At 42.6% G+C, this 111,805-nt stretch overlaps 1 protein-coding gene and 1 pseudogene across 1 annotated transcript; one reads left to right on the plus strand and one right to left on the minus strand.

Annotated features, from left to right (window-relative positions):
- Positions 1 to 4,505: 4,505 nt before the first annotated feature.
- Positions 4,506 to 107,008, minus strand: LOC113178273 (protein-tyrosine kinase 2-beta-like). The gene is given in 18 exon segments (XM_077800873.1): positions 4,506 to 4,719; positions 4,956 to 5,056; positions 5,171 to 5,255; positions 5,845 to 5,942; positions 6,344 to 6,394; positions 7,631 to 7,677; positions 8,004 to 8,043; positions 8,585 to 8,702; positions 9,330 to 9,431; positions 9,926 to 10,015; positions 10,340 to 10,480; positions 10,912 to 10,966; positions 11,157 to 11,219; positions 12,254 to 12,432; positions 32,684 to 32,924; positions 50,817 to 50,998; positions 56,992 to 57,080; positions 106,936 to 107,008. Coding segments are annotated over 14 exon segments (1,260 nt in total). The 5' UTR covers positions 12,349 to 12,432; positions 32,684 to 32,924; positions 50,817 to 50,998; positions 56,992 to 57,080; positions 106,936 to 107,008; the 3' UTR covers positions 4,506 to 4,545.
- On the plus strand, positions 53,471 to 53,990 carry LOC144256035 (phospholipid phosphatase 2 pseudogene; annotated as a pseudogene).
- Positions 107,009 to 111,805: the final 4,797 nt, after the last annotated feature.

The raw sequence follows: 111,805 nt of genomic DNA on the forward strand, positions 1-111,805 counted from the left end.
GGGCTGTGGATTCACCTCCCCCAACCCTCACCTGTTAGCCATTCTAGTGCCCCTCACCTTTCTGCCCCAGTTCCGTGCTTCTCAACCTGGGCATCACAGACCCCAGAGGCCTCTGGAATTACTGCAGAGGCTCCATCAATCCACACGTTCAAATAGGTATGAGTGTTATGTTCCTTTGTTTTTATTTTATTTTTTTAAAGAAAGAGAGAGAGAGAGGGAGAGAGAGAGAGAGAGAGAGAGAGAGAGAGAGAGAGAGAGAGAGAGAGAATTTTTTAAATATTTATTTCTTTTTCAGTTTTTGGCGGACACAACATCTTTGTTTGTATGTGGTGCTGAGGATGTGGTGCTGAGGATCAAGTCCGGGCCACACGCATACCAGGTGAGCGCGCTACCCCTTGAGCCACATCCCCAGCCCCAGAGTGTTATGCACTTTTGATACTGCCTGGTACTGTGTTTTCAAACACAATGTATTTTGCCGATCAAAGGATTCTAAAATTACGATTACATGGAAGAATACTCCAAATTTGACCTTTAAAACAGCCCTTCCTACCCCTACAAGATTGGGAAACACTAATCAAAACCTTTATTTCCCCTAAAGAAGGGACCTGAGGGAGGCAGCTGGGGTCCTTTGGGTATTTGAGTATCCTTCCTTTGAATCAGAGAAGCCTGCTTCAAACTGCATCATGGTGGGGGGCTGGCCCATTGCCTCCGAAGGAGACACCTCTCATCTCAGGCACTCCATCATGCTCCCCTGGTTCTCCAGATCCCAGAATGGATTAAGACCACACCCTCCTCACTCAGAACTTCTGCTCTCTCAAAGTACAGCTTTCAATACTTTTCTCCTGGAACTCCCTGGCTTCGTCAATCTTCCTTGTGAGGGACAACACAGATGAATTAATCAGGAGAGCCAATGAAGGAGGAAAATAATTTTTATTTTGAGACAAGTCTTGCTAAGTTGCTGAGGCAGGCCTAAGTTCTGAGGCAGGCCTTGAACCTGCAATCCTCCTGCCTCAGTCTCCCAAGTCACGGGGATTACAGGCCTGCAATACCACACCCAGCCAGAGAGGATTACAGGCATGCAATACCACACTCAGCCAGAGAGGATTACAGGCGTGCAATACCACACCCAGCCAGAGAAGCTTTTTAAACTTTTAGGTTTTGCAGACTACGTTGGGGACCCTGCCCCACAAACAAATGCAGGGTCATCCCTGATGCCCCCTGCCTGGGCATTCCCAGCCTCCTCTTTGGTGGCCCTCCAACCAGCCAGTTTGTAGGGGTAATTTTCTTGCCCTCACTAAAATTTGCCAACATGTTTATATGATATCAATGAGTAGTATTAACAACATGTTAATGTTGTTAAAGGTCAATTAAGCAAGAGATCTCCTAAAACAGAGGTCAGCAAACCATGGTCACAGGCCACATGAGGTCTCCCACCTATTTTTCTATGGCTTCAAATTAAAAATGGTTATCACATTTTTTTAATAATTGAAAAAAAATAAAAATAAAATGATATTTTATAACACATGAAAATTATGAGAAATTCAAATTTCTTTGAATTTCTTATTGAAATTATTATTGAACCCAGCTATCCCTATTCATTCACTACTGTCTATGACTGTTTTTAAGCTGTGGAGGCAGAGATGAACAGACTCGACAGAAGCCCCAAAGATTCACTATCTGGTCCTTTACAGAGAAGGTCGGCTGACTTCCTTATTAAAGTATGCTTAATGAAGGGGACCACCCTTGGGAGCACTGATGGCAGGCATGCCACCAAGCAAACTGGGGACTCTTGGACCTCTGAAATGGACAACACCATTTACCTGTGACCTTCCAGTACTGGGGGAACAAGTGTCTTGGCACTGAGAAAGATAAGGCCTCAGACTCCTAACCCCACTCAAGAGACAGGTGTTTTCCAGCCAAACTCTGCAGACCATAGGTGTCTGGGCCATCTTTTTTTTTTTTTTTGGTACCAGGGATTGAACCCAAGGGATGCTTAACCAATGAGCAACATCCCCAGCCCTTTTTATATTTTATTTTGAAATGGAGTCTCACTAAGTTGCTTAGAGCCTCGCTAAGTTGCTGAGTCTGGCTTTGAACTCCTGCCTCAGTCTCCCAAGCTGCTGGGATACAGGTGTGTGCCACCATGTCTGGCTTCACCAGACATTTTTTGATTCCAATAGAGAAAATACCTTCTAGGCACAGCATGAGCAAGGCCCAGGGCTGGGGTGGAGATGCCCTGATGAGCAAGGCCTTCCCAGGCTCACCTTGTCTCTGAACTAGTATCTGACAGTGAACCTGGCCTCAGCCTTTCAGCCCCTGATGGAGCTGCTCCTATACCGAGTGCCTGATGCTCATCATGCCTCTGCTGGAAGGACCAGCTCATTCCGTGTGGTCATGTGGCTCAGAGATGATCAGAAGGGAGGTCTGGGTACACATCCTGGCCCTCCTGTCACTGCCTTGGGCAAGTCATTGACTTTGAACCTGAACTATTCCATTCAGCAGATGGGAATGGGGCTACATGCTGCATAGGCCTGAGGAGCCCCTGAGTGCACTGACTTAGCTGTAAACCTCTCAGTGCCACCAGTAGCAGCTTGCCTCTGGGGCAACCCAGCCAATGCCTGCAGCCCCCCCCCCCCCGTCGCTAGCTCCCCAGCCCATGCTCACCTGAGGCTGCACACGAGCTCTGTGGGGCCGGTCACTGGGGTTATAGTCCCAGCAGCGAGTCATGAGGGTGTAAAGGACAGGTGGACAGAGGTCAGGCTTGGGCAGCCAGTCCCCTTTCTCCATGATGACATCCTTGTTTTCCAGCCATAAGAAAGGCTGCTTCCCAAAGCTCAGGATCTCCCACATGCACACGGCTGAAGGCAGAGGGGGAAGGTCAGGCACCCTGCTGGGAAGTGGGCACCCCAGGGACACTATGGCCATTAGCACTTGGTCCTAGCAGGGAATGTCTGTGTTATCTTGCAACTCCCTCTATGACCACTGGGATCTTACCCACAATGGTGGTCCACTCAAGGGACCAATGACCTACATCTGTGGTACATGAACCAGGGCTTCCCCTCCCTGACTCCCTCAACACGGAGCTGGCTGGATTCTGGAGGTTCAGAAGGTGGCCCATGTTGGAACCACCAGATCCTTCTTGGGAAGGTTAGGAGCTACAGTAGTAGGGCAGGCACCACCCCTTGCTGCCTGTATGATCATGGGCAAGCCCCTTACTTGTCTGAGCCTCAATTTCCTTATTTGGAAAATTGGGGTAACAATGATGAGGTTTATAGTCAGCTGTGGGAGAACTGGCAGGTAACCTGGAGTGCTATGTTTGGTGAGGTTGCCCATTCACACCCAGCTAGGCACTCTCCACTCCCTGCTTCTCCTTACATGAAACACCTGAGTTTTGTGTTTGAAGCTCCCCTCCAAGGCGTCCCCACATTTGTCCTTGGAGCTGGTTGGTGGGGTCCATGCTTATCAGAGCCTTTTACAGGAGGATGAACCCAGATTTTCTAGGCCAGTCCTTGGCTCATGTCACCCCTGACTCTACCACCACTTCCCCACCTCTGGGACTTCTCAGTGGCCACAGTGAAACGGGGTATTGTGGGTTCAGGGATCATCCTCCTCTTGGTACACCCACACAGAAAATTTGAGCCCATTTCCACAGTCTCCTGAATTGCCTTGTACCAAACATCCAGATGTCACTGGCTATCGTGAAGCGGTGGAAGTTAACGGATTCGGGGGACATCCATTTAATGGGGAGATGAGTCACAGAGGCTTGGGGTGGGCAAAGAGGTTTACAGGCGTTATTAAGGGAAGAAAGATCTAGAATTTTCCAGAAAAACAGCCTACTGTCCAGAGGCCCATGGTCTGGGCTGCAGAATTGTAGGCTCCTTCTGGGATTTGGTTTCAGGGACAAAGCAGGGGCCGGAAGTTCCCTCACCCTTGTAATACTCGTCATCCTCAATGTATCGAGAAAGGCCAAAGTCCCCCAGCTTCACACACTCCGGGGAGGCCACCAGGATGTTCCGGATGGTGATATCCCTAGAGAAGGATGTGGAGACCAGGGTAAGGCACTGCCTAGGACCCTGGGGCAGATGGGGGAGCTGAAGGAAGGTTCCCAGCAGGTGAGTGCAGAAAGAGGTTGCGAACAGGTAGCTTCCTGCGAGCTGAGCTCTCCAGCCTCCTAGAGGATCTACTGGTACTGATGGTCTTGGTCCTGGCATGGCTCCACACCCCAAACCAGTGGGCCTGTTGGCTTCTTGCAGGCAGCTCTGCTCCCAGAAGTCTGCTTCCATTGTTAAAAAGCTGACTTGAAAGCATGCAGGCTTAAGTACCCCAAGGGGCCTGGCCCATCATTCCACTCCCTTAGCCTACAGCCACTGACAGGGTGTACCTGACGCCATGCTAAGAAATGAGCTTCATAAGGACAAGGTTTGTCTGTTTTGGTCACAACTTTGTCCCAGAACCTAGAACAGTGCCTGGCACCCAGGAGGAGCCCCATAATACAGGCCCAGGCAGGGACTCCAGCTCCTCCCTGTGGGACTCTGGCCCTGCTCCTCAGTTTCTTCTGGGGTCAGGGATGGGCTTGGCTTTCCTGCTATCTCTGTGTAACCACCTGTACACACAGCTGATGCTCTCCAGGTAGGCCATAGCTTTGCATATCTGCACCGCGTACAGGACGAGGGTGGGCACCTTCAGGGAGTTCTTATTTTGCTCTAGATAGTGGCCCAGCTGTGGGGAGGGAGGTGCCGTCAGGATCCCAGCATGGAGCCAGGGCTGCTGGCAGCCACTGACCCCCCTTCCTCTGGGGGCAAACCCCAAGTCAGCAAGATGTTCTGGCGACTTCCTCTATCAACAGGGCCTCTGCTTCTGCTGAGCATGGAAGGCAGGAAACTGGGAGAAGTGTCTTTTGCTCCCTTGGTGTCCCAGCTATCTTCAGGGTGCCTGGCCTACTTCCTCCAGCTCACCTCCCCATAGGAGTACAGTTCCATGATGATCCAGGTGGGCTCCTCTTCAAAGATGCCAATCAGCTTCACGATGTGGGGGTGGTCGAGATTCTTCATGATCACTGAAGTGGGAGCAGGAGGTCACACAGGAGAATGGGGGAAAGCGGGAGGAGAACCCGCCCCTCTCCCCTCCCTTAGAAGGCCAGGGAGTCTGGGCCCCACCCAGGCGTGCCTACCTGCCTCCCTCATGAACTTCTCCTTATTGTCCAGGGTGCAGTCCTTCTTGGAGGTCTTGACAACCACATTGATTTTCTCCCCTTTCTGCAACAAGGGGCTTTAGGGAAGCCTGGTCCAGCCTAGTGCTCAAAGGAAACCGTTCCCGCCCTGGCCTCAGCAGGGCCTTCCCACAGACTTTGCCGACTGCTGAGGGGCGAGGCGACCTAGCCTCTGCAGGACACACCACCCCTTCCTTTCTTCCATTTCTCTCCCCTTTCCCCTTCCCTTCCTCTTCTTCCCCTTTCTTCTGGACCAAGCTGGGTTAGAACCAGAATGGGGTTTGGAGATCAAAGAGCTCAAGCCCAGCTGTGCAGACCAAGATGCTGAGATGAGGGGCCGCATGATCTGCCCTGGTTAGCTGGTGACCTCAGGCCTTCATGAAATGTGGGCTGGCTGGCTCTGTTCTCTCTACACTTGGCTTCAAACTGTGCTTCCTTCCTTCCCTGCCCACACCCCGGCGCTGCCCTCCCCAGGCTTGCTGAGCATGGCCACAAAGGCAAAGCCTGTCCATCTAGAGGTGCCCCGGATGAACTCCCACTTGGCTGGGTCCACCCTCCTGCCCTCTGTGTATTCCCCTACCAAAGCCTCACTCCCAGACAGGTGGACAAACAGTTGGGAAGAGTCTGGGACTCACGAGATTTGTGTGGACCCCTTCATAGACCTCCCTAAAGAAGCCTTCTCCTAGAATACGGTTGAGAACCACATCCTCATGGGCAATGCCGTACTGTGGACCTGCACAGATGGAGAACACAGCCTCTGGGCACACAGACTAGCTGGCATCCCCTGGTGCCCCAGAACCCCATAACACCTCAGCCAAAATGCACAGGCTGGGCTGGGAAAGGCGATCTAGAACGTTCCACTGCCTCAGATTCATGGAGGAGCCATCACCCCATTTCCTGGGTCCCAGTTCCATGTTCTTAGAACCCCCATATCCCACAGACACACAAAAGCACACAATCCATCAGAGGAGGAGCTCATCTTTCAACCCACAAGAGCCCGGGTTGGCTGCTGCCTGAGCACACTTGGGGCAGGAGGAAGGGAGGGCAGGAAGCTCCAAGGTGGTGTCCCAGGAGTCCTCATCATGTCACTTCCCAGACCCCTGACTGGTCGCTTTGGCAGGGTCCAGGACCTACCTCCCGGCCAACTCAAGGTCTCGATGGGAATTTCTGCATAGATGTCTGACTCTGGAACGACAGGAGGATGCTCAGCACACAGGTGAGATGCCTCATCAGGCAAGGAACCGGTGTGTGGCTCCCACCTGGAGCCCAGCACAGCCAGAGGTCAGGGTGCTGAAGGGGGAAGCTGGGCAAGTCCGCGGCTCCAGTCCCAGGCTTTGGGGCAGCCACTTAGCCTGAGGTGTCTTGGCTCAATGCCAAAAGCCAATGTCTCGGCTTGGCACAAGATCACGAGCCACCACACAGCTTTGTAGGTTCAAACAGCAATTCTTTATTCCCGATCTCACACCGGCCTCCAAAAAACACGTTCTGGTGCAATCTCTAATATGCCGCCACCCCCAAATCCTACTCCACGAGGCTTTTTCCAAATCCCATTTGAATCTCACGAGAACTCAATGGGAACAAGCAGCCGGAACACCCTAATCCCAGCAGCAATAATCTTCAACCTCCAACTTCCCTAAAACTCCTATTGTCATGCCCTAAACCCAAGGATGGGGATACTTCCTTCAGGAATACACCCTAATCCTGGATCCACCCTGGTGATTGAGCAGGGTCATCTTTCTCAAACACACAAGCAAGGTCACAGCAAATTTCCAAGGCAAGTCCATTTAACATGGGGTACACTGGCAAGGATTATGATGCGTCATTCCTACTTGGTAATGGCTCTCAGCAGCTCAAGTCTCTGTTTTGTTATCTAGGGCAAATCCATCTCCTTCAAACATTCCTATTACCCATTTAACACCATTATGAACTGGGTGCTTGTGTCTCGAAGCCCTAACTCACAATTTGATGGTTTTAGGATATGCAGCTTGGAGGGGCAATTAGATGAGGTCAGGGAGTGGAGCCCCCATTACAAGATTAGTGTCCTTATAAGAGGAGGAATGGCCACCAGAGTTCCTTCTCTCTGCACCACAGGAGCACACAGTGATAAGGCAGTCACCTGAATCTGTTGGTTCCTTGACCCTGGGCTTGCCAGTCTCTGGAACTGTGAGAAATCAATGTCTGTTTGTAATCATGTGGTCTGTGGATTTTGTTTGGGGCCACCTCTTATTATGACAAACTCAGTATGTGTACTGATTACTCAATATATGCTTGCTATTACAAATGGCGATATTTTAAACCCAGCGCTGAGAAGGGATAGGAAAGGTTGTTTTCTGTAACTTGGAGGGAATGGTCAGAAGAGCAGGCACAGGAACCAAACATGGGGAGGTGGGCACAGGCCACAGGCAGGGTGGGCAGGCTTACCTATGCTGCAGCTTTCTGAGAGGTGGGACCACCTTGCCTCCAGGTTTCTCCAGGAGGTGAGAGGGCAGGAGGCAGTGAACACAGAGCTTGCAAAGCTCCCCCAGAGCTTTGGTCCCCCTCACCCACCGCCCAATAGCAGAAGCAGCCCACCTGGCTGCAACAAGCTGGGGCAAGGCCTGGGCCTGGGATGGGGCTCAGCAGCAATCCTCCCAGGATGTCACCAGGGGGAAACATGGAGGACAACACACTGTGGGAAAGGCCAGGGTCTAGAGTTCTCTCAAACATGAGGGGGTGGGGGCACCCTGCTTGTTCATCCTCCTCCCAGCACACACTGGCTGAGCTCAGGGCCCTTCCAAATCCCCACTGTACTCACAGGGTGGGGATCTGGGGCATGCTGTTCCACTTCTCACCATCTGGAGAGACAGGAGGGGAGGGAAGATTGGAGCCAGGGACACATAGTCCGGGATGGATGGAGGGCCTGTCACTGTTCCACAAGGAGACCCCTCCCCACCTTCTGTCCCCTCTCAGCACCAGGGTAGAAGCTATCTAGGCCTTGGGCAGAATCAGATCCTCCTTGTAGGCTTCCTCCTGCCAGCACCCCGTTATCCATCTCAGACCTATTTGTTGACCCTGGTCCCAAAACAAGGAAGGTCCACCCATGTCCTAGCAATGGCTCTGATCTCCCTAGTACTACAAATGCAGCTCTTCCAGAAGCTGGCCTCTATAAATCTCTGACTAGCAGGACCAGGGGTGGCTGTCCAGGACCAGGGCCTGTAGCTGGCGACCCAGGATGGCCCCACAGGAAGCACCTGCAGGGCTGCTTGAGCGCCTCGTCACATCCCTGAAGAACGCATTTGCTCAAAGGCCAATGGCTCCACGCCCCCATGCCTCCACATCGCCCTGCAGGCTTGGCTCAGTGTGCAGCTGTCCACTGTGCCTTTCAGAGAAACCTACCTTTCTTGGGATGGATGATGAGAGAGCCTTTATGTTCCCCCTGAAGCCGGCAATAACCATCTATGAGGTCAGCCATGTTCTCAGCCTCTGCCAGAGACGAGGTTTTAATGGACAAAGACTGCAGAGAAAAAGCAAGTCAAAGGTGAGACCTCAAGCCTTGGCTACACTGTACCCCCTAGTGCTGCTTGAGAGGCTGCAGGACCCCCATCCCCAACCATGCTGCAGGATCCCCAACCCTAACCCACACTTCCTCTGGGCTCTGCTGGCCTTCCCTGTTGCCACTAAGGGACGTGCTTGTGCTCCCTCTCATGGACCACCCTGAGCTCTGGGAAGACCAGTGAGAAAGCAGGATGCCTCGTACCACATGGGGTGCTCCCTATGTAAAGCAGAAACTGAAAAATGGAAAACAGAGTGAAGCAGGGACAGACTGGGGAGAGCAGAGATAGATGCTCTGCAGTTGGAGGTCTCTGATTCTTCCACCATGAAATCCCCCCGTCCCTGGGATCTTGACCTATAAGTCATTTTTCACTTGGACAATATTAGACCCCACTTCTTTCCTGACATTAAAATAAAAATACAAATCATCATCCCAGCACCTTGGTGGGGCATGGGTGCAGTTTTCTTAACAAGATCCCCAAAGCCACTGAAGCCCTGGCTTCCTGCTTGCCACAGTCATGTTGACCCAAGGGCATCCTAACCCATAGTGATACCCATGAAGAGACTCCAGGTGTTCAGACAGGCTTACCTGGGGTGCGCCTTCAATGCCCAGCTGCAGGACGGCCTGGCCCTCCTCCAGCAGGAGGCACCTGATGGACCTGATTTGCTTCAACTCAACCAGGCAGGTGGGCTGTGGATAAGAAGGGGGCCTTAAGAGCATCCCATTGCTGGGATCAGGCAATACAGATGGGTCAGGAGGGGGAGGGAGGAGCGACTGGGAGTCTCTCTGCAGATGAAGGGAGAAAGTCTGGAAAGATCATCGAGTCCAAGGCCCTCACCTTTCAGAAGAGAAAATGGGGTGTGGAGAAAGACAGGACTTGCCCAAGGTTATACGTCAAGGTGGCAGTAGAGTTAGAACTGGACCCAGAACTGCCTCCCTTTGCCACTTACAGAGCTACTCTTCTCTCTGTACCAGGAGAATGCCAAGCACGTCCTTTTCTCTCTCTCTCTGCACCTATGTCTGCAATAAGGAGCCATCTGCCCAAGCTACCATCCCCAAACACTGTCCACAAAGCTCATGCCAAGGGCATGGCTCTCTGCTTTCAGGAACGGGAGAAGAAGAATGATTGGTCAGACAGAGAAGGAGTTGGAAATCTAAGACCCTGAGCCAGGGGCTGGCATGGCCTCAGTGCTCTCTTCCTTTGCATCTTGACTTGTCAGCTGGTGGATGCCTTTGGGGACAATGACCAGGTCCACTGTAATGTTCCACCCTTGCTGGAATAGAGGAGAGAGGGGCTGTTACCTCTGTTCTGCCACCTGGTGTGTTGACACTCTAAGAAAGGCTCATTAAGCTAGACAGGGACCACTGTCTCTACAGCTCACCCCTCTGGATAACTGCCCACCTGCCCACCTCCCACAGCTGGAGGCAAACATTCAGCTCCCTGCTCGGCACATGGATTAACATGAGTTCCGCCATAGGCAGGTAACAGCAAGGCCCTGCTGCCTGAATTCTGTTCCTGGCCCCAAATAGCTCCCTGACCCCCTAGCCTGCCAGGCCTAGAACCCAGGCCCAGAGAATATAAGGAGGGTGGTCATTACAACAAGTTCACAGTGATAGGTCTACTGATCGATGTTAGCAAATCCCACCAGGGTGTTGAAGAACTTCATGACACACTCCTCCTCCTGGAGTGAGGCGTACTGCTGGAAGGTCTGCTGGATCATCTTCCGGAACTGCTTGGGCTGGGGAGAGGTTGGCAGTGCTGAGCCAGGCCCTGCCCCTCCTGGCACCTGTCCTTCAACTAGGCCTCACTGAGAGGATGCCCATGCTGGAAGATGCCCCCAGGGCTCCTGCCATGGCAGCAACACTGACCTGTTCCTCAAACCACACTCAGTGGTCTCGGGTGTCCACCCTAACCCTGAGCGGGAGGCAGGGAAGTCAGCCTCCCAGGGCTCAGGCTGCCTCTTGGGAGGCTAGAGCCAAGCACAGCCCGTCCTGATTCTCCACCACAGAAGTGGCCCACTGGGGGCATTTGTCTGTCCTATGTCCTGGCTCAAGACAGCGCAGATGCCCCAGCTTCTTTGAGGATCCCCAGCCCAATCCTTGTATTTCTAGCCCAGGGGATCTGCACAAAGAAAGGTTTTCTGGGCCCCTCACCCTTTGATTTTCTCACCTTTAAATTCTCCTGCATCTGCTTTGGGAAAAACAGGGAGAGTCCCACTTCTTTTCTGAAAACAAGAAAACAGAAGCAGCATTTGACTCTCCTTCCCTCCAGCTCAAGACTTCTGGCTAGTCGGGAGGAGGTACCAGGGCTTGGGGATAAGGCCCTGACTATCCCGCTATGGTCCAGGGCTGAGTGGGAAAGGAGGCTCTGGAGGGAAGGAGGGGAGGCGGGTAAGGAGGCAGCCCTGCACTTACTCCAGGAGCTCGAAGTTGGACTTCTTGTCCAGGCCGTTGTGCGGCATGTCCTTGAAGAACCGCCTGGAGAGAAAGGAGTCATGGAGGGGAGAGTCAGTAACTGGAGAAGAAGGCCATCAGGGCCTTAAAATAAAATAAAATAAAATAAAATAAAATAATAAAATAAAAGTCACTCATGCCCAGATATTGGCCTGGAGGCCCTTCCCCTCCCAGAGGTGGGATTCGCCAGGAGGGAGCAAGGCAGCAGGGGGGTAAAATTGTATCTTTAGAAAACAGCAAGGACAAGGAAATCCCATAGACTTTGTTCCCAGAAAGGCACCATCCTCGTGCTCTGGGAGACCCAGCTCCTGAGCTGTGGGCTCTGAGGCTGAGGAATAAGATGGTGGCCAAGCCCAGGAGGCTGGGGATATCACCTGCACCTTCAGGTCCTGGGTTCCTGGGCACTTTCTTTTTACCTATTTGCCATCTCTGAAATGTGTGCATATGTTTGTGTGTTCACCTAAACAATTATTAAATGAACACGTTAAAATTTTTGAATTTGTAAAAGAAAATATAAATAATCCATAATTCTACCAGCAGAGGTGGCATCTATTAATATATGACACATCTTCTTCAAGTCCCATTTCTCCTAAAAATATATGCATTCATGAAAACTTATAGGTACTGTCAGATGCCACATAATGACCTTTTTGTCAACAATGGACCACAGATATCATGGCAGTCTCATAAGATTACTCACCTAGAATCATAGCTGTCTTTGTTTGCGTAAATGGACTCTATTTTTGTTAATGTGAAGGTCATACCTGTGATAGGCGGTCAGACTCTGGGTGATGCAGGGAAGCTCGAATCTCCAGGAGGAAGTGGGTCCCTCCATCCTCCCTATCCTTTACTCCCCTTCACCATAGCATGACATTATCCCAACTGGGAACATTTCTGGATACAGATTTACTGTGAGTCCACATCAGGCTTTAAAATTTCATGCATTAGATATTGTAGGAGGTCTAAGTCTAGGATGCCACTTGGATTTTCTAGAAGATTCTGAGGATTGGGAGTGCTGTGGGGAGGACCTCCAGGGCCTCCCCACCCCACATTCCTACCTCCACTCGGCCTCCACGTGTAGACATTCATACTTGTCCTGCACCTCACCCACCTTCATCTGGGGGTATAGCCAGTGGTTCTCATCTGACTTCATGTGCTTTAGCCTCAGTCCATAGCACTCAGCCAGCTGGATGTTGGGCCCAATCTGCCCACTTAGCAGGATGGAGGTGATGATCTCCTGCAGAGAAGAGAGGGACACAACTCAGGGGTGTTCCTTGCTGGGCTCCCCAGGGTGTGATTCTCTAGGGTGGGATTCTGCCTTAACAATGTACTTGTTTCTGATTCCCTAGCACTTAGTGCAAGATGTGGTACACAGTGAGCTGTATTGTGAATGAACAAATGCTGTTCATTTAGTCAAAATGAGACAGAGACAGAACTGAGGAGACAGCACAGGTGCTGTGCTTCTGCACTGCATTCCAGTTGAACCAGTTAATACTCATTGAGCACCTGCCATGTAAAAAAGCACCTTCTTAATGGTTCCCAAGTTCACCATCCTTACTGAGTACCAGACCAGGCACTGCTAGATACTTTACACACACATGATTTCACTGAATCTGTACAACATGGGGAAACAAGCAGGTGTCACTGTCCTTGTGTGACAGAGAGGAAATTGATGTAGGTCACACAAGCCATGGCATTAGGCTGGGATTTTTGTACCCTGGCCTGCTGGACTCTAGATTTCTACTAGGCCAAGCTGATTCACTGGGATGATGGAGAGGGCAATACAGAAGGACAAGACTCACCTCAAGGGAGCAAGTGGCGCAGTCCCTACACAAGAAGAATGGTCATAGGAAATGAAGATATGACAAGGTGGCCTCTAGTTAACTGGGCCACTTACCCACAGCCTGATGTTCTAGCTTCCTGGCCAGAGCCAGAGCTGGATTGACACGAGGGCCACTCAGGCAGCTGGCTGCCTGGATGTGAACCTCTGAGGCCTTGCCTTGTTCTGACATCACTTTTGCAACATTTTTGCTCAAGCCTCTCATGTGGTTCCACACATAATGGGTGATTGGAGCCCACTCTTGACAGCAGAGAGATGGCTCAGATGCAAACTTAGAAGCCCACAGGCACTGACCTATCCTGTTGGATGGCTTGGCAATGTGAGAGATGGATCAATGCCCAGGCAGTTGCTGTTCTGACCAGGAAGAGCAGAGGCAGTTTATTATTTAGATTTCATGATTTTTTGTTGTTGTTATTTTTTTACCATGCCTCCCAAGAAGTTCTCTAATTTAGTAAATGAAATGCAGCTAATCTCTTAATTGGAACATACAGAAGGAGATATGACATATTTTTTCTCAGAAGAAAATCTGTTTCTTTCTATCTCCACTAGGAGAATGTTAAACTAATATTAAAATAATATGACTATGAAGGAATGCCCAGTTGTTCATCTGCCCGAGCACACACATGTCTGGGTCCAGCTACCTCCTACCAGGATGCTAGAAGACCCTCAGCCTAAAACCTCCCTTTCCCCTCAGAGAAAGTTGACTACTGCAGAGAAGTTGACTACTGCTCTGTGAGAGAGCTGGGGAAACTGAGGCACAGCATGCACATGTCATCAGTTGTAACAAATCAGCATGGGAATCAACTGAGTCTCAGGATGTGGAAGAGGGCTCTGACCTAGGGTACCCACTGGGAGAGGGCCGTGGGTAAGAGGATGTGAAGTAGACAGTTTTGTCACTCTCCACCCACTTATACCACTCATCTGTACCACTCTGTCCACAAGGTCCTCATGATATGGTACCCAACCCCTTTACCCTCCTGAGCCCCACCTGGAGTTCCCACTTCAGGTATTTAAACTGAGAGCATTCCCTCTCCCCAGTTAAAACCAATTAGGCTAATGTCTAATTTCCTTAGGGCTTCCCCCTCTGTGCTGTTTATTATTGAAAATTTTTAACATATGTAAGGTAAACAGAGGAGCATAATAGCTTTCCTTGTACACACAACCCAGCCTCAGCAATGACCAACATTCTGCCCATCCTGCTTCATCTGTGCCACCCCCTACTCTCCATCTGTAACTCAACTATTAATTTATTTTGTGGTTCTTCTTTTAAAGTAAAACTTATATAAATTAAAATGCACAAATTTTAACGGTATGATTTTGACACATGAATGCACCTGTGAAAGCCACACACCAATTAAGAAAGGCAGTTTTCCAGATCCCTGGAAAGTTCTCTCTTCTCTCTCCTCAGTCATCCCTCGTGGTTCACTCCCACCTCTCCCTCCCAGGAACCACCCCCTCCAGAACTTCACATAAGCGGGATCATTTCATAGGTGCCATTCTTTTGTGTCTGGCCCAGTTTTTTTCACTGAGGACAATATCTGAAATTCCCCCACATTGTTGTATATATCATTGATGTGTTTCTTTTTATTAATGGTGATGTTCTAATTTATAAAGAAAACACAATATGTTTATTTAGCCCCCTAGTCTTGGAAATAGGGGCTATTTCTAATTTTGACCATTATGAATTAAGTTGCTGTGAAAACTAATTTCCAAGTATTTTTGTGTGTAGATGCTGTTATGGCCTTTGAATAGACACCAAGGAGTAGAATTATTAGGTCAGTGTATGTGTGGCCTTATGAGAAACTGCCACACTTGTTCCACTTTTGTGTTTCCATTGTGACACCAGGCTTCTGTTACCCTGCACCTTCTCCAACATTGGGTGCTGTCAATCTTTCTAATATGTGTCATCTCAGTAGGGAAACTGAAGCATGGCATGCATGTATTAACAGATCAGTGTGGGAACCACTTGAGGGGCAGGGCTAGTAGTGTATTATTATGCCTTGATCTGCATCTTCTGAAGGCTAACGACATTGATCTCATTTTTTACGTGTGTATTGGCCATTCACACTCCTTCTTTGTGAAGTGTCTGTTCAAGTCTTCTGCCTTTTTTTCTATGTTGTGTTTTTGTGATTGAGTTTTAGGAGATCTTTATACATTTTAGCTAAAAGTACTTTGTACGATCTGTTTTACTAATATCTTCTCCAGATCTGCAATCATTTCCATATTAGTGTCTCGGTATCTATAATTTATCAAAAATTCCTTTTATGGTTAGTGCTTTCTGCTTCCTAAAAAATCTTCACCTGCCTCCAGGTCATGAAGATATACTGTGTCTTCTTTTATAAGAGTCATAGTTTTGGAGCAGTGGTAGAGCGCTCACCTAGCATAGGTGAGGCACTGGGTTTGATCCTCATCACCACATAAAAATAAATAAATAAGAATAAAGGCATTGTGTACACCTACAACTAAAAATATTTTTAAAAAAGATTCATAGGTTTAATATTTACTTTTAGGTCTTTGATACATTTTAAATGAATGTTTCTGTGTGGTGTGAGGCAGGGATAAAACACTTGTTCATATAGTTCTACAGTCATTTGCATTGGTTGTTAATGTTTCTTTCCAAATGAATGGTTTTCTATCTTTGTAAAAGATCAGTTGGCTATCTAAGTTTAGGTCTATTTCTGAATTCTGACTCCTTTCTATTGATCTTTCTTCACACCTCGATGATACCATAAATGTACACATTACTGTAGTTTTGGGGATCTTAAAGTCAAATGGGATAAATCTTCTGTTTCTCCCCAAGTTTATTGGTTTTTTAGATCTTCACATGTCCATGTTGATTTTAAAAACAGCTTTCCCTGTTCTTTTCCAGAACTTTGTAGCATTATTATGATTGAGATTGTGTTAAATCTCTAGTTTAATGGGGTGGGGACGCAGGGATGGATCTCTTAACAGTACTGAGTCTTCCAATTCTGAACATTGTATCTCTCTGTTTCTTTAGATTTTCTTTAGTTTCTTTAAGTAATGCTTTATGGTTTCCAGTGTAGGCTTTAGTCCTAAGTGGCTGGTGTATTTTGATGCTTTTTAAATTGGGATTTTTAAAAGTCGATTATTCATTTTGCTCACCCTTTCTGCGACTCCCTTTTGCTGCTCTGCCGGCCCCGGGTTCTAACCTGTTACATCTCGGGTTAGCAAGGCTGCTGCTTTCTGCCCGTGCCCCTCCCAGACTGGATAGTGTCCTCCAAAGAAAAGCCAGGCACTCCCACTTATTCATCACAGTCCATGTCACAAGAGCAGATGTCCTTCTTAGTCACTGCTTGCTGTAGGCACTCTTCAGTCCTTAGAGATGGCTTTAAAATTTGGTCCTGGTTTTATCATTGTTACCTGCAGGAAGATGAGTCCAATCAAGCTATTTCACTGTTTTTCATCTCTGTGCTATTTTATGAACAAATCTGTGTCCTCTGCAAATGGAAGAGGCCTGGGGAGCTGAGAGCTCCTTTCAAGTCACTAACAGCCAGACACCAACATAGCAACTGTCAGGAATAGCAAGCCCTGGTGCCACTCTAGCAGTGCCCAACCACTCACCAGTACCCAGCTAGATGTCCTTGGACAACACTGATGCTCTCTGGAGTCTGTTTTTGTTTGTTTGTTTTTTAATTTATTTTTTGTTTTTAAATCTAGAACATGGGGAAAATGACAGTATTTGGAATGGTTTTGTGATAATTAAATTAGTTTGAACTCTTTAGACTATTACTTGACTCAAGGTAAATACTAAAAACACAAACAATTGAAACATTGTTTTAATAACAACCTCATGCAAAGTCTGGTGCTTCATAAACTAGATTGGGAAAACAAAGTTTTGGAGCCTCCTGTTCTACTCCTCTTTTTCTTTTCTTTTTCCTTCCCTAGGAGGTGGTGGCATGGCCAAAGGACAAAGTGGTGAGGCTGAGGGCCCAGTGAAGAATCAGCTAGTGATTAGGAGATTGGCTCCACACAGGGGGATGAGCAAAGAAGAAATCTATGAGGATGCTAGGAAACTTTTACTGCTGGAAGGAGTACACAAACTATGAAGAGGGGAAGGCTAGAGAGAACCCCGTATTAGGAACTGGAATTAGAAATAGTGTTTGACTCATAGTTTAAGACAAAGAGAGAGAAAGGGACCGAGCTTTGTTTACCAAAAGGGCTTAGGGGCAAGGACATTTCATAGTGATTTGCAAAACAACCACCCAATCTTAGTTTACAGATAAATACCCTTCTTCACTGAAAGTTATCTAAGGTTCTTTGGAGAAATGGGTGATTCCAGAGCTGAGGCAGAAGAAAAGAGAAAAGTACAAGATGAGCCTGAAACATCATTTTTTGTGCCAGGAAAAGAGAAAATGTTTAGAGGATGTTGGGAATATATGACAATGAGACAGAATGAGCTTGAAGGGACCCAGAATGGCCAAATCTGGGACAACCTAAGTATTAACATATAATGATGGAAATTATATCCCATGGAAAAAATAAACTCTAAATAGATAAATAAATGAGGGAGAAGAGAATACTTTTCTTCTCAGTAGAAGGCCAATTAGTAAATGTAAAGAAAAGGATGGAAATAGAAATCACCATTTGGCAACAAGCTTAGTGTTGGTTAATCAGTGCAGGGTTCATCAAAGGATGATGAAATTGGAGAGTGGAGATCTGATGGTGGGCAGGGGATTGACAGTCTCAGGGCCTTGATCCTCAGACACCAACCAAATACAAAAGAACAGACACGAATAGCCCAGTTTTCCAGGTTAGCAGCTCCCAGTTTAGGACAGGAAGCTCTAGCATGCTTCCTGCCTCCATGTGCCATGAAAAGCACAGCTTCACTTCTGAGATGTTCCTGCCAAGAGTTTGAGGCCCAAGTCTGGTGATGAGACCCAGGGTGAGGGTCTCCCCAGAGTCCCTGTGGAACAAAGGATTGAGGAACTCTTCCACATTGGAGAAAACAGAAGAAATGTGACAGCAATGTATGCTCCTGGACTTGGGGACATGGACATGGCTGGGTCAGTCTGATGAAGTTTGTGGGTTGCACAGTGACATCAGGGATATGGGCTGAATGATGGTGTCAGGGGTGTGAGTTGTATGGTGGTATCAGAATAACACTTACTTCCCAATTTACATGGTTGTAGCAGAACTTGGCAGTAGAGTGCCCTTGTTTTGGGAAAATAAACACTGGAGCATTTTAATAATGGGCAACATTGCTACAACTTGCCCTCAAATAGTTTTTAAAAAAGATGAAGGGCATGCTTGAATGAACGTGTTTAAGAAGAAAAAGAGCTAGTAAGTAAAGCAGAAGACATTGAAAAACTGTGGAACCAGAGTGAAGGTGACTTGGATTCTTAGCACTGCTTTTTCCAACTTTTTGTTAAATTTGAAATAATTACAAGATAAAAAGAGAGGAGAGACTCCTATAGGACCTAGTACATGTGAAAGAAAGATACTATATCAAGGGGATAAATAAAACTTCTATCAGGCCAGATAGAGCCTTGCTGCTTTCTGAGGTGTCTGACAGGGGCTGGACAGAGTCCAGCTCTCCGTTTCATGGTTGGTGAAACTTTCCAGGACCTGCTCTGGGCAAGACATTTCCAGGTTTCTTTCTTGGAAGTGAAAGATTCTGTAGAGAAGATAGTGGGGTAACTCTAGGGCCTTGGAGTGGAAATTCATAACTCCTTGCTTAACAGATGCTCATAGAAAGATAGATTTCAGCCCCAGGAAAGGAAGAACTTGGGAGTTCTCTAAGCCCAAACACACTCTCTGGGATGCTGTCCAGTGCTGGGAAGATTCTTATCAGGAACAAACCTGATGCACCAGGGAAACTACCAACATGACTACCACTGGTCACTGAGGTTGTATGGTAAAGAATCTGGCTATTCTCTGACCTTGGTTCTGGGGAAGGAGCCTCTAGACCTTTGGAATTCCCAAGTGATAGGATTGCCTTTGAAATTCATGGTGGGTACCTGGACCACACTTGAATCTATGCTAATGAACGTAGAGGGACCCTAGATGATTTCAGGATGGGTCCTGGTCAACCATGTTTCAGGCTTTCAAGTTGGAAAGACCAACTCTGTGATTAGAGGGTTGGAGCTTTGAGCCACATGATGGCCTGACCTTGAAGGAGGGAAGGAAGCTGGAGATTAAGTTCAGTGTGGCCAATGATTCAATCAACCATCCAAACAGGCCCCCATAATAAACCCTGAGAAAACCCTGGACACTTGTGCTTAGGTGAGCTTCCTGGTTCGTGATGCATCCTAAGGACATGGAAACTTCATATTTTGGATCCTCTTGGACTTTGTGTTATGCATTTCTTCCTTTGACTGGTCAAACTAAAATCATTCATGTGTATGGCACTTTCCTGAGTTCTATGAGTTGGTTTGGTGAAACTTAAGCAGATAGAGGAAACTCCCACATCCATAGTCAGTTGATCAAAAGTGTTGGTGGTCTGGGAATGGTGGAGCCTGCATCTCGAGTCTGAGGGGAGGGGTGTCCTGTGGACTATGCCCCCAACCTGTGAAGACTATATGGACTGCAGAATTTGAATTACAAAATGGGCTAATCCATTAGGCACAGCAGGGAGAAAAAAGAAGATTGATGACCACAGGTGACACAAAAAGAGCAGTTAATATGGAGTTTCTCAAACCAGGGTGTGAATCCAATTCTGACACACTTTTAGCAAGATAGGACAGTCTTCTCCCTGTTGTTCTCTATTGAGCTGCAGAAAGGGTCTTCATTCAAACCATCAGCAACAATCCACACCATTCACACGATGCAGAGCAAGTTAGGGGGTCCAGCATTGGCATGCAGAACCCTCAGCTGTGGAGGAACTTATATTTTGTAGGTAGAAGAAAGTGGTTGAGTTTCAGGGAGGAGTCAGAGAAGGGCAAGCTCGGGGCCTTGGGGCCACCCTCCCTGTGTTTGCTCCTGTAGTGGTCCTGTCTTCTGTGATCCCTGCTGCTCTCTGGTACCTGCACAGCTTCTCAAATGGTGGAAGCAGCAACATGGGTGCTCTACCCACTGCTCCTCACCTGTCACTAATGAGTCAATATTTCTTTCTCTATTAATAAATCCCTCCTTTAAAATGATAGTGCAAGATGCATACCTACTAACTCAATTGCCATATGGAACACAATTTTTTTAAATGGTCTTAGTTTTCTCAGTTGCTCTTTGGATAAGCCCAGGATTTGTTTTTTGCAGGAAGGCCTTGTTTGCCCTGGATGAAGGTTCCAGCCACTCAGCCTGCCCTTGGTTCACAGCCTGGATGTGAGAAGCCTTCTGGTGCTTTCTTGCAAACGTTGGCATTTCCAGGGCTTCTCTTTCTATTTGGCTAATGATAATTTATTTGCTTTACCAAATAGCATGAAGACCTCCTCCAGAAGTCTTCTCCTCTCTCCCCATTCTCTGGATTTTCCTCTTGCAGGTCATAAACAAAGAAAGAATATGTCTGGGTGTCTTGTCCCTAAGAGCAGGAAAACTTACAGTCATACACTACATAGTCAATAATGGACCACATATAGGATAGCAGTCACACAAATTATACCATCTAGTGACATCAGATGTGTGTGTAAGTGTGCTTTACAGGGTTCACATGAGGATGAAATCACCTTGAGATGTATTTCTCCTGTCATTGAGTGACACTGGACTATGCTCCCAAAGAGAAAGGTCATCCAAGCACTATCTTCTCCATTTACTTTCTCTGTCTTTAACCACATCAATCACACTGAGGTACTTCCCCTATAATCTCTGTGGTCTATTTTCTCAGGCTCATCTCTTTTTAGGCATCACCTAATCTTTTTGTTTTCCTTAAGCTTAGTAGACATACTGTATATCAGTGGCTGGATTTTTCAAAACAATGTGATAAATGAGGTCCCCATCATCCTCCACTCTTTCACAAAAAAATGGTCCTTGCCTAAGGTCACATCGCTGATGAGGGATGGCTCACATACAGTGACTGGTCAATAGATAGTCATCAAGGCCTGTCCTTTCATCCTGATTGGATCAATGTCACTGAGCTGCCCTAGCTCCAGAGCTCCAGAGTTCCATGTGGAATGAACTGTGTCACAGCCTATCTTTTCCCCAGCCGATCCTGCATCTCCTGTTCCAGGTGCATCTTGTGAGAGTCCTCGTCCACACTTCTTCCACCCAGGCCTCCAAGCCGGGTCTGCCTCCTGGGAGCCCCACTGGGACTCTGGCCTTTAGACTATGTTCTGGGCTTGATTCAGTTCACCCTCCTTGCTCATTGCCCTACCAAGACCAAATGCTCCTCTTTTTAAAGATGACAAAATTCAACCTTTAATGAATAAGAGCTACTTAAGCCTTGGTTCAAGAGAGTCTTGCTTCAACTTTGTCCAAAAAGGTGTCACTCTGAGATTGAGAACAAATTTAAAGCAAGTGACTTGAGTTGAAAATTCCCATTGGTACCTTGTTTTCTATATGATAATAGGATAAGAACCAAACTTTCTTTAGCATTAGGATTAAAAGGCCCTTTGGAATGTCCCTCCACATGTTCTTCCCAGTCCTGTCTTCCCCTCTTGACCCACAAAGTGCCTAGCCCCAGGGCTGGTCTTTCCACCCTCACCACAGCACGCCATTGCTTTTCTCTGTGCTTGACTACATCATCTTCCTGCCTGGCTCCCTCTGTCTCCTGAATTCTCCTGGAGAAGTCCCAGTCATCCCAGGTATCCTTTAAGGCCCAGTCCACACTTAAGTCCTCTGGAAATCCCTTCCTCACTGCCCTTGACAGAACTCTTGTTTTCTCACTGAGATAACAAAGGACTTTGCTTATGAATCCAGCAAGAAACTGTTATGGATTGAGTTTGTTCCCGCAAAAAGACACATTGGAGTCCTAAACTCTAGTTCTTAGAATGTGACCTTATCTGGAAATAAGGTCTTTGCAGACTACTCAAGCTCAAATGAAAACTTTCTGGTGGGCTCTAATCCAATATGGTCAGTATCCTCCGAAAGGGGGAAATTTGGAAACATAGAGAGAAACACATGCAGTGGAAGTGCCAGGTGAAGATGTGGGATTTGAGTGACACATCTGCAAACCAAGGAATACCAAAGCATGCTGGAAAGTCATCAGATGCTAAGAGGCAAGAGAGGGTTCCCTTAAGGTTTTAGAGGGAGCATGGTCCTGCTGAGGTCTTTCTCTTGGCTTTCCTGCCTCCAGAACTGTGAGATGATCCATTTTCATTGTTTTAAACCACCCTATTGGTGAGACTTTGTGATAGCAGCCCTAGGAAACTAATGAAGTCATTTTTCAATACGAACTAAAACCACAGTCTAGGAGTGACCTTTGATAAGACAAACACCAACTATCATTTTAGTTCTAATTAGTAAATGGTTATGAGAATTTTAAGAAATTTTGTTACCTATCTTAACAGTGATCTTCCAGCGATACCTTTCCAAGTGATGACAATAAAGATTTAAATGTATTTCCAATTATTTTTAGATGTCAGACTAACATTTTCTGGAGTGTGACACTGTACTAAGACTGTCCAGCCTTATGTGGATCACAGATACATAAAGAGCTTAGTGCAGTGGTTGGCATACAGTAGGTGCTTGACCTGGCCCAAAGGTCAAGTCAACATGAAGAGCTGAACTGATTGGCCCAGGAAGTCTGAGACCTGGGGATGGAGCATCTCTCCAATGGCTCAGGCCTTGCCTGAGTGAGTGGGAGCTGGTGCCTAGGCAGAAACCCAGTAGGTAGGGGCCAAAGGAAGGGGCCAGAGCTGTGGTCCCAGAGCTGGGCCGCAGTCACTCAATACCTGCAAGCACCAAGGAAGGGGTGCGGTGTTGAAGAAAACAGTCTTTAGAAAGGGACCCGAGGGGGGCTGGGGTTCTGGCTCCAGAGGTAGAGTGCTCGCCTAGTATGAGTGAGGCACTGGGTTCAATCCTCAGCACCACATAAAGAAAAATAAAAGTAAAATAAAGACATCATGTCCACCTATAACTAAAAAATAAATATTAAAAAGAAAGAAAAGGACCGCGAGGCTATTGGCAAGCTGAAGCCAATACCAGCAGAGGCATGTGAAGGGTGGTAAATGATAAATGATCCTGTGGGACAATCAGGCCATGGTCACAGCTGATGCAGCCATGCCAGCTGGCTGAAAAAAAGAATGAAAAAAAAACACTTCCTTCTGCTCAGAGCAAGAGCCATGAAGGGCTTCAGCCCCAGCACCCCACTCAGCCCAGCAACAGCTTCCTTTTTCCCTTCTGTAGTGAGACCAGAAGTAGGCGCAAGGAAGCCATAAAGAGGGAACAAGAGCTTATCTGTGGCTGACTTACAGTGCATGAGAGGTGCCCCCCCCAAAAAAAAACGCTCTGTTAAAGACAAAACCATTCTATCAAATATTCAGATTTACTAATACACCACCAGGTTGGGCCTTTTGCTAAGTTTTGGAGGAATGATGGATAATGATGGATAATAAAAATTATTATTATAATAATACCAGGTGGATTTCATGTATTTCTTCAAAAATTTCTGCCTGTTAAAGTAATGACTTTCCAATTCACTGTGAAGTCAACATGTAGCATGTGCCTCAGCAGGAGGGGTGGGTGACGTGGGTTACTTCAGTGTGCAGGTAAAGCAGGTTTTTCTCATGTTCAGTGATGGGTCCCAGGCACACATTTTACTATAATGCTCCACAATTGTCATCAACAAGTCTGTACAGGCACCAGTGACATTTGAGGCAAGAAGTTTCTTTGTCATGTGGGTGTGTTCTACACCCATAGCTACAGCCCACTGACAGCCACGCCCGTAAGAGAGAGGGTAACAGAGCTGCTTTTTTGTAGAAGAGCCTTCCAGACAAAGGGTCTAGAAAGCATGGAAGGCCCTGGGTGGGAGGACATGAGGCTCCAGTGTGCTTGGTGCCACAGGAGCCGGGGTGGAGACAGCATGGAGGGAACTGATGGGAGGAAAGATCAGGGAGGCTCTGCCAGGCGTCAGCAAATGTTTTCTGTAAAGGGCAGGGTAGAAGATATCTGAGGCTTTGTGGACCATAGGATATCTGTTGCAAATACCCAACGCTGTTACTGTAGCTCAAAAGAGCCATAGATAGTACATGAGTGTGGCTGTGGTCCAATAAAACTGTATTTACAAAATTGAGAGCAACGAGCTGTATTTGGCTTGCAAAACAATGATTGCTTCTAAACCCTGTTGTGAACCAAGGTGATACTGAAGATTTTGAGTGAGATAAGGAGCCTCTGGAGAGTTTAAAGCAGAGCAATAATATGATCTAATCTATGCTTTAAACATGTCCCTCTAATTGACCTGTGTTTTAAAAATTCACCATAGCTTCTGCCTATAGGGTGGAGCATGTGGGGCTAACGGCAGAGCAGTTAGCAGGCAAATGAGTTATTCCAGACAAGAGATCCTGAAGGCTTGGACCAAGAAAGAGGCAATGAATGGTTGAAGGGAGTCAGAATCTGGGTGTTTGTGATGGTGGAGCCTGACAGGACTTCCTAATGGACTGAATAGAGTCTGAGAGAATAAACAAAGTCATTACAGCTATAAGGCCTGAGACATGGTTGGCAAAGAGTGGAGCTACCAGGTAAGGGAAAAGACTGAGGAGAATACCGGTGGTGATGTTTGATTCTGCACATATGGTCAGTGGAGATGGCAACCTGGCAGGTGGGGAAGAGACTGGGAGTCATGGGAGACTGGAGTCAGAAGTATATATGTGGCAACACTTAGGTTAGAATCATAGGTAGGGGAACTGGAGGAGATCACCTGAAGAGTGACAAGGCAACACCCTAGGGGGTCACATGCTTGGCAACATCACAGGAAGCCTCACATTAGGGCACACAACCTGCAGATGGCCAGCAGCTGAGAATTCTGGGAAGTGGAGAGGAGGGGTAGACTTGTGTCAGCCAAGTTCAACGGTCAGTTCCAACGCCAGTTGTGCGTCTGGGTGGAGTGTGTGCAGAGAGCTCACACTTAGGTCTGTACATCTGTATGTCCTGGTCTGTGCTAGCCTACATACAGAAACCAGTGACAAACACAGCGATACTGAGAGACAGCTATCAAGAATAGAAGAATGGGGTCCCCCAAAGTATGCCTATGTCCTAACCACCAGAACCTTAAGGTGACCTCATTTGGAAAATGGGTCTATATAGATGTAACTGAGTTAAGAATTTCAAGATGAGGTCATTCTGGACTGAGGTCATTCTGGCTCCTAACCTGTATGGGAATGTTCTTATAAAAGACCCACAGGGAGAAGGGGTGTGTGTGAAGACACAGGCAGAGAATGGAGCAATTCTGTCATTAGCCAAGGAACACTTGGACTATCAGAAGCTGAAGAGGCAGAGAAGGATCTGTCCTAGAGCCCTCAGAGAGACCAAGGCCCAACTGACACCTTGATTTGGGACTTCCAGCCTCCAGAATGGCAAAGGAACCATTCCTATGTTTTTGAAGCCCCAAGTTTGTAGTAATATATTATGACTGAAATAGGAAACTGATTCAAAGGCCATCTGAGTTCCATGTCCTCAACACATAAGCAATAATTTTTTTAAAAAAGTGATAGAACAAAATAATAAAAGTTAGCATAACTTATCACTCTGAAAGCATTAAGTTTGAGGTAATAAAAGCCTTTAACAAGGACATTTAGCAAAGCATCCACCAGGTTAGAAACAGAAGCGAAAGCATTGACACCTGACTGCTAATTTGTCGATGTCATGAATCTAAGCATACAGATAAACAGAGGGACCCAGAACTCTGCATGTTTGCCTTGTGCTTGCCTCAGTAGGTGTCTGTGTGGGTGGGTGGACAGGAGCACTCACAGGAAATGGGGAGGGTGCAGAGAGGAGGAGGCCTGTGAGTGTGCCTCTTTTATATTATTCTGAGTCTCTGTGTGGTACCAGCTTGTGGCTTCCTGGCTGACCCTTTCCTCTCCTATTCCAGTGATGTTCGCATGCATGGGGGGTTGGCCTTCTATAATTCCATCTATTCTCATTAGGGTAGGTTTTCTTTTAGGACAGGTAGCCCTCCCCTCCTTTCCTCTTGTACCCCAACCTTGCATCCCAAACTTGAGGCCTTGCCTTAGCTGCATCTGAATGAAGGCAGCAGGAATGCTCTGGAAACCAAGAACCTGGACCAATGGTCTGAAGGCCAGACTGCTCCTCCAAACCCAGGGAGCTGCTGGCCCTGTGTCTCTGTCCCTTGGGCTGCTGAAACAACATACCACAGACAGGGCAGCCTAGACAACACTTCTTATAGTTCTGGAGGCTGAGAAGTCCAAGATCAAGGTGTCAGTTCTTGGTGAGGGTCCACTTACTGGCTTACAGACAGCTGCCTTCTTGCTGTGTCTCCCATGGCTAAGACAGAGTGTGCTCTGGCCTCTCTTCATCTTATAAGGGCACTAATCCTATAATGGGGGCCCCACCCTCATGGTCTTATCTAAATCTAATTACCTCATATCTTAGTCTGTTCCTGTTGCTATAACAAAATACCTTAAGAGGGATAATTATAAACAACAGAGAATTACTGCTCACAGACCCGGAGGCTGGGAAGTCCAAGATCAAGGTACCAGCAGATTCATGTTCTGGTGAAGGTTCCAAGATGGTGCCTTCTTGCTGCATCCTCACACAGCAGAGAAGGGAAGAGGGTGCTTCCTTCAACCTCTTTGTAAGGGCACTAATCTCATTCATGGGGCCATAACTTTTGATGCTGTCACATTCAGTATTAGGTTCAATGTAGCCTTTTGACCAAGTAGCTCCCAAAGGCCCCACCTCCAAATGCCACCACATCAGGGGCCAGGACTTTACCATGTAAATTGGGGAGAAAACAATCATCCAGTCCATAGCACACTGTGCCACATTAGGTGAGTGGTTTAAGCTTGAAGCTAAGTTGGATGGGTAGCTGATGGTGTCACACAAGCATAGGGCACACTTGGAAACTCGACTCTGCCCTCATCCTGTGCCAGGGCAACCACACCCAGGGACCATGCCTGCAAAGCAGAGACTCTGCTGTGGGTGGGAGGAATGCATCTGGAAGGACAGGAAGGACACAGAATGGCTTTAGTTCCTGCCCCTCCTGGGGATGCAAATATGAATTCCCAGTGCAGTGATGCTTCAGGAAAAAAATGAAGATGGATCTCAAATGTGGCTTTTCAGCCTAGTGGAGGCTGACTGAGAGACAGGTTAGGAGTTGGGGTCCTGCCGGCAATTCTACATTGCACCATATCATGGACAAATGCCCACTCTTTGCTTACTGCCCTCCTAAGAGAGAAACAGATGGTCTGATGATAGGGTTGCACACATGCAGAGAGTGGGTCTGCTGGTGACAGCCAGAGGGAGAAGACACCACAAAGCAGGCAGTCAGTGTGCCAGGCATGGGGAGGACAGAACATGGCATTTAGAAACAGGTGACCAAACAATTCAACCTCACATGCATCGTACTTTGGGGATTAGCAGGGACATTCCTAATGGTTATCCCTGGACATTATGTGTAAGCTGGGACTGAGACAAACCAGAACATATAGTCATCCCTCCCACCCAAAAGAGAATGAGAAGAAAAGGAGAGGGAGAAGGGGAGAGAGAGGAGGGGGACTGCGTGCGTGTAATCATGATCATGAAGGAGACGTCCCATGTGGGCACGTCTAGGAGATGCTCTGCCAGTTGTTTTCAGAATGTCATTTTAGCCTCTTTCCCAGAAAGCAAATTAGCATGTTTTAAGAAAATAGAATGATATAAGCCTCTGCTTGCTATAGAGATTCAAAGCTCCCAAACAAACACAATTTCCTCTGAATACCAAACCAAAGGGAAGTGGAAAATCAAGAAGAGCCAAGTATGGTTTTCATTTGGCACATTGCTGAGTCTCTCCAGCACCTTCCTGATTTCTTAGGGGTCCTAGGAACCAAATCCAAGGAGTACTTTTGTGGTTTTGAATGGGGCAAGCATCATGAGTCTATTGTATTTGCATAGAAGTAAGTTGGGAATAAAGATAACTCTACAAAGTCAGCAAGTACGCCTGGAATAACCATGTTTTGGAAACATGCCCTGGCAGGGGATGTGCCAGGGTGAATCTCCATTGCTTCTATTTGATCAGATGCAGCCAAATGGGGGTGTTGGAATTTCAGGAGTGCTCTTATGGAAGGACATGTGCTTGGCAAATCCGGAAGTGCTGGCAGCATTTTGAGTACTGGGAGGATGGTGAAAGAAGATATGGAGCTGCATATGAAAAACTGGTTGAAGTCAAAGCCAAGCTAGGGAAAGAAGGCTGTCAGGAAATAGAGGGAAGGAGACACTGATCCAGGAGAATCTCAGTCAAGGATGCCAGGCCTGGGTTCCCTATTGGACATTTCCTACTGGATACCTCTAGTGGACTCTGAATAGCAAAGCTAGTCCTTGATGTTCAGACCCAACTCTTCTGTGTTATTTCTTCTCCTCAGCCCTGTTTCTTCCTGTCAGAGCTTTGGCCTCAGTTTGTAATAGTTTGTGCTTTGGTTTGAGTCAATTTTGGTCTCACCCTTGGCCAGGAAGCCCTGTGAAAGCAGAGAGTGTACCTGTGTTTAGGGGTACTTTGCTGCCCCAGGCCACGGCCAGCATGGTGCCAGGCATGGGCACCCAACTCTGTTCGTGGAATGGAAGATGGAATTATTCAAGAGTCTTTCCACAGTGACCTCATCCACAGCCACGGTTTCAACCACCGCCTTGAGGTTGACCACACTTGATTGTCTGTGCCCACACTAGTTCTCCCCTCCAGAACATGCACCAATGGTTACTCAACATTTCCATGTGAAAGTGATAAAGCACCTCAATCACACTGAAAGATCTGTAACTGAGCTGAGGAACACATCACTCCCCACCCAGTCTCACCTCCAGTGTTCCTCATCTTAGGGAGAGGGCCCTGTACACCTGAACCAGGGCTGCCACTCTTCACACCTTCCTATCCCTCATTCCTGCACCTCCCATCCATCACCAAAGCCTGTCACTTCCATCTCCTACAGTCTCTGGATATCGATTAAATTACATCAGCCTCTTCCCACAAGGGATGGAGTAAAGAGCAAAATTTAACATGTTTTAAGAAGTCAATCTTAAGGAACTCTCAGCCTCCAACCTGCCATGTACCTTTCCACTCGAGGACTACCACATGTGGTATTGCATGGGCTGTGACTTTGTTTCTCTTGCTTTCTCCTCTTTCCTTCACTTCATGGTCAAAATTGTAAAACGCTAGTTATTCTCATCACCTCTACTCAACCATCATTGTACAATGACTCCTGCCCCCATCTCTCCACTGGAACTGCCCAGCAAAGAGTCACCCATGGCACCTGTGGCTGAAGGCAATGACCCTATTTCTGCCCTCCCCTGACTTGACTTCTCTGAGTACCTAACATTGCTAAACACTTCTTCCTTAAAGCCCTTGGCCTGTGGCCCCCTGGCCCCTGACTGGTTCTCTCAGTTCTCTTCATTTTTTTTTGTCTCTTCTTTTCCTTCATTTGCTTCCTTTTCTTCCTCAGTCCTCTGGAAATTGACTTCCCCGGGTTTCCCAACTGGAACTCTTGCTCTTGCTGAACTCAACCTCCATGGATGAGTCTGCTCTCTTGCCTGGCATCCATTGCATGACAATGCCAAATCCTTACCTCCAAGTCCTTTCTCCCTCCTAAGCTCCAGGCCCACATTTTGCTGTGGAGGTGCTTCAAACACACCACAAATGGAGCTGGAATCTCAAGGCCCTTCCTTTCTCTGCTCCTATCTCAATGAATGGTGCCAGCTCCCATTCAGCTGCCCAGGCAAGAGCTTGAGTCATCCTTGTCTCCTTCCTTTCTTTCCCTCCCTACATCCAGTTAATCATCAAATTCTGTTGACTCTGCCTCCCGAGACACACTCAGATCTGTTGACTTATCTGTTCCCAGGGATGCTCCCTTAGTTCAGGTCCTCATCAGTTCCCTCCCACACAACAGCCACCACTTCCTAACCCACTTCCCATTTGCCAGCTTCTTTCTCTAACCCTTTGTGTTCTGCTGCCAGGATTTGGGGAGAAAAGTTCCCTAAATGATTTTTCAGAAGACTAGTAGACCAACTTTTAAAAGAGCATTTAGAGCATTTCTTTAGGCCAATAAGAAACAGCTAGGTAGAAAACAATACTTCTGTGCCCCTGTCTCAAAGACTCACTGGGCATATTAGCTTATTAAAGGTTCTGAGAAAGCTTGCTATAAAAGAATCCGTTCAGAATTGTTTAACCAAGTATCTTCTAAGCTTCCTTGAGATAAGACCCTTTCTCCAGGGCAACCTCATTAACATCTTTCAGAACACCATGTGCTATTTTAAAACACTAATGTGGTTGTCTTCTCAGTTTGAAAATAAGAAAGCTGAATGGATAAATACCCAAATAAGACAACTTGAACTTCATTCTCTGGGCAATTAGTGATCCTCTGAGGTTTTTGAGCAGGGTAATCACCTAATATCCATCCATGCAACCAATATTTCCAATTATTTGAGACCCTGTTGTGCACTAGGTACATTTCATCTACCATCTCCAATCCTACAGCAAAGCTGCAGATGGCCATGGTCCCCAGGGGGCAGACTGAAGTGCAGATGGGTTAAGCATTTAGACCCAAGGCCACACACCACTAAGGGTAGGACAGCTCATGGCTGGAAGTTCAAGTGGCTTTATGGCCACAGCTGTTTGTAATAGTCAGTGACATTAGAAGGTGACCTTTAGCCTGCAGGAGACACTGGAAGCAGGAAAAGTCAAAACTTGGATAGAAACTCCTAGAAGGCAATTACTTCTCTCGGTTGTTGCTGCTGCCTCTCCTTTGTCCCCACACTCCTCCAGATGATGCCCCCAGAACTGGTAGCCATTCTTGAGCTTGGGCCTTACTGCCCTTTCTGTAGGCTTCCTGCTCTTCCTCCCCTTATACACCTACCAGGTCATCACACAACTCTAAGAAAATCTCTCTCCCCCTTCTTAAAAACTAGGTGCTGTTCCCCAGTGCCTGCCCAACTCCAAATTTCTAACCTGATGTTCTAGGCCTCCATTATCTGCCCTCAATTTCTACCTTGGCCTTGACTTGAGATGCTTTTCTAAATAAATCTAATGCTTCCATCAAGCCAGACTATCCACCATCCAGCAGCCTCCCAGCCTCTATCTGTGTTGCTCCATTCTTACCCAAGAGTCTATGCTTTAAATCTCACCCATCTTTCAGGGCCCTTCTCACTGTTAATTCCATAAAACCTGTCCCAAGCTGAACCAACCAGATGTCCTCTGCTTCTCAGCACAAAAGGTCAATGAGGTGCTCCTCAAACTTGAAGATCAGGTTAACTTCTGAAAATTATGCTAGTGAGGCTCACAGTGGATGGTATCATCTATGTATGAAAATGACATACCTGAAGGAAGACTCACGAAGAGGACAGTAAAGAAGATAGGAAAGTGTCCCCTGGAAGAAGGGGTCCAGGTCTTATACTCAGGCACATTTATGATCCCATATCAGAAACCATATGACAAGTAATCAAGGCTCTAATCAAATCAGTTACAGGAAACAGAAGGAGTCAACCGAGGCAGAATCAACAATGGTAACTGGCCAACACAGTGAGCTAATCAATTACACTCTGCTCTGGTGTGCAGAGGCAGGTGCATGCTGTAACAGACAGCAGGCGGGATGGTGACGTGGCCAAGCTGCCACAGCACCAACCAAAGGAACCACTCACAGAATTGAGAGGCACGGGTTTTCAGGACACAGGAAGGGTTGGCAATGCCATGGGGAAGAGCTCAGGCAGCTGTCCCAGAGCTGGTGCCTTTCCTCCGAGTTCCCTTCTTCCTTGTTCAAATCACAAATCCTCCAAGCAGCCTTCTGAGAACCCATTTGACTTTCCCTTCCATTATCAATAAGGAATGTTCTGGGCAGAGGAAAGATGCATCCTCACTGAATCCATCTCTTGGGGCCATTAGAGGATTTAATGAGATCATGAGTATACAAAGACACACCTAATTGCTCCCATGTAGCCATTGTTCAATACATGTAGGTGGTGAAATCAGCCAGTATACTGGAACTCTGCTTTTAATGACAATTTCATATAGACTTAGTAAAGTTGAACTGAATTCCTGGTATCTAGACGCCTTGATGAGGTGGGTACCTGGATCTGTTAACAGATTTTAGTACCCTAAGTAAGAATAAGCCCATTGAGCTGTTGCTCTGGCAAAAGAGCCTGGTGACGCCCATCTAGCCCAGGGCATCTGTAGCTCATTACCATCCTCTAAATGCCCCACCAGCTCCATCCTCTCAATGTCCAGCAGAAATCTTAGATAGCTTTTTTTTTTTTTTTTGAAAATGTAATCACTTGCATATGCCTCTAATTCCAATTACATTGGAGAGTATTTGAGGGGGCTTTTATGTCCTTTGCAGAGACTCAAATGTCATAAATACTTAAGAAGTTGAAATGAATTGAACAAAGACCAAACAAACAATCAGGGTTTCAAACCAAGGCTGTAGCATCTGTCCCCCAAGCCCCTAGGGAAGTGGAGTTGCACACCTGGAGAGGAGTTTGGCCACATCAGCTGAGAACATCTCTCCTGATGCCAACTTCCCTCTGCCAGGCAGTACAGGAGAGCCTGCTGGGCTGAAGGAGTGCTGCTCAACTGTCCAGGAAGCAGAGGGCAGAACAGACAAATAGAGTGCACAGGTCTCCAGCTTACCTGGATCTCTGTCTGCACAGTGCATTTGACCAGTTTGAAGTTCTTCCCATGGTTGAAGCTGTTGCTTTAGAAGCAAACCTTGAGGATGCACACATCTCCCTTTTCCATGTCGACTGCTACCACCACCATGGGCTCTGGGGGGCCCTCAGGCCAGTGTAATGTGCCCACCTTTACTCAGCTCAGGGGCTTGAACACCCTGGATATCCTCTCAGACAGCAGCTGGGCCCAGCACATCTCAGTCCTGTGGAGACAACAGAGAGATAGTACTGAAATGAGTGCCTAGAAGCCCTCATGCCTTAGCCCCCCAGGTGCAACCACCAAGCAAATGACCTATTCTGCTCTTCCTGAAAACTCCCCTAAAGGCATTCAGCATTCTTGGATGGTCTTGGGAAGCTACAGCAGGTGGAAGCAGGGTGCATGAACATTCAGGTATAAAATCTGGACTTGGAGCTTCCAAGCATGCCAGCCCTCTCCTCTGGAAGCCCCCTCTACCTCCCATTTCTCCCCCCACAATGGCTCCTAGGCAAGGGTCCCACACAGAGCAAATGCAGCTGGGAGAGGAGGAAGCCACAGCCTGGTTCAAAGGCACAGTGGAGCAGAAAAATAAGAAGTGGGGCAGGAGAAAATAGCAAGAAAGAAACATGGACAAGAGGGAGAAAGCAGAGAAGAGACAGAGTTGGAGAATGGACAGCTCTGAGGGACCTGGAACAGAGAAGGCAAGAGAGGGGATAGATGGTGAACCTGGCTTTTGAATGATGGCCTGACCGTCCACAGCCTCAGCTGCTAGCCAGAGGTTTCATGATAGGAAGCCTGGATCCCCCAGGGACTCATCAAATAGAGCATACCTCAGCACATGAAGGACAATTCCCACCCTCTCTCCAGTATGTATGAAAGTGTATTCTGTAGGGTGGGAGGAGCTGGACTCTAAGATTAATCCAGTTCTCATGATAGCCTAGCTTGATGCAGATCAAGCTATAAGAATCCTATGAATCTGTAGTTCACCCCAAATTTCAGCAAACTGATCCTGTCTTCTGGATCCAATAAGACTTCCAAGGACCTACTTTTTAGAGGTCTAAACAGGGTTGTCCAAAAGAAGTGATGGAAATGCTTTGGATTGATGGTGTCAACTGAAGCTCTATATTGGGGTTACCTGGGAAGTTTTAAAGAACACTAACTCTGGGTCCTGTCTACAGAAGGGCAACTGAGGTCTGAACACTAGTATATTTTAAATTTCTAGGAGTGTCCTAACATTCACCTGGAGTTAGCTTAGCTCTCATGGTGAAATCTACAGTTACAGAAAAAGATCTCAAAAGATACTATGATATGGAGGGAAAATTTCTGGACCAGAAGTTGGGGGAAACATGATGGAGTTGGCCATATTAAAAAACAAATGTGGGGTCAAATATTTAAAAAGTGGAATTATAGCCTATGATTTAAAAATAAAATTAAACATACTATGCTGGGCACTAGTTAAAAAAAGATTTAGACAGCAGCTTTGAGGAACCATTTATTTTAAAAAGCAAATATGTACTAGGAAGGTTCAAAGAGGTATTGTAATGATGAGGAGAAGAGCAGGGCTTGTCCCTCAGCTGAGGGGCACACAGGCTCAGAGTTCTCAGGGCAGCTACATATACATGAACATCTTTATGTACATATCTATACACCATCCACCCAGCATCATGGAAGTATCCACTCCATCTTCCCAGAGACATCACTGAACACATCCAGGTGCCAGTGTCTGCCGTGCAGTGGGATGGATCTCAGTTCCCCTTGACCTGCCACAAGGAATCTAGGGGAGGTCATTTGAGAGGTGATCCCAGGAAATACCACTTGGAGAGTATGGAATGTGTGAAGGTAAGGCAAGATAGCTACGAAAGAGCTCTCTGGTGAGGGATCACTTGAACAGCTTAATTAATTCTGCTGGGAATCCTGGGAGCCTGACAGAATACACCCACCCAGACCTGGGACATTTACACTCTGCTTCATACAGCCATTGTCCCCAGCATTTCCAGTCAGTTCCACAAAAGGGAGAACAGAGAAATTCCTTAACAAAGATGCAGAGCTGGCAGCTTGACCTTATGGATAGGATCAGTCAGGATCATTTTTACAAGGGACCCAAGAGAACTCTGTCACCCTCTTTCTGCCACATGTATCAGCAGGAAGAAGGCCCCCATCAGAACCTGAGCATGCTCACACCTGATCTTTGACTTCCAGCCTCCAGTACTGTGGGAAATAAATGCTTGTTGTTCTAGTCACCCGGTCTATGGTACTTTGTATAATGGCCCAAACTAAGACAGAACTCCTAGGACTCTAAAATGAAAGCCAACAGCCTGGCTTCCCAATGGCCACTGGGAAACCTGGACGCCTGTAATGCTGCAATGCCATGCTTGTAAGAACATGCTCTCAAAGCTGGAAAGAAGGGCACTCTACCCATATCTGCTGCTTATACCGCATGCTCCCAGATAGCCTCCATGAAGGGAATTGGTGTTTCTGAAGCTTTGGGAGCCCTAAGAGATGTCACCTCAACCCAGCCAGCATTCTTACCAAAGGGTGATGCTCCAGTGAGCACACACAAGACACTTCAGTGACTTCCTAAAATATCCTGGTAAGAATATGAGAGAGAATGTTTTAGGAATAAAATGTCTATAGAATTCAGAGATCTCACTGGTAGGATCTGGGTAAACTCCATCTTCAGTGTTATATGTATCTACTGGCAGGTGGAGTGTGGAAGCATAGTGGTGTGGGACAGTTAGAAGTCCATGCCTGGGACAGGGACAGGGCAAAGTCTGAGGGGACAATATTAGAACCTACAGGTGCTTCTTTGCCTAAGCTGCTACAGATGATGGTAAAAAAGCAGACAGTGCTTTTAAACTCGAGAGAAAACAGAACACAAGAAGGTGGAGCAACAGGAACTCCCCTTTACTGCTGGTGGGAATGCAGCATGATGCTGCCATTTTGAAAAACAGCCTCACAGTTTCCTACAAAACTAGACATGCTCTGATGATAAGATCTAGCAATCACACCACTTAGTATTTACACTAAGGGACTGCAAACACATGTCCATACAAAAATGTACACAGGGATAATTGTAATAGTATTACTCATAACTGCCAAAAGGTTGAAGTAACCAAGATGCCCTTCAGTAGGTGAATGAATAAACAAACTGTGGTACATCCACACAATGAAATATAAGAACTAAAACCAAATGAGTTTTGGAGCCACAAAGTACATGGAAGAACCTTAAAAATTTATTTTTAAGTAAAAATGTCAATCTTAAAAAGCTACAAAGTAGAATTCCAACTGTATGACATTGCAGAAAAATAAAAGTATAAAGACAGTGAAAAGATCAATGGTTTCCAGGGTTAGGGGAAAGGGAAAGATGAATAGGTGGAGAATGAACAATTTTTAGCAGTGAAACTATTCACTATGGTAGTTTAATGGTGAATACAGGTATTTATGCTTCTGTCCAAAAAATAGGAAGTACAGCATCAGGAGTGAGCCCTAGTGTAAACTATGCACTTTGCTTCTTCAAGGGTGCCCCAAACTCTCACTAGTAGATACAGATCTGTAATGAACTCCCCAAACTCTCTGAAGCAGAGTACCTGAGAGGAGTCACACAAGAAAGATCCAGGCTACCTGTCCTTGGGGTCTTGGAGAACTCACCCCTCTACACTCCCCATGCTCACTCTGCCTGTGTTTGGGTTCCACCTCACTTTCTGACTACCTCCAGGACCTAAAACAAGTATCTTAACCTCTCTTTGCCTCATTTTCCACATCTATACAATGGGGACAGGGCTACCAGCCCTGTTTTACTTTTGGAAAGGTTGTGAAAATGAAGTGGAAAAAAATGATGTTCATTAACAGCATCCAATGGCAAGTCTCATCACAGTTATTAGTTGCCTATTTTCCAAAATCTTGCATGTGATCCTGTTATGGTTTGGATGTGAGGTGTTCCCCAAAAACTCATGTGTGACACAATGCAAGAAGGTTCAGAGGAGAAATAATTGGGGTTTGAGAAGCTTAACCCAATCAGTAAATTAATTCCCTGAGAGGGATTAACTAAGAGGTAACTGAATATGGGTAGGATGTGGCTGGAGGAGGTGGGCATTGGGGGCGTGCCTTTGAGGTATATATTTAGTATCTGGTGAGTGGAGTCTCTCTCTGCTTCCCAATGGTCATGTGAGCCTCATCCCTCTATCACAGTCTTCTGCCATGTTGGTCTACCTCACATCCAGCCCCTAAGAATGGAGCTGGCTGTCTATGGGCTCAGACCTCTGACACCATGAGCCCCAAATAAACTTTTTCTCCTCTACAATTTTTCTGGTCAGGTCTTTTAGTCACAACAGTGAAAAAGCTGACTAAAACAATTCCCATATTTTGTTCCTCCTGCCAATGGCTCTCTATAACGAAAAAAAAAAAGTTCTTATTACCAGCATTTGCCAATTCCATGGTGTAAATATTCCCTCCATGGCTTATTTCAAGCTACTAACATATATTATTGAAAGTTGAGTCAGGTAGAGGTAAGCACAAACCTCTGGAAGGCTCCAGCTCCTCTTTCTGATAAGCGAACTTGCTTGTTCCTTTGAATTTTGCCTGAATATTTGAATTTCTCATCAATAGCCCATCTCTGGTTTTCTATAACTGCAGTCTTCTGACCCTCAATGTGTGAGACAAAATCCCTGCCCCTTTCTCCATACCTCTTTCCTGGCTCTCCCAGCCCTGGCTCCTGCTCCTCCCTTGTCCTGGTCTGCCTCAGATCCACTGAGTAGTGTAAGTGGTGCCTATATGCTGTGGCATTAGTAAAAACCCTGGCCCTGAGCCATGCTGGGCTCCAACTTGCTTTCCAGCCCTCAGGTCTGCCAAAGTCACAGTCAAAGAATAACAAACACAAGGAAATGGGCCCAGATTAAAACAGGAAAGGCCTTGATTGGCTCTAAGAACTTGTTGGCCCTAACCTGCAACAGGTACTCAAGGAGGCTGTTCAATCTCTGAGTCCAAGAAGCTTCAGGAAGAAGATAAATTATGCTCTTCCTGAATGGCAAGACATTTACCTGCCTGAAGGAGGGGTGACTGAGGCAGGATGTACATCCCTTGGAGATGTCACAGGTGCTCCTGGCCTGGAGAAGATGTTAGGGCTACAGGGGTAAATATCGCAGAAAAAGAGAATTCGTGTCCTTGAAGACATTGTAGGGTAATGCTATGCCTTCTTGAACATATACTGTGTGCCAGGGAGTTCACATAAATAATCTCTGATTTTCCAGAAAAATTCTGCAAGTAGGTCATATTCATGTCATGCCGAGAGAAGAAACAGGCCTAAAGTCTTGTCCAGATCTCTCAGGTGGTAAGTGGCAGACATTTTGCCTGACTTCAAAGTCCACAGTAAGTAATGTCCTAGTGATGTGTCATGGAGGCCCCGAGGACATAGGTTTTAAATCCAGGTTTGAATGAATCAGCTGTGTCAGCCTTCTCCGTGACATCATACCTCCCTTCTCACTAATGCTAATTACCAAATGCTGGGAGCAGGTGTCACGTCCTGCTACCACAGTTATGGGGTAATGTCACAGCTCTGCCACTAACTGGCTCTGTCGCCTGGAAACATAAGGCTCCCCAACAGCAGCTGGTAGGTTGATGGTGGCCTTGATGTTTTTCCACGTGCCCATGGAAAAATGGAAATAATAAGGACACTGCAGGAAATTCATCATGAAGCACAATTTGAAGGACAGTCCTATTCTACCTTTTCCTGTATTTATGATGCTCATTCATTGATGAAAGGAGAACAATAGTTTTGGTAATTTTGGGCTGGACATGTCTGCCACTTAACAGCTGTGCATCTGGACAAGGTGACTGACCCCTCTAGGCCTTGGTTTCCTTTCTTGGGGCATAAGGCTGAATTCTTCAGGTTTTTTCTGGAGAATCAGAGGATACTTCAGTAAAGTCCTTGGCTCATATGTTTTAAAAAATGCTTATAAATTGGCAGAAGAAAGAACTGGAAATGTACTACTGAGACCCTTTCTTAAAAGAACACCTGGCCTTGTAAGTGAGGGACCGGGTGGTCACCTCAGCCTCTTCAGCTTCCAGAGCTAAGAGGCTCCCTTCACCTCAAAGCCCACCTTCCTCTCTCCACCCACCACCTAGGAAGGTCACTCTCCCTTCTGCTTTGCTCACATGCAGGTCACTGCTCTGGCCTGAGCACTCAGAAGCATGTTCTGTGGAAGGAAGCTCACAGAAGACAGATGGAGCACCAGTCCCTTGGGTCCAGCTTGAAATCAGAGTGTCACGAGAGGCATGCTTCATTTCCACTCTGTCTGAGTCACTTCCCTTGCCATTTCCCCATCAACATGATGGGGAACACAGGCCTTTCTTATTACAGAGGCCTGATGGGTGCAGCCACTTAACTCATTGTGAGTGGCCTTGCAGTGTCAGGTAGCAGTTCCTGTGTCTCTGGGCAAGGTTGGGCCCTGCTGGCTCCACTTGGTGCCCCCTCACTGCTCAAGCCCTTTCAGTACCCAGTTCCTGCAGGGCAGCATTCTGCTGCCAGCCCCTGAGCCCAGCACTGGGCTAATCCCTTCCCTCCTCTCCAGGCATCCCTCCCCATTACCTTGTGAAGGAAGGAGCCAGAAAGTTTGGGTTTACTGCCAGCTATAATTCAGAATAATTCTAAAGGCATTTGTTGAGACTTTACCTCATCTTTGGCTTCCCACCCCGGGGCCCATTATCCATCAGGAGTAGTTCTGCTGCCAGCACATGCCCACCCAGGGGCCAGCTGACTCAGGAGAGCAGGAAGGGAGCAATGAGACATGTTACCCTGTTCTTCCTTTTTGAGGGGACCTCTGCTTCCCTCTCCAGTTCAAGGCCTTTGCCCTCAGCTGGCCAGATTTAGCTCTCCTCCTATTTGATCTCTGGGTTCCACTGCTTTCCAGACCCCTCAAAAAATTCACAGTCCCCTTCCTCTTTATCTGGCAGTTCACGAATGGCTTTTCTCCTTCCTCCTGCATTCTTCCCCTCCTTCCCCTGTGCCCTCTCCTCCCTTCTCTCCCTATCTACCTTCTTGTGTCTCAGGAGTCATGCCAGAGCTTGGAAATATGAGGATAAGCAGAAGAGGGAAGAGGATCTCTGCCTAACAGACAGACCCTTCTCATTCAGACCAGAGGGAAAAGACACACTCACACACCAGCCACAGTGTGGCCTGGCATGAGAGGACCTCAGGACAGGGCTGAGTACCAGCTTGGAGACCTTAGGAAAAAATGACCCAGCAAGATGAGAAAACCAAATGACCCGATGTCAGCCTGAGAAAGAGAATAGGTGAGGAGTTGCTGGGAAAAAGGGCTAGAAGATGGCAATATGTTAAGAAATTTGAGCTTCCTTCTGCTGAAACTCAGACTTTTATCTTAAAATTATAAATCTGGCAATAGATGAACACCAGGGTGAGCTGGGAGATAGGGAAGCCATTAGTATAGGGTGGTGCATGGTAGCCACTGGCAAACCAGAGCAGGGAGGCCTCAATTTGTAGCATTGGCCAATTTCTCTGGTGTAAGTTTCTCTGGCCAATTTTAAGCTACAAGAGTAACCTCACTGAAAGAATTGGAGAGCAATGGGCACCAACCACTTATGAGAGGTGGTTACAGCCCACCACTGCGAAAACAGTGAGAGAACCCAGGCAAAGAGTACAGACTTCTGGGTCACTGGTCTCCAGCCAGCATCTGACCCTTGATGACCATTTGTTCCTATAGTGGTGTCATCACTCAGCACTGCAAGACAGTGAAGTACAGGAGACACAGAAGCTCCACAACTCAAGAGGTAGCCCTTCTGCAAGGAACTTGCTACTGTCCAATCTCCTAGAAGCTGTAATTTTCAAAGCCACACTCTTTGTCATCTCTAATCCCAAACTAGACTCTCCACTTTGAATCATGCTTTCAGCTTTTGCCACCAAACCCAGAAAAAAAATCTCGTTTCCCTCTACGAGTGGGATTCAGAGTTGGTGGTCAGGCAGGGAAATTTGGTGTCATGATGAATCAATGCTTTGGCTGGATCTTAGACTGAGTTTTTCCCCATTTGCTTGAAAAGTTAAGGAGAAGGCCAGATGATAAGCAGGAAAATTCATAAGTGGTGGAATGGTTTCTTCCAAGACTGCTGATCAAATATCCATGCTAACCTGAAGGACCAACTGTTGTTCTAAACGCCCCTCATGTGCACCTTTTAATTTGGTATGAAGGAGTTTGTGGTCATCCAATGAGAGGCAGCAAGTTGAGTACAGGATTGGGAGAGGTTATGACTCATGCCATGGATCAAGAAGGATTTCAGGGGCTGGAATTGTGGCTTAGTGGTAGAGTGCTTGCCTCCCATGTGGGAGGCATTGGGTTGGATCCTCAGCACCAAGTAAAAACAAATCAACAAAATAAGGATGTTTGTCCATGTACAACTAAAAATAAATAAATAAAGGATCCCTGAAGTCCTCAAAAGCTGGCAGGACATTCCCATGTAACAAAATGTAACTTAGAAAATGGAATAAATGTAGCCTTCTTAAAGGCAAACAGCAACATATAGTTCTCCCCAGTTTCTGATGAGGAAGATGTGGTTTGAGCAGCAGTATGTTTAAAAAAAAAACAGGAGTAAAGCTAACTGTAAACTCACTGTTAGTCACTGTGGTGTGGCTGCCCCCCCCCCAAAAAAAAACATTAATGCAGTGTTCGGGTTTCTAGAAAACCCTGAAAAGGAGAATAGTAATTCCCCTGGGCTTTGCACACTTGGTCCCAGCTAAACACTGCCTGCTAAGGGCCCAGAGGCTTAAGACTCTGTGTTCTAGGTGTGGAAATTGAATCCCTGGGAGCTAGGGACCTTTGTGCAGGATGCAGACACCTGAGACCAAAGGGAGAAGTGAGTCTGGAGAAGGCAGGATGGATTACAGATTTCCTATGATGGTTGAGCTGCCATGTAAAAAAAAAAAAAGATGAATCTGATTTCTTCAACAAGGTCAAGGTTTAAAGGTTTAAAATAAAATACAACACACAGAGGAAAGAAGGGAGGAGGAATATATATACACTTATTCCTCAATATCTGCAGAGTACTGATTGCAGAACCTTGCAGATAATCAAAATCTAAGGATGCTCAAGTCCCTTATATAAAATGTCACAGTACTAGCATCTAAGCTAAGTACATCCTCTGGATGACTTATACTTGATATAATGTAAATGCTGTGTCAATAGTTGTTTTACCCTTTTATTTGAGGAATAATTACTAGTTAAAAATACTATGTACATGTTCAGTACAGGTGAGTTTTTTTTCTTTTTTCAAACATTTTCAATACTCAGTTGGTTGGACCCATGGATGCAGAACCCTCAGGCACGCAAGGCCAACTGAATGACAGTTGCCCATTAATGTGTTTGTACCCTTGCTAATTTGCCGATGTCTCCCAAGGCAGATGTCCCTCCCAGTTTGAGGATAAGAAAAAGTGACCCAATAAAGCCAGCCAGCTTAGGGCCTCCTTTCTTAAGTGGCAGAGCCTGGACCAGAACTCAGATTTCCCATCTTACACCACATTCATACAGAACCTAAGTCTTCAGGTTGCCCGCGCCTCTGTCTCTGTGCCCAAGAAGAGCTCAGAGGAACCTGCTTTCCAGAATTCTGATAGAACCCGAAATGCTCACTGTAAGCTCATCAGCATCTAGCCATGTGGCCCTGGAAGAAATGTGGGCTTTCAATACTATTAATAGGTGTGGCAATGATGGAGGCATAGAGTTTTCTTAAGGCATCTCATAGGATACATTTAAGAAACAACCCAAAACAATTGGTGTTTAAAAGAAAACTCAGTACTTTTCTTTTTAAAAAAAATCCAAAAGCACAAACACAGGTCTAATAGCACAGGTGTTGTCCTGTGCATCCATCACCACTGTAGAAGCAACACAAATATCCCTTGAACAAGCATCTCCATCTGCCAGCCTCCAATCTGCCACTCATTGCAAATGCAGTCTACACCAAAAACTTGCTTCATGTAAACAAACACCGAAAACATCCAACTTGACAATGCCGCCATCTGTACACTGCAGCAGTCAGCCTTCATTTTAACAAGAGCTGGATAAAACACCAATTTAGATGCCCTTTCAAGCGAACAGGACACCACCTGTGTGTGAAAGACTTGGGAAGATGAAACATACATGGGAAACCCCTCAGGGGTTAAAAATGCAAATGAAAAAAATACTTTAAGGAATCACTAAAAAACTCCTCAAACAAGCCAAGAGACCTAAAGACAAATAATATTTTAAAAAACACCTACATTTATATCTTATGAAAAAACTGGTACAGTTGCCAATGAACTCAGCACTGGCTTCCTGAAGAACAACTTAGTTAAATATAAAATAACTTACATGTTGACCTGGTCCTCCACCTGTTGGAAACATACCGCACAGGGGGTGTGGGTCATTTGCATGAAGATGTTCACACCTGTACCACTGATCATAGTGAAATCATGAGAACCCAGACAAAGTGCTCAGGGAAATTCTCAGAGGAAAAGTTAAGCAATACCAATCATGATATACTATGAAAAGAATATGGAGAATAGTTGCACATGAAAAGATTTATATAAAAATGTAAAGTGACAGAGAATGGAATTTACATACTTATTATAACTACAAAAAATCTATATTTAAAGTTACATGCAATTAAAAGATCTTAGTTCTCTTACTGTTTTACTGGTTAAATATATTTAAAAATATATATAGTCTGTCCCCAAGGATAAAGCTGTCCCCCTTTCCTGTGCATCTGCCTCTAGAGCCTTTTCTTGTGGTCTGATTTCCTGTGCTCTTCATGCAGCCCATGGAGAGGGTGGCCAGTGTTCTTGCCACAAAGCTAGACTAGAGAGCACATATGGCACCTACAATGGAAATTTCTGGAGCCTATCAAAAAAATCAGGTTTGGGTTAAACAATGCAGAGACATCTCAGTGAAATTTGACAGGAGAGACTGAGACCACAGGAGTTACCCCTGATTCTAAATAGTCTGTCAGGAACCCAGAGTGTCTTGCAAGGGTTCAAGATTCCTTCCTACACTGCGACTGTGGGTCGCTCTGCAGCCCTCATACCTTAGCCCCACCTGGGCCCTTCTCTCACCCCTCCCTGCTGTCAAAGGTCTCATTTCTGAGAAATTATACAGAGCACTTTCCTCGCCCTGCACCAGCCTAGCACTTCACCTGCACCATGAGTCCATTCTGTCCTAATAACAGCTCAACAGGGAGGTACTGGTATCCCCTATCTCATCCATAGGGCAACTGTGGCTGAGCAGGTAACTCCCAAGGTCACACAGCAAGTGGAGAGCAGAAATGGGACTCCAATGGAATTGGACAGGGCTCCAGATGAGGGCACTTTGCTGCCCCCGACCTGCAGTGATGAAGGGCCTGTCAGTAAGCCAGAGTACAGGCCTGTCTACCCAAGAGGCCTTACCCCACAGCACACCCAGAGAAGTGCCCTGGGGGCTCTGGATTTTAAACTTTCCATGTTAGAAACATAACCTGGAGAAGCACTATGCATCCCTCCCTCCCCCTAAACACATGATCAGTGTGTCACCAGGGGAGGTGAGGCTCGGACCTCCCAGGTCTGAGCTCCATACTAGAGTGTAGACCTGTGTGGATGGGCTCAGCCTTCTCTATTTGTGATTTTAAAAAACATTTTTGACAGTCTCACTATGTTGCCCAGGCTGACCTTAAACCCCTAGATTCAAGCAATTCTTACTGCCTCCCATGTGGTGAGACTATTGCCATGTGCCATCAAGCCGGGTTTTGGTTTTTAATAGTTTTTAATTAATTTTTTTTTAAAAATTGTGGCAATGGAGATTGAAACCAAGGGTGCTCTACCACTGAACTACATTCCCCAGCCCTTTTTATTTTATATTTGGAGACAGGATCTTGCTAAGTTGCTCCTGCCTCAGTCCCCCAAGTAGCTGGGATTACAGGTATGCACCACCATGCCCCAGCTTTATTTTTTTAAAAAAATTAGTTGAAATTGTATGTCCAATTGTATGTACAATGTGTAATATTTTGATATACATATACATAGTGAACTGATAATTGTGATAAAGGTTGTTAACATATTCATCTCTCCATATAGTTACTGTGTGTGTGTGTGTGTGTGTGTGTGAACATGTCAGATCCACACTCAGCAGATATCCAGTACATAAGACAGTGTGATAAATTACAGGACATTAGACCTCTAGGGCTTACAAATTCCATGTCCTAGAAGTTCTGTCTCCTTTGACAACCATCTCCCCATTTTCCAGGGGGTGATGATAAATGCCTGCCCAGTGAGAGTGAGGAGCTACTGCTCTGGTCCTTGCCTAACAGGTGAGAACTGAGTTTGAGAGATTAAGTGGTGCAGTCTCTCAGCTGGAACTGGGGTCTCCCAGTTCCCAGGTGGTGGACGCCCCCCCCCCCCGTGCATCCCTTCCTCCGAACCACATGTTCAGTGTTCAGGGTGGTGTCCACACCAAGCTTGGTGTTGCAACAGATCTTAATGAGCTACAATTTGTAAATGCCTATGTGTCTCTGGACCTCTGATTTCAGAGTACAGTGCTGGTTTCTATTTTAGTTTCTTCTGGTTATCCAAGCCCTTTATTGGGAAATGGGCAGAAAGAGAAAAAAACAGTTTCAATTGTTCACAGCATACAAAATTTGGGGGAACTTTGGTCTTCTGAAACTCCAGCCATGAAAGTTCGAAGTGGAGAGTCTGAGTGTAGATCCAAGAAATTCCCCAGCACAAAGATCTTCTCCAGCAACTTCCCCACCACTTCTCAAGCTTATTAGTAGTTTTCCTCCCTGATTAGAGAGTGAAATAAAAGAGAAAACCTCATTGACACTCTCCTGAACGTGAACAGTAGAAATACAACTCTTGGGGTTTTAAGAGTTATAGAAGAAAATGATCACATTGAACCAGAGCCAGGCATAAAAGTTTAGACCTGGGAGAGGGCTGGGCAGGAAAGAACCAACCCTTAGACTTGCTTGTGGACTACAATTTGAGCAGCAAGACCCTGAGAATGGGAGTTTGTGGACAGATACCTTAGCGTTCAAAAAAAAAAAAAAAAAGCAACATCATGTTTTTGCCATAGTACCATCGCACTTGGGTACAGAGCCTCGTTCATAATTAAGTAATTAATAAGCAGACGGTTCAATTAAAGTAATTCATATTCAATTAAAGGAATATGCAAACTGCAAATATTATATGCACAGTCACTATACAAATGTACTCCCACGGTGTTATGGTTTAAATATCAAGCATCCCCCAAAGACTTGTGAGTTGAGGGCTTGGAACCCAGTGCAGTAATGTTCAGAAGTGTGATATTTTGGGAAGTCACTGGAACATGATCTCATTAGTGAATTAATCCATGATAGCTGGATGGATCTGGGAGGTGGAGGAGGCTGTGGGAGGTAGAACGTAGTGGAGGGAGTGGGTTCTTGGGGACATGTCATTGGGGACTACACCTCGTCCCTAGGTCTTACCCCTTCTCTTCTATTTCTGCCTGCTTCCCAGCTGCCATGAGCTGAGCAGCTTTCCTGAGCTGCAGCCTTCCACCATCATATTCTAGTTCACCTCAGGCCTAGAGCCATGGAGCCAGCAACCATGGACTGAAACCTCCGAAACTGTGAGCCAAATAAATTCTTCCTCCTTTCACTTGTTTTTTCTCGAGTTCTTGTCACAGCAACAAAAAGTTGATAACATGCATATTTACAATTGAGTTTTATAGTAAGAAGAAATAGAGAAATTAAAGCAGTTGTAGTAGAGAGGAAATTGTTTTTCCCATCAACGCTGGCTTGGTTTCAATGGTGAAGGATCACTTTAGCTCTCTTTTAGATAAGTTTGACCCAAGTCTGAAAATAAAGAGGGTCCTAGCCCCTACTTCCAGCCCCCAAGCAGTTGCATTTGCTCTGCAGCCAAGCTGGGGACAGAGTGGTCAGAATCATGGGTTTTATCTGTCAAAGTCATGAATTCAGCTCACATCAGATATAAGCTGGTGTTTGGTGTAAAGGTCTCTGACCTTTATTCCTTCAGCTCTCATATATTAAGGTTTCTGAAGAACACAGGAGGTCAGAAAAAAGCCCACTTCATAGCTCACCACAGTCTAAAGGCCAGAGGGAGAGAACAGAGCCCAGAGGCTCAGGTGACTACATGTGGGTCGCCTTCCGGGGCAGAAAATGTTGGCGGAGCAAGCAGAAGAGAGTGGGGTGTTGGGCAGACATATATCCACATCCAAGTGTTCAAGAACCACCAAAGGGAGTAAGCTCTCTTTCTGCTGACTGGGAATATTCTAGTATGTGCCTCCACACACACAAACACAGTCATGAAAATGATAAGAGTTTATATTCTTTGGAATCACATCCAACTGACATTCAAGAAAGATACTCAGAAAACTTTGGCAAGACATCACATTTGTCCATCTGCTGGAACTCAGTTTTACTTATCTCAGAATCGAGGAGATTAGGCAAGAGAAAAAAAGACTTGAAGGAGTAGTTAGGAAAGGAAAGATGTACATTACTGGGATATAGAGAAGGAGGAAATAACAAAGATTGTGAGCTCCTCGAGAATGGAAACTGGAGCTTCAAGGGGTTTCAGGTCATTTGTTTTACTTCCTTTGTTCACAGATAAGACTGAAGCTGAGATGCTAAGTGACTTCCAAAGGAACAAAGCTGAGGCCTTAGGGAACAGAGTAGGTGTCCTCTGCTACCATAGGACAAAGGACCTCTGATCTTGTCAGGAGGCCCACCTTCTCAGGTATGCCCCTGGTGGCTGCTGGAGACCATGTGAGCCCTCGGGGCTGACTGTACCGATGATCCTAGGTACAGAGTTAAACAGAAGAAGGATGTTTTCCAGAAGCTTCTCTACCACATCCAGCATCTCTCTACCCTGCACTGCATTCAGGGAAAGGCTTCTTCTGGCCTGAACCAATGTGCTCCCTGCCCAGGCCCTTAGTCTTCATCTAATGGTAGCCTCAGTACAAATGCTCTCCCTCTCACACATTGCTTGTGGTAGCTTACCTCCCCCCCCCCCTGCTCTGGAGATGATGCTGGCCCTTTATAGGGAGGAGACACTGGCTCAGAAAGGACCAAGACCTAAACTCAATTGGAGACAGAAACTGAGCAAGAAGAAGCCTTTCAGGCTCTGCTTAGGGAGGGACTCTAGATAGGGATAGTTCCACCGTTTTGGGTATGGAGGAAACTCATCAATCAGCTCCTCTGAGACAAATCCTGGTGCCTCCCCAAATCTCAGTGTGCTTGTCCACTGAGGTTGGGCATGTGAAACTGTCTTAGAACTCTTGTGACAATTAGCAATCCTCATCTATATAAAGCACTTAATTGTAAACTACACATTGCCAATGCCAGCTACTGGGCATGATCACAAATCCTCAGGTTCCTTCAAGAATCTGCATAAATGCTTTGGACAGAGGGATCCATCTGGTTGAGAAAAGCCATCTATTTCCTCTACATTGTTTCATGTACAAACATGTTGAAGTATAAGCTCACCAGAGCTTGAATTTTCAGGTACCTCAGTGTACTGGGGAGCAGTGAACTTTTCCTGAAATTTGTATTTTCCAAAGTCAGAGTACTCTCAAGAATATAACTGTGATGGCAGTAGGATTATATACATGTATATAAAAATAGATATTGTGACCCAGGCGACAGAGACAGGGAGTCAGGAAGTTACATATTTGTTAATTTTAAAAATTCATGGAGAAATAAAAAGAGAAAAATGTGTGAGAGGTTGTATACTATGTATGTATTATGAAGCAAAAGCAAGTCCAAGTATACACCGTGCCTCCTATCAAATGCAACTACTTCTATTCCTTTAGGATTATTTTTATCGATGTTACGATAAGTAGTCAGAGTCTAGTAGGTTATGGGTTAGTGTCAGAGATTCCATATTTCAGATGGCAAAACGGAAAATGAGTCTAATATATATGCGAACACGTGCCACATAATAATCTTCCACTGTCATCCACCACAATGCCTTGACATTACTATCACCCCAAATAAGACACACTGACAGGAGAAGAGGAAAAAAATCTGTGAATACATATCTGGAATTGGAAATTCTGAGGAGCTCACAAACTTGGGTGTGGCAGAAGAGATCCCAAAAGTAGGGGACAGGGTAAACATTCCACAAACATGGAACTTTGCTGGCCTAATGACTTCTTGACTATCTGCCTCTGCCATTTGTGCGCTAGAAATATAGCTTTGTGCTTTAGCTTCCATTGCAGTGAGAGCATGGAAGCTTGGTCTCAAGGAGGACATGGTTTCATATTTTCCAATAGGAACAGGAGGCAGCGGAGCTGAATCCTCTCTTTGTAGGTAACCGTGGCCATTGGGGTATGAATGTCTCCCTGGGTGGATTGTGAAGCCTTTGGCTCACCCTCCAGTTTTAATGGCATTTCTTGCAGCTTCCCTGGAAAATTGGTGTTTGTTTTTGAAATACATAAAGGTCAACCGGGACACAGTGCTGGAGGGAGCTCTGTCACGTGGGGTGAGTCAGGGTCTGAAGGAAAAAACACAAACTGGACTGCTACCCCATATACCTTTCCCACTTGAGCGTAGCAACTTGATTCTGTGCATCGCACCAAATCCTCTCCCCACAACAACATGTCTTTATATTTTAGGGTCTGCTGGGTGCATCTTGTCAGTCACATGTCATTTGGAAGCCAATCACAGAAGCACAGGGGCCCACCACAGACGTTGGTCACACACCTGCACTCCATTGCTCCAGGCCCACTTCCCTGCTGACTCCTACTCACTGGCATCTCTGTTCTTCACCATGGTCAGGAGTTCCACTCAGTCAAAAATGGCACTGGCTGGTTCAGTCATGATGAGCAACAGGAGATCTAAAGGTTCTCCAGGGATTTCTGGTCATGGGATTCTCAAAAACTTCATGGTATTGGCCTAGCCATATTTCAAGAATGAAGAAGTTGGCACTGTGAGTTTTGATTCATTCAGGAGCCATTCAGTGTTGAGGAATCTCCTGTGAGTAAAAGTTCTGGAGATCGCATGCAGGCAAGGCTTTTCATGGAGTGGCGGAAGGTCACAGGAATCCAGGCCCATTGGGGTCTAAAATATGATGTTCATGTGAGTTTTGGCTCTCAACTATAGCTGAAAAGGCTTTAACAGCCACATCATGTGAAATCCAGGCTGAGATTCCCACTGCTGTGGAGAAAGCCACCCTCGGCCTACATCTCAGTTTCCAAAGACTCCTCTAATGCCTGGCCTTGTAAAATCCCAACACAATTCATGGCTAGAGTTCTCTGAGATCAGTTCCAGAACTCAGTCTCTAATGGCATCACACCAGAGTTCAAGCTGAGGTGGACCCAGTCATCTTTTCCAACCACCATACAAAAGACCACTATTCTAATAAAAACACTCCCACATGGCCCTCCTCTTCTTCCATACAGACAATCATCATAACATTCTGGCTGGGGTTTCCATAGGGGGAGCAGTCTAAGATGGTGTGCAAAGTAAGCTCTCATGCCCATCATATGCCAAATGTCATGGTGGCCATTTTATCTATCCTTCCTGAGAAACAGGATAGATAAAATGGGCCTGTAGTGAATACTGCTCTGCTTCTCCAATTAGAGGCCTCCTTCCTGCCAGGGGTAGATGCTTTATGCATACTGGACTCATGAAAAAACCCAAACACCTGTGTGCTACTTACTGGAGGGCTTGCAACAACTCATTTGACCCAGAGGATCCCTGTTCTTACTTCATAGAGGTCAGGAGCCTGACCAGAGGAAGGCAAGAGACTTCATCCAATATTACACTTCTTTTTCATCCTTTTAGATTTGGATGGACACGTGGGATTTTTCTTGAGTTTCCGGGGGTGCTGAGAATGTAATTCACAGCCACACACAGGGCCATGGGTCTGATTCAGACAGCTTTTACAAAGCACTTTACCTAAAAGGCACAGATTAGGCCTCTTCATTTCCATTTGAAACTGTTTTCTTGAGGATTCCCAAAGGAGTGTCCAAAGGCAAATAGCTCCCTGACATTCAGGGGAACAGAACAATAGGAAGGAAAGAAGCCTGGAGAAAACTTTTCTTTAATTGAACTCTGGCACTGACAGCTCCTAATTATGCTATCTATCCAAGCAGGGATTCTCTGGAGAGATCCTTACCAGTCATGCTACTTTTTGACTTTTCTGAGATGCTTGGCATTCCCTTCAGCAATCCAGCCATGGCCATGTCACCGAGCTTGATGGTGGTACACATATTGGACACAAAACCACGAACCCCTTCAGAGAGTGGCCCAAATTCAGGAAGAATACAGGAACTTAGGATCTTGGTAGGTGTTGCCCATCTGCAAGGCAAGCAGCAGTCCATTCATAAATTGGCCATGAGGAGTCCTGCAAAGATTTCCACAAGACAGGACACATTCACGGCTGCATTCTTCTCTCTGCTCTCTTTAACCACAAAGCCAGTGGGATCCACTGACATAGAAAGACTCACTAGTTAACAGTCCATTTCAAACCAACAAAAAAAAAAAAACACAAAAAAACCCGTTTTTCCTTTATGTTCTCAGAACATGAGACAAAATGACAAATTGAAACACACAACCACTAAGACACACAAACCACCCCTGTATTTGGTCTGCATCTATCCACTCTGTCCTCTGACTGTTGGGTGAATATATGTTCCCCAGCAGTGGCCTGTCCTGTCTCAGCTCTGTTCTCCTTGGCCATCTCTGTGTAGTTGTCAGGAGCTAGCAATGGGCCAACACTTCTTTCTCAGGAAACGCCCCTGTTCAGACCATTCAAGGCATTTCGCTATCCACACATCACTAGGTGCCAAGAAATAATGACTCTGGCCTTGATACAGACAAACAAGTGAGCCCATTGGGACTGGAACTGCCTCTGGTTGCCTCACCTCCTGGATCCCAAGTTCAGAGAGTTCTATCACCAAGGAAGTGAGGTGAGGTCACTTCCTTCAGGGAAGTGAATGAGGTCACTGCCTTGGCAACTGCTTTGTCCTAACAGTTGTTTCCAAGGGTCCCAGGAGATGGAGGCTGCCCCACCTTCCTGTGACATTTTCACAAGACATAAAGGTCTATATACCCTAGGAGCCCGGGATCAACAACCCACACAGGCCTGATTGTGTCCATCTTCCCTCCACAGAGCTCAGGCTCCACCCTGCACTGACTCCCTTATGGAATGATACCCAACAGAGTTCAGCCTCAGCTCAGGTCAGCCTTGCTGACGGGTGTTGGAGCCTGGCCCACGTTAGGCCTGGCTCCATCCCACCACTGGCCAACCCACACCAGTGCTCAGGTCAGACCCATGTCCGCCTCTGCCCATAGGAAACACCTTCAGGAGCTCAGGCTCCTGCATTATAAGCAAAGGCCAGCTGCATGGGAGCCTGGGCAAGGGTAAGCGAAGTCCATCTGGCCACCTGTAGACCCCTGCAGAGGGCCTGATATGCCCCACTGTACTGCAAGCTCTATTTCATTCCACCACTGGCTTACCTCCGATGGAACTCATGCTCTGTCCTTATCAGCCTATTCCACCTGTGTGGGAGTCCTTACCTAGGGTAAGCCTTGATCCATCCTGCCACTAGCTGGGTTGTGTGAGATAATATAGAATTATTCAGAGGTGAAATTGAGTATATCATGAGAGCTGTAACCTAATCAGGGGATTAATTCATTTGGTGGGTTAATAATTGGATTAATTAGTCACCTGATTATAGGTGAGTAGGATGTAAACAGGTCATTATGTGTGAACTTTTATGTTTCTAATTTATCCCTAGCCAGTGAAGCTCCCTCTCTCTGTTCCTCTCCCCCTCTCTCCCAGGGGCCATGAGTTGAGAAGCATTCCTTTACCTTCCACTATGATATACTGCCTCACCTCAGGCCCAGATCAATGGAGTCAGCCTAGATTTGACTGATCTACTGAAACTCTGAGCTGAAACAAGGTTTTTCTCCTCTAGGTAGTTTGTTGTGTATTTTGGTGACAGTGATGGAAAGCCAACTTACAGAGTGGATAAGAGAGGCACCAAGACATTTGGGTGCTGGAGAGCTCAGTTGATCATAATGCTTGAGGAATCAGCATCAGTCAGTCTATGGGGATACACATGCTCTGAGGCAAGTCTAGGATGAGGCAGTACCAGATGTACTATTAGAGTGTACTCTATTGTCAAACCATACCAAGATGTATACAGATAAAAATAATCATTGCCTCAGTTTCCCTACAAAATTTTCCTTCACCTCCAAAGATATATATTTACATTTATATTAATATAGACAAAACAAATGGTGTTTGAATTATAAAATAGTATTATGTGGCACATTTTCATGCAGCTTGCTTTATCACTTAACAGTTGCTCCTGGATGAGCCAAATGGTCCATATACAGACATATAACAAATTTTTTTATTTAGAACACCATAAACTGAGATTCTAATTTAATTTGCATTGAAATGTGTTAAAACAGAAAAAAAATTATCAAACTATGTTTTTATCCAGTAACATGTCATACATGTTCACTTACTGAGGCATTATTATGTCAAGAATTTTACAATATGCATATTCTAATTGTTTATTAAATGTCACTTTTTACAGTTTTGTTTTTGTTTTTCCTATTATTAAAAGCGTTCTGTGACCCTGTGGCCCTGAGATGTGTGCTGGGGTTTTCAGGAAAGGCCTGGCAGTGACATGGAGCAGAAGGACTCTATCCTGAACCATCCTGACCCTGGTGAACACCCCATAAAAGTGAAGGTTCTACTGCAGAGATGACTCCATCTGATACCCTTATCACCCATACACCATTAACCATGGACTCATGACCATCACAGCCACCATCATCCTGCTCTCCACAGAGGAAGCCTTCTTTGTGTGAACCTACTGTCTCTACTCCTGCTTCCTCTTCTATAATGACATGGCTGTCCTCTACAAGGTGGTGGACACCTTCCTGTTTGGGGTGGCCATGAGCCAGTCTTTGACAGACCTGGCCAACTATATGATCAGCTCTCTGCGCAGACTGGAGATGGGTCCACTGTTTGGTATATGTGCAGCTGGAGAGGATGTGCAGGAGGAGCCCTGCCAATGTCACTGAGGCCAGGCTCTCCTCCTTCTGTGGACACTCCTCCACCAGGATGTACTGTGTGCTGTTCTTGGCACTGCTCTTGCAGATGCAGTTCTGTGGGAAGTTGGCACAGCTGCTGAGTCCCAATGTGCAGTTCTTCGTGGTGGCTTTTACCCTGTACATGGGCTACACCCCCGTGTTGGACCACAAGCCCCACTTCCATGATGTCCTTGTTGGCCTACTGCCAAGGTCACTGGAAGCTGGCCTCACTTTTTGATATGTCTTTTCAAAGCCTGACTCCCTCATTTTTCTGTATGACTTCTTCAAATCCTGACCCCCTCATTCCTTCCTGGAGGAAGTGGCAGAGCACAAGCCCAGCCTGTGTTTGAAGTTGATTGTGGGAGAGGCTATGTACAATCGCTGTGGCTGACTGGTCTTCTGAACCAGGATGGCCAGGTGGTCATCTATGGGCCAGCCATACCCTGGGCCCTGGTCAGCAGGAATGCTCAGACAAGACCCAGGTTTCCAACTAGCAGCAGTGGTGAACCTGTGGTCCAGGTGTCTTGGGGGCTGGCCTCCTTGGTTCTTGAATCAAGAACATCCTGATTCTTTTCCAGGATAAAGGCACCCCATGCTGCATGGTAGGTGTACACGTGGGTTTCTACTAAAGCAAATGTTTGTTGAGGGCCATCCTTCCAGAATGGCCCCCTGCTTATCTCTGGCCTGCACATGGAGTTCTCTCATGCCCAATGTACCTGAGCAGTGAGCTTACATGTTATGGATCCCAGGGCTGTGGCAGAAAGGAGGTCTGGTTGTGGATGCCATGGGCTGAGTGCACTGAGGGAATGCAAGCCCTTGGTGAACAGCCAGACACTGAAGGCTTCAGTAGCTTCAGAGACCAGCCAGATTTGTTCCACTTCCTAAATACACCCTCACCCCTCCTCAACCCTCTATATACCCCTAAGGTCTCAGAGTCTCTCTATGTGTGATGAAGATCCTGCCCTCTGAACTGCCTGTCCAGCAACACCCCTCAACCCTGCACAGACTTGGGTTCCAGGCTCTATAGGAAACACTGTCCATACATTCTCTGTGCCCCCTCTGTCAACACATCTGGTTCTAAAGCTGGATGCTGGGTTGGTGCCTCTCAGTCATTTCAGAGCTTGCCTTTCAGTGGGAGACTTAGTCATAAATTTTGTTTTTTACCAAAAATATAAAAGAATAAAAATTGGTTTTCCATTTATATCTGTTTATCATTCGAATGTTCGACTTTATTATTGGCCATTACCTCTTCCCTACTTGGTAAGAAGATTATATATATCCATGCTTCTTCTATATACTTTGAGTGATTAGTCAACATTTTGGCACCATAATGAAATACTGGAGGCAGGCTACTTATGAAGAAAAGAAGTTTATTTAGCTCACAGTTTGGGGGATTCAAGAACATGGTGGAGCACCAGCACAGTTCTGTACAGAAAAAGCAGCAATCAAGATATCAGCACATTTGGATCAGTTTCCTAAATCTCCATTCCTGCAGTGGTGATGTTAATGGGTACAGATATATGCCTGGATAAACACTGGGCTGCATTATAGGAAAAGTGCACTGGGCTTGAAATCCCATTATTTTGTCACATACAGTGAGCAAGATGAGTTAATTTCTTCAGAAGTAAAAATTAACCCATCTCTCAAGGTTTCTCACTTTAAAAACAACCCTGATAAAATGATGGGTAGGAAAAGATCAGGTTCTTGCATATTTATCATATCTAGCAAGACATGTGAGAATGTGACAGACCCTTGTAGGAGTTTTCTTCAACAATAACCCTCAGCTTTCTTGTGATGTTGATAAGAAAGTTTAGCTATTATGAGTCGCTGTGACATATACAGTCCTTTGGCTATTCAACAAAGTTGCAGCTAGTACAGAGAAAGTCCATTGATACTTGTATAATTATTTTACATTTTTCCATTTCACCTAATTCTATTATTTAAAAACGTGTTTTAATATTGTTTCTTGGGCATCCTAGGTATTATAGCATCTGAAAATAATGTAGATTGCCCATGGTTTTCTAGTACTGAAAGTAACTCATTTACTGGAAAAGGAAACATTCCTTATTTTCATTCATATTTTTTTTCTTCTGTATTAACACAAGTTTTCAAATCAATTTTGAATAATAACGATGATAGTAAATATGCCATTTATGAGGTTATTATATCTTAACTCCAAATCTACCATTTGATACTAAGCTTGTGATACTTAGTTTGGAAATTTGCAATTCAAATCACATTTTTGCTTTACATTTTGGTTCCACATTAAGTCTACAGAGAGAAGTATTGCAAGAAGATCCCAGGCTGGGTTGTGATTTAAACATAAAGAAATAAAAATAAGTTTGTAGGGTATGTGACAGACTCAAGGATTCTATTTCAGGGAGTCAAAATGGGAACTTGAGGGGATTTGTTTTTCTTTCAAAGTGAGTTTATTAAGACATACACATTTTCACATTCACGTTAATTATATAATAAGTTTAAAATTCTATACAATTGACTTAAAGAAGAAGTTTGATCAAACTTTTTCACCAGCCCTCTGGAATTTTAATAAAAAGATGAAAATATAAACTTCACATCTATTGTTGACATATGTTAGGCAGCCCCCTCCTTGTGTAATCTGCATAGTTTGTTTTTGGCAATTTCTTTGAAAAATTTGTTTTTCTCTTCTGTATCAAAAATAAGTGTATTTGTGTTAAATTTAGAATGTTTAGCTTTTCCATTTATCTTTCAAAATAATTTCCAGGCTGTGCTCCGATGTTGTGTAAAAGTTACCACCCAATACCATGTTTTCTAAGAAACCTTTTCTTCAAGGCACTGGCAATTGTAATTTAAAAATAAAATAATATAACTAGTATTGGAAATCTTTGTGACAATGGGTCTCAAGAGCTAAATCAGATTTCTTTTAAGACAGAATTTTATAAAAATACTGAGGGACTCATACCTGACAATTCTGATAAAACATAAAACCTCCCAAAGTCCAAACTATTAGATACATCATTTAAACAGGATAGAAAAATTATAAAATGGAATTTCATTTCATTTTATTTCTCAAATACATATAAATAAACCGTTTTAACCATCATGTTTGCTAGCAGAATCACGAAATAAAAACAACTTCTGCATTCAAGGGAAAATTTGTAAATGCTCTTTTTTTTACCTAAGAGCCCAACTTATTCTTTGTTGTTTTCTACACCTGTATTTAAAAATCATTACCAAAGGCCAAGAGTCGATTGGTTTACCTGAATTGAATAGTCAGTAGGTTCTATTGTTGCTACATACAGCATGTGTGTCATTTAACAAGCCCAGGACTCAAAATGTTGGAGCTTTTCTAAAAAAAAAAAAAAAAACATATTTAGGAATACTTGAGAATTCCAAAGTGACTCTGAAAGTCGCATCCTAAAATCTAGTAGACATTCATCCTGAGCATTTCATGGGTACTGAAGCATGTCTAGTATGCACACAAAATTACTTGCTCAAATTGACTTAAAACAGAGAACAATACTTAATATTAACAGAAGTTGCATAATTAAGACTACTCTCCTTTTGTTGCTTATTTCACAATCTTTTAAATTTTCTCACAATAAAGAGACCCTCAAGCCAATTTTTCTGATTTCAGTCATTGAAAAAATAAGACATTTCTTTCAAATCCATTATTAGTGAAGAATGTTTTGAAGGAAAATGTTTCCCACAGAACCTAATGCAATTTCTCATTGTTTTTCAAAGTTAGAAAGAACTAATGCCTGGATTTGATATTTTTTTCAGACTAGCAAACAATACTGATAGGATTCATACATAGATTTTTCTGACATAAGCAGAAAAGTCTGCTAACATTCACAACATTCCTACCACTCTTCTTTCAATCAAAAAGATGGCTGAGAATTAGCAGTTATTTGTTGTCAGTACAAATACACATTTAAACATTTATTTTTTGGCTAAAATTTTAAATAGTCAAATTTTATTCCACTTCCAGGGCTCAAATTAAAAAAACGAAAATTAAAATGGGCAACAAGGCCCATATGCCAAAGTTATTTTTAACCAGTAATTGTAACCTATTGCTAGTAATTATTTACATATATCTGCTTGTTTTATGAAATAAGCACTGGTAAGTTATATAGGAGAAAATTTGCAAGAATGGTACTTGCTAATGGGTTATCTTAAAGCTTCTGGAATAAATAAGCATTTAGAAAACATCAGCTCTTAAGCTTTTTTTTTTTAATCTGTAATTTGAGTTAACAAAACATTTTCTAATATTACTTTTCCACTGTTATATTCTGGAGAGTCTAGTTACATGTAACAAGGGTGATTTATTAAAAAAAAAAACTAAGTCACATGTAATGGAATGCTATATATTTGCTTTTAATATGATATGGAAACAGTTTAAAGCAGACAAAAAAAATCTTTCAAATCAAAGTACTGTAAATAAAGTTCATTTTATGTACCCCCAGCAGAAAACTGTAAAAACATCACAATCAAAAGATTACCCACTCTCCTCACCAGGCAAAAAAAATCATCACAATTGTTTTATTGCTGAGCTTAACATTTCCCTAGGATGTAATTAGAAGTTGCAAAGCACTTAAAGCTTCAGCAGTAACTGTTGAAAGTGACATAGTACAAAGCTAAAGCCCTAAAGGTTTCAGACTGCCCACCCATCATTCACCACTTCTCACCCCACTAATATGTAAAAGCTCCTGTTAATTTTTTTTCTTTTTTTCCTTTTGAAGTTTTTTTTTCTTTAAAAATTTATTTGCTGACTGTTTTTCTTGGTTGGTTAGAAATATTAATGCTAGTTTCAACAATAAATGAATTAATTAAATATTTTAATAGACAGAAGGAAGAAATATGTCAAGCAAATATAAGGGAAAATTACTTAGGACACTTTTTTGGTTTTAAAAGGGAATGTGACAATTTGCTATCTTGAAGTGCTGCGTTATTGCTGTTTGTTTGTTTTATCAAAATCTCAAATTTTGAGAATCACTGAAATCTAGACATGGTCTGAATGGAAAAATATGGTGGAAAAAAAGCAAAAACAGAATAATGAAGGAAATTTAGCAAATATATAGTTCCACAGCATCATCTTTTCCATTTTGAAAATAAGTCTTTACAGGTGTGTTTCCTATCTTGATTTCTGCTCAACAATGTTTATCATGTTCTGAATTCAACAGTAATTGATGTGTGCTGAAGGCTCGTTTATTTTTTACTAAATGTCATTAATACACTTTTGTCCTCTTAAATTTGAAAGAGCTGCTACCCATAGGAGGTGCTAAATCTTCATAGAATTCTGGATTCTGTGTTTAATGTCTGTCTATCAAGGGGACAAGGGAACAATGTGCTTTAATGCACATATTTTCTCTAACCATGTGTAAGAAGCTACAACTTTAATTTTGTTAATAAAACTTACGATTGAGTAAAAATAAACACTGATTTTTAGTGACATTTGAAGCACTGTATTTAGTTTTGCTTGAAGTACCATAGCTCCTAATGCTGCTTTGTTTCTATAGAGTTATATTTTTAAATATTTGTGAATTAGAGGAACTCATTTACTGAAAGAGTAGCAGAAGAGGCCAAATGGGATGTTAAAAACAAAGCAAAATTGGAAAAGAAAACATTCCTTAATTTTAAATTGGTTTATAATTCATTTGCTGATTATATTTTAAAAATTGATAATCTTTTAAACATTTATTTGAAAGGAAAGCAACAATTGCAACTTTATCAGTGAATTTTTCACTAATATATAAGAAAATATGAACTTCAAAATCATCACTACATTCTTGAATTTTCAAAATTACAATGTTTTGTCACTTTACCTTGTGTTTTTATTGTTATATTATTGAGAATTGATTATTTTTCTTTTAGAATTTCTTGAAGAACAACAGTTGAATTTCCATAAAGGTGATTAGTATGTTTCGAAAAAAAGTTAAAAATTATTTTCATGTGGAAAATATTGGAACCCTGGTGTCCTGCCCTAACCCTAGGGCAACAGTTAGTTTTCTGTGTTTCTGGTAGTCTCTTTCCCTATCTGTTGAATTCCACAAGCCCACGCACAGACTTTGAGCAAAGCTCCTGTTAGAGCTGTTCTGACAGGGGTGTCGATGTCCTGGAAGCCCATGAGCATGGGGATAGTAACGCCATCTGTGCGCAGGGGCCAGTGATGGGAGCATGGAGCCAAGTACAGGGAGGGGCTCCGAGGATGAACCACCTCTATCCTGCTGTAAAGGCAGAGCCAGAGGAGAGCGCCTGGGCCAGCTTGCCTGACCTCCTGAACTCAGGTATGAACTCAGCAGGTCTTCACTCCACCATGATGTGCCTGCTGCAGGAAAACTGAGTTTTTACAGATTCTTGCACTTTCCTAGTTTTCTTTTGGCTCCCGGCCGCTGGCACTCCTGTTGCCGTGTTTGCTGTGGGCATTTGAATCTTGGAAGATCAGGGGAGCTGCTGGACATGGTGAAGGCATTCATGCTTTTCAGAGCGGGAGCCCGCTGTTCGGGGAGAGACACCAAGGTTTGGGAAGGCCATGCTTCACCCAGCAGGTCAGGGTCATCACTTTTCCCCACAGAGGCTGAGAGAGCCTGTGAGCCAGGGGAACATGCAAATGGACATGCCTTTTAAACATTTCTGGTGAAGGGATTTAGATTTCTAATCCTTTCTCCTCAGTCCTTCAAGTGGAAATGTGAAGTCTGGGATGTAGAGTGCGTTCAGATACTGAGAATCCTTATGTCCAGGCTTCCTGTGAGATCCTGCCAGGACCCAAATCACTAAGGATAAGTTATAAGATAACTACCTGCCCTCAGTTTCCTATACAAGCTAATTTTAAAGATCCTTCATTGCAAGAGTGCAAATATAATTATATGGACATTTTTTCTTGTAGAAAACAATGTACATAGCCAGTGATGAACATATCAGGCATTTAAATATAATTCATAAAATGCTACTTCTTTTAGTTACCCTTGTTTTTGTATATTACCTTTTTGCTCATAGAGATTAGGAGTGCTAACTAAGTACTATTTTTTGTATTTTTAACACTGTAAATGTAATAATAAATTAAATAATTTCTGTAAACTTAAATTATGAATTGTGATTCATAGTTTCTTAGATTTTTTTACATAAAAACTAATGACTAATAATTGTTAAGTGTGGGTGAGACTAAGATTTAGTGACAGATAAACCAAATTGTCACCCCAAAAGCATAATCATAAGCAAAAGTTATCCCTTTCCTGTTGATGGAATGCATAGCTTATCCATAGCTACCTACTATAACTATAGTTCTCTTTGTTTCCATCCCACAGGCAGCATTTTTTCATTTGGTTCTTTTGTTTCAAAGCTGCTAGTGTCAAGTTCCATTCTGAACCACTAATCTGTAGAGAGATAAATATTAGAATTTGATACTATGAATTTAGACTAATAAAATGATAATTTTGTCTGCTTCAACCCACTCTGGTGATATTTTGCAATGTTGGTTGTCATAACTGTGTGTGGGATATATAGTGGGTTTATGCCAGAAGCATTCTACCATTCATCTGACCACCTCCTAACAAAAAAAAGTTGTAAAAGCTCAATGCTGCTGATGTTGAGAAATTGTATAAATCTCTCCTATCACTTCATTTATTACTTCCCTTCTTTCCTCTGCTGTCCTTTCCACTCTGCTCACATCACTCTTTCTTCCTGTGTTATGTCTCTATAACAGGGACAACATATCTGAGATTAAAATTAGAAAAGATTTATTTTGGCCTAGTATTTTGGTGTGGGTCAGTCCATGATTGCTTGGCCCATTGCTTTGGGTCTGTGGTGGCACAGTACATCATGATGGGGAGTGCATAGTGGCTGGGAAGCAGAGAGTGAGAGAGAAGGAGTGGAAGAAGGGGTTGGGATGCCAATAAAACTTTTAAGGGCATGCTACAATGAACAGACTTTCTTCCACTAGGCTTTTTTCCAGCACCTCCCAATAAGGCCACAGGCTGGCAACCAACCTTTAGTACATGAACCTTTGGTGGACATTCAATATCAAAACCATTATTCTGTTGTGTTCTGCTCTGCTCTACTCTCCTCCTCTTCTTTTTCCCCCAAATCTTCTCTTCCTGTGTTCTCTTTCTATTTTTAATCTGTCTTTCTCTTGGCTGTCTCTCTCCTTTCCTCTTTATACTTTCTGCTTTCCCCAATGGAGGTGGTAGTTTTAAGTGGCAAATTCCTGAACTGGAACAAAAGGTTTTGTTTTGCTGCTTTTAGTTTGTTGTATAGCTGGGATAATTTGGTTCATTAATTGCACAGAAAATAATTCTTGAAACTAGTGACAATAACTTTAAATATTTTTGGTTGGCATTGATCTAGAGCTTTTGTGTTTTTTAAACTATGAAATTTTTCTTATAAAATTAATTTAATTTGGGCATTATACAGTCCTGCATTGTAACAGGTTTGCTAGAATAAATTTTGTTTATTTTTATGTATATACAATTAGCTGTCTTAGAGTTACTTGACTATATATTTCAATGACCCTTTTAACGTTAGTTTTCATATGCCATTGTCATATAACCCCCGTAAAATACATAGCAATACATTATCTTCATTATTTGATTTAATAAGGAAACAGACATAGGTCAAAGGACTTTCCATATTGTTGGGGCAAGTTAGTGATGAGGAAGACTAAGATTTGGAGGTAGGTATTAATGCCTGGGATCCTTTTAAAGTCACCAATTATTTTAATCCCATTTAATCTTCCTAAAAACCCTTGAATTGAGTAATTGTTCCCACTTTATAGATAAGAAAGTTGATTTAGAGATATTACACTCTATATTCAAGATCACCAAACTCATAATGTAATTTAAAAATATTTTGTTTCAGTTGTAGGACACAATAACTTTATTTTATTTTTATGTTGTGCTGAGGATTGAACCCAGGGCCCCCCACATGTCCTCAGTGAATGCTCTATGCAAGCCACAACCTCAGCCACTCATAATGTAATTTTTACTGTTTGCATTGAGCTGTGTTGCTTCTTAAATTATAATTCTTCAAAAAACAAAATTGTCAAATTTTGTATAAATTCACGAAATCTATGATTACATGACTAAATATTTCGTTTGACACGTAGGTTAATTTGCCACTTGAATTGGTTGGTAAATTGAATGTTTGTAATACTGCTCAAAGTTGAACCTCTGAAAGTTCACTGAGTTTTTTTTATCATAAGGTAGCTCTTTTTGCTATTTAGAATATATTTTTTGAGACCACTTAATCAAAAAATAGTCCAAGTGGTAGCTCTCAGCTGTTTTTTGAGCATAGTTAAGGCAGGTGTCCAGCATGGTGGGATTTATGTTGCCATTCTGATACAGATAGGTTTATGCAAGGTTAAGCCTCCCATTTATCTCATTTTCTAACTTGATCATATAGACAAGTGAAATAAATTGGGTAGTCATTGTTTACATCATGTTTGAGGCTGTTTCTTTCCATTGTAACCTAAACCTCAAACTTACTTGACTTAACAACAGAGTAAATTATAGTAATACAGTTTTTATTTTCTTTGTGAAACATTTGGAGTTTATTCTATGCTAAATGAGCATGTCATTTTTGTGAGGTGATAGGAACTGGTGATAGTTATTTTATTTCCTAATTGGGGAATTTAGGAGTTTGTTACTTTGCCAATTAAATCCAAGATAGGATTTTGAATTTGGATTGTCAGGTTTTACAGAAACAAGCTGGATAATCATATTACTAGGTTAAAAAATATATAAATTTAAATAGTTAAGCTGTATTTAAAAGATTTTTGATATTATTCAATTCTTTGTATAAATTTTAGTGGTTGAATATTAAAATATTTTATATAGTACATTCATTGGCTGGATTTGGACCGTTGATAATATGATATTGTGGATTTTGGAGGAAGGGAGAGAAGGAGTCTGACTTTTGCTAGTGTGCATGTATGTTGGACATGAAAAAATGCACTTTTTTATAAATGATGAAGATTCCAAACTTGACATTATGTTGCATTATTGTAACAAATATTTGTATTACTTCAGTGAGGAAAAATACTAATATCTAAATACTCATTTATTAGAATAATGAGTGAGGAGATCACCATTAAATATTGCTGAAATAAAGCTGAATTGCATACTTTCTAAGCAACAGAGAACTCTGCTTTTTGAGATCACTGTTCTCCCAGAAGGTGAAAAATGTTCTTATGTGGAGTTTGAAAAAGCATGGAGTTTTAAGTTTGGGTGATTTTCAAAAGTTAGACAATTTAAGGATTGGTTAACTTTAAGCTTGAAATTTTAGAGACTGACTGACTTTGAGGACATTACTAAATTCAGGAAGTTGGTCATTGGTTGATTTTCTTCACTGAATAAAAAGTCTACCTTCAAGATTGATTGGTCATGGCAAATTTAAAACTACAATTGTAGTTGAGTTTTTTCCATCTTGGGGCAAGAGCAGAAGAATAATCTTTTTCTTTCTTGAAGTTGAATAGGTACTCTTTATTCTCTACATTTATGTTACACATATTCATGTTAGCTATTGTGATAATAGAGTTCTGGTTTTACTTTTGAACTTTCAAAAAAAAGGTAACAAATTATTATCTACCAAAATCAGGATTATTTCATATTTGGGACTCAGGCTGCTTCAAGAATCATTTATATAGTGAAATGGATTTTTTGTTTTTGGTAGAAGTATTGTAAAAATTATGGTGAAGATTGTGTTACTTTTAGTTAGGTCTATTATTCTGGTTGATCATGTATTTGCCAAGATTAACCTTCACAGATGATGAATTATGGAACTGAAAGTTTTTGTTTTTTATTAGAGATATATGTAAAATAGAATATTTTTGGAAGGAAAGTTAACTAGCAATTATTCCTGTTAACATTTTAGAAGGTTTGATGATTATATCATGTCTTTTATTTGATAAGATATGCTGAGTCATTTTAGGATCTTTGAATCACACTACAACAATTATTATATCATAGCACTATGTATATAAATTCATTCAGTTGTTTAATATTTATAATATATTTATTTTTCAGAATTAAATAAAATGTTACCATTTATGACTGCTGGAATTTTAATAAAACATTTTTTAAAATTGATATATTGTAATTTCATTTAATTTTTTTTCCTGTATAGATTTAAGATAAAGTGGGGCACTTATTATCTTGGAAGGAAGGGAAGCCAAAGAGAGTTTTTCATATAATTTCTTTGTTATATTCAAATTTTATTTTAAAGTACTATATTTACATATGTAATAATTTCAGAATAATTTTTAAAATAGTGGGCATTTATTTTATATAAAGCCTGTACTTTTTTTCTTAACCTCAGTTTTTGTGTCATACCTTGTGACTTCCAGATAGGTATTATTTAGTAATGAAGCTATAATTGTGATTTTGATAAAATTATTTTACATGAAATCTCTTGAAAAAAATGTAAATTCTCTTATTTTTGTTTACCAGCCAAATTTATTAACCTATGAGGATCACCAATTACATTAATCTTAACCCAACATTAAAATTGATATATACAAAACAGCTATTGTTTTTCGGTATTCAGGGGTTTTATTCTTAAGAGTTAAACTTCACAAAATTATACTTAATTAGCACCTGTATTTTATAAGGAAAAAATTGTTGTTGTCCCAAATGTGGTTATTTGTTTATTTCTGTGATATTTATGATATAAAGTAATGGATTTCAAATGTGTCTCTTTGCATATCCAGTGACTAGTTGAGCATTTATTGCCTAGTTAACTGATTTTAAAAAGGATCATAGGTGAGGTGGTAGGCTGTCTTTTTTAATTAATTGGAAAAAAATCGAGCATTGTACACTTTTCAATAAAAGCTTTGTTTTCTAGTCTTTGCTAATAGGTAAAATGTCATCTTCTGTTTAATTTGCATTCTTTCATTGCTGGTAAAGCTGAACTTCTCTTTATTCGCTTGTTAGCTGTGTGGATTTTACCTACACTTGCCAAATTTATGAAATAAAAATACCTCTATTTTTATATTTTTGCTATTATAAATGTGAATTTCAGATAAATAACAAATATTATTTTTAAAGGTGTCATGCAATATAGGGGATCTACTTATGCTTGAACAAAATTCAGTGTCTATCTGAATTTCAAATTTAATTGGGCATATTGAATTTTCTTGTAATGCTCATTTTTTTAATATATTCATTTTTAGTTTTCCATGGAACTTTATTTTATTTACTTATGTGTGTTGCTGATAATTGAACCCAGTGCCTTACACATAAGCTCTACCAATAAGCTACAGGCCCAGCCCATGGAAAAATCATTCTACTTTCTGGTGTTTATCAAATTGTCAGTTATATTTCCTGTTTTTGTAAGAGTACTTTGCATAAACTGAATATTAGTCCTTTGTCTTTTTTAGATGGTTCAAAGAAATGCTTCTGGTGTTTTATGTCTTTTAACTTCATATTGTCCTTTGTTGAAAAAACAAGTCCATAATTTCAACAGAGTCAGTTTAATCAAAATTTCCCCATGATGCTTAGCCTTTTATTTTATTTAAAAATTTTCATCATTTACAGTTGCAAATATATTATTCTATCTTTTATTTGTCTTATAGCATATATATATATATATATATATATATATATATTTATTTATTTATATTTAATCTATTTGGTTCTATTTCATGGGAAGAGAATTGGTAGCTCCACATTTAAAATGGCTACATTTATGATGGTTTGATTCAAGGATTTTTTTTTATCTTGAAAGCAATATATATTCAGTAGGACAGTATTTCAGATTTTGAATTTAATCTTTTGTTACACTAGTTATATGCAGCATAATATTTGTTTGTAAAAGAAATTAGATCCAGTGGTTAGCTATCACTGAGCTACATTTCCAACTCTTTTTTTATTTTGAGACAGGCTCTTGCAAAACTACACAATTTGACCTGCAACTTACAGTCCTCCTGCCTCAGCTTTGTAAGGAGCTGAGATTACAGGCAAGTGCCATCATGCTTGCAGGATCTTCTTTTTTCATGCTGAACAATAGCAGGGAACTGAAGATCCCAGATCATAAATCCACCATGAAGATAAATGACTGGTACTCTAAATTGTTTCATGCTGCTAAGCTGTGATGTTTGGTAGGACAGGTATAATAAACATATACCTGAATTTTATTTTATATTATAATTGTTTTGAGATGTAACCAATTTAAGTTGAGGGCGATTTTTATTAGGGATGAGGTTAGAGAGAGAATGGGAGGAACAGAATTGGGAAGACTTGTAAGCCATGGTGAGGACTTTGTTTTTTACATGAAGTGAATAGGAGGATTTTCAACAGAGGTGTCATAATCCGAAAAATGTTTTTAAAAAGAAGCTTTCTGATGACTATTGAGGAAGGATTGTATGAGGGTATGGCTAATTCTAATTAGAGACAGCTAATACTTCTCCATTATCCACTTCCTCCTCCTTTATTTCTAGAATGAGATGCCCTGTGGCAGCATGGCTATCGGTTAGACAATCAGATTATATCATCTTCTAATGTTAGTATTGGCGGTGTGGTTAGGTTTAGGCCAGTTATATATGAAGAGCAGTGAAATATGCAACTTCTGAATTGTCTTTGTAAAGGTCCTTGTCCTTGATTTTTTTGTGTCCGTCTTCTTTTCCCTTCCACTGACTGTAATGGCAACTGCCTTGAACTTATGTGGAATTCCTGTCATGAGGGTACCAGCTCCAGAAAACCTTGTGGAGAAAACCAGTATTGCTTGCTCTCCCAGCAGCCACCTGTGTAGCTCCATGTTGTTTCATGAAAAAGAATACATTTTTTTTTCTTCTTTGAGCCAATGTATTTTGGTATCACTTCATTAAAAATATTTAACCATTATTCTATAAAATACCAAAATTGAGTACCTGATGTGGGGTATTTTATAATAATAAAGTTAAAATGCATGATACATGCTAAATCATTGGATGAAATACTTTATAAAAGCATTATAAGCTAAAAAAAATTCAGTGACTCTCAATTATACAGTGGTACAATATTTGGTGAAAATGCCACCTCTGATAATATTTATATGGCATCAATTTCTCTATCCTATCTATACCTCCAGGGAAGTAGTTAGAATCAGATTGCTAATATAGTGAATATTGCTTGTTTCTTTAGCAGTTACTACAAGAGGGCATCAAAGAACAAGCAAGTTAGTTTGTATTTAGAGTTCAAAGTGTGTCTATAGTTTATAACTATTGGATATTCTTTTTCTCCATTGTTTGTGGTCTGAACTGTCAGGTGGAGCGTTGAGGTGGTTGGAAAAAATTGATCCTGTGTGCCAAACAGTGATGATTAAACTACTCATTCTCAAAAACCTCCTGCTAGGGGGAGGGGAGGGGGGATAGTAGGGGATAGGAAAGGTAGCAGAATACAACAGTTACTAATAGGGCATTATGTAAAACTGTGGATGTGTAACCGATGTGATTCTGCAATCTGCATTTGGGGTAAAAATTGGGAGTTGATAACCCACTTCAATCTAATGTATGAAATATGATATGTCAAGAGCTTTGTAATGTTGTGAACAACCAATACAAAAAATGTAAACACTAAAAAGAAAAAAAAAGCCTCCTGCTAGATTTTCTTGGCTCAACTCTGGAAGCTAGCCCAGGCAAGAATCAAATTAAGTATTTGCTTTTTTACCTGAACCCGTCAGTTGAATTAAATAAAAGCTACAGTTTGAAATATAGTCTTAATTCCCTATAAAATAAATGCTTATTTTTTTAACCATGATATGTTAGCTGTGGCTCTCTTCTATGTCCTCTGTCACACCCAAGATTTAAGCTGAAGAAATATTGCCATGTGTGTGTGTGGGGGGGCAGATTGCCATTTTTGTGACAGAGGAAAAAAGAAATGGCAGAACCAGCTTCTTGGAAGTGACATTACATTTGTTTATATTTTACTGGCCAAAGCAAAGCAAGTAAATGACTGAGTCTGAAATCACTCAGGTAATCAGGATCATCTCAAGTCGTTGATGTCATTGGGGTGAAAAATCCTCTTGGTATGAATCAGATGACTTCAAGGAACTTAGTTGTAAATCAAGAGAGAGAGGGTTAGATCTTCCACTGGTGTCAGAAAAAAAAAAGAGTTGACAAGTTTAATATCCATGACAAACAAAATATTTAGTTGTGATTACTTTCTTGTGGCACTGACAGAAAACAAATATATTTGGTTTTGGAGAGTATTTTGTTGTCCAAAATCAAAAAAGTTTGACTTGCAAAAACCTGTGGTGTTTTGATGTTGCTTGACACTTAAGTAGTTGAGTAACTCTTACTCCCAAATATACACCAGCAGGAAGTATACAATTAGATCTTTGCTTCCCTGTTGAAGCACATTCTCTTCTGTGTCCACTTCATATATGGACAGAAAAAATATTGGAAAAGAAAAAATCTTCCAGAGGCCAAGATAGGGCTCCCACCATCAAATGGATAAAAAAATTTCTTTCAGGGAACAGAACTTTAATTTAATCAAAAAACATTTTATTTTGGAGCATGGGTTCTTTGCAGTTCTTTTCCAACAGAATTTCATTATTGATAAAATAGGTGTTTGGAATTCTTTTCAGAATAAACAATTGTATTTGACCATTGTATATTAGGCATGATGGTGATAATATATAGCAAAGATTAGTTATCTGTTAGTTATAGGTCACTGATAGGGAAGAAGCCACATGATACCTGTTGAAGTGGGTTGTCATCATCCAGAGCTCCTAGACTTTGAACAAATTCCAGTAATTGAATGGAACTTTCAATTAACTCTTGAGAAAGGAGATGTCTTTTGTATACTGGGAAGAAGACATACTTGCAACTCTGATATTTAGCTAGGTATATAGTCTCTATATAAAAAGGAACTATATCTCAGGTTTCTTATTGCTAGATAAAGTCACTAAACCAGTTTCTAAGTTTGGGCAGTGAGGTGAGAGTGAAGGTGATGTGTGATGCTACTCTTAAAACACATTTGTATTACAAAAGCTGTTTGTCTGTCATACTCTTTTACCCATCCACTTTCCTACCCATGAAGTGTTGGTGAGCTAGGGACAAGAGAAGTGCCACAAGAAAAGCTATAAAGAGCCCACTGGATGACCTGGCATTGGATGACCTTGCAGAGATGAGCTGGCTACCTCCCCTGAACCATTTGCATGCCCCTGTACTCTCTGTAAAGGTAAATTTACTATCTATCTATCTATCTATTTATTTATTTTTAGTCATTGTATTTTTGGTCTTGTTTTATAGCATTTTAGCCTATATTTTAATGAATACAGATGGCAGTGCTCTAAGTAATAAATACACATAGCAAGTTAGATTTGGAATTATTTTTATGTTTTTTTTAGTTGAATTTTTTTTTTTTTTTTTTTTTTTTTACTTTTCTTTTGGAGATGGGTGTTGGGGATATGCCAGGAATTGAATTCCTTGACATTTGACCTCTGAGCCACATCCTCAGCCCTATTTTCGTATTTTATTTAGAGACAGGGTCTCACCGAGTTGCTTAGTGTATCACTTTTGCTGAGGCTGGCTTTGTACGTGCAATCCTACTGCTTTATTCTCCTGAGATGCTGGGATTACAGGTGTGCATCACTATGCCTGGCAATGTATTAAGCATGATTAAAGATTTATATCCCAAATACATGAAGAGTTTTCTGAAACTTAATTATGTAAAAATATTAAAGTCCAGGGTTGGGGTCTTGACTCAGCGGTAGAGCATACACCTTGCATGTATGAGACCCTGGGTTAGATCATCTGCACCACATTAGAAAAAAATAAATATCTGAATTAAAGATATTGTGTCTGACTATAAATAAAAATTTAAAAGTTCAATGCATAAGTGAGTAGAGTATTTTAGTAGTTAACAAGTAGTACAGTAAAATGTGGGAATGTTCCCATAATTTTTCCCATAACTGGGAAATCAAATAAATGCATTTTAAATCAACCTTGAGTTACCACTTCCATTCTCTCAAAGTACTTAAAATTAATTCCATGTTCTTGAGTTTTAAAGGAAAGGAGCCCATTCATACTTGTTTGTCATGCTTTATCTATTTTTAATCACTGCTTTTCTTTAAATATTTTGTGAGATTTCAGACTCTTGTACCTCATAAGTATTTACCCATTACCTCCTGGTCTCCTGTCAGATCTTCGCACTTTCAGAGCTGCAGTGAGAAGCTGGGAGCATTCCCCCCAACTCAGCACTGGTGAGCACCCTGCACTGTGGCCATTGGCATATGAGTCAGTCCTTGCCACTGGAAAGTGGGTCTTGAGGTTTGGGATGGTCAGATATTCCGGTAGGGTGTGGCACCCATTAACCATTAGATGACTGTTGTCCTAAATCATTGAATTTTGATGAATGTTTTAATGAACTACAGCATGTTGATTGTTGAAATAACATGATTATTGGAGGTATGAGTTTGGCAAATTTTTGTAATTAGTACAAAATGATATTTTTAGTGTAATTTTAACTGTACTTTAAAAGTAATATGCATAAAATGAACTTCTTTAAACTTTTAGACTGTTGATAAACTTCTCAAATTTACTGTTGTCTTTATGACAAAATATGTAATTTTAAGAAATCAACTGAGGTCTGGGGATATATCTCAGTTGGTACAGTGCTTGCCTCACATGTACAAGGTCTGTGTTCAATCCCCAGCACCACCACCATAAATAAATAAATAAATAAATAAATAAATAATCAACTGACAGACTTGACTTCTACCTCCTCCATCACAAAATTGCCTCTGGGCTCCCTGTACATTTATGTTTTCTAACATGTAGCAGTATGGGCTTCCATATTTTTGTGAACTTTTAAGGTTAGTTGTGTTTATGTGAGTGGAATTAGGTCCTCAAGCATATTTGAAATTACACTGTATCTTGACGCATATAGCTTGAGATATTTTATTTTCTAAATAATTGTGTCTTATGAGTGTATAGAGCTTCATTTTTAGTTTACAAATGTGTTCCCATTACCAGCAATAAACTCTATAGTTTCTAATGATGTCAAATATACTTGGTAATTGATTTCTTAAACATATTATGAGTCTTGATCATCTTTCTGTGACCAATATAGAGAATTTCTGTAGACAAACTCTTGTTCATTAGGGAAGAGAGACAAATCCAGAGGCACTTCATATAGTTCCATAAGTGCCATGAGCATGTGATGAACAAAATGCAAAGGAAGGCAGGGGAGAGAAGTAGTTCTTTTTTTTTTCCTTTTTTAACCAAAGGAGTCCAGTTATATGCAAGATTCTTCACTAGTGAACCCTTCAGCCGGACTTCAGAAAATGGACAAAAATTTTTGCCAGGAGGAAGGGATAAAAAAAAGCATGAACAGAAAGGCAGAGGTATAGAAGTAAAGGATATGTGGAGAAGCCACTGAAAGACGTTAGGTATATAACTTGATCAGGTTTGTTCTTTTGAAAGAAATTTGAGGTCAATGTGGAGAATGATTATAACAAGAAGACAAGAGAAAAGTGATTCTTAAACTCTTATGTTTTGTTTTGTTGAATGCTTTTCCATGTAACAGTTAAGTAAGCATCCCCATATTTTAGAATGCAACATAGGTAAAACAAACTGTATTACACACAGTGCTAGCCAGTCAACTTTGTGATCTTACTATAGCTGTACATAAGAGTGTCTCTTCTAATATTCTGAGTAAGAACCAGTGGACTAAGGAAAGAGATCAGCTAAGAGGCCATTGTGGTGTTCCTCTATATTTGGCTGTGTAGACTTGGTGTCAGAGTTGATGTATACGGGTAGGGATAGAAGGAATTACAGACCAGTGTTTCTCAAATTTTTATGTGTATATTAATTGCCTGGGAATTAAAAGATAAGTTCTGATGCAGATGCAGAAGGGCAAGGCCTGAGATTTAGCATTAGATAGGTTCACAGTGATGTCAATACTCTTTGTCCATGGACTATGTTTAAATAGCTACAGTAAAATAACTTGACTGTGAAGCTCCAATGACTTTATGATGATGTCATCATTTGAAATGGGGAACACAAGATAAAAGAAAGGGGAGAATTCAAGGAATTTGTGTCTTTGTGGGACATTCAGGTAAAAAAAATGTTATTGATAACTGTAAATTTTGATATTATGGATAAGGGGGAAAGTGAGCCCTAGAGATAAAAAATTGTGAATCAGCATTTTGTACCTGGTAGTTAAGGCTGTGAGAATCAATGAAATTACCTGCAAGAAAGAGGTGAAATAATATTTTAAAATGTACTGATTTAAGAATTTAACTGAATCATAGAATTTTTAAAAAAAATTTTGTTTTTAGTTGTAGACAGACAAAATATCTATATTTATTTATTTTATGTGATGCTGAGAATCAAACCCAGTGCCTCATACATGCTAAGCAAGTGCTCTACATAGAGTTACAACCCCAGCCCCTATTTACTTTATTCCACTGACCAGCAATTGGAATGAAATTAGAGAGCTTCCATTCTTGGGGTAAATTTAGGAATGAGATAGTTGCCTTTGGCATACAGCCTTCTTCTTTGGTAATGACCATAGATCAAGTTAAATATTTCATAGATCACTTTAAGAATGCCTTGAAATATCCTTTCTTCTGAAACACTGTTCGTATAAATATACATATTAAACATCTTCAGTATGCCAGGCATTCTTTTCTAAGCTCTGGTATAAAAAATAGCAAATGAAATGAATCCAAGATACAGTGGCATTTATGAGGAGATGGACAAAAGTAATTACAATACAGTACGGTAAATGCTGTGATAGGGAAGTGTATGTAGGGTGATACTCTAGCACCTCCATCAGGAGCACATGACTTAGTGGAAGACTTGGAATGACCTTCCTGAGGAAGTAGCATTTAAACTGAGACCAAAAGCCTGAGTGGAGGTGACCTAAAAAAGAGAAAAAAGATGGACATGCAAGCAATGTCACAGAGGGGAGAAATCCCCGTAGGTTGGTGGAGTTCAGTATATCTGACCCAGCGATATGTAGGGTGAGATTGATAGGAGGTGATCTTGGAGAAGTAAAAAGAGTTTATACTAGGCAGTGACTCCTGGAACTTGGGATGAGGACAGAAAATGATGTAGAAAGATATACTGTTATTCTACCTTGGTGTAGTTAAAATGGTAGTCTTATGCTTATGGTATGGGCTTCAAAACCTGTATTATAATTTAACTTTCAAAAAAAATTAACAATTTGGGAAGTGCTTGGATAAAAGCATAACTTTAGTGCTTTTGGGTATCCATGCTTAAATGTGCCTTTACTGGTATTTTTAAATGAGGCTACAGTGTTGATTTTCTCACTCTCTGATATAAATCAAATGTATCATTTCACACATGTAGTTGAATTTTATTTTCTGGACCAGATTTATAAGCTATATGAAAATAAATAAATAAATATTTATAAATTGTTTGGTTTTCAAAATGTTCCTAAAAGTTAAGGATTCCCTCTGTAAACTATATTATAAGATATCCTATTTACCAGCAAAGTATAAAAAATGAAGTTCACATAATTGTAATTAATAGAATGTAAAAGGTAGTAGAATGAAACAGACATTATTAGTGTATGTATATATGTGACTACATGACCAATATGATTCTGTAACATGTGCACTCAGAAAAATGAGAAATTATATCCCATCTATGTATGATATATCAAAGTGCATAAATGCATTCTACTGTCATGTATAGCTGATTGAAACAAAAATAAATAAAAAATTGAAATATAAATTTCGGGACTGTTCCAGAAAGTACATCAAAAAAAATCTATGCATAAGAATTCCAAATTTAGATTATCTCTTCTCAAAAAAGTAAAGCATAATCTGTACTCCTTAAATATGGGCTATCTCTACACAGTGGAAAGGAGAAAAACAGAATAGCCTTACTCTAGAAAACTTCACCATCACTACCTTAGTCAGGTGACTAAAGTTAGCATCAAGAGTAATTATCTTTATAGTGTGAACACCCACAATAAGGTTCTGAGAAGAGTGCTTTACTTTTGTAGTCTTCCTCCTCCACACATGTAACACCAGTCTAATCATGACAACAATGACAGACACATTTCAACTGAGAGACATTCAGAACTTTCAACCTCATAAAACAAGATGTCCTAGATCAATTAGATTTGACATTAACAAATAACATCAATCATAATTTGCCCACTATTAGGGCTAGACAAGGCTTTAGGAAAGAAATAAAGATTAGTAGAACAAGAACAAGGTATAGCAGCACCAATTCAAATAGATCAAGAAATAAATAAACATGGATTGGGTTTTCAGAAGGGATCACTGAGACAATAAAAATTACTTGGAAATCAGAAAGACCAGTATGGGTTCCTCAGTGGCCCCTGACTAAAGTAAAGATACAAGAAGCCCATGACCTGGTCAAACAACAATTAGTGGAGGGACATGTACAACTTTCCATATCTCCAAATAATACTCCCATTTTTGTCATTAAAAAGAAATTTGGTAAATGGAGATTATTGCAAGATTTAAGAGCCATTAATAATTAGATGGTTATTATGGGACCTGCTCAATTGGGGATTTCCCAATTGTCTGCTTTGTCAAAAACCTGGTATGTTTTAGCTATACATATTAAAGATTTTTGTTTTTTCAATTCCAATTCATTCTAAGGATAGTCCAAGTTTTGCATTTACTATCCCTGCACTGAATCATGAAGGTCCTGATCAGAGATATAAATGGAAAGTACTACCACAAGGGATGGCTTACAGCCCAACTATGTGTCAAATTTATGTTAAGCAATCCAGCCACTTAGAAATCAAAATCCTAAACTACAAATATTTCACTATATGGATGATTTATTGTTAGCACACAAAGATAAAAACACATTGCTAGAATGTTATGCCACTCTTACAAATTCATTAAAAATTATAATCTAGAGATAGCAATAGATAAAGTACAATTAAATTTTCCAATTAATTATTTAGGAGTTCTATGATCCTCAACCATGGTCCGACCCCCAAAAATTCAATACTAGTAGATCAACTCAAATCACTTAATGACTTTCAAAAGTTACTAGGAGACATAAATTGGGTAAGGCCTTATCTAGGCATACCAACAGGAGAGTTGAAACCTTTATTTGATATCCTTAAAAATCCATCAGATCAAAATTCACCCCGCATGTTAACGCCTGAAACAAGAAAAGCATTAAAAATCATTGAAACATATATGGAAAATATGCATTTGGATAGAATTGATATAAGTTTGCCATTATTATTTATTGTACTACCAACAAAAAATTCCTATAAGAGTGTTTTGGCCAGAAGATCCATTATTATGGATAAATTTATCTTATTCATATAACACTATTATTACTAGGTATACTGAGGCTGTAGGACAATTGATACTCAAAGGAATAAAAGCAGCAAAGGGAGTGTTTGGAATTTCTCCCAATAAAATTATTACTCCATATAATATGGATAAAATTGATGAGTTAGCTAATAAGTTAAATACTTGGGCAATAATCAATTATAAATCTAATGTTTCATTTGATAACCACTTACCATCTAACCCTTTGTTGTCTTTTTGGTCGTATCATCCTATAGTTTTCCAAAAATGACAAGAAAAACACCTATCATGAATGCTTCAAATATATTTACTGATGGGTCAAATAATGGTACAGCAACAGTAGTTACCCCTGATCAAACTTTTACATTTTTAGTGCCCAAACAATCAGCTCAAAAGGTGGAGCTTAGTGCAGTATTACAAGCTTTTGTGATGTTTAAGATTCTGTACTTATTTTCCGAAAGTCAGTATATAATTAATGCTATAGTATCTCTTGAAGCTCGGTTATTTTGTGCCCAGCCGGACTTCGGCAAATGCAACCATCACAACTCTTTAATTCTACAAAATCCTTATTACCTCAGCAGGAAACTCTGTGCTCATTGAACAATCATTCATTCCCCAGCTTCTTTATCTGGTTTGGGATGTTACATATGAATGTAATCATAATATGTGGCATTGTGTATGCTTCTTTTAGTGTATTATTTTCCTGGTCTGTTCATGTTGTAGCATGTAGCAGTACTTCCCATCTTGTTTGGCTGAATAATATTCCATTGTATGCACATAGCACATGTTATTTATCCATTCATGAGTTGATTAGTGTTAGAATTGTTTCCACATTGGTACTATTAGGAATAATACTGCTATGAATATTAGCACGCATAAATTTGTAGATGTGTTTTCGTACCCCAGAATATATGCTGAAGAATGAAATGGCTGGGTCATTGCCAGTGGTACCCATTCTGCACTCAGGCCTGTCATCCCTTGTCATCATCCTGCCTGAGAAACTACCATGTCTCACAGACAGAGATCAGTATCTCAACTTCCTTTGTTCCAGTCCAGAAAACTCACCAGCTTACAAACCCCACCAACCTATAACTTACTTCTAATTTGGAATTTCTATCAGTATGGTGTCCTCACTTACCCAGCCTGTGCCTTGTGTTGAGTTAAAGTCAAGTCTCACTTGAGACATCCTCAGCTCTGTGACAAAGATTGGGCCATGATCTGAGTTTGGCTTTCATTTGCAATCCTTTTACCTATTCAGTCTGACAGCTCCTACTGCTTCTCTCATTAGTTTCCCAAAACAATACATCTTGATATGTTTATTCTATCACCTATATCTATAATCTATATATATCTCCCCATGAGTCAGACAGGCAACACTTACTTTAGAAAGAGAAGACCCAAAGTAATATAGTGCGTGGCTTTAAGATGACTGCAGAACACCTGGCACTCAGGAATGGGTCTACGGCAACAAAGCTGAGGAGTGGACACACTTTCCTTGCTGCTGGATGTTTTGCATTCTCCTGCAGTTTCGTTTCTTTGCATTGATGCACATGACCCATCCAGCCAACCCTGGATGGCCCTACTGGTCACATTTGAGGATTTTGTCACCCTTTGGGCTCAAAACCCTAATGTTTGAGTTATTTTTATTGACTGATTTTGCTTTATGCACACCTCATTGGTTGCTTACCAATAACATCTAGATTTGGGTTCTTTCATACCCAAACCACAACACATTTGTTATCCTAATAGTTTATACTGTATATATTGTTTTTTATATGAACCTAACCTTCATGTTTTTCCTCAGATTTTTCTCAAAAAATACCAATCTACCTTGTTCTAGTGGAGCTGTTTTGGTCAAATGTAAGCAGTTTGGGTTCTCTTTAGGTAATGAATTCAAGGGTTTGATGACTCAGTTTGAACTTTATTTCACATCAGTAATTTATAATTTATCTGAATAAAATATTTCATTTTCCTATCACTGTATCTTTAGCCACCCCCCACTCCTTGTTGCTGAAGAGAAAAAAAAATCACCTTTGATCGTTTTTTATGGATTTTTTTTCCTTTGAAAGTAATGGTGAACCAAAAATGGGCACAATGCAGTGTTCCAGAATCTACCTTCAGAATCAGTGTATTGGGCCTGAAGATAGTAAGACTGTAGGTCTTGGGCTTCAGGCATCTTCAAGGTTGAAGGGAGCAAATCAAGAAGGAGCAAGATGAGGGAACAGTGAACCTCTGCACCTGTACTAATAAGGAAGGTCCACTTAGTCCAGAATTATACTTTGACATACAATATAAAACCTTGTTTACAAATGATAAAAATTTTTTAAAGAAAATGAAAGAAAAAGGCTTATACTCCAGTGCTAGAGGTCATATAAATAGGGCTAGGTCTTTCTTTGCAGTTGCTAGATGGAATCCTTTCAAACCACACACATGATTAAAAAGAAAAAAAAAGTTTACTAAGTTCTGAGAATCACACCACCCCCCCCAACACACACACACCACAAAATAGGCAACAACTGGCTGTACCCCTGTGGGTACGTACCTGTGGGTAATTTGCATTTAATGTAGAGATCAAATACGATGACTGGAATTGCAAATTTCCAAGTAAATGGAGAAAATTCCTGTGACAGAATCAGACTTTCTTATCTTTATACTGGGGCCAAATAGCTTATAATTAACTTAGGACCATTTCCATATAGTACACAAGTTATTAATATTCCCACATAGTAGAGTGACAGTGGACTCAACTTTAGGGCAGCCATGAATATCTTAAAAGAACTCTATGATGTATTTCTTTGTATTCTTTTAAGATCTACTCACTAGCCCTTCCTCTAAACAAATCTATAGTTTAAGCTGATGACACTCTACACACACTAAAGCATTCACCAAGTATGTTTTAACAACACATGATTAGGGAAGGGGTCCCAAGATGTATGGTGGAAAGACCCAGAAATTTAATGCCAGGCAGATATAAATGGGAGAAGTGGCTCAGCAGCAATAATACCAACAAAGAAGATAATGACATATGCCCTTGGAACCTGTCTATTTCATCAATAAAAGAAAAATTAGAATAGCCATTTTCCATTGTGCTTATATTAGAAGCAATGTTTAGACACTACCACTTAGCACTACCACCTAAGATTAATATATCAGGCAGAGGATATAGCTCAGTAATTGAGTGCTTGCATGGCCTATGTGAGAAACTGGATTTGATCCTTTACATCACATAAAAAAATAAAGATATTGTATCCATCTTATAAAAAGTGTCTTTTAAATCAATATATACTAGATACCAGCCATTCAGCCCATAGTGTGGTGTTATTCATTGCCTTCATGCTGACTTGTTTGGCCAATGGCATAGGCACTGTGGGACTCACATAGCCATGTGCCCTCAGCAACTTTCACTCTTGTAGAAATTGTACTTCCCATCCTATAGAACAGCAGTGCCTTTGGGGACCTAGCCAAAGGTCTTGAACACATTTAACACTTGATGGAGGGAATTGAGCTCATCCACAAGTACTGGTTCAATGTGTGTCTTCTAAGTCAGCCTCCAGTTCTCATTGTATTAATGAGACTTGTTTCCCATCAAACAGGGGAAGCACATTGCCCTCCTACTGGCAAATGAGACACAAAAGACTCACTTTTTAAAAATCTTTAATAATGTAACAAATCTATGGGCTCTGACCTCTATGTAATTATCTTATGCTCTAGATTAGTTCCCTTTACTACTACCTCTGGTAGCTGAAGCTCCCTCCTTCAGTGATAAGTGGTTACAACTGAGAAGCCAGAGGAGACACATTGAAATAGTTCACCCCATGGGACAGTGTCTGAAGGGATTAAAAGTGGATATGCCTTTCAGGAGACTTAAGAAAGAGTTAGGTGGCAGAGTAGTCCAGCATGTGAAGTTGGTTTGACTTTCAGAGGGGTGGGGCAGAGGGTATCTCCAGAAAGACCATTGGAATGGGGATGTGGTCTGTTGATTTGGCATTGGGTTAACTAAAGGATGCTGTGTGGCCACCAAAGCAAGTTGCAGGAGAAAAGGGTCCTCTGCCTTGGGGCTGCTAACTCTGAAGGCATAACATCTGTCTTTATGGGAGTTCCTGCTCCCACATAATATCTGAAATGTGGACTTTAATCTCAGCATTGGCAACAGCCCTGGGAGGGCCTGTCTTGATGGCCGCAGTCATGCCATATCTGCGTTGTTTGTTGACCCAGTACAGGAATGGGCTGTAAGTGAATGTTGCAGATTTCATCACCTCCACCCACTGCTGGGCACGCTCCTCCCGCTGCAGCTTCTTCCTCCAGTGTAGAAACATCATGCATCCACCAATTATCAGAGTGCCCAGCCCCAGCCATACAAAGTACAATGGGACCCACACTGAGGCAGTAAAAAAAAGAAGAGAGATAAGTTGTCTGACAGCTGTAGCTTGAGACCTGAACTGATTCTAATTCCTCTCCTTGATTTGGCTCAGTCATCCATTCACTCTTTCCCTCCCTCTTGCAAGACTTGCCACATTGTCTTCTGATAGAGTTCAAGCTATTTTGGCAGGAAGCTTGAGAGTCCACTTTGGCCTTTGACAGATGAGGAACACTAGGTGTAAAGGGGCCATGACTTATGCGGACTCTTTCAGAACTTCCCGCTCCCAGTCCGGGACCCATGCCATTCTTCAGACTGAGAAGTCTCACTAAGGGCAAGGTCCTTGAGGAAGTCAAAGCTCCCCACTTGACAAAGACTCCCATGTATCTTTTATATTTGGGCAGAATGTTGTCTGTGTCTTCGAGGAGTCCTCCCTTTTCTGGTGGAGTCTATCTATTAACTGCTTAGCACTTTATGGAGGCAACCACCACCCCATGCCTACAAAGGTTATTCCCCTACTCTCTAGGATGAGAGGGACACTTACAACCAGGAATGTCCAGGTCCTCCATTGGGGAATCCATCATTTTGAGGCTTGAGGAATCCATTCGTACGAGGCTTGTTACCAGGACTGTGGCTCTGGACAGAATGAACTCACCCACTCCTTGCTCCACCAATGGGAGTCCTCAGAAGGCCCCAGCCCCATTATTTCTTCAAGATGAGGTCACCAGGTTCTGAGCACTGGGAATTCCAGGAGTGGCTGTTGTGGAGTGGGTGACAGTTATGGAAGGAAGTGACTCCATCTTGTGACCTGTCATGAGCATGGTTATCTTCCCTCAAAGAATGGTCCCAACACAGAATTGTCTGTTGTCAACTTCCTAAGGGATACTCACAGAACAGCTCCCAGGAAAGGGTCTTTACACCCTCAGGATCTTATAGTAATGTTGTGAAGCATTAACATGGAGAACTAATAGATAGTCCTAAAGAATAGATATATAAAAGACTCTGTTAGGTGAGAAATCTATGTCTCTGAGCATACAGATTTTCTTTTTAAATTATTTAATTAATTATTAATTTACTTTTTTATTTGTTTTACTTAGTTACACATGACAGTACAATGATCTTAACATATCATACATTTTTATCAGATGAGATATATTTTCTCATTTTTCTGAGTATACAGGTTGCAGAATCACATTGATCAAGCATGGGCTGGAGATATAGCTCAGTTGGTAGAGTTCTTGCCTCCAATGTAAAAGGCCCTGGGTTCAGTCCCTTGCACCACCAAAATAAATCTTAATCATTACTTTATACTTGATGCTGATCATCAAAACCAGGACCTCATACATGACAGCCAGCATTCTACCAGTGAGCCAGAACTCCAGTTCCTTATATAGCTTTTCATATACTATTCCTCTGCTTATTGAAGATCTGTTTCAATGTGCAAAATAAAAAAAAAATATATATTTTGTTTCCTACAAGGATTAGAGCCAGAATAAAGCTGTGGGGAGGGTTTTTTTATTGTAGGTGTTAATTGCTTTTTATTTTCTCTTTAAGACTCTCAGTTCAATCTTTCAACATTTAGATGGTGTAAGACCCAACTGCAGGAGAAGTAAAACAAATAATGAATGAAAATGAATTGGCATATTCCATGAAAACATGTTCTGTGAAACAATCTGAAAGTGGAAAGTGCAAACAGTTTCTAGAAATATGAGGAAAACGAGATAAATTATATGAACATGAGCAAACTTGTCTTTCTTGGTCTTACTCTTATCTAACTAATATACTTCTATTTCATTTTTTTTCATTCCTGTTACCTACATCTAATATAAAACCATCAATGCCCTATATTGGATTATTGCATTATCTTTCTAGTAGGTCTTCTGCTCCCATTTTTCTCCCTCTATATATCATATACTCACCAGCCGAGTTCTCTTAAATTTTGCTTGCCTGATAGGGAAGCATAGTATACTGGTTCAAACATAGACTCCAGAGCCAATCTGCCAGTTTTAAATCCTAGATTTTTACCCTACTAGCTGTCTGACATGGACATGTCTATTAGTTTTTTGAGCCTTAGATTCTCTACTATAAAGTGGAGATAACTACAGTACATTCTTGAAAGCTACTTGAAAAATAAACATATTAAGCTCGATAAAGCATTAGAATAATGCCTGGCAGAGAATGAGGGCTATAGTTATGTTCTTAAAAGAATAAAAATAAATATTATGTTGGGAACATGCTTGCAAATGTTAAGTAACTTCTCATTGCTTTCTTCCTTTCTTTCTCTTTTCTTTTCTTTCCTTTTTTTGCATTTACAATTCTCAATTATTCCAGAACCTTCCACAAGAAGCTTCCTGAACTCCTTTCTTCAAAGTACTCATCATCTATTCTGCCTATTTGGCCACCATATGTGCCTTGGTTTTCATTGCCACTTACATTTTCATGTCTCAGTCTTCTCTAATTAGAATTTAAGAAGCTATTTTTGGCATTTCATGAATTTTATTTTAGGTATATGTACTAATTATGAAAATAATAATAAAAGGAGTAGTCAGGTATTATGCCTAATTCTTCATATGCTTTATTTCATTAAATTCTCATGACTACTCTCTGAAGGCAGTATTGCTATCCTCACATTATAGTTGATGAAGCTGGAACTAGTCTCATAAATTTCAATGCTGATTCATAAACTTTGCTGATATTTTAAATTAAATTAAAATTATCAGACTATGCTTTCCTTAAAATAAGACAATGGTTTGACATGCTTTTTTTTTATAAAAAGACAAAGGAACCTTAGGCTGCATTAGTTAAGTGGTTTGGTTAAGTTCTAGGAGCTAATGAGTTCTTTTGTGTGCTATATTTTCTTTAGCTAGACTACACTTTAATTAGTATATTCAATTGGGACTTGTGTGTGTGTATGTGGTACCAGAGATGAAACCCAAGGCCTTCGACATGCTAGATAAGTATTCTACCAGTGAGCCATCATCCTGGGGCCTTATATTTAAGTGAGAATGTTGATAGAGCAGAGCAATTCTGAGGTAGGTTGACCCATTTATAAAGACCTGCTCACTCAGAGGTCACTTTGGTTATGACATCTTTTCTGAATTCTATGCTGTCTATAATGTCATGCTGAGCCTAGAATTTGTCTGTTATATCCTTCTGCCTTATTTCTTTTTTTCTGATTGAAGCGATCAAGGGAGAATATGTGAAAGAAAAAGTATATAGGCTCAGATTCAGAGAAAAGGAAAGACTTGGGGGGCCAGAGATAGTGAAGATGGGTTTTCAGTGAGAGTCAATTACATAAAAAAGTAGAGAAGACAGTAAAAATAATAGTAGTAAAAATATGGATACAGAGGCTGTTTGTGATATGTTAAGAGATTTTTAAAAAGCAAGACACAGTATTGCATATGTACTGTATCTATTTATACTATAACAGAAAAATATTCTTAAGACATACTAGACACAGATTTATCAAAAATGAAAACACTGCTTCTTTTATGGTAGTAAGACTATAGGCATATTTCTCTTTTCCCTATTTTCTAATTCTATAATTTTATTATATAAATTTTTATTCCTTACAATTTGGTATTTGCATGATAAGGTTTTACTCTGCAGTCTTTGTTCTCTGATTCCAGGCAGAGGGAAGACTTCTGTCTGATATATACCATAGTCACCCAGCATATTCTGTCTCTTCCTTATATGAAAGACTTTCAGGAAGCAGGATTTCAAAAGCTGCTTATAACACAGCAAGAATAACTAATACAGGCTAGCATTACTTTGAGTGCTTACTTTGTGCCAAGCACAAATTTGTACTTGTTCATCTAGTCTTCACACCAATCCTGTGAGGTTGATATTATTGCAATTTTAATGATGTTATTTTGGGAGTTTTCATGATTTGCACAATGTAGCATAGCTAGCAAATTGTTGGAGTGAGGATCTACATCCATGTCCTCCTGATGTCAGACCCTGATCTCTGAATGACATAACATTAGTCATTCAGAGGCAGGCCCACATTTGGCAGGGAGATGAGGGTTTGGGGAGAAAAGAAAGAAGATAAAAAAAAAAAAAAAAAAGAGAGATCTCACACCAAAGGCACATTTCGAAAATAGTGATTTCAAACATCATAAAATCAATTTCTCTGATAAAATTTGTTAGTAAGAGTAAAATCTTAATTATTTAGAAGACCATGTGGCATTAAATCTTCTTTGTAATTATATATTAGTTATAAAAGCACTACAGTGTGTTTTTCCTCATTGGTATCAAATTGTATATTATTGGGAGCAATGAAAGTTATCAATTTTCTTGGCATAGGTTGAAAAGATTAGCTGTTTTACAAATTCACCCTCTTTTTTTCTATACAGATTTGGCAGCAGTATTTTGCAGCAAAAGATACAGTCTATGCAGGCATTCCTATAAGCAGTTTGGATGGGAATTGAAAGAGTAACAGTACGAATGTCAATGCTCTCACCTTAGCAGTTAGTTGCCTTTATTTTTCTTGTGTTTGTATCCTCTTGAAAACTTTGAAATTACAGCTTTGAGGGTTCTTATTATGCTCTAAGCGCCAAATATAAGAGGTTCCATAATATATATATATACATATATATATATGTATGTGTGTGTATGTGTATATATATATGGTTTTTCCTATTTCTGATTAAGAAATGTATTTAAGTTATGACAAGGAAGCATAGTATAAGTTTATCTTCCTGAGTAATTTTCAGATTTCTTTTATTTTTATGTTTTTAACCAAGCTATTCCTCTGTCACTCTCAAAACCTTTCAGTGACAAATCATAAATTTCAGACTTTCAGTGTGCAAACAGGAAAAATGGCATATTTCAAATCTCTTTTTATGTGAGTAAAATAAACAATAAAATCCTAGTAGTTAAATATACTGACTTCAATTGTCTTCAGTTATATTTCTTTAAAAATTGCTTATTTTCTTCAGGAAAAAATCTTGGCTGTATCTTCTATGCATATTTAATGTTTACTCTTATAATGCTTCTGAGGGGAAAATTTCTTTTAAAATAATTTTCTCCGCAATTAGGTAAATGAGAACCTATAGTCCTAACATGCTCTTAAAATGATAATAACTTATTTTGCTACTTATGGACCAAACTAATTGGAAGTGAAAAAATTTTTGGCAAAACAAATGTTACCACTTTTCTGACTTACTCTCTATCAAAAGGATTTTAGTCTGATACAAAAACTGATAAGATATTTACCTATAACTCACAGGATGTTTTCTGAATTGTATATGTTGTTTTTCTTTTTAAGAAATTCTGTACGGCTGGGGTTGTGGCTCAGTGGTAGAATGCTTGACTAGCATGAGTGAGGCCCTGGGTTTGATCCTTAACATCACATAAACAAAGGTTTTGTGTCCACCTACACGAAAAATATATACATTTTTAAAAAAATTCTCTAAGAAGTCAGTGATGTGATAAGCTGCTATTTTCCAAAGAGAGTTTTTTGACTTATTATTGCTTTCTATATTCTGCTTATTAAACATTTATATAATTCTAGGATTGTGCATTTATTTATTCTAACTCCATTCATCAGTTTAAAGACAGTAACAGTGAAGTCTAAGGGGTCAGTTTGAGGATCAGGTTGCAGAAATTTGAATACTGTATTTACCAGCTAGAAGGTGTGTAACTTTGAGTAACTCATGTATCCTCTCTGTGCCGTGTTTCAGACATGAGTAAATAGATGTGTATACACTGATATGTAGATATAAATATTCATGTAAGGCATTGACAACATTAAGTGCTTAATTAATATTATGGTTTTATGATGCAGGCTAAAAGCTTATTTCCTTATAAAAGTCTTTTATTCTCTAAATTGAAAGAAGGGTTACCTTGTATGCCTGTTCAGTGTGTATACTGAACAATACTACCTTTCAGAAGTTGCCTTAGAGGCTAATATTCTGTCTTTGCTTCCATCACCTTGCTTTTTCTCTTTTTAACTGATCACTTCCAAATACCCTTTGAGATTAAATCACTGAGGTAGATTTTTACCCAGAGCTTGCCTACATATTGGCTTTTACTGAGATTTTTCTTTGCTTCCTGGAATAATGATAATACTAACTATAAAAATAAAAATTGTAGATATCATTTGTACAATTCTCAATGCAGTGCATACACTTTGCCTAGCAATCTGTACTCCTGGTGACATTTCATTTTCAAGACAATTCTATGAGGTTGGATTTCTTAAGCCCATTTTACAGATGAGGAGGAAGAGAGAACAGAGGACACACACATATAAATGCTTGCTGCCTCTCCATATGGTACCCTTATCCACCTGGGATTCTGCCAGAAAGCCATCACCAGTTGTTAGTTCTTGGCCTTGGACTTCTAGCACTATGAACCAAAAATGAACTTCTTTTTTTGATGTCACCCAGTCTCAGGTATTTTTTTATAGTAACTGAAATTTGACATGTGCACATATAAGAACTTTTAGACTGCTAGAGCATTACTTCAGAAAAAAGCTATTAAAATGGCACCAGACAACTTTTGCTCAAAGTATTTCTCATTGGTAAATAAGACTAAGGTCTCTGCTATATTTTGAAGACTATGATCTCAAAGAGAAGGCAAAGTAGAAACAATTCTATAGTGTGAGAATATTTTGGAGGAGAAGATGTAGCTTTCAAAACCCCTTTGTTCAATTTTAATTTTCATTTTGAACATAATATTATATGTTTTCTACATGTACTTATAGGATAATATGTATTCTGAGAGATTATGTGTTAAAGTAATTGATATTTTTTGTTTGGTCATATGTGTGAAATAGAAAGTTTTAAATGTACAAAATAATGTATACATTGAATAAATTATTTTAAATTTGTTTTCATTGTATAGGTTAAAAGGAGGAGAGGGGAAAAAAACCTAGCTGAACCATTTTTCATAGGATCATAATTTGTTTGGCTGACATTGATAAAAGTCCCTTTACTATGTAAATTTGTCAGTCGAAGATTAAAGTTCAGTATCTCATTAAGTGTCATCATGTTCCCTCAGCATTATTCTTATTACTATTAACTCCATGTTTAGCCTCCATCTTGCTCTTTTCCTTTTCAAAATGACAGTGGGCAAATCATTTCTGGTTATGATCATGAGCTCAGATGCTAATCTAACCTTAAATATCAATCCAACAAAAGAGTGAATTTTATTATCATGAATCTCATGCCTTAAGAAAAAATAACTAATGCCAATACTTTTTAATCTATTTCATGAAATATAAAAAGAGGGAGTACTTCCAAATTCATTCTATGAGGCCAATATCACCCTGTCTCCAAAACTAGTCAAAGACACTTCAAAGAAAGAAAACTTTAGACCAATATCTCTGATAAATATAGATGCAAAAATCCTCTATAAAATTCTGGCAAATTGGATATAAAAACATATCAAAAAGATCGTGCACCATGATCAAGTGTGATTCATCCCCAGGATGCAAGGTTGGTTCAACATACGAAAATCAATAAATGTAATTCACCACATAAATATACTTAAAGATAAGAACCATATGATCATCTTGATAGAGAAAAAGCATTCGACAAAATACAGCACTGGTCTGCATTCAAAACACTAGAAAAACTAGGGATAACAGGAACTTACCTCAACATTGTAAAAGCTATCTAAGCTAAGCCACAGGCCAGCATCATTATAAATGGAAAAAAAAAATTGAAGGCATTTTCTCTAAAATCTGGGACAAGACAAGGATGCCATCTCTCACCACTTCTATTCAGTATAGTTATTGAAGCACTGGCCAGATCAATTAGTCAGACAAAAGAAATTAAAAGAATAACTATAGGAAAAGAAGAACTTAAACTAGCATTATTTACTGATGATATGATTCTATACCTAGAAGATCCAAAAGGCTCTACCAAGAAACTTCTAGAACTAGTAAATTAATTCAGCAAAGTGGCAGGATATAAAATCAACACACATAATTCAAAGCATTCTGGTATATCAGCAACAAAACCTCTGAAATGAAAATGAGGAAAAACTACCCCATTCACAATATCCTCAAAAAAATAAAATAAAATACTTGGGAATGAACTTAACAAAAGAGGTGAAAGATCTATACAATGAAAACTATAGGACACTAAATAGGGAAATAGAAGAAGACCTGAGAAGATGGAAAGATATACCTTGATCAGGGATAGGCAGAATTAATATTATTAAAATAGCAATATTACCAAAAGCACTTTAGAGATTCAATGCAATTCCAATCAAAATCCCAATGGCATTTCTCACAGAAATAGAAAAAGCAATTATGAAATTCATCTGGAAAAATAAGAGATTCAGAATAGCTAAAGCAATCTAAGCAGTAAGAGTGAAACAGGTGGTATCACTGTACCAGATCCTAAAATATACTACAGAGAAATAGTAACAAAAACAGTATGGTAATGGCACCAATACTGGCTGGTAGACCAAAGGTGCAGAATAGAGGACACAGAGACTAACTCACAAAATTACAACTACCTTATATTAGACAAAGGGGCTAAAAGCATGCAATGGAGAAAGGATAGCATCTTCAATAAATGGTGCTGGAAAAACTGGAAATCCATTTGCAACAAAATGAAATTGAATCCCTATCTCTCACCATGGACAAAAGTTAGCTCAAAATGGATCAAGGATCTAGGAATCAAACCAGAGACTCTGCATATAATAGAAGAAAAAGTTGGCCCTAATTTCCATCATGTGGGGTTAGGCCCCTATTTCCTTAATGGGACATCTATAGCACAACAATTAAAACCAAGAATCAACAAGTGGGATGAATTCAAACTAAAAAGTTTTTCTCATCAAGAGAAACAATATGTGAGGTGCATAGGGAGCCTACATCCTGGGAACAAATTTTTACCCTCCCACATCAGATAGAGCTCTAATCTCTAGGGTATACAATTATCTCAAAAAGGTAAACACCAATAAATAAATAAATAAATAAATACATACATACATACATACATACATACATACATACCCAACCCAATCAACAAATGGGACAAGGACCTGAACAGAACACTTCTAAGAAGATGATATACAATCCATTAAAAAATACACACAAAAAATGCTCATCATCTCTAGCAATCAGAATAATGCAAATTAAAACTACTCTATGGTACCATTTCACTCCAGTAATAATCGCAGCCATTATGAAGTCAAACAACAAGTGCTGTTGAAGATGCGGGGGAAAAGGTACACTCATATGTTGCTGGTGGGAGTACAGATTGGTACAGCCATTGTGGAAAGCAGTATGGAGATTCCTTAAAAACCTGGGAATGGAACCACCATTCTACTCAGTTATTGCTCTTCTCGGTCTATATCCAAAGGACCTAAAACCAGCATACTCCAGGGACACAGCCACATTGATGTTTATAGCAGCACTATTCACAATAGCTAGACTGTGGAGCCAACCTAGATGCCCTTCAATGAATGAATGGATACAAAATAATGTGGCATATATATATATATATATATATATACACACAATGCAATATTACTCCGCACTAAAAAATAACAAGATCATGGCATTTGCAGGGAAATGGATGGCATTAGACCAGATTATGCTAAGTGAATTTTTTTTTTAAAGAGAGAGTGAGAGAGGAGAGAGAGAGAGAGAGAGAGAGAGAGAGAGAGAGAGAGAGAATTTTTAATATTTATTTTTTAGTTCTCGGCAGACACAACATCTTTGTTGGTATGTGGTGCTGAGGATCGAACCCGGGCCGCACGCATGCCAGGCGAGCGCGCTACCGCTGAGCCACATCTCCAGCCCCACTAAGTGAATTTAGCCAATCCCAGAAAGACAAATGCCGAACGTCTTCTCTGATATAAGAGGGGGGGGCTCAAAATGGGGTAGGGAGGAAAAGCATGGGGGGAAGATTACCTCTAGATAGGGAAGAGAGGTGGGAGGGAAAGGAAGGGAGAAGGGGAATGGTATGGAAGGTGGAAGGAGACCTTCATCATTATACAAAATACATGTATGAAGATATAAGAAAAAAAAGAATAGCATCACCTTAGATTGGGTAGAGAGAAGTGATGGGAGGGGAGGGGATGGGGGGAAAGGAAGGATAATAGAATAAAATAGACATTATTATTACTGTGTATATCTATGTGACTGCATGACCAATGTGATTCTACAATTTGTACACTAAGAAAAATGAGAAATTATCCCATCTGATTCAAATGTATGATATGTCAAGGTCATTTTTCTGTCATGTGTAACAAATTAAAACAAATTAATGAAATTTTTAAAAAAAGAAAAATAATGTACTTTGCCTCCATAACCTGTAATTTTCATAAAATTCCCCATTTGGTAGCATATTATACATTGAATATGGTCCTGTCAGGTCTTTATATCAGTTACTTTCTGAGAGAGAAAGAACAATATGTATACCTTCCTCTATTAATAAACCAATATTCAGATGTATAATAAATTAGTATAATTTATATTTCCTTGTTAACATCTTATTTAAATCTATTTCTAGCAATGAATTTAATACTATGCAAATTTATATTGCCAAAAATGGTGGTATATCCTAAAGAAAAACTGAGAGCAACTTAGATATAAATTTTACCAGTTCAGAGGGCTTTTTTTGCATGATATTGTATTCTGAAAGTGTATGAAATACATTGAAGTTTTAGAGTGTTATGAAGAAGGTATGGCTATTATTCAACTTGAAGGGCCAAAAGAGAAGAAAAATAAGATTCTGGTTAATATTCTTTGGTGTAAAATACATTAATATAATCTTTGGTCATTTTCTTAAAATCATGACAGTTAACATCAATGACTGCAAATCTTTTAAGCAATCTTTCTAGGACAGCTGCCACTTCTACAAGTTTCTCAAAGGGAGATGGAGGTGAGAGTGCAAAAAACAGAGGCTCTGCAACAACATCCAGTGACAGCCTATTTTGTGAATACCATGAATCTTTTAAGTGAATTAATAAATATGACAAATACTCAATGCCCATGGACATGAATTGGATTTTAAAAAATAATTGTCTTGATATTTACATCTTTCATATTTACTCAAAATATTTGCAAGTTATTTTAGATGCAAGATAAGCTGAGAATCTCAATAGTTTGCTTACTTTGGGAAATATATTCTAATGCATTTCATGAGATATGTAGGATTTCTGTAAAGTAAAAGATGAGTCACTGACTCAATTGGGAACAAGTAACCAGCAAGGAATTGGCTGAGCCATTAAAAACAAAAAAACAACAAACAAAAGGAACTAAATAAGTACAACTTAGTTATATCAAACTCCAAACTTTCAAAATATAAAAGCTTCCAAAAATATAGCTTACTCACCTTAAGCAAGCACAAATATAAACTTACATTTGAATTGAAATTCATTTAAATGCACTTATTTTTCATTTTTTTAATTTCTTTAATAGTTTAGAGAGAAAGAATACAGTAATAAATGCATAAACAGTGTCATTATTGGCCATGTCCTAGCAACCCTCTTTGTAGAACAAGTGTATGGAAAGCTCAGATGGATTGTCTGAGGATAATATACATCCAACCCTAATTTTTCCTATGAAGAAAAATTTTAAAAACGTTCCTCACATTCATAAAACATGCCTAAAAATATACCTAAGAATGCACATATAAAGACCACATGCAGGAGAAGATGAATCTAAAAGGATCAGTTAAATATGGGATCCCTACATTAACTCAGATAAATAAGTGATGGGAGAAAAAGAATGAAATCAGTAAAACTACAAAAAAAAAGTATAATTGCTTGTGAGAATTTTGATAAATATTTATTCAATTAACAAATTATTTTAGAAATGGTTTTCTTGTTACCTGGTTTGTCCTGTTACCTCTATTGAAATTGCCCAGAAAAAAATCACCACATGACAGTAAATCTGTTGCATTCACTTTAAAATAAATATTTAAGATATGGAAATGGCATGATTATTTGAGAAAATAAACTTAAATTTGCAGAGTTTTAAAAAAAATGCCTTCCACCTAGTTTTCAGTTCTTATGGAATAAATGTGGTTTCATTAGATAATCAAGACAATCAAAGAAAATGGGAAAAAAAATAAGCAAACTCAGGCACATTTGCACAGTGGCTTGAGAGGTGGAGGCAGGAGGATCACGAGTTCCAAGACAGCCTTAGCAATTTGTTGAGGAGCTAAGCAACTCAGTGAGACCCTGTCTCTAAATAAAATACAAAAAATAGGATTGGGGATGTGCCTCTGTGGTCCAGTGTCCCTAAGTTCAATCCCCCATACCAGAACCCTTAAAAAAAAAAAAGGTAAATGAAATTATAAAAATACATAATGCTGGATTGTCTCCATAAAGTTTTTCTAATAAATATGTGTTATGGCTTTCATAACTATTGTTTTTCTATGCACAAATTTATTCATATTTCCATATATTAAAATCAAGCAAAAATATTTTTCATAATGTCAAAATAACTTATGGAAATCCATGCACATATCTTCTGTATTTCCATAAACATGTCAATAATAAACCAATTCATTATAATGGTTTACTTCTTTTTTTTCTGCCTCTGAACTTAAATACCAATTGTTTTTATAATCTTCATAACCTCAAATATAATTCTATTTACATGAAAATATATCACCCTATGATATGTAATGTTGGTCCTCTATGCTTTTGCTTTTGCTTTTACATGGGATGCTGTCTGGAAGGCTCATTTAAATTTTGCTCACTATGTACATATATTTTCTCTGTCATGCCATTCCTTTTAGCTCTCAATTCTGCTGTCAAGGCAAAATTATCTTTGTATTTACATGGTTCATCGCAGCTGTGATAATACTCAATGAAAAGATATTTAACCTCTAAGAATTTTAATCTATAAGCAAACACTAACACTGGGAGTTTCAGCTACCAAAAAAGAGAGTGTTACGTAGTCTGTTGATAGCTGATGGAAATAAAGTATCTGAGATTTTTCCTCTTGATTTATTCAGGTTACAAAAAAAAGTGGTAGCAAGACAAGTTTGTCATACTTTCTTTGCTCTCAGAAAATCAAGCCTTATTCTTATGGAATGAACTTTTTTTGTTGAGATAAAAATTTTCTCCTCTTTAATGGAATTTTTGTTAGTATCCTTTTATTTTGAGAGTAATACTAGTGTTAATCAATGCAACTCTCTGACCTCCAAGCATGTATTTGGAGTCATAGCCATTTTAAAATTAAATATATATATATATATATATATATATATATATATATATATATATATATAACATTTCTATTTTTTCTTGTGCATAATGGCTTTATTTTGAGTGAATAAAAATCACAATCAAGGTATAGATAGCTCAAAGAGGTTGCTAGTGCTTTAGGCTGTGAAGGCATAAAGTGCTTTGATGAGAACTTCTAATTTATATATTGAAATGTCAACTCTTCTTTCAATGCATTGAAAGAAACAGAAGACAGCAGTTTAAAATTTTATACTGTTCTTAGATATATTGGATACACTGAAACAAAAAAAAAATGTTAGTGCTTACAAATTTATAGTGAGGATACAAAGCATTTAAATTCACTAAGGTATGGTATTGCCTTTTTCTTAAAACTACACCCATATCAAATACTCATGATCTTTTCTCCCAGTGCTCAATGCCTTGACTGGAATCATAGACTTCCATGCAATAGAAAACTTTAAAAAGTTTATCTTATTATTTTCTCATTCTCAAATTCTTCTCTTCATCCTATTTGCTGTCAAAATTTAAGTTTATAACTCCAGCTAAAAGTCCCTAGAATAGAACATTTCATTGTGGCCTGCTTAACTACTTACTTCCAATATTCTCCCACTACTTTGTCTTTAATCTACTTAGCAAAACAATTAGGGTGGTCTATTGTTCAATGTCTCTCTCCCAAAGGCTCATGTTTTAAAGATTCTGTTGAGAATTGGTGGAACCCTTAAGAGGTAAGTCCTAGTAAGAGTTCTTCATGTCTTGCTGTATGGCCCTTAAACAGAAAATGGATGCCCAGCCCCCTCCTCTTTGTGTTTGACTCCCTGATCATGAGATGAGTGGTTTGGGCCTGGCACTCACTTCTGTCATGATATGGAGTCTCACCACAGGCCCAAAGGCAGTGAACATCAGTAGTTTTGTTCTTGAATCTCCCAAAGTGTGAGCCAGAGCAACCCCCCACTCCTATCTTTTGAACCCAGGGGTGCTTAATGATAAGCCACATACTCAGCCATATATATATATATTTTTCACAATACCTTTGTTTTTGTTTTGTTTATTTTGTTTTAATGTGGTGCTGATGTTTAAACCCAGGTCCTCATATTTGCTAGGATGATGCTCCACCACTGAAACACAGCTTCAGCCCTTATGTTTTTAGTTGTCAATGGACCTTTATTTTTTTTATATGTGGTGCTGAGAATTGAACCCAATGCTTCACACATGGTAGGCAAGTGCTATCTTCAATTGAGCTAAAACCCCAGCCCCTTTTTAAAAAATTTTATTTAGAGACAGAGCCTCGCTAAGTTGCTTAGGGCCTCAGTAATTTGCTGAGACTGGCTTTAAACTCATGATCTTTTATCTTCAGACTCCTCAGCCACTGGAATTGCAGGCATGAACACCATGCCCGGGTAATCTTTTCTCTTTATAAATTGATTATGTTAGGTATTTGTTATAGATGTGGAAAACTGACTAACATGGCATGATAAGAATATCACATTCCTTTAAGAAACCTGCACAGGACATTTTCAGAGTATGATACAGAAGACAGTGGCAAAGAAATAAGTAAGAGATTTATATACAGTAGATAGAAGTCTGGGAATTATAAATAAAGCGAAAAATATGGTTCTGAAGTATAATAATAATAGTTCTTTGAAATTTCAGAATTCTAAAAAATGAGAAAAGGCAAAAAGTTTTCTTTAAAAAAATGGTGCAGACTTTGTTTTTAAAAGGTGTGTGAATAAAAAGAGTGTATTTGTCTCTTTTGTATAACAAACTACCTGACACTAGGCATTTTATGTGGAAAAGAGATTACTTAGACCATAGTTCTGGAGATGAAAGAGCATGGCACAAGCATGGGTTTGGTTCTGGTAAGGACCTCAAAGTGGGAGCACCATGAATGGGAGCACCTTAAGAAGAGGAAGGAGGAACATGCCTCAGAGGGACATCCTGTGGTGGGACAGGAAGAAGAAGCAGGGAAGGGACCAGTCATGCTCTTTTATAGCAGCTTGCCCTCCAGGGAAGTAATTCAGATCCCCAAGATATCATTAGCTCCTTCAGAAATGTAGAGTACCCAGGATGCATTTCCCTTACATGTGCCTACCTCTTAAAGACACATTTCAATAGTATTGAGGACCAAGCTTTCAGCACATGAAACCTGGGGTAGAACTCAAACTAGATCTAAACTGTTACAGCAATTAAGTTCATAATCTGAGGAGTAATGTGTTAAGCTTTCCAATGAATATGGGTTGGGGAGCCACTGCAGTGCTTCAATCATAATGTGGGCTCCAAGAATCTAGACCACAATCCCACAGTATCTTTGGCAGTGAGATAGTGGTTGCAGAGACCAAGATAATGAATAAATCTGAGATGTATAGAAGGCTGAAAGAACACACTTGGTGATGGGTTGGAACTGAACTAGAAAGTTTGCTTGTTGTGACTGTTTATTTCGACATAGACACAGTAAATTTGTGGGCATACTTACATATTCAGGGAAATAATAGAGACAGCTACAGGAAAGTGACTTAATTCCATATGGTTCTGGAATTGAGAACTGTTGGTGTGAATCATGTTTCAATTGTTTTCTACATATGTGACTTAAACTATTTATTTATATTAGTAATTTCATTGTTGAGCTTACTGTAAAAAGGAGAAATAATCATGCTTAAACTTATTGAATTATTATATGGATTAAAATATTCGAACTGATGCCAAATTTGTAACCTCAAAGAAGAAAGCAATAAATAAAGGAAAGCTATTGTAATTATTGAACTAATATTATTTCTGTTACACTCACTGTACACATGTGTCTACTTCCAGCACTCTAATCCCAATAAGATCATGGGGTTTGCTTCTTTTCATTGTCTTTACATTGCCTAGTACTTAACATTCATTAACAGTTATTTATTTCAAATGAATAACATTTTTATTAATTCACTTCATAACTGAATTATATCCAGCCTTTTAAGTCAAGGACCAGTAACTCTTAATAGTGATATAAGTACTTTTTAATATTTTTATTGGTGCATTATGATTATACATGAGAGCAAAATTCTCTGTTACATATTTGTACGTGTACACAACATAACAATACAATTTGGTCAATTTTATACTTTCTTTGGTAATAGAATAGTTGTTGGCTTCTGAAATGTATGGCTGAAAACTTATTTGCTTATTTTTATATTCCTCAATGACTTTTTAAAATTTTTAATTAGTTAAAAATGATGGCAAAAAAAGAGAAATTATACCTTATTGACTTTTTATGTGTCTGAGTCACCTCAAATAATCTACATAGAGACTGAAACAGTGTTTTAAACGTTTTTCATATTGTCTAAAGAGACAGGAATTAATTCAGTATATATAAGAAATTAAAAGTATATGTCATGTAATTACAGCACATTATTGTTGTTGAATTTGGAGTGGTCTTTCAACTTTCATGTGTTCAGCAGATGAAGCAGTGGCCCAGAAAGGCTACCTGTCTTGAATGAGTTGCAATGTGAAGCAAGGCAGAGTCAGGCCTAGAATGAAACCTTATCACCTCTGTTTCTCATTTCATCATAACATATTGTTATTTCACATATATTTGTGAAATCAGAGAGTAAGCAATTTGTTTAGAGAATAGTAGTGATGGGAAAGAATTCTACAGGCATAAAAGCAATGAATGTTGCATTTACACTAGAACAGCCAAGTGAGGATGACATTAGTCAGTGTGTTTGTTACCAATTTCTGCTATAAATGATTACCACAAATGTGATGTCTTAAAAACACATACTTGTTGTCTCATAGTTCTGAAAAACGTAAGTCTGTCTTGTCTTGACTGGATTTCTGCTTAAGGCATTACTGGGCCAAACTCTCTGTATTGGACAGGGCTGCATTTTCATCTTGTGCTAGAATTCCATTCTAGGATCACTGATATTGGCTGAATTCTCTTGGGTTTAATTGTACAAATAATGTTCCCATTCTCTCAACACATTAACCCTTTCATCTTCAAGCCCATGATGACACTTAAAATTTTAATGCTATGAATTTCTATGCCTAATCTCTATAACTACCTTTACTGCCACATAGGGGTTGAAATATCTGTTTTAGAATGTGATGAGTTTGACTTCACCCATGTAAAATGCATAGCAATCCAAAGTTATATGATTTACCTAATTTCTCTCTTTGGGAGAAAGAGATATGCAATTTATTAATATCCTAGATTTTATCTTGTGTGTATCAACAGACAAAAAGGAATCATTTGATATTATGTGCTTTCAAATAAAAGGATTATGTATATGCTAATTCCATACATAAACCATAGTACTACTCTTTCCCAAAAGAGAACAACAACTTAAAAAGAAAAAAAAAAAAACCTTTTATTAAAAACAAAAATTTAGAGCGAAAGCAATGGGGAGAGGCTGCCCGGGGCAGAACCTGCTGGCCACGCCAGATTGATGTCCATTCTCTGAGCACCACGTCAGAGCCATGAGGCGAGCGCTCAGGCCGGGCCCCCTGCAGCTGGGGGGCGAACTGCATCTCCCTCCACCTCCCGGCCTCAGAGCGGAAAAACAGTGCCAGATGGTGCCCGACACAGGCTGCCGATCTCCATAACAACCCGCTCGAACCACTCACCCTGCCACCAACCTCCCTGGGGACCCGAGGGGCAGCTGTGCCACCAGAAGGCTGGGCTTTCTTGCCTCAGCCCAGGTCTTTGCATGGGCTGCACCTGTGCCTGGGAGACCCCAGCCCCCGCAGCCCTCAGCATAAAGTGCGTCTCAAAGTCCAGGATCTGCTGCATCGGGGGCCAGATGGTGCCCTAACCCCCAGGCCCAGCAGCTTCCCAGCTGGACCATGTAGTGCAGGTATCCAGTCAGCCAGGGACTCAACACTCCCAAACTGCTGCCCATTAGGCCAGGGTGGAGCAGGGCTGGCTGTAGCCCTGTGCCTGGGGCCAGAGGGACACACACTTCACCCAGGAAACCCAATGGAAGCACGACTTCCAGAATGAAGCCCACGAGGCCCTGCACACACCAAGGTCCCTGCGGGGCAGGTGTACACTCAGCTTCCCCAGCCCTTCCCCACCGGGCCTCAGCGCCCTGCTTCTCTCGCTCACAGCACTAGGCAGGGAGACTGGGATTGTTTCTTAGTGTCCCTACCAGACCAGAAGCACAGGAAAGCGGGGCCCAAGTGGCCCCTGATACATCTGTCAGATGGAGGAGGAAAAAAGGGCAGGAACTTCCTCCTCGAAGGAGAAACACTGGGGTTGAGTGAAGCCTGAAAGGCCTCATTCACTGTGAATTGACTTTCCGCTTCCTCCTCGGGGGGCCAGGCGCAGTCAACAGACCTGCGAATGACTCCAAGGGCTGTTGTCCCCGTCCCTCCCCAGCTCAGGCCAGCAGCACCTCATCCTCTTTGGTTCTCAGACACCCACCCACCCACCTGGAGACTCCCTTCCCATCCCCCGTGTCCTTAGCCCCTGGTCCAGAGCCGCCTGCTGAAGGCCACCCTCCTGTGTGAGCACAGCACGGAAGGTCCCCATCTGTACCTGGTGAGTTTGAGTACTCAGGTCCCCAGGACCTATGTGCTGGGGCTTCTGGGCCTGCACGTTTGTCTCAGAGCTCCACTCCAAACTACGTCAGATTCCTGGCCCCTGCGTCCATCTGTCCAGCTTGCTCCCACCCTGGGCTGGCCACTTGTCCTTCTCTCAGATTAGTTGCTCTCTGACTTTAAACCTCTTCCTTTGCTTTCTCCCAAGATCTATCCAAACCCACCTCCTCCATAGGCACCTTTCTCATGGGCCTCTATTGACCCATCCATCCATCCATCCATCCATGGGATGCAGAGCAAAGGGTTGCTATGTGCCAGGTACTGCGGGTACTCTGGGGCCAGACAACAATGTCCTCAACCCCAGGAGGCTTCGGCATGGGACCCTGCTAAAACCCCACTTGCTTCCATCCTTTCTCAGTCTATTTTTTTTTTTTTTACCCAGAACCTCTCCTATGTTGCTCCTTCCAGAACATTCTCAGCACTCTGGGCACAAAATTAAGACCTGCTCTCTATCCCCAAAGAGCTTACAGTCTAGCTGGGACATAGATGTGCCAAGGAAGGAACACAGCACACAAAAGTGCTTTAACACTGCAGAGGCTCTGGAACACAGAGAAGCACCCCCCTCTGCCTGGGGATGGGGGGCCTCCAGAGGAGGTTCTACTGGAGCTGGGTCTCAAAGAGAAACAAAGGCGGTCTCCAGGTAGAAACAGGGCAAAGGGCACTAGGTGGAGGGAGTGGACACCATGGGGCCAAGGAAGGAAGCAGGAAGGGCCTGCTGCTAGAAGAAAAGTAAAGTGTGTGGCATTCGCTGGGTGCCAAGGGCACGAGTCACTTCCTGGCCAGTCTTTAATCAGCTTCTCCAGTCCTCACCCCAGAAGGCTCCCCGTCCCTCCATTCTGGCATAAATAGCACCATGGTTATCACTGGTCAGAGGGCATCAAGCCCAGTCTAGCTGAGATCTGGGAGGTAGCCCCGGAAAGGGCACGCGGCGGGCTGGACTGAAGGCAGGTCAGAGCCAAGAGAAGGCCCTGAGTGAGAGATGGAGGTTGGGGGCTTGAACAGGGAGGGGCAAGCCCTGCCCTGGAGACACCTGTGTGAGGCTTCCTGGGGACAAAGGAGGGAAAAGGGGCCGAGCTAGGGTTGCTGCCACACCTCTGACTCAGGAAGCAGAGCATGGGGCAGCAGAGGGGAGTCCCTCACCCCAGGGGCCTCAGCTCTGTGGCAATGCTTTTCCCTTCCTGGCAGCTAGGCTCTTGGAAGGACAAGCAGGAGAACTGTCATCATTTGCCAGGCCCAGAAGCTGCGCCTCACCATCCACATCTGGCTCCAGTCATGACCCTGAATGCCAGGGCCACTGTTAGGGGAGGTTCTCTGTGCACAGCTAGAGGGCCTGGCATCTCCCTCCTCCAGAGCCCAAGGCCACCCAGATAAGAGGCCCACAGAAGGCTCACCAGGAACAGCCTGGCTGTGCTAATCACAGCACATTCTGAGTTCCAGCTTGAGGCTGCCTGGCCCTTCCTTCCCTAGCACCTGGAGGTCAAGGACACCGCCTTCAAGCATGGCCTCCCTCTCTCCTTTGTTGAGAGGTTCCCCAACCAAGCTCAAATTCCTCCAGCAATCTGGGGTCCTGCTCACTGGCTTTCCCACAGCTGTGGGTTTTTGGTGTTTGGTGGCCACCAGGCTGGGTGTGGAGGAAGCTGGCAGCCCAGTGGTGAACAGATGGCAACTAAAGTCACAAGAGTGTTTGATTCCACACAGGGGAATATGAAGAGAAGGTGCTGTAAGCCATGAGAGGATGGTGGGAGAGGCCTGGGAAGGCGGCCAGAGGAAGCCCTGCTTGGGCAGGAGGAGGCTGACGTGGAGCGGGAGTGGGGCTGCGTGGGCTTGTGTTTTAGTCATCCCTGTGTCCCCAGAACCTGAACAGGCACAAAGTAGGCCTTCAGCAACATGTGCTCAAAGAAGGGAGCTCAGCATCCGTGTTTAACAAGGCAGGATGTCACCTCAGGGGAGGAGGGTGATGGGGCTGGTGCCACCCAGGATTTGCATGGAGAGGAAATGCAGGTGTGTGCTGTGTTACGCCCCCTCCAGGGGCACCACGCCTGGACCCCGCTTCAGCTCTGGCTGGGGTAGGAGCCCTGGTGGAGCCTCTTCCCACCTCTGCTTCCTAGGGCCCCCGGATTCTCCCACCCCTCTCCTTCCTCACTCAAGGGCTCCAGGGACAAGTGCTAAAGCAAGATGGCTAGGTGGAGGCCACTGGAGTAGATCAGGTGGGCCAAGATGGGGGCGTGGGCCAGCAGAGGAGGGGTGAGAGTGTCAGGAACGGTGCCAGACTTCCTCAGCCTGGGCAAGCAACTGCCTTTACCAGGATGTGGAGCCCGGGAACCAGTGGCAAGTGAAGAGCGTCGGTCTGAAGTTCAGGTTCAGACACCTGGGGATCTCTACCACACCCCCGAGTGGACCTCTGCCCTGGGCCTCAGCCACTGACTCCAGTAAGTTACCCAATCGCTCACCTATAAATTGGGTGTGGTACTAGTAAGAGCTGCAGTGGGAACTGTTAGGATGAGATGTACACACACGGCCACACCCACACAGGGGTGGCTGGTCCCCAGAGAGGCTTAAGTGGCCTGGGTTCAAATTCCAGGAAGCCCAAGCCGCTGTGGGCTCTGCCCTCCCAGGCAGGCGCCTCCCCTCCCCTCCCTGGGCCTAACCTTCTCCCTGTCTCTGAAATGTGAGGATGATGCTGAGTCCCCATGGGCTGTCCACGAGATCTCGGTGCAGGGCCTGGCCTGCAGTAGGTACCAGGAATGGCAACAACACATGGTATCCTTATGTTTTTTCTCCTGCAGAACAAGGCGCCTTCTTTATCAGCTCCCGCTTTCCCCAGCAGGATGGGGCTCCGGAGGCCTGTGACTGTTGGAACTGAGTCTGTGGTTTTTATCTAAAACAAAACACAGGTCCTGCCCTGATGGCCAAGTGGGGGCCCCACACGTCCCTGGCCAGGCAGTCCTGCTGCAGCCAGGGAGACCATGAAATTCCCAGCCCCCATCCTGCAGCCTGCATGGGTCACCGCTCTGCCCCCCTGGGTCACCGCTCTGCCTGCCTGGGCTCGTTCAGGCTCCTGAGGAGTGATGTGGGAAAGGGCGTTCCAATAAAAACTCCCAGAGGAAGAAGTGGCCCGATTAAATGGGATGCTGTCCTTCCTCTCCGAGACTTTGGGGAAGTGATTGGGGAAGTTTCTGGAACTCAGGGCCCCAAGAAGGAAGTATTCAGGCAGTTGGAAACTCTGTGGTCTGGTCTCAGGCTGCCAAACAATTTCTATGCCCTTGGGACCCCAGAGTGGCCCTGTCCCCAGAATGTGCCCCGCACGGAGCCAGCATTTCAGAGACACAGCCTGTCACAGAGGGCAGGAAGATGAAACAGCAAATGCGGGAAACATAAAAACAAAACCATGAGCGATGACAAAGGGTGACCTGATTCTTTGCCAGATCAGTGACGTGGACACATCTCATGCTGCTGGAATAGCGTGCATGTGTAGATTGGTGTTTGGGATAGAAGGAAGGAGGCTGCAAACTTTTCCTTATGATCCCGGTATTGTTTGAATTGTCACAAGCTTGCATTACGTTTTTTTTGTTATGCAAAAAAAAATATATATATATATATGATATTGTAGATATTGTAGAGTAAACCTGGCAGTACCACGATGTAGCTCAGGCCCTAAGAAGCCCTTGGAAGACTCAACAGAGGCAGTGGGTCAAAGGGGTCTTGAAGGGACGGGTGGTGGCACTCTAGAGACTGGATCCAAGCACAGTGGGAAAACCTCAGGCAAGGGCCAGGCTAAGAAGTGAGGGGCCTGTCTATTGGCTTCCCCGATGATGTGAGGCCACACTTTTTTTTTTTTTTTTGGTACCCAGGACTGAACCCAGGGTCGCTTAACCACTGAGCCTCATCCCCAGCCCTTTTTATTTTTCATTTTGAGACAGGGTCTCACTAAGTCGCTTAGGGCCTCGCTAAAGTGCTGAGGCTGGCCTCAAACTTGTGATCCTCCTGCTTTGGCTTCTCAAGTGCCTGGGATTACAGGCCTGCGCCCCTGTATCTGGTGAGGCCACACTCTTGTCTCCCCTAAGTCCACAAGGTAGTGCTTGTATGTCTCTTGGGGGAGAGGCAGAGTGCAGTGAGGCGCCTGTGTTCTGAACAGCTGAGGTCGCACCCTCCAGCCAGCAGGCTGCAAGGAGGACACACCACAGTGGCCCCGGGCCTAGTTCAGCCCACCTGCTCCAGGTCTCTGGATTTCCTGAGGGGCCTGGGGTGAATTCACCCATGAAAGAAACACACGGCTTGACCAAGCTCACTTGGCACATGGATGGTAGTTGCTGTCCTCTGGACCAGTGGACGCCATCCTTGCCGGCACTACAAATATCTTTTCCTCTGTCCATCTAGAAAGAAGTCTGCTCCGGGTGACCTCAGAGGAGCCTGAGCACTCTCTCTTGTTCCAGTGTCCACCCAGGTATCAAGGCCCCGGGTATTGAGGCCCACATGTGAGGGGCTGCTCTAGACTAATCCCCAGGAGTAACCCTGATGGGGACGGGACCCCAGGATGTGCCTTCCAAGCCTCTGGTCAGTGTGATGCGAAGGTGACCCCAGTACTGAGTCAGGCCTAGGACAGGGCTTGGCTGGCCTGCAAAGCTCGGCCAAGCAGCCACTGCAGATGGGAGCCGTGAGGCCGGAGGCTCTGCTCAGCCAATCTCTTGAGCATCATCACTCGGGGCCTGTTGGTGGGGAATCTGACTTCAGGAGAGCCAGGAAACAAAGGACAGAAGTTTTGAGGCCCCATAGCTGATCCCAGCTCTACCTTTTCCTGGGAAATACACTTCTTTTGTCTTTGTGAGTCTCATCTGTAAAATGGGAATATACTGGTGCCTACTTGAATGTACCACGGGAATAAAATGAAGTAACCCAAGGCCTCGGTGGCGGGGACGTGCCTGTACTGCCTGCTCTGGAGCCTGCTTCCCTAAGAAATAGAATAAGCAGAGATTCTTTCCCTTAGAGCATCCTGATTAACCACGTGAGCTAGACGCCACTTCACAGGTGGAGAGCTGAGGCCTGAGAGGCTGGTGTCCCTCTGCAGTCACACAGCTTATCAGGATGAAGTCCGGTTGGAACCCACCCCACCAAGAAGGGCGCCTATGCCCTGCTGAGCCCTCGGTGGGTGCCAGGCCCTGTGCGTGGCCCTCTGAACCACAGGTGCCAGTCAGTGTCACAGCAGCTTCACTCCCGTTGGCACTGGCTCCTCCATTTCACAGAGACTGGAGCTACGGTGGAGAGAAGCAGGTCACCTGGCAGAGGCCAAGCTTGCAGGCCAAGGCCACCAGACTTCGCAGCTCTCTGGTCTGCCTCCTGATACCATCAGCCCCTAGCCCAGGGGTCAAGGGTTTGATGGCCTGGGGCCGGCTGTTCTGTGCCCGGCTCAGAGCAGCTTTCCATGTATAACGGGACTCTCAGGGACACGGTAATGTAAGGCTACGGTCCAGGCCTGGAGGCCACTCCTCATGAGCCCTGCCAACGTACAGGGAACAGGACAGGATGGATCCAATCTTGGCACAGGTCTAAGGTCCTCCCAGTAAGAATCAGATCCAGGCCAGTGGGAGGCCAGTGCCCTTGACCACAAAGCAAAAGGAGTGGTTCTGGGCCTAATTGCCCATCTTTCTTCCTCCACCCCCTCGATGCTATCAGCCCCCAGAGCACCAGCCCCACTCTATTCTGGAATGAAGGTATGTTCTTGGCAAAATTATTTCACATTTCTGAGCCTCGGTTTCCTCATCTGTAAAATGGGAACAATAATCCCTAAGTTCCAGGATGTTAATGAGAATTAAAGAGGCAGTAGATATAAACAGCCTAAAACATAACAGACACTCAAAAACTGCCAGTGTCCTTCCCACTCTCCTTTGTTCTGTGCTCCCTTCAACACAGTGACAAGGGAGCTATGTCTGTCCCTTATACCTGAGGAGAGGGCATGGGACAGGGGAAAGGACACAGGACCAGGAATCAGGCCAACTATGAGCCTATCTTGAGGACCTCTCTGAACCTCAGTTTTTTCATCTATCAAATGAGGTGAACGATACCTCCCCAGCTTGCACCCTACAGGATAAAATGGGATGACAGTTCAAAAGCGTTCTGTGAACCGTACAGTCCTGTGCGTGGATTAATGTGAGGAATGAGAGTACTACCACCGCAAAGAGCAACCACCACGTGCAGGCTGAGGAGAGCTCTTTACTCATATTTTCCCATTAAATTTTATAACCTGAAGGAGTACGGTTGCCAGTGTGTCAATGAAAAATCAGGCTCCGGGACTGGCCCAGACCCTGCAGTGAGAGTCGGCACTGAACCCAGCCCACCTCGCTACATGTCTGGACCACCCGCTGCTTCGTTATGGTCCTGCCAAGGCCCCGGCTGTGTCACTGGGCTCTGGGGAAGGGACTGTCCTGAGTTGTAGCCTTGAAACCACAGACATATTTGCCACTTGAGCTTCCAGATCTGAAACAAAAGGCGGCACCCCCTTTGGAAGACACCTTTGGTGGCCTCAGATGGCCCGGGGCCATCTCAGGCTGGGGCTTGGCCATCTTGGCCTGCAGATTCCTTCACTCCACGTTCAAGTACCACCCTGCTCCATCCCTGGGGGGCTGCACTGGGTGCTGAGGGGCATCCCACCCAGGAAATGCCAGGGTCAAGGAGAAAGGACAGGCAGGTTTTACCTGGTGGCAGCTGTGCCCCAGCACGAGGCACGAGTGAGTCAAGGACTCCTTCACCTGTGTACATGTTCCCACCTTCACCAAGAGCCCCAGCTGCCTTGATTTCATAATTGTCAAATTAGAATCATTTCCTGTCTCGTAAAGAGATGACTGTCCTTTTGAGAAGATTTGTCCCCTCTCAGGTAGCTTCTTCATTTTACCTACCTTGGGTGTCTTGAGTGGTTTTCAAAAAATTAATGAGTATTTGTCAAAGCCAAGGTCTGTCCAGCATGGCTGCATGGATTGTTTTTTTTATAATCTGGCCCTTCCCAGCATTTAGGGTCCCAGGACAGGGGACAGCAGGGAGCAGCAGGAAAAGGTCCCTACTGCCAAGGGGTTTGAGTCAGGACTGGGGTGCAGCCTGGCGCTGCAACTCCCTCTGGGTTCCATGGGGCTGATGGGAATTCAACAACATGAACCAGAAATCCAGCTGCACACAAGGCAGGCGGGGGATTGGAATCTGAGGATGAAACCATCAACCCCAAAGTCAAAAGAACTTTGGAGAGTCTGTGAGGCCACGGAAGACCCTGCCTAAGTGGACAACGTAACTCTCTGATAAGCTGTTAGAACTTTCGTTGGGCCATAGCCTTAAAGTCTGATGTGGTATGTCCAGCCTTGACTCCATTTGCTCACAGCTTTCAAAACTCAGTCAATGCTAGCCAAGGACGATGCTGCAGACTGAAGCCACAAAATAAAATGACCACAGCTATCAGCTCCTGTGTGCCTGGTATATGTCACAGATGGGCTGATGCATCACAGTGTGTTCTGTAGTGCTCAAAGCCCTGCGTGATTGTAATCTCAGCTACTTTTGAGGCTGAGGCAGGAGGATTGCAAATTTGAAGCCACCCTGGCCAATTTTGCAAGTACCCTGTTTCAAAACTTTGACAAAGCACCTGCCTAACATATGCAAAGCCCTGAGTTTGATTCCCAGCACCTCAAACAAAACAACTCTACAGTTTGGATGTTATTAATGCTGTTACACAAAGAAACTGAGACTAGAGATGAATAACTCACACAGAAGGGCCCCACAGCAAGTGACAGGGCAAAGCCCCTCCTCTGACCAGGCCTGGCTGGCAGGTGCAGTAGGTAGCGTCCCCTGCAGCCCATTCCTTAGTGTCCCCATTGGTGCTTACCCAGCAGGTACATGATGATGGCTTGATTGTGTTCCCAGAGGTTGCTGAAGGTCCCCCAGTGTGAGTGGCCATCAGGCACGGGGTTGGCCTTGATCCAGCCCCCACAGGCATAGCTGAAGAAGTCCTGGCAGGGGTCCACCGTGGGGTCCATGGAGTTCAAGATGGAGCTGGTCACTGAGACGCAGGCCTCGCTCAGGTACACTGGGGGTGTTCCTGGAGGGGTAAGGGAAAAAAGTCAGTGATGGGCAGGGAGGAGGGTTGGGAAGGGCAGCGCAGGTAGCCTAGGGCCCCCAGCACACAAGCTCCACCCTTGCCCTGACCGAACAGACTAGGAACTGGATGGTCACTAGACCCCGAACAAGAAAGGGTTCAGCAGCTTCATGATCTTCTGGTTTGTGAAATAAGACTTCTGCCCCTTGCCTAAAGTCCCTTCTGTGGCTTAAAAGAACCTAGAGCCCAGGTGCTTTTTTCTCTTTCTAGGGATTGAATCCAGGGGCTCTTCACCACGGAGCTATATACCCAGCCTTTTTACTTTGAGACAGTTTTGCTAAACTGAGGGTGACTTCAAATGTCCTATCCTTTTACCTCAGCCTCCAACGTAATCTGGGATTACAGGAGGGCACCAGCACACCCAGGGGTGCTTTTCCTTTAATCAACCCTTCCTCCACAAAGATTCTCTAACTTCTTATTATTCCCTGATGCTCAACACACTTATCCACTCATTCACGCACTCAGCTACTCCACAAAATCAATACTGAGGCCCTTTGCCGAGTACAGAGTGTGTGCAAGGCGGAGAGACAGGAGGCAGTCCTTCCCTTCAGGAGCCGACCCTTTTCTGTTGGGGACACACGTTACATAAGCAAAGTCAAAACACACCAGGAGAAACTGCCACTTATTTACAAAACTAAACTGAACGTTGACTAGGAGTCAACTGGGTGATGCGGACATATGGTACCAGGACTCAGGGACAGGGAAAGGACTGGGAGAAGCCATTCCCTCACCAGGCAGGAGAGCTGCTTGTCCCAATTGAGGGGGGGGGGTCGGTGGCTGAACAACCCTAAACCAAAACAATAAATAAATAAACAGAAACAACCTGAGAGGCTGGTTTGCCAAAGGTGTGAGCAAGGGCCGGACCCTGCCTCAAGGCTGTCTGATGAACTCTTGCAAGGGACCAATCTGGCAGGTCCCCAGAGGCTCATGGCCTGCTCACAGGAGCCACCCAGGCCACAGGGGGGACTGCTTCCTGAACAGGCTGGGCACCAGGACCACCACCCATGTTCACGGTCTTTCAACCCTTGCTCCAGCGTCAGATGTGGGTGGGATATCCCTGAGGAAACTGAGGCTCTGAGAGAGCGACCAGATCAAGGTCATCCAGCCTCACAGGAGAACTGAGAGCCAATGCTGGCCTGTCCTGGCCCAGCAGCCCCAAGGCCGTGTTTTCCTCCTGTCCGTCTCCTCTTTGGTGGCCACAGCAGGGGCTGAAGTGGCCTGATTGGCAGGATTGGTTCCTTCACCACACAGGGAGGCAGTGAGGCTGGGTAGCTTTGGAGACTGGTAGACCTGGGTTCAAATCTGATGCAGAGACCTCCTGTACGAGCCTGGGTTGGGGGCGCAGCTCGGCAGTATGCATCTGCCACCGAAGGCCCTGGGTCAACCCCCAGCACTGCCAACGAAAACCAAAAACAAAAGCTCTGAGCCTCAGTTTTTCCAGGGTCCATTTCACAGTGACGACAGGAAGACCTCACACGATCCCATCACACAGGGTACATCAGACAGGTCTGAGCTTCCAGGCTGATCTTTAGAGAGGAGGAAAGACTGCAGCCTTCAGCTCACTCAGAAACAATACCAGCAGGGCTGAGGGTCTTGAGCAGGTCCCCCGGGGGCTTATCCACCTCAGCTGACAAACCCCAAGTCTTTCAGGTGGATGAAGGGCTCAGAGGAGTCACACCACAGCAAGAAAATCAGGGTGACTTAATTTTGAGATTAGGCAGTAATTAAAAATTACTGAGCTACTGTGCGTGAACCCAGAGCATCTCTTCTACGGCAGGACCGAAGCTGCCATTTTCAATATTTCCGGATGAGCTCATCATGAGTTTCAGAGTTCCATTTCCCCGTCTGCAGCCACAGTGAAGACAGGACTCTTTATGGGGGAAGGGGGAAGAGAACTTGTGTGTGGCTTGACAAGGCCTATTCACTATTATGATAAAACTTTATATTTGGGAAAGAAAAAGAATACCTATTGTTGTTACAACCAAACCACAGGAAGTAAAGCTTGGCACGATCCTGGCTGGTGGAAAGACCCAGAAGGCAGACTGCTGAGGGGCTCAGGGTTGAAGATAAAAGCAGAAACCAGCACCTAGAGTCCGACCTGCAGGTGGTATCCTCAGCGGGCGCCTCCTCTGCAGACACTGCCCTGGGTTCCTGGCTGGGCCCGGGCAGTGACCGTTAGGTTATCTAACTATTCTAGGGTTTGACGATCTTTAAACAAATAGTCTTGGCCAAGCAGGTCTTAATGTATATTTGGTTAGTTAATTAATAGTTTCCCGCCCTGTTCATCCAAGGCTTCCGTTCCTTAGGGAAACCTTTCCAGAACCTCTTCCCCTCTGGGTCCCTCACTGCCTGGGTGTTTGCCATCTCAGCGTGGGCTGCGCTGGGTCACGACTGTATCTCCCTGTCCACCTCCTGCACTAGAAATGAGCTTGAGGGTGGGTCAGGTATCTCCCTTGCTCCTCTATGTCCCCTTCTTGTCACTGTGCTTGGCATCCGACAGCTCTTCAATACACATGTGGAATGAACAAGTGACTGAATGAAAGTGCCTTGCCCAGTGCCTGTCACCACCTGCAGCAGGGCTCATATTTCTTCCCTTTAGGATGTGTGGTCAGCTGAGAAGCAAGAACCAGACCCACGTCGAAAGCGTTCATCTGGATAGTGCCATCAAAGATGCTTTGAAATATTTCCTGGGAGAACATAATTGTTTGTTTGGTGGCTGCTGTTTGCAAAGCACCTGAGAGTTTCTGGGAGGGAGGGCCTAGCAGGAGGGTGGACGGGAATGCACTTCACTGGCCAGACATCACTCACCGGCGGGTGTTGTAGAATCACCAGAGGATCTGCCTTGACTGGCTTGATGTTTGCGCATCTGTGGCCAATGTCAGCACCTACTGCTGTGTAACGAGGTTACTGTCAACATCCGAGGAGGCCACTGCTTTCTCAGGTGGCCCAGGGTCACTGATCCTCTGCCTAGCTCATTCCTCTCCCGGGTCTAGGCCAGGGAAAATCTGTCTGAGGCCCTGAGAGCCAGGAACACAAGGCAGAAGCAGGATTCTTCCGTGTGGGCCCCACTTGGCAGAATTGTTTTGGGTTTGATCACTAGGAGCTGACCCTGGGGGTTCCCTTTTGGTTCCTGGTGAAGAAACTTCCTGTATAGGAACTCCTAGGGATGGTCGCAGGCAACACTGGCTGCTGAATCTGCCCCACTCCCCATGTCCTGGACCATGAGCTGAGCAACGGGGCTGGTCAGGCTCCACACTGACTGGCCAGTTGTTCTGGACTAACTTTGGTGAGGACAAGGTAAGGTGGCAGCTTCAGGGTGAGGAAGATCTGCATGTGCCCTGTTGACAGAGAGGTGCATGCACACACTCGCAACTCACACCTGCACAGTCAGGTACACACACTCGGCAGAGAAAGGCTTAATCCTCCTACTCTGTGGTTCACTCCAACTTCCAGTCCCTAGGCCAACATGATGAATATTTGGGCCTACTTTTTCTTCCAGTAGGTGCAAGATCTCTAAGAAAATCTTGTCTATTCGATTTACTGTTTGCACAGTTAAGTTATACAGGCACGATGCCAGGCACATATGGTTAGAAGTCTGGAGATTAGTAATTAATAAATCAAACAGGCATTAAGCACCTGCTGGGCCAGGCACATTTGTTAAAAAGCCCATAAACCATTAAATAGTTAAGTAATCAAGTGATTATTTCTTAAGTATTACACAGGTCCTTAGCTCAGTGCCTAATACAGAGTAAGCACCTGTCACGTTTGTGGAATGAATGAATGATATGGGTCCCATAAAAGAGGGATGCAGGGGTGACTCAGATGAAGTCTCTGCCCTCTCCTCAGGCCCCCAAGGGCCCTCCCCACCCCAGCCCAATACGGCTACCCTCACAGGTCAGCAACTTCACAGTGGCAAAGGCTCAATACAGCCATGAACGCTCTGATGGGGTGAGTGACCAAGTTGGTGGATGGAACCCCTGGGGCTGCTCACCAGGTGGACCAGCAGAAAGCAGGATGTGGGGGTACAGGAGAGTGGGACCCTGGCCTTGGTTGTAACCTGAATCCACCCTGTTGGGTTGTGTAAGGGCTGAGCAATGGGGCACTGACTGGATCTACGCAGCTGGACATGAGATCCAGCCTCGAACTCCTGACCGCAGGACCTGAGAGGCCCCATGGCATCACCATGCGGGATGGAACAGACACACCCACTTACAGAGCAGTGCAAAGGCCTTGGGTCACAGAGCTGAGCTCCTCTGGGGTCCTGGTGTGCTCCGGAGTGCATCCTGATTACAAAGCCGGTGGGCAGGGCCTGGGCCCCAGAGCCCTCAGGAGCCCGCAGCCTGTGCACACTTCTCCACTCCACCTGCCACTCGACCCCCACTGGCTGTGTAAGCTTGGCCAAGTTACTTGGTCTATGCCCATTTCCTCATATGGAAAAGGACCCAAAGCAACCACGCCTTGCAGGGGTGCTCTGAGGAGGACAGGAGGCGACAGACTTAAATGACAGATGTTTGGCCCGCAGGTGGTGTACAGTAAACAGAAGCCTTTGTTGCTAGTCTGTTGGGACTGAGGACAGCAGGCAGTGGCAGCCTGTCTAACT

Source organism: Urocitellus parryii, chromosome 7, assembly GCF_045843805.1.
Source record: "Urocitellus parryii isolate mUroPar1 chromosome 7, mUroPar1.hap1, whole genome shotgun sequence".
NCBI lineage: Eukaryota > Metazoa > Chordata > Mammalia > Rodentia > Sciuridae > Urocitellus > Urocitellus parryii.